This window comes from Sceloporus occidentalis, unplaced genomic scaffold (assembly GCF_023333645.1).
Source record: "Sceloporus occidentalis isolate IW3139 unplaced genomic scaffold, rSceOcc1.0.p SCAF_370, whole genome shotgun sequence".
In the NCBI taxonomy this organism is placed as follows: domain Eukaryota; kingdom Metazoa; phylum Chordata; class Lepidosauria; order Squamata; family Phrynosomatidae; genus Sceloporus; species Sceloporus occidentalis.
In genome coordinates, this window is record NW_028317350.1 from 343,182 (window position 1) to 487,360 (window position 144,179).

Below are 144,179 nucleotides of genomic sequence, written 5' to 3' on the forward strand. Positions count from 1 at the left end.
CTCACACCTGACCTAATGAACAGGCTTTATATCCCTGCCTCCCTGTAACAGAGTTGTGAGTTCATTAAGTTCTTTGGAGCCATAGTTCATGCCAGACGCTGGATCTGCCTGTTGGATTTGCCTACCTACCTACCTGCCTGCCTACCTGCCTGCCTACCTGCCTACCTACCTACCTACCTACCTACCCACCCAACTACCTGCCGGACCTACCTACCTGCCTGCCTGCCTACAGCTTTCACCTGGACTGCCTACTGGATGTCCCCTTTTTTGCTTGCTACCTGTCCCAGACCCTTTTGAGTACTTGCCTGGACTTTTCTACCCTCATATGCATGATATGCCTCCTACTCTGCTGCTTCTGGTGAGATGCCTTGCTTTACTTTTGTAATATAACCTATAACCAAACACTCTGCTTGTGTCCTTTGTGAAGTTTATTTAAATCAGTGCGTTCTTACACTCCTGCGCTCTGGACTCCAACATCCAGTTAAGGGCTGCAATATAATGAGCCTGACAGAATGTGTATATGCTTGTTAATAGGTAAGTGTTTGTAAAAGCAGTGTGTGTAAGGGCAGTGAATGTGTATATATCTGTGTTTATGGGCAGGTGTGTGTAAAGGCAGTGTGTGTAAAGCAGTGTAAATAAAATAACCTCTGTAAAAAAAAATAGCAGGGGGCCCAATTTTCCAGACGGGAAAGGAGTTAGCTACGGCTCTGGCTTCCACCTTCCAATAATACCACTTACAGCTGACCCTGGAATATCTAGCAGGGATGACATTTCAAGAACTGACTTGTATAAAATACCTAAAATATACCCATGTGCACTAACATTCCCCAGCACTGGATGGGTTTTGCTATGCAGTTTAATTTAAGTATGTAATACACGGTAAACATACATATATATATATATATATATATATATATATATATATAAACTTGTGCATTTAGATTTGTATGAATTGCAAATGTACCAAATTTTAGTAAATTCAGCGATTCATCCGAAGCCCTAAAAGCAAGGCAAGACTCTTCACAAATCAGACGAAAACAAAGCAGAAAACTCAGACTTTTCACCCAAAACTCAGGCTTTTCATCTTCTATCCCCGGCTGCATCTCCGCAGACACCATATTAATAATAATAATTATAATAAAATAGTAATAATAAAGGTAAAAGATGGCTGTAATCCCACACTTTAGCACTAGGTGTCCCAACTTCCCTTTAATAAAGGGGCATTTCTGGACATATGTGTATATTCAGTTATATTATGTATCACTTAGCTCTTTATTGGGATGCTAACAATGGGGTATTTGTAAATGAGCTTGATAAGACATCAGAAGCCGTTAACTGTTCTTTGGTGGGAAAACATAAGGACGTCCCATTCCATGTCCACACACCGCTCTCATACTCCCCTGGTAATGCTACGTGTTACGACAGATGACTTTGTTACAGTCATGAGGTTTACATCTCCTCGGATCAGCTTCAATATTCTGTTCTTCTTATTTCTACCCATCCCAGGTCAGTAAACGGAATAATGTTAACCCTTTATTCGCACATACTAATGCTGCCTGTAACCTCTAACATGTTAAACTCAGATCTGCGACTTCTAAATATACTTTTGATCTTAATTTCTTACTGCGGGATTTATAGCCACACTGTTAGATCATTTACAATGTGACCGCGCAAACGGTCCAGTTTTTGGGGTGGGTTTGTGGATCTTTTATATGCGGTTCTCCTCCTCGCACTAATAACAGCTGTTAACAGAAGAATAAAAGATATTCCATTTAAATTAAAATACAATAAAAGGACAGAAAAATATTGCTGTTTTTTTCCTGTATTTAATTGTGAGAATTTGTAGAGAATAAAAAATACTTAGCGCCTGTCTCTCCATATGTTTAAAATAATTACTACAAATATTATTATTATTATTATTATTTATTAACAAACAACACAGGACTGTACAATTTAAATGGGGAAGTTAACATCTAAAAGAATATAATACTGTTTATGCTGTCAAAAAGTTGCCTCATTTAATAGGGCAAAAAATATTATTTTAGGCTGATATTAACATATTTACGGCTGATACTGTTTATAGTGTAACTCACGGCTGTAAGCTTGTGAGCCGAGCCTCTCCTCCTAATGTATCGGTTTGTCTTAGTCTGTGGATTCTAGTCAGACCCCTAGAATATATGTATTGTAAGAAGAGTTGCCGATCTGCCAAACCAACACCCTGATCATACTAAACACTAGACACTAAATCTGGACATTAAAATCATATGACTCACACTAAAAATCTCATTAGTATTCATTGGGTTTCACGCTCACATTTATGATTTTTCCGTCTTAGTTCCCGCAGCACTAGATACCCCTATGCAGGTAAATGGGGTATTAAGACAATCTGTCCGTCTGTCCGGCAATTTGAATTTGACTTTTGCCGTAGAAGAAGTCAGGTGGCTGTATAAACCCAGCGGTGGCGCCTCCGTAATTGCAGAATTCAAGAATTCCAACTTTGAAATTTATGAGGATCGTTACAGGAATCGTATAGAAACATCGAACGATGCGACGGAATTACTGATCCGGGATTTGGGAGAGGGAGACAGCGGAATTTATCGCCAAACCATTGTTTTTGCAAACAAAAAAGCACAGGAATTTCTATTTAATCTCACTGTATACGGTACGTATTCCATCATCCGACAATATAAATACATTAGTCCATATAACGAAGGCTGGATATTTGGTCTGCGGTCTATTTGATTATCACCTTCTTGTTTCCACTTGTCTATGTAACGTGCTGTCGTATGATGTGTTCTTGTTTCATGTCACCGCCTCTTTGCCTGTCCATGTGGCTTTACAAACCATGTCCAGTCTCAATGCAGAGCAGTTCTCTGTGATACGAGGCTGGAGGGCATTGAGAGTATGGACCTCGTTACGCTCGTTCTATCATTTACGGGTCTCTGCTAGGAGATTTACTGGGGGATTTCTCTCAAGGAGTGTTCTTTTACGCAGAGAACAAGTATGGCCACCCATCTATAGCCATTGCATGCCACGAGGAAGCAGACAACGACGGCCAGGGACCCTCTGGTGGGTCTATAATCTAATTTCCTAAAATTAGATTCCAGAGCGGTCAGCAAGCAGGGCTCTATAGTAGCGCACTGTGATCAGCCTGCAAAGATGGTTCATCATAGGTCCCAGGAGGGTCTGGAACGCTGCATAGACCCTATGGGGACTACTCTACTTTCCTGTTGTTCGTTTCCATCAGAAAATGTCCAGATGGGTCAGCATAAGAGCCAGCGATGTCAGCTCGTGCTGATAGAGGAGACCCCATGCTGTCTGACCTCACCGGTGTAAAAACCTTCTTTGCTATAACTTTTCAATTTTGATTAAGATATATTAATCCCTCCATCTCATTACAGAGCCAGTTCCTTCCCCGGTCATAAGGGATGAATTGGAGAAGAAGACGGCCGTCTGGTGTAATCTTACTCTTCGTTGTTCTGTCCCTTTAACCACATCAGCGCTGTCCATCAGCTGGCTGTGCAGATACAAAGACTCTGAATGCTGTCCCTTTAATCGGACCGCGTGTGATAATAATAACGGGAGCGCGGTCCAGCTCTCTCTGCAGCCCGGGTCGTGGGACATGGAAATTATGTGTCTGGTCCAAAATCCTGTGGATCGGAAAAACGTGTCCTTTCATACCCGAAATATCTGCCTTCCTTCCGAAAACAAAAGCACAATGAATGGTGAGGGACCCTGGATTACAGTTGAACCCAATTGTGATGCAGAACGAACGTGGCCACCTTGTTTTTCCTCTAGATATTTCTTTCCTTCATCTGCTTCTGTGATCATACAGAACATCCCGACAACACGGAGGGTCACTGCACAGCCGATTGAGGCCACAAAACAACTGGAAGCCCAATTAATCCGAGAGTTTATATTGTTTATTATTATTATTTGTTTTATCGCAAGGTATGAGTGGCGAGGAACATGTCACCATGTCCACGTCCTGGCAGGTCCTTCCACTTTTTGAGCCAATGACCCCACCATATTAGAAGTTACAAAAACGAAACAGTCCCATTTTTATATTCCACAACTAGTCCGTAATTATATGTTGTCCGCTCGTTACAGGTCGCAGTTACCATGTTTGGATACCCATCCTTCTGGGGATTCTTCTGTTGATGATAATCATTTTTAGCAAATGGAAACGAAAAAGGAAAGGTAATGTGTGCGCTGCTGCAATGTCTCGTCTCTCGTCTAAAGTTTTGTGGCCTCATGAACAGAGCTAATGATTATCTTTTGTCTGTTTATAGACATCAATGACATTTTTTTTTTATTTATTTTGATGACATCATGCAGGAATTCCAGAAAATAGGGCCGATCAGGACGTTGAATATTTTGATGTCGAAACCTTTAGGGGAGGAAGAGACCAGGTAGGAGCCATCAAAAACACTATGGGATATGCGTGGGCCGCTTGAGTAATGTAACCACTCATGCTTCATTCTAAAGGAATTCTATTCTTCCCGTTGTTCCTTCTTCATGCCTTTTTAGGGAAATTCCATGAGAAACTGGGCTTTGTCACTCTATTGTTTATTATAAACGCTTTTAGAACGGGAAGTATCAGTGTGTTTAGATGTTCAAGGCCTTTTAAAGAAACTTCCCCAGGCACCACAATAACACCATTCAATAGCCGGAAAGCATTATTTCACACAGAGGTCAGCGACGACATGTCTACCTTTCCTTTCTTGGTCTGTGTCTGCACCATGTTAAAAGGCACAACATGCTGATATATAAGCTGGGTGGCAGGAGGGTAATTACCACGAGTGCTGCCCTACAGCCGAACCAGGGCTTGCACCCACAGCTGCCCCTCTATACCAGTCGTCCTTACTGCTGAGCACCGACATGTGATATCATATGCTGGCACTCCGTGACTTAGATGAGCAAAGCCTCCATAGTGTTATTGGGCTGGTCGGGGAGATCATTAAGGATCAGCTCAACAGGGATCCCCCCTCTTTTGCAACATCACCTCCCTGGACCAGTCAGACTAAGGGTCTAGCTTGGTAGAATATGGCTACAGATGAATAAATAAATTATTGCATATATGTAACCTTTGCCAATTCTGTTGTCAGTTATTATGTATCGCTTTATTCTAGAATGTGGTGGACAAGAGTGAAGAGAATTCCTCTACTCATGGAATAGTCTACTCGAAATTGCAACATCCAGAGTTGTCCTCACCAACGTAGCAGGCAAAGTCTCTAAGATACGGTAAGACAGATATTCTCAATAATTCCCTCCATGGGGGGCAATAGGTAACTGATAGGAGCCGCACACACTTTCAATGACTCCATGGGCATATGACATCATAGACCTGAGGACACAATGATAAAGAGCGGTGGGGAGACCTTTAACTCCCATTCTCACACTAGCTTGCTTGATGGTGGCACATTACAACCTCTTGGCAAGCGGTGGCTACAAAGATCTATGTCTGGGACTGCTTGCCACTTTGGTTCACTCGTGGACAGAGTTGGGGGAGAGACCATGAGGAAGAATCATGCAGACAAAGCCTGATAGTCGTCTGATGTTTTTACTTCCTCACTTGTCAAATATTTTTCTTGGTCTCCACCCTTGCGAAATGGTAGGATGACCCAACAACATCTGTTGTGGTCTATTGCATAATCTCTACTGCAACTAGCACCAAAAATATTTACCCCAAACAGTATTCTGAAAACACCTGGCAGGCAGTACAAAGAAATAGCATGTCTAAACAGTTGTCGCTTAAAAGTAGTGGATAAAAGCACAAAGATCCCACGTGAAACATGGAGGTCTTCCTCCAGGAGCCTGACTCATTTTATGTCATCGTGAAAGTTGGACATCTGTTAGTTGTCTGGGCATGGTTTGCTGACTATAAAGGTTTAGATACATTGGTACACAGAGGTGGTGAGTTGTTTCTCTTTTTTCCCCAGACACCTATAGACCCCAAGGAACGGGGTGGACTCAGGGCCAAGTGCTGCCGAGGAACTAGTTTTATTAGAGGCAGCAGATGAAGATCCAATATATTCCAACAGGACGTATCTGCTAAGTAACAAAAGATACCCCTGGAGATCAGTTGCAGTTCCAGGAGCCAATCGGCATGGAGCTGGAGAAAGCAGACGGCGCTTGGCAGAGGTTGATTAGTGGTCTTGCAATGTCTGGGGTGGTCAATAGTCATTGAAACATATTGTGACTGCAGATCAGACCCATTTCCCCATCTAGTCACCCTGTTCTTCCTACTGTGAAGACTCAGACCTTAACCGGTCCTTGGTCTTATCACTCAGGAGCCATATGCCTATTCTATGCTGGTTTACACTACTTCTCTGTATTATCCTCAACCACTTCTGCTGGGAGGCTGTTCCACTTATGTACCTCCCTCAATGTAAAATGACTTCTAAACCTCTAGTTTTAGGTTATAACCGAGTAGAATAAGAACGATTAAGAGGTAACCAGCAGCCGAGTTTTCAGTTAACTCAGTTGTTGTACATGTCTCTGTAACGAATGTTTTTCTCCTTTTATTTACCTAAATTTCTCTGTCCGGCGTCTTTCTCTTCCTCCCCCTTTTAATTTGTAAACTGACGTGGCATCTGTATGCAAAACTCCTTTGTTCCCTTGCACGCACATGTTATCTGAGCACCTGTCTCCTATATCAGAATATCTATAATCAGAAGAACGCCGTTGCTGTTATTTGACACATTGTAGAGGAAGCATTCAGAAAGCTTGTTGCAGCGGGCTCATGAGCGGAATGTAGACTTAAGCAGCTGCAACAGGTGATAAGTGACCTAATAACCGTAATTATAGCCCACAAAAGGTCATTTTTTGTGGGAAGCTATGTCACAAAGTACCTACTCAATTGTATAGCTAAAGGCACAGGCACTGAGGCTATATAAACAAGCCTATGGAGAAGCCACCACCTGTCCTTTTGTTTCCGCTGCTATAAACGTGTTTTATTGTGTAAAACAAATGGCGTTTATGGGGTAGATATTGTCACACCCTAACAGACACTCAATGTCAAAAGTACCTATGGGGAGCTGCTCCAAGGCAAATGTACAAATGGGAATTTGAGTAGTGGGCTAGAGTGACTTAATCTGGTGACCTCAAAATGGTCACTGACTAATGAAAGGATATGGAGGAAGATTAGCATTGCTGCAGAGTATCAGTACAGTGTAATCATGAAAGACTCAAAATATCACGTCTGACAATACGTAACCGAGGTCTCACAGGATAACTTCAATTTGTACTACTGGTTCCCTACATTCAAAGGCTGCAACATTTGCTATATACAGGTCTTAACCTCCCTGATCAGAACCCAACTGTTTCACTTACCCAAAGAGCCACCATCTGGCCAAACATTTAAAATAAAGCTCATCGGAGGGGGGGGGGGGGGGAGATAACTGACCGGAACCGTGAACCAACACTCTTAAGGAACATATTTATTGTAATTCCCCACTGGGTTTCTTTCTGTACACATTGCACGCCCTATTACATGTTCCCCACCTAGGTCTTTGTCCGAGTGGTCATATCCATTCTAACCTTCTCCACAATTAACATTGCCCTTTCAAACGTTGGACCAGTGTTTGATCTGTTTCTTTTAGGCCACCATTTTTGCTTTTCTTTTATTGCGCTTCTGTACGTAAAGCTTTCCTAATGACTTAAGTGTCTCATGAAGGATAAATCCAGCTCTTTCCCGTTATCACCATCAATGACCTCCTGATCAACCCGTCTTACCAAATAAATCGTAGTATGAGAAACTGGGTAGTGTTCCAAAATAGAACTGCTGCAAGACCTTGGTATTGTCAACCTCGGCCCCATTCTCCAATAAAAAAAAAAAGATACCATATGCAATTGAATGAACTTATTTTATTCAACTTTGGATACATTTGGCCATGGTCAATAATTCAATATTCTGACAGCGACACCCGCTACCTTTATTAATATGGTCTCAACGACCCGGTATAACATCTGGTATTGTTATAACGTCACCTGTAGAGCCTGCCAGAATCCAAATCCCTGCAGCCACACATAAAACATATCAGGGAATGTTCTGCTCCACAAGAACAACCATACCTTAAACAGCCGCCTTAACGTATAAACTGTAACTGCCGCGTCTCTAAACAGAATAAGCTATCAATTCAAGAACAGGGACGGGAGGGAGCGTCACCCTCTTCAACCCACGAGTATGTAAACATTACATCCAGTATATAGCCTGACTAAACCCTCTTATTTGAGGCTGTTTGAATAATATGAACAAGTTAACACATGAGTCTTGATTTTGTCTACAGCAGGTAGATGGTTTTTCCCCAGCTTCTTAGTTATCCCCTCAATTGGCAGGGGCTCTGATCTTCGAAGCGCAGTAAAAAAATTTTTAGCAGCAAACATCCGTAAAGAATAAGATTGTTAATCAAAGATACTTTGTTGGAAAAAACAAACCAAAAACAGGACTTAAGGTTGCTAGATACTTGCCTTTAATGCCAAGATCTTCTTCGACTGCATTGTTTTCTCAGGGGGGGGTTCTTGGAGCACCTCCAAAACACTGAGGTTTCTTAGAATACAATACCAAAATGAGAGCTCCGTTTTCTCACCTTTATTTATAACCCGACGATTATAGCGTCATTTGGTCAAAGGTATACAAAATTTATTGCTGTTGACCAAGATATGTTAAGCTTAACTTTGAGTGGCCTTCTGAGGGTTGGGACTGTGCAAAAGGCCACCTGTCCTGAATGTCCACCTCGCGGGACACATGCAGTACTAACAGATGACCAAAAGGGCAACTTTTATCCCCTTGGGACCCCCAATCATACAGCACTCACCTCACCCACTCATACATGCATGAAGTGGGAATTGCTGATCTTGAAAATTAGTTTCTATTATATATGAAAAAAACTTGGAGAAAAGACCAGACAGCTTGTGGTTGTAGGCGAGACTCGTGTGGTCTTGCATGAGAGGAACTGAACAGTTAGAATGTCTTTCACACGTATCTTCTGAAACTCGCCACAGTCCACTTCCTAAACGCCCACTTGCGATCTCTCCGAACATCCATTTTCTTAAATAGTTTCTACCTTTCTTAACAGACATGCCTTCCAGTCTCACACTAGAAAAAAAAACACTACAAAATAGATTAAACAGCCATGAACATTACATTTAACCGTCTTGGATAAAGTAGTCACGTCGATCAAAAATATACCTTCTATTTGGCCAAGAATGCAGACTACAATTTGAAGTGACTTCTGAGGTCCAAGTAGTGTTAAACATTTAGTTCACAGTCACTAGTGGTTTTTGTTTTGTTTTTTGATATAAACTCATCTACCGCCCACTAATTGACTAATCAATGCAACAGCCTCCCAGTAGAAGTGGTAGCGGGTAATACAGTGAGGGGATTTAAACATGCACGGGATAGACATACGGCTGCCGAGCGCAAGACCAGACCTGATAAAGGTTTGACAAAGTGGGTGGCTATCGGGTCCGGACAAGTCATCTGCTGGCAGATTCTATGTTCCTCCAGCAAAAGCCATCACCTTCAGCTGAAGACTCGTCAGATGAACAGATGGTCCCACTTTGTGGTTGACTACACAGAGTCCAATAGTCCAATTCCTGTAGGGTGCGCAACTGCCATTTGCTAACGAGGATCATCCAAAAAATGCCTAAAAACTCAGTAAATTATTCAGAGATTAGAGACATGAACACCAGAGTAGCCAATGACTTAATACAACGTGCTTTATGAGACAGACAAGACATAACGAGCAGGGTTTGTGGTATCCTAGCGTCTGGCCTTCTCTTTTCTGCATTCATCATGGGAGATTAAACAAGCAATCATCTCCTGTAACTACGTGTCCCAGCAGGTCATGAAACAGAAGACAGACTGACGTTGAAAGAACCCATACATCCCCCGTTCTCTGGAACGCTGGGGACCTAAACAGGCTACACGCCAAGCTTTAATTTTATTTAAACGCATGCCTAAATACGGTAAGGTGGGTCTGTCTCTCCTAGAGAAATATAGTGATCAATTAAGGGCTAGAACCCCAGATGTTACTGAGCATATTAAAAAAAGCATTAGTCTTTACTTAGAAAGCAAGAATTTCTCAAAATAAAGGTGTTTTTATTTCTCTTTTTTGGATGTGTGGGAACACCAACATTTGAAGGGAATAGAAGCCACAGATAGTTAATTAAAGTCATATTGCTTAGCGTTACGGCAAATTTATTATTATTATCCTTTATATAGCGCCAACAGTTTACGCAGCGCTTAATACAATACATAAATTCAAGGGGTATGACAAGACAAGAATTGACAGATTAAGACAAACCGATACATTAGGTGGAGAGAGCCCGGCTCGCAAGCTTACAATCTAGAGGGAAATGGGGTGACAAACATAAGGCACAGAGAAAGGGTGAGAGGTAGTGTGTGGGGTATCAGTGACGGGTGAGAGGTAGTGTGGGGGGTATAAGGCAAGAGACGGGTGAGAGGTAGTGTGTGGGGTATCAGTGACGGGTGAGAGGTAGTGTGGGGGGTATAAGGCACAGAGAAAAGGTGAGAGGTAGTGTGTGGGGTATCAATGACGGGTGAGAGGTAGTGTGGGGGGTATAAGGCACAGAGAAAGGGTGAGAGGTAGTGTGTGGGGTATCAGTGACGGGTGAGAGGTAGTGTGGGGGGTATAAGGCACAGAGAAAGGGTGAGAGGTAGTGTGTGGGGTATCAGTGACGGGTGAGAGGTAGTGTGGGGGGGTATAAGGCACAGAGAAAGGGTGAGAGGTAGTGTGTGGGGTATCAGTGACGGGTGAGAGGTAGTGTGGGGGGGTGTAAGGCACAGAGAAAGGGTGAGAGGTAGTGTGTGGGGTATCAGTGATGGGTGAGAGGTAGTGTGGGGGGTATAAGGCACAGAGAAAGGGTGAGAGGTAGTGTGTGGGGTATCAGTGATGGGTGAGAGGTAGTGTGGGGGGGTGTAAGGCACAGAGAAAGGGTGAGAGGTAGTGTGTGGGGTATCAGTGATGGGTGAGAGGTAGTGTGGGGGGGTGTAAGGCACAGAGAAAGGGTGAGGTAGTGTGTGGGGTATCAGTGATGGGTGACAGGTAGTGTGGGGGGTATAAGGCACAGAGAAAGGGTGAGAGGTAGTGTGTGGGGTATCAGTGACGGGTGAGAGGTAGTGTGGGGGGTATAAGGCACAGGGTAAGGGTGAGAGGTAGTGTGTGGGGTATCAGTGACGGGTGAGAGGTAGTGTGGGGGGTATAAGGCACAGAGAAAAGGTGAGAGGTAGTGTGTGGGGTATCAGTGATGGGTGAGAGGTAGTGTGGGGGGTATAAGGCACAGAGAAAGGGTGAGAGGTAGTGTGTGGGGTATCAGTGACGGGTGAGAGGTAGTGTGGGGGGTATAAGGCACAGAGAAAGGGTGAGAGGTAGTGTGTGGGGTATCAGTGACAGGTGAGAGGTAGTGTGGGGGGGTATAAGGCACAGAGAAAGGGTGAGAGGTAGTGTGTGGGGTATCAGTGACGGGTGAGAGGTAGTGTGGGGGGTATAAGGCACAGAGAAAGGGTGAGAGGTAGTGTGTGGGGTATCAGTGATGGGTGAGAGGTAGTGTGGGGGGGTGTAAGGCACAGAGAAAGGGTGAGAGGTAGTGTGTGGGGTATCAGTGACGGGTGAGAGGTAGTGTGGGGGGGTATAAGGCACAGAGAAAGGGTGAGAGGTAGTGTGTGGGGTATCAGTGATGGGTGACAGGTAGTGTGGGGGGGTGTAAGGCACAGAGAAAGGGTGAGAGGTAGTGTGTGGGGTATCAGTGATGGGTGAGAGGTAGTGTGGGGGGGTGTAAGGCACAGAGAAAGGGTGAGGTAGTGTGTGGGGTATCAGTGATGGGTGACAGGTAGTGTGGGGGGTATAAGGCACAGAGAAAGGGTGAGAGGTAGTGTGGGGGGGTGTAAGGCACAGAGAAAGGGTGAGGTAGTGTGTGGGGTATCAGTGATGGGTGACAGGTAGTGTGGGGGGTATAAGGCACAGAGAAAGGGTGAGAGGTAGTGTGTGGGGTATCAGTGACGGGTGAGAGGTAGTGTGGGGGGGTATAAGGCACAGGGTAAGGGTGAGAGGTAGTGTGTGGGGTATCAGTGACGGGTGAGAGGTAGTGTGGGGGGTATAAGGCACAGAGAAAAGGTGAGAGGTAGTGTGTGGGGTATCAGTGATGGGTGAGAGGTAGTGTGGGGGGTATAAGGCACAGAGAAAGGGTGAGAGGTAGTGTGTGGGGTATCAGTGACGGGTGAGAGGTAGTGTGGGGGGTATAAGGCACAGAGAAAGGGTGAGAGGTAGTGTGTGGGGTATCAGTGACAGGTGAGAGGTAGTGTGGGGGGGTATAAGGCACAGAGAAAGGGTGAGAGGTAGTGTGTGGGGTATCAGTGACGGGTGAGAGGTAGTGTGGGGGGTATAAGGCACAGAGAAAGGGTGAGAGGTAGTGTGTGGGGTATCAGTGATGGGTGAGAGGTAGTGTGGGGGGGTGTAAGGCACAGAGAAAGGGTGAGAGGTAGTGTGTGGGGTATCAGTGACGGGTGAGAGGTAGTGTGGGGGGGTATAAGGCACAGAGAAAGGGTGAGAGGTAGTGTGTGGGGTATCAGTGATGGGTGACAGGTAGTGTGGGGGGGTGTAAGGCACAGAGAAAGGGTGAGAGGTAGTGTGTGGGGTATCAGTGACGGGTGAGAGGTAGTGTGGGGGGGTATAAGGCACAGAGAAAGGGTGAGAGGTAGTGTGGTGGTTGTATTGATGACAAGGAAGTTCTAGCAGCTAAGATGGTGCAGCTTCTGGGTTTTTAGATGTTTCTTGAATGTTGGGAGGGAGGGTGAATGCTGGTTCGGTGGAAGTAGATTTCAGAGATATGGGGGCAGCCCGAGTGAAATCTTGTAGACGGGAAAAGGAAGAGGTGATGAGTGAGGAGGAGAGCCTTAGCCCATGGGAGGAAATTTATAAAAATATGAAGCACTGTTGCTATTAGCTCAGCAAAGCTTTGCCTTTAAGAGAAGGTAGTTAGTAAATTATTTCACTCTATTGGGGCATAATTTTAATATAAATCTTTAAAAGTATTTCACTCAATCTGGACACAGATTCAGCTTCCAGATCTGAAAAACAATATAAGCGCGTGTTAATACAGCCCCTGTGGTCAAGTCCCAGCGTGCCGAGACATCTGATAGCAGAATATACTTGCATGGGGGGGGGTACTTTGCATTCCTTTGGTAAATACATTTGGTCAGAGGGGTGCAAACAAAACACCAAATACATGTTCCGATCCGTAAGTTTAAAAATATTACAGCTTAGTTTTAGTACTCCTGCTGTACATTGTCAGCATTGAAAGATTGGTAGATAAGTGGGACAGGAGATGTGGTTAAGCTTATGCAGCGAGGATATTTACATATACATGGGGTAGGCAGGAAAACCAACACGCTAAACCCCGTGGGTAAAAGATATAGGACAGAGCCCATTCTAGCAGCAAAGATGCAGATTGCCCAAAATTGTGTGTTACATGGGGCATCTGGCCAACTGTCACACTTACACTATGGGGTACTATGCCTTGCAGCCATAACACCGTCATCATGCATCCATCATTGGCATAGAACTAATTTATCAGCCATCATCTCTAGTCCTGAGAAGTGGTATTACATCAAAAGCCAGCTGGATCCAAGTTCTTTAACAGCCCACTCAGAGGCAGGATCATGGCAAGGGTCAATTAACACAATGTTATGTACAAGCAGCTAGAAAGAAACCATTGGAAAAGGAGTGCTGGCATGAGCGCACACATTTGTAAGTACACAAGTGCAAGAATGAGTAGAATATGTATGCCAGTGTGTTACCAGCATGTGCGTCTGCAGATATGTCTCAGGGGAAGGCCAAAATTTTCAGTAGGTGCAACCCAACCGCGGACCACCACCACTGCCCCCCCCAGAGGCGGGGCCCAACCCCAGAGCCCCCTCCAGAGGCGGGGCGCAACCCAGCCACCGCTGCCCCCCCCAGAGGCAGGGCACAACCCAGCCACCGCTGCCCCCCCCAGAGGCAGGGCACAACCCAGCCACCGCTGCCCCCCCCCCAGAGGCGGGGCACAACCCAGCCACCGCTGCCCCCCCCCCAGAGGCAGGGCACAACCCAGCCACCGCTGCCCCTCCAGAGGCAGGGCACAACCCAGCCACCGCTCCCTAAAGGTCACTACTTTAAATAGGATTCAATTCCTTTTATGCTGTAAAAAAATGAATCTACTTAAAAGTATAGGTTGTATCAGGGAAAACACACAGCTGGCAAAGCAAATACAAGTAACCGGAAGAACGTTATTGACTTAACCCCATGTCCTGCTGGGAGACAAATATTGCAGCATTAAAGGATGTAGCGATTAAGGTGGTTAAAGGTGCAGTTCCACCTTCTTTCCTATGCAACAAATTGAGACATCACATGTGCCGTTAAACTTTACCCATAAGTAATTAAGCAGAATTTGGCTCAATTTGTAATGAGACTGCTTAATTGCCATGGGACAGATGGTGAGCACTGAGGTGGTTGCCACAAAATACACAACACAACACATTAGTTGATATGATTAAACCTTCAGAAAAGGTAGTGTGCTATCCTAGAGTAACCAATGTAATTTAATAAGTCATAAATAAAAATGTATCATTAAACTTCATTACCAGGCCTTACTAAAATATTTGGTATTAATGTATTATATCACTTGAATGAATGTTCTCTAATCCATGAGGATACAAGCATTTTCACAATACAGCCAAGCATGGAGAGTCTTGTCCAATTTCACAGCTATATTGCTGATCAAGGGGCCGAATCAGTGGGACTGCCTGCATTATAACCCAAAAGAGACTCAAGCAGTTTAAAGCCTTCCCTGGACACCATTACCAGGGCAGCTGTGTGGCAGGAGGGGGTTAACCCCTAAAGTTTGGGCAGAACCAGCAATTATGCTAAGGGTTCCAGCTGCCCTGTAAATTGGGGTCCAACAAAAGCTTCAACTGCTTGAGTAACTTTTGGGTTATAATGCAGGCAGTTCCACTGATTCAGCTCCTTGGCAAGCAGCATAGCCTTAAAATTAGACCAGACTCAAGACTTGAGACAGGGTACAGTAACATAGTAGCAACCAAAGCAATATACAGCCTTATAGTGGGACAGAACCCCCCCCCATAAGCATTTTTTTAACAGTATTCACTGGATTCTTGCTTAGTTTTGTGTGTTTTTTATCATTCCAGCAGCAACCCCAGAACCTGACTGATACTTTTTAGGTGCTCCCTACTTCATATATTTTCAAAAACAGAACTCTTCAGCACACCAGCCAGCTACAAAACATTCTCTACAAAAGCAGGGCATCTCACAGTACCTTCCGCAGGGTCTCTCACAGCCTCCTCTCTCTCCCCAGTCAAAGACCCAAATGGTCTTAGAGCTGCCTTTTATTCCCTGTGGAGGAGAAGACAATTACCTCCACCTGAGAAGGGCTTCAATTACATTATTAACCCTTTCCAGCAGGGTGATGCAGATGGGCAGGGGGTCTATAGCCACGGCTGCTGAAACCCGGTCTGAGGAAGGTGATTGAGACCGGGATTCCACACTGAGCCCCCCCTAGGCAAACCCCCTCACCTGTACCCCACCAAGTATCCAACAGATCCACAAAAGAGCGCTCTGGCGGGGCAATGGGCATCCAAGGTATCTAGGGTCAAACGTCAGCCGACACTTCCCGGTTAGGTATGTAAGAATTTAGGTGAGTAATACTATTATTGGACTAATGTAGCCCTTTGAATTTCTTAATGCTAAATTTGAGTTCAAATACATTAATTTAGTTATGATGAAGGGTATGATGGTACTAGTTTAACTTCGAAAGCAAATTGGATCCATGAAAGGAGAATTTGGCATTCCAAATGGCCGCCATTTTTGATGTTTCATTTTTCCATGCTAGGACATAATCCAAATCTACCTTTATTAGCACCTTTAAACGTGATAGCATGGTGGTGGCCAATGGTTACTCCATCTGTTGGTGATAGAAACATAGAAAGTGACGGCAGATAAGAACCAGTAGGCCCATCCAGTCTGCCCAACCTCCGAGTACTTTCCTTTAGTACTTGCCCTTATCCTATATCTAGCTTGGCCTTATGCCTATCCCATGCTTGCTTAAATGACCTTACTGTATTAACATCTACCACTTCTGCTGGAAGGCTATTCCATGCGTCCACTACCCTTTCCGTAAAGTAATATTTTCTGATGTTACCATTAAACCTTTGCCCCTCTAGTTTATGGTTGTGTCCTCTTTTTGTGACAGTATTTCTCCTTTTAAATACATTATCTTCCTTTATCTTGTTGATTCCCTTTAAGTATTTAAATGTTTCTATCATATCCCCCCTGTCCCGTCTTTTTTCCAGGCTATATAGGTTAAGATCCTTTAACCTGTCCTGGTAGGGTTTATCTTGTAATCCATAAACCATTTTAGTAGCCCTTCTCTGCACTTTCTCCAACATTTCTATATCCTTCTGGAGATCCGGTCTCCAGTACTGTACACAATACTCCAAGTGAGGTCTCACCAGTGATCTGTACAACAGCATGAGCTCTTCCCTCTATCTACTGCTAATACCTCTCGCTATCCAACCAAGCATTCTGCTAGCGTTACCTGCTGCTCTACTGCTGTGATGTACAGGTCTCACGTAGCATTGGGAGAAATATTTTCTAAAAAAAACCATAAACCTTTTAGTGGTAACTCCAGTGGATGTGGTTACAGGGGCAAGAACTGCGTTCTGGATTCCCAACATGACTTCAATTCTCATCACCATGACAAGAACTTTGGGTTCTTTTTGTCAGCTGGGGACTTAGAAGCAAGTTCTTACGACGGAAAAGGGAACTGTGAAATAAATTCATTTTAATAATGCATTGGGTTCCTCAATTCACATCCATATTTAATTGTGTTTCCTTGCTTCAGGTAAACGTCACGGCCGGCATTATTATTTTATTATGTTTCCCTCGGTGTTGCTCTTCATCGTAATACTGGCTGTGGTGCTTATCATTGAGAAGATGAAGATAGTGAAAAAGGGTACGTTTGTGGGCACCATTTGACCCAAGGAGTAAAAAGAAACCTCATGTTTCCTGTTTTGTTTCTTAAGACTTAACCAACTCGTGTGAATTCCGGATCTCGTTACTTGCGGCTGGCAGATCCCCTGTAATAAATTGAAAAGACATTTGGACATTTGTGAGGACATCTTGAGAACCAGCACTGTTTGGGGTCTCTTACATAGTAACATAGTAACATAGTTCATAAGGTTGAAAAAAGACCAAAGTCCATCAAGTTCAACCTATATACATATTGTGTCCCTACTGTGTTGATCCAGAGGAAGGCAAAAAACCCTTATGAAGCAGATGCCAATTGCCCCATACCAGGGGGAAAATTCCTTCCCGACTCCAAATATGGCAATCAGAATAAATCCCTGGATCAACGTTCTGTCCCTATTAATCTAATATCCATAACTTGTAATATTATTGCTTTCAAGAAACACGTCCAGGCTCCTTTTGAACTCTTTTATTGAGTTTACCATAACCACTTCCTCTGGCAGAGAGTTCCATAATCTCACCGCTCTTACTGTAAAGAACCCCCGTCTATGCTGGTGTAGAAACCTTCTTTCCTCCAGCCGTAGAGGATGTCCCCTTGTTATAGATACAGTCCTGGGTATAAATAGGTCCTGGGAGTGATCTCTGTACTGTCCCCTTATATATTTATACATAGTTATTAAGTCCCCCCTAAGCCGTCTTTTTTCCAAACTAAATAACCCCAATTCTGATAATCTTTCTGGGTACTGTAGTCCTCCCATTCCCCTTATTACTCTGGTTGCCCGTCTTTGAACCCTCTCCAGCTCCACTATATCTTTCTTGTACACTGGTGCCCAGTACTGTACACAGTATTCCATGTGTGGTCTGACTAGTGACTTGTACAGGGGTAGAATTATTTCCTTGTCGTGGGCATCTATGCCCCTTTTGATGCACCCCATGATTTTATTTGCCTTAGCAGCAGCTGCCTGACACTGGTCGCTACAGGTAAATTTACTGTTAACTAAAACTCCTAAGTCCTTTTCCATGTCAGTCGTCCCCAGTGTTTTCCCATTTAATACATATTCCCAGCCTGGATTTTTCTTCCCCATGTGCATAACCTTACATTTATCTGTGTTGAACCTCATCTGCCACATCCCAGCCCAAGCCTCCAACCTATGCAGATCCATTTGTAATCGTGCGCTGTCCTCTATTGTGTTAACCACGTTACAGAGCTTAGTATCGTCTGCAAAGATTGATACTTTACTATGCAATCCCTCTACAAGGTCATTAATAAATATATTAAAAAGAATAGGACCCAAAACTGACCCCTGTGGTACCCCACTAGCAACAGTAACCCACTCAGAGTATGTACCATTAATAACCACCCTCTGTTTCCTATCACTGAGCCAGTTACTTACCCACATACACACATTCTCCCCCAGCCCAAGCATTCTCATTTTATGTACCAGCCTTTTATGTGGCACCGTATCAAATGCTTTGGAAAAATCAAGATATACGACATCCAGCGATTCACCCCGATCCAGTCTTGAGCTCACCTCCTCATAAAAGCTGATCAGGTTAGTTTGACAGGACCGATCCCTTGTAAACCCATGCTGATATGGAGTCATACACTTATTTTCATTGAGATACTCCAAAATAGCATCTCTTAGGAAACCCTCAAACAGTTTACACACAACAGAAGTTAAACTAACAGGCCTATAATTCCCCGGGTCACTTTTTGTCCCCTTTTTGAATATTGGCACAACATTTGCTATGCGCCAGTCCTGGGGAACAGACCCTGTCACTATAGAGTCCTTGAATATTAGAAATAGGGGTCTGTCTATTACATTACTTAACTCCCTTAGAACGCGGGGGTGAATGCCATCTGGACCTGGTGATTTGTCTATTTTGATTTTTTTTTAGGCGGCACTGCACTTCTTCCTGGGTTAGACAGGCGACATGTACTGGGGTATTTATCTCATCCTGCTGTATATTACCTGGCATTTCATTTTCCTCTGTGAATACAGCAGAGAAGAATATATTTAATAGATTAGCTTTTTCCTGATCCCCGTCTATAACTTCTCCCTCATTACTTTTTAAGGGGCCAACGCTTTCATTGTTAACCTTTTTACTATTTATATAGTTAAAGAACATTTTGGGGTTTGTTTTACTCTCTTTGGCAATGAGTCTTTCTGTCTCCAATTTTGCTGCTTTTATCTGATTTTTACATATTTTATTTTTTTCCCGATAGCTTTTTAGTGCTTCCTCACTGCCTTCCTGTTTTAGTAGCTTAAATGCCTTTTTTTTGCCATTTATTGCCCCCTTTACATTTTTATTTATCCACATTGGTTTTCTCTTGTTCCTGACTCTTTTATTCCCATACGGTATGTACCTTTCACAGTGAGAATTTAAGATATTCTTAAAAATCTCCCATTGAGCGTCTGTACTCTTGTTTTTGAGGACATTTTCCCAATTTACAGTGTTAAGGGCTTCTCTTAGTTGATCAAACTTTGCCCTCCTAAAGTGCATAGTTCTTGTGGCTCCTCTAAGAGTTCCCTTATTGAAGGACAAGTTATAATGCATCATATTGTGATCACTATTTCCTAGATGCCCCCTGACCTGCACATTAGTTACTCTGTCAGGTCTGTTGGTTAATATTAAGTCCAGTAGGGCGCCCCCTCTGGTCGGGTCCTGTACCATTTGGGACAGATAATTATCCTTACTTATAGTCAGAAACCGGTTTCCTTTATGAGATTCACAGGTCTCGGTTTCCCAGTTTATGTCGGGATAGTTAAAGTCCCCCATAATAACCACCTCATTGTGATTAGCTGCCTTGTTTATTTGCTTTAATAATTGATCTTCTGCTGCTTCCATTATATTTGGTGGCTTATAGCAAACCCCGATCAGTATTTTATTATTTATCTTTCTATATATTTCTACCCATAATGACTCCACATTATCATTTCCCTCACATATATTCTCCCGCAGTGTGGCCTTTAGGCTGGACTTTACATCAAGGCAAACTCCTCCCCCTTTTCGTTTTTTTCGATCCTTCCTGAATAGACTATACCCCTGTATGTTAACCGCCCAGTCATAGCTATCATCCAACCATGTCTCTGTTATACCCACTATGTCATAATTTTCTTCAGACATTATTAACTCCAGTTCGTCAGTTTTATTGGTCAGACTTCTGGCATTAGTAAGCATACAATTTAGAGGTGTATGGTTTTTTTCCCTATGAAGCCTATCCCTATTAACTATTCTAACCCCTCCCTCCGCTCCACCCCCAGGTACATTTATAAGCCCCAGCTCTCTATCTACACTATCTTCCCCTTCTATATTGTAGTTTCCCTCCCCCCCTTTCCCTAGTTTAAACACTCCTCCACCCTTCTGACCATCTTCTCCCCAAGCACAGCTGCACCCTCCCCATTGAGGTGCAGCCCGTCCCTACCGTAGAGCCTGTATCCGACAGAGAAGTCGGCCCAGTTCTCCATGAACCCAAACCCCTCCTTCCTACACCAGCTTCTGAGCCACTTGTTTAGCTCCCTAATCTCCCGCTGCCTCTCTGGTGTGGCACGTGGTACAGGTAATATTTCAGAAAATACTACCTTGGAGGTCCTTGCCTTAAGCTTGCTACCTAAGTCCCTGAAATCATTTTTAAGGACACTCCGCCTCCCTCTCACTTTGTCATTGGTGCCAATGTGCACCATGACTGCTGGGTCTTCTCCAGCCCCTCCCAGCAATCTGTCAACCCGATCCGCGATGTGCCGAACTCGAGCGCCAGGCAGACAACACACTGTTCGGCGATCCCGGTCTTTGTGACAGATCGCCCTGTCTGCCCCCCTAATAATTGAGTCCCCCACTACCAGCACCTCTTGAAGACAGGAGTGCGGGAACGTGCTTCTAAAACCTCAGTGTCATCTTTCTTTTAGGAACTTGTAGACCGGACAGAAATAACACATCGAAACCTTCCTATCTCTCATGTTTAGCCAGATTCTATTTCAAAGACCTATCAGTGCTTGATTTTGTGTCACATGACAAAAAAATTATGATCATTTTGCATGATTAAGGAATTGTTTCTGGTTTTAGACCAAGTGCTTTTCATTGTTGGCCAGATTGGTAACAAATACTCTCACAGAATGTGCTTTTCACAAATACGTATCATAAAAACGTCACCTATATTGTTTTTTTTTATTGTTTTTTCTTTTATTTTGTTTTACAGAAAATCCAACAGATCAGCCAGAAACGGTGTATTGGGAAGGTGAGGGTCGTCCCTGTACTCAGCAGGGTCCTTATCTTCAGGTGAGATAATTAACTACTGTTAACAGTAGGGCAAGCCAGACCAAGTTCAAAGTAAGAGTGGGTGCCCGCTAGTAGGGGTACTTGCCTCTTGATAAAAGCATTTCCGCCCTCATCCCGCCTAAACTATAGTATGTTATGAATATGAATCAAGAAAAATTCTGGATTCGGGATTAAATAAGCTTCAGTTCTAATGACATTTCTAAAAAAATAATTAAGTGACTTAGCTGCAGCCCAGTGCAACATACCCTCTGCGGTACCATCCCTTCCCCCAACACCGATTGGCTGTTTAAAGCAGCCAATCAGTGGCAGGAAAGTGCGCCCAAGTCAGTGGATATTATTAGACCCCGCTCTGGATTACTTGCCGAGCCGGTGCCGGAGCTGAGGGAAGGTGACTATACCACATTGGCCCAAGTAGCCAACATGTAGCTGGGGACGAGGGCTAAATATGGATGGGGGGGGATTCTATAGAATCCCTCCATGAATTCGCAATGGTGAGCACATTAAAATTTAAAGGGACCACTGAGGCATCATAGGAAACAAAGTAGCTATGACGACTGGAATGTAGTTTACTCGAAACAGTGTACTTAATTCTGCTCGGCTGGTGTCCGTTTCTCTAAATATTAGTGTTTGGGTGCGCATCTTTTTGGAATTGAGAAACATTAAAGGTTACGACGACGTTACAATAAAACAGCAGGCTACTTCCCGCTAGAAACCAGTAGCAGATGGCTCTAAATTAATTATTTTTGTTCCATTTCATCACCGTATCCATGGAGCCATGTTTACACGCATTGAATGTTTGTCAAGCCGTTTAAGCCCTTAAGGACAATGGGCGGCCCCTAAACCCATTGAAAACAATGCATTTTGAGCTCTATGTACGGGCTTTGTCATTAAGGGGTTAAAGCCCTGGAAAAACAACCTTTAGTGATTGCTGTTGAAAACCAAATCATGAGCAGAAAACATACTGGGTGAGCTTTAACGTAACACAAAACCTTATATTATAACCACGATACCCTCTCCGAACTGCGGCACAGACATTATTTACTAAAGGTGGGCAGACATGAAGACCACGTTGCATGTCACCGGTGGATCATGGAATTCAGCAATTACAGGTGAAAGGGGTCATCAGACGTTATGGACAGTAGGCGTATAGTTCCAAAACCGTGGTTAGTCTCCTGTTTAGTCTACTGTCCCCTGTGATGGAGGTAAACATACGTAAAAAATCCTCCGTGATACACATCACTAACTAAGCATATGGAATGGTGCTGCTAGAATAAACAATATTTTATGTGTCTTATGGGAGCAGTCAACTCAACTTCCTGTTCTCAGGACCTGCATGATTATTCCTCCCCATTCTGTTCTCTCTCTCTCCTACCGTTCCCAGACATGGCTAGCATAGTCCCTCCACCACATAAACCACGGTTTGTCTTTGCTCAATAGAGCTTTTACAAGGGAGACAATATGGAGGCCATGCCGACCCAGCACTGCCTCTATTAAAAAAAGCACTGTGCGCCTTTTAAGTCACAGAACTCCAGGATATGATGTCATACGGTAGATCTTCCCAGTGAGGATGGTGGCCATGGTGGGGGAGTCAGGGGTCCCCTTTGCTGCTAATGCTGTATTTTTTTTTTTCTTTTCCCCAAAAGTGTTAAATTAAGTGGAATAAGTAAGTAAGTGGAACTGCAGCTTTCAACTCAGAATTACTATTTTTATGATGCGGTTCATTTTATGATGTGGATTATTTTTTCCCCTAAAGCCGTACGAAAATCAGCTAACGTCGCATGCAAATATCACATGCAAATGTCACATGCAAAAGCGTATGGCATGATTATATCATCATCGCGGTTACTTAAAATACTTGTCTGACATAACAAGAATAACGGAGTCTTTCAATGGTCTAAAATTTGTGAAAGCATGTAAAATCGCTATTTTGCTCATAACTTTGTGCCACTTTTGCGTGAAAATTAGGTCCGGATTACCACAAAATAAAAATTCATTTTTGCCCTGCCATCTATATTTTCTGTATATATATATATATATATATATATATAAAGGTTGAGAAATGTGCCCCAAATGTGAAAATTCCATTACGACGTGCCCAATCTATTAAATAATAGTAGGTTTGGAAAACTAGTAGGTAGCGAGGCACCTCCGCTTCTGTTCACCAAAACCACTCAAGATTAACCTTTAGGGTGGTCTACAAAATATAGGGGTTTTTTTTGTAGAGTCTTTCGACTTGACATTCATAGACAGGAAATTTTTGGCTACCGCAAAAAGGAGGTCGCAGCCCTGTGGTGAGTCTTCTATTAAGACAGAATACCAAGAAATGGAAGTGTAAAAAAAAATACAAAGAAAATCATCATGCAAAAACTAGACATTTTTTAATTTTGAATGAAATCACTGAAACCGAATATCCAATTCACAGAAATGGAAACGTAGCAGAAGCGATGTCTTCTGTTTAAAGGGACTGTTTAATGTCCCTCACCAAAAAAAGCATGCATTCTGTAAAAGGTTAAAAAGATAAAATAAAGCACTTACCTTTTGGAGAAGCTGCAGCTCCCCAGCTCCTACATAGTCTGACAATCCTTGCCACCGATTGGCTACTTAAATCAGCAAGTCAATGGCAAGAAAGTGTGGAAGCACAAGAGGGGTCTTGTTAGACCCCCAGAGGGTTCACCAAGGTGTGTTCATAGGTAATAGTGGGGAAGTGGGGGGAAGGCGGGCAAATGCATATGAGGGGGGACACCATGATTTTAAAAATATCAGTAATTATATGCATTAAAGTGCATATGATGGCTGAAGTATCCCTTTCTGCAGTATAATTGATTATAATTGCTCCAGGGCAGGGCCTTATAATATCAGATAGAATTCGTCATTGTTAACATGTTGCTATTATGTCATTTAATACATATTTGTTTATGTAAAAAGTGTTGTTTGGTTGGTTTCCTACAGACAAACAACAAGATGTAAAATGTATATTTCAGCGTACAGTTTAGGTACCGTATGAGAGTAATAGGCAATACTCTCTCTCTCTATGAGAAACGATATCATGACTTCTACGTTGGGCCACCAAACAAATGAAAATGACCAAACAACATTGGGAAATGGAAAAAAAAGAATATTATAGTTAAAAAAAAAAAAAAGATAAAATGTTAAGTTGTGCGTCTTCTTGGGGCGATTGGGCAGATTCTCCGGTTCTAATCTGATTTAATAATATCTGAGCTGGTGCTTTAGCAGATAGCTTCATTCAGAATATCTTCACCTCCCGACAAGTCATGGTTTCCAAAAAGACTTTTATTACAACCACCATCAGCAAGCCACCGGGAGACAGTCTTTGTGACAGTCTACTAAATGGTTAATATTTGAATAGTTCCCATGTATGGAAATAATTAACTAAACTAACATGATCTGCTTCCTCCTTTTCAATACTGAGGGTTTCTCGACTCTCGTTTCATGTTCCTGGTGTGGTCAGCGCCTGCCTATGTTTTATGGCCAGTAGGCATATCTGGTAACCCTAGGAGGGCTCCCAACATTGAAAGAATCAAACGCAGACGTGCTAATAGTAATAATTGGCCTCGTACAGTTACGCCAGTCCTTGGCGTGTTAGTATGGCTCATCCCATGTACCATGTAGTGAAACATATGTGAGATTTTAGATTAGATTCTAGAACGAATTGATCGTATTCCGTCGGATAGAGTGTCCGAACCCTAAAGGCACGATACGCTCCCACGCTCATTATATTTCCCAGAATGTACAGAGAAATGACCCATTTATTGTTCTTATTTGTTTGGGGGGAAAAAAAAGCTTTACAATCTCTATTTCTTAATTGGTTCAGTGTCGTAGATACCACTAAAGAATCTTCAGCCTTTTTTTTTATAAAGGCATCATATTGCCGCAATTGTGCGCGATGTATTCTTTAATTAACACTATTGTAAAATGTAAAAAAAATGAAATATTATCTTATTCTCCTGGCTGCTTCGATTCCAAACAGGAAGTGTACTTAAGTACACTTCCTGCATTCAAGGGAAACTGATCTGCCATTAATAGGAGTGGCAACAAGCTACACTGATGTTCAGCAACATTCATGTGACTGTATACATAGAGGTGAGAAAGGCAGGGTATACTTTTAATAATAAATACATAAACATACTGAGAATTTTGTATAACTTTATAACTTCAAAAAAATATTAGAAAGATTTTATTCCGCTGACTCATTTCTTGAGAAAGAACAGAATATTCGATGGAAAAAAAAAATGTTCACGCTTTTCGTCCTACACAAAGTTCCTGTGGAGGTTTGCGCATGTACCCCTATGTCTCTCGATCCGGAATGGCGAAACGTTCACCGACGGGGACCTTCTATCGTCGGCTTCTGTTGAAAGAGAAGTGGACTGTCAGCAGATAAATGGAGTTTGGTGAAACCACAGTGAATCCAGCGTGACTGCACCGCTTTGTCAACATTCTTCCAAAATAAAAGGGACTTTTTGTAGATTTGAAATATATATATAATTGTTTGCAGATTAATCGTTGCCATTAACTTTCATGTCTGTAAAAAAACGAATAGAAGAAAATCCTGTGGCGGCTATATATATATATATATATATATATATATATATATATATATATAAACATTGAAATATATATATTTGAAATGAGGGGCAATGTTAGAACAAGGGGTCATGGTCTACAACTTGAAGGCTTAGATGTAATGTAAGGACAATTGGGCAGACTAGATGGGCTGGATGGTTCTTTTCTGCCGTCAGCTTCTATGTTTCTATGTTATATATTTAAAGGAGAATTTCATGGACTCCTTGAGCTTAACCCACCGCGCTGTATACAGTAATAACACCAAGCACTGTATACAGTAATAACCCCCAACGCTGTATACAGTAATAACCCAACTCTGTATACAGTAATAACCCCCAATGCTGTGTACAGTAATAACCCTACGCTGTATACAGTAACCCCCAACGCTGTATACAGTAATAACCCAACGCTGTATACAGTAATAACCCCCAACGCTGTATACAGTAATAACCCAACGCTGTATACAGCAATAACCCCAGTGCTCACTTTCTTCTATTGTAGTCTGTGGAAGGTTTGCTCCTTTTAATTACTTGGATTTTATCTGAAGAAGAGACCTCTAAGCGCATGTTGTCCCGTTAAATAATTGATGTCGTTTCTGTGTTACAATACCGCCCCCTGGTGGTAGTAAATGAATTTGGACCATGATGCCATCTGACATTAAATGTTTAATTACCAACAGAAGAGGGATTATTATTATTATTATTATTATTATTATTATTATTATTATTATATGTACAATATCCTTTATTTATATAGCGCTAACAATTTACGTAGCGCTTCTTACAGCACATATATTCAGGGTATATGACAAGGCTAGAACTGACAGATTCATTAAGAGCGAACAAGTGTGTATGTGTGTGTTTCAGCAAGGATGAGCCTAGGCTAAGTAGGTATTGGACAGAGTATTGCTTAGACTCCCCCCCCCAAACGAAAACATTTGCACATACTAAAGCGCAAACTCATTGTAACCTCATACGCTTACTCAAACATAGACACACCATGCCTCGCCCTAACACCCAGCTACTCACAGCAACTACACTCATATCAACATTAACCTACATACATGCTAACAGCACACGCTCACACATCCTAACACCATATGCTTACACACACTAACATCATACACACTCTACCACCATGCAGTAATACACACTCACTCTACCAGCATACACACACACACTCTCTATTACACTAATACAAACACACAGCCGCAATCGCCCCGCTACCTCGGCGTCATATAACACGCGACTCCGCGCCTTAGTGTGTGTTACTGTTAGTGTGTGTGAGACTGAATGTGTATGTACACCATAACATGTAAAAATAAAAAAAAATTTACTTAGCAGAGAGAATATTAATTCAGTTACCCCAAAATGTTTTGAGGTCTTTCCCCTCTTAATGAACAAATAATCATATTTTTAAAGGTTGAATCAACCTAATTAGCTGGGTAACGGAAGTTACCGATAACAGTATTATCTCTACCAAATGTAATAAAGAAAATAACATTATTGGCTAATATATTGCAAGCTATCGAGACCATCTAGGTCTCTTCCTACATATTATCTGATTACATATATGTACGAAGAGACCTAGACGCTTGCAATCTATTGTACCAAATTTGCTCTTTTTTCCCTTATTCGGTTATCAGATGAGTAATAGGTGCCGTAATGGTGATACCTATGACATTTACATGATACTAGAAAAGAGACCTGGGATTAGCAGATCTGGCTGGGCTGTAGGTCTAGAACACTGTTTGAATATAAAAGACCCCCTGGTCGTGGTGGTCTTTGTCATTTACAAGAGCTCTTAACATTGAATAAAAATGAACATGTTTATTGAAGAGGCGGTGTGATTCAGACCGGCGTGTAACGACGAAGCTAAACCCACCATCTCTCTGATGCCGCTGGTGACGATGAGGACGTATGTTACACCGACAAACCCCACTCCCTGCCGTGACATCATCACTTCTCCCACGCTGTGCGTCTGATGCTGTCACGGGTGGGATGGGGCTGTGGGTGGAATTGTGACGTGAAGTTCCAGTTCCCTGTTATTTCTCGTACCAAAAAGAACCACCTCTACAGCTTCCCCATTTGGCTGTAATAGGGAATGATCAGCGCTCTGATACATTGTAACAAATCGACAGCGTTCTCAAAGAGTTAACAACGTAACAAAGAAACTCTAAACGGAAAATAAACAGGGAAATAATAAATCTAAAGCAATCGCAGTGTTAACTAACATGATAGGTTATAATAAAAATAATATTATACCTCACTGTACATCATATATATTATAGTTAATAGAAAATTCCTAATATATATATATATTATATATATATATATATATATAATATATATATATATAATAAATTTTTTTATATTATATATATATATATATATATATATATATATATATATATATATATAGTAAGCTCGTTTGAGCAGGGCCCTCCTCACCTGTTTGAGTCAATTTGTTATGTTACATACTACTTCTTATGTCTTGTCTACCCATTGTACAGCGCTACGGAATTTGATGGCGCCATATAAAACAATAAATAATAATAATAAATAATAATACTCTCTCTCTCTATATATATATATATAAATATGTGTTGATTATTTTAGTCTATTACTCAGGTTTATTTTTTTGTATAGATCTGTGAAATGTAGGTTTTAGAAAAGGCAAAAGTACATTTGTATTTCATGTTATAGAATTTCCCAGAAGCCACGGAAATCTGAAAATCAAACTCACTTCCCTTTTAGGTACAGGGACCCTTCCCCGATGGTATTAATGGGGAAGTTTTAAAGCTGCCCGTATGTTTACCATACATTATATTACGTTAATAATATTCCGTAGCGCTGATACAGTAGGGGGGAGGCAGAGTGAAAATTAAGATTTACATTAAAATGGACAATATTCCAAATTGACAGTAGAATTAAATGCATTAAGATTTACCCGTTCAATTGCCCTGTTGCCCCCCCACCCACAGGATAGACGGCGGCATGCTAGTAGTAGGGATAGAGAGTCCTGACATGGTGGTATTTATCGCACAAACTTCTAGGAGGAGGTGGAGTAAATCAGGGTCACGTAACGTCTCATTGTGCGAGTGTCTGTATGTTAGTATGTGTGTGTGTCCGGGTATGTTTGTGAATGTGTGGGGGTACGAACATGTGTCTTTGGGTATATTAGTGTGTGTCTGGGTGTGAGGGTCTGAATGTGTGTGTTCATGTGAGTGACCCTCCGGAGGTCAGACTCTGAATTCGCCCCCTCACTTTTATCGAAGGGGAAGAAGGTCCTCGTCTTATTAGTTTACAATCTAGTAATGACGAATGACCTAAACCAGAAACCTGGAACCTGCTGGCAGATCAGCCCCACTCCGCCATCTGGTCGCCTGTTTCTCCTGCTGTAAAGACTCAAACCTTAACCTGTCGTTGGTCTCGTCTTAGATTCAGGAGCCGTATGTCTATCCCATGCATGTTTGAATTTTCTCACTGTATTAACCTCTACCACTTCTACTGGGAGGCTGTTCCACTTATGTACCACCTATTACAAGGTTAATTAGTGAGAAATAATCTCAAAATTGCCAAGCGACAGCAGCGTGTATATCCTTAACTAGCCAGGAGGGGGAGTCAGTGGCCCAATCATTATACGAAATGTATCCAACAGGTTACCAGACTTCCAAACAGCTGAGACGGAATAAACATTTAAACTTGTTTCGTTGCCTTTAGGATTAAACAACAAAAATGGATATTAAAGTACCGGTTCTACTGAAGATAATCCAAAAACAACTTTTTAATGAAGCCAAGGTCACAGAATCAGCAGAGGTCCCTCCTTCAAGAACCAGCAGAACGCAACATCGAGGAGGTAAGGACCTTGCGAGTGCCCTTTAGGCCAGTGACAATATTTACCCCGTTGCTTGGGGCATCTTGAATTGTAAGAACGTTGTAAGAAGCCTTCGAGTGGCGGCACCACCAGTTACTGCTACCCCATTCCATACCTCCCTAATGTCCCGCTAGAGAAGAATGGACATTAAAGTACTCTGTGTGAGTACTATAATATAAATTCCATAGAAATAAAAGCATTCTCCCCCCCCCCGTCTTCTGTGGTCTGATGATTCTTGCTACTGATTGGCTGCCTGAAATAACCAATTAGAGGTAGTAAAGCCCTCCTATGTTCCAGTGATGGAGTGTCACGTTCTACACAGGCTAAGGAGCTGCATATCTGTCTTGCTTCAGTTTCCCTGTTTTGCTTCGATCCATTCCTGGATGTCCTTTTTGCTCTGTTCTGTTCTTCCATTCCTTGCTTCTGCTTCAGCTCTTTGCTTCAGCTCTGTTTCCTTTATAAGGTGAGCTCCTCCCGTGTGTTCTGTTTGTCTCAGTCTGCAGTCTAAGGTATGTCTCAGTGCTGTGTGTTTGGTTTACAGGTTTGGTTTGTTTCGTACCACTGTCAGCAGGGATTAGCGTTAGGACCCACCGTCATTGGAGTACTTTGGCGTAGTGGTGGGCTAAGCGTACTATGGCCATATGATGTGACGGAATCTCCAATTGTTATCAAACAGTCCTAGGCTAGTTTCTGTATTCATGTTTGTTTGTCTCTTATGTACCTTTGCCCTTCTTCCTTGTATCATCTGAGGATTCTGGTTCCTCTCTACTCTCCCTTTGTCCTAGTCAATCTGGCCTATCCTTGCTTAAAGGAGAAGTGTCTGAGGATTCCGGCTCCTCACTCCTTCCCCTGTGTTCCTTGCCTTGTTTCCTGTCCTTTGTTGTGCCCTGTATCATGTATATCTTGTCTAGTAATGTTTATTCCTTGTCTGGTTCACTGTAGTGCCCTGTAACATGTATGTCTTGTCTGGTTATGTTTCGTGCCTGGTCTCCCTGTCCCTTGCTTGTTACGTTTCTGCTATATCCTTTGCTTAGCTTCCACACTCCCAGCCTGCAGCATCCCGCACATGAGTCTTGTGCTATGTCTCATGCCTGTTCCAGGGTGTCTGCAGGATTTAACTTCGTTCTGGACTTCATCCGCTGCCATATCAGGGCGCTGGTGTTTGGCTGTACAACCCTAGGTGCTCAACACCTGGGTGAGGGTGGTCGCCCTGCAACCAGGCCCTGTCCAACTCCACCACTGCACTGTGACTCCTGCACACAATCTTCGGGCGCGTTGGGTCCTTTCAGTCATCTGTTTGGACCCAGTCCGTAACATGGAGCTGGCTGGAGGTAATTAAATAAAACAGCTGTGGGACGGGCAAATGGATGTGGGGGGCTTTCCAATAGGGGGGCACCATGATAGTTCAATAGTGAATATGATGGCTGGAGTGTTATTTTAAGTTTGATTTGTGGTTGTTGGGTAATTTGGGGCTTTCCATGTTGCAAGTAGAACCTTAACATACTTTCCAGGCAATCTGGAGCACGGAATGGAAGGAAGTGACACTCCCCTAACGTTTAATAATTCTGTGGCTTATTAATGAAATACCGGCAGGGCTGGGACACACGCTGACACCTACACGTGCTGTATTTTACCTCTTGGTATTAAGCGGTTTTCTACATCCTATATTTGTATATATAATATGTATATAGTTTGCATATGTCCTACTTTTGCGGGCAGTGGGGAGACCCTCTGATATTGACATGAGTAGGTTGCTATTGTTGCCGTATTGTTGGGGGGTGGTTATGGCTTCAGCTCAGCGACAGGACTGTACTCTGGAAAACATTACATTTACAATTTAATATAATACAATATAATAAAATTAATGAATACAATATAATATAAAATAGCATAATACAATATAATATTATAATACAATATAATGGCATTAAATATAATATTAAATAGTATAATACAATGTATTTAAGAATAAACCATAATATAATAATATTAAATAGACTATCATATCATAATACAATACATACAATATCATAATAAAGACTATAACAAATATTAAGTAATACAATATTATATTAAATATAATACAATATAATAAAGAATATAATGTAACTAATAACAAAATAACTAATATAAAACAAGGTAATTATAGTAACAAGGTAATAAAAATATTAACGAATATAACATAATAAAATAATAAAAAATATGATATCATTTAATAATATAAAATAATACAATATAAAGACAGTAATATAATATAAAATACAATATCATAATAAATATAATACAGTATAATATTAAATATATTATAATAATATTATAGAATATAAAACAATGTTATATACTTTGTTGCATTAAACCCAAAACACCCCTGTCCACCTTAGCCTCGCCCCTTTAACCACGTAAGTAACAAAAGGCTACGTGTGACGGACTAGAAGCCGAGTGACGACGGAAAGATCCGAAGCTGTTTCACAGCTGGTGGGTGGGGTTTTGCTGCGACGTGGGCGGGGTTGGGTCGGTGACGTTGCACGCTCGTCTTTCTCGCTCTCATTCCAGAGCACGTCCTCTGTGTTCTGCGAGGGGAAGCGCTGAACCGGAAGTGGGATTAATAAGGCGGCAGGCACTTCCTGTTCGCCTGTGTGTGGAGACTGGAGGCGGAAGCGTTGTTTGTAGTGGCGGAGCTGTAACCGAACGGACGGCACCGGTGAGTGTTCGCTCTCCCCGTATTCTTTAAACCCCAGGCTGTTTTATCTGCCCCCTGCTGGTCAGCCTGCCCCCGTTACTGCCCGTCAAGGGGAGACAGACACCCCTTCTCCTGGGTGCCAGTGGAGTCTCTTACTTGTTTTGGTTGCCTGTGGGTGAGGGGAATCTCAAATGATCGTGATTGGCCTGAGGCCAGGAGGCAGTATTATTGCCCCTACATCCAGGTAGCCAGGGGCATGTAAACTACAGGAGGCCTCAAACCTAAGAGAAATAATAGAGCAGATAAAGGGGCAGCTCAGCTTCCCCCAAAAAACTGTCCTTTACCCCATCATATATGGTGTTACAGTAGGAGTTGATCCCTCTGACACTGTGTGGATATATATATATATATATATATCACACACATAATATGCACAGAGCTGATGACGTCATTTGTGATTTATTTCTCTCTTATCTCTCACTGCAGCCTTTTAGCAGAGCCGATGTTTTCTTTCCAGCTAAATAACGTTATCTTTTATCTCTGTATTTATGGTTATTTCTTAAACAGCCAATGGCGTGTTATGCTACGGTAACTATCCATCTGTTTCCGGACTGCAACTCCCATAATCTCAGCCAGCTTCTTCAAAGTGTTCTTGCGGTCGGAGCGTTGTGATGGTTGGGTTTTCTCCATGGGGGGGGGGAGTATACATTGTTTCTTTTTCTTGTTTTTCTTTGTTGTTGCGATAGTTTCCTCCAGACAGAGCTGATACTTTGTATCCAGTAACTTTATTGTTCACTTATTTGTGGCAATTTGATACATTATTCTTCTACTATGGGTGTTTTTCAAAATAACTTTGAAATATTTGCCCTGAAGTTCCTTGTTTAACCCTCACGTATAAAAATATGTGCGGTCAGAGGTTTCTATGTAATGTCAACACGTTTTCCTTTACTGAGAGAATGCTAGATAAGTGGAACAGCCTCCCTGCAGACGTGGTAGTGGGTAATACTGTGAGGGAAGTTAAACACGCATGGGATAAGCATATGGCTCCTGAACCTAAGACGAGATTAACGTTTGATTCTTTACAGCAGGCGATTGTCCGGGTTTGTGGGTCGTGGGTTCTGCCATTAAGACGGCTGTTAATTGCTGTGATTAAATGTTTGGGTTAGTCCCGCTTCAGTGGCAGTTGAGCTCTGATGATGGGACGCGCTTAAAACCCCATCGTGTCTTCATTACCACTTCTTTGTGTGTTAGACCGGAATGATGTTGGTCGGGATCAGGAGTAGACTGTCAGACGTTGTGTAGTCTGGTCCGTGGGGTGACGTTACTGCAGTAAAGTGATGATCTGTCATGCAGTTGATTGGACTTGCGTTGTGATAGAAAGCGCAGGAATGTGGCTATTCCCAACCCACCGCGTTGGTCCATGAAGACAGGAGGCAGAGGGGCTTAACTGACACCTCGCTTCAGATTAGTGAATAGAACGTCAAAGGTTTGGGGTCACTCAGCTGTTTCCATGGTTACATAATTGCAGAAGGATTTTCTAACCAATAATTAGCCTTTTAAACTTAAACTTGGATCAGCGAACACAACGGGCCATTGGAACGCAGGAGTGATGGGAGTGATAAAGGGCTATTGGAACACGAGTGATGGGAGTGATAAAGGGCCATTGGAACGCAGGAGTGATGGGAGTGATAAAGGGCCATTGGAACGCAGGAGTGATGGGAGTGATAAAGGGCCATTGCAACGCAGGAGTGATGGGAGTGATAAAGGGCCATTTGAACGCAGGAGTGATGGGAGTGATAAAGGACCATTGGAACGCAGGAGTGATGGGAGTGATAAAGGGCCATTGGAACGCAGGAGTGATGGGAGTGATAAAGGGCCATTGGAACGCAGGAGTGATGGGAGTGATAAAAGGCCATTGGAACGCAGGAGTGATGGGAGTGATAAAGGGCCTCTGTATGTTTATGAAGAGATTTTCTTAAAAATCAGCAGTTTCCAGCTACCGTAGTCCTTTACAACATTAACCCCGTCTGCCCTGGATTTCTGACCCATTTCATGTGATTTTAATAGACAAAAATGTGCTTTGCTCATTTGTAAGTGACCCCAAACTTTTGAACAGCAGCGAGCGAGTGTGTGCGCACGGTCACAGGACCTTTACGTTGCACACACGGGTCCTAGCAGAGGCGCATGGCGAGTGTTTCCTGCGGTGTTGTGTTTGGCAGCGAGTGTTATGAGCAGTGTGTCGGTGTACTTCCCGCGGGCTGCGCACGGCGACGGAATTCGTTCCGAGCTCCAGCAGATGTCACGGTGTTACGATCCGCATGCTGGTCTTTCTTTGGCTGGCTGAAGTGTGCGGTTTTACTGCTTGGGTCTGACCGGGTTATTAATAACAAAGCAGGAGTCCTTTCGTGATTTACTCATCGTTATGACTCTATTTCTGTGGAAAAAGGGCTGTTTTTTACCTTTCCCGTCCCAAATTTGTATAAATGGCAGTATGTCGCTGTTTATTTTGATTGACGGATGTTCTAAATCCCGGCTCTCCGTCGTTCCTGATATTCCGTCCATCGCTGGCTGTATTTTTCCCCTTTTCTGTAATTTTTTGCCATAATACCCATGCTTACTACACTTTTTTTTTTTTTTTCTTCCGTCTTTATGTTGACGGCACAATTCTTTGTAGCTCTAATGGTTTTGTGACCGCGAGGAAGGAAACGCGTAAGCCGCACGCTTCCTTTTGTTCATGAACCAGAAAAAGGGGGTCTCGCGCTGACCGCAGATGCGTTACTCACCTGTAAGCGGGAGTTTTTGAGTTTCCTCCGCCGTGACGACCTCGAGCTCTTATGATAAATGTTTCTTTTATCGGAGGGGGATTAGAGACGGCCGCCTAGCAGCCGGGCAGATCTCTGCAGCGTTAGATGTGAAGTCTCCACGATGTTGCAAGTGCCCCACCGGATTGCAGGGTGACCGTGGTATCGGTTCCTGGAATTATATAGCTGCTGTCATACTGCTTTTATCCACGTCTGCGGAGACCTCCTGTGAACTTTACTATTAGAAGACAATTAATGGTTTGCGTTTTTTGTTTTTTTTTCAACAGTCAACCGGAGGGTGAAAGATGAAGACAGGTTGCAGTATTGCAGAAAAACCCAAAGGAGGAGGAGGTAAGACTCCGTCTGATGCTTCTTCTATTGGGGGGGATCTTTCTCCCCTTATTAAACTTGGTAAAAAAAAAAAGGTGCTCATACATTGGGGGTCACGTGCTATAGGTTTCCACTTAGAAATGCTGGAGCTCTCAGCCAGACGACCGTCCACAGATTGCCAGCCTCCGTCCTGGACTTCTAGGCTCTCTTCCATAAGAGTTGGTGGTGAAGGAATAGAAGCTGATGCAGCTCTGCCGCTTTTTTCTGTTGCATTACACCGACGTGCAAACGTTTCGGGGCCGGGCGCATCAAGGAAGGGCCTCGAGCATCTGGGTAACGCGGCCAATAAAAGTGGTCTTGGTTTTCTTTGATTGGCTCTTCGTAAAAGCAGCGGTGGAACTGAACACGACAAGATTATACTCTTCCGTGATCCGTTCAGAAGACCGTTTCCGGGTGCATTACCAACTCTAGAGCTCAGTTATTGTTAATGGCGTGCCATTCTTCCCCTCTGAGGCTTTCAAGGATATATCCTTCCAGATGTTTGGCTTTAGTACTTTGGCCGCAGAGTGCGAGCTCTTGGTGTTGCCCACACGCGTAGAGGCTTCTTGTGTCGCTGTGCAGCTCGCAGACTTTAAGCCGTTTGCCTCCAAGGGGGTCGTTAAATGGTATTCGTTGCGTGTTCCTTGTTCCTGTCGTGTCCTGCGTTGTTACTCTTGTATGCCGTGTGCCGATATAGTATTTAACGCTTCCGTCTACATTATGCGTTGTCATTTTTTCTTCTGTGAAACTATTTATTTAAACGTTAACTACTCTGCAACGGATCTGGTGGTTTGGAGGCAGAAATAAGTAAATACAAACTAACTGCGTGACTATGGAGCACAATATTCGTACACCTTATGTATATATATATCTAATCCATTAAGATCTCATCTTAACCCCCCCCCAAAAAAAATCAGAGCCCCGCAGAAGATGTCCCAATACTGTTTCTTGTCTCCAAATTTAATGTCGCTCCTACTCGCCACTCCGCTCAGCCTCCAGTCCATTGGAATTTGAGGCTATAAATGAGAATTTTAGGCTCCGTAATGAATGTTTCTCTCCGCTTTCTGATCTTTGCCTGCTTTCTATATGCCCAGCTCGTGGCTCTGTGTTCTCTTGTCTGCCGTCATGTAGCACGGGACGGACAATCTCATGTATTCTAATGTCTCTACCTTGTGTAGGTTGGTTTTGTGCTTCTGTGTAATGCTGGCCTTTCTAATCTCTCTCTGCTTTTCTTTATTTTTTTTTGTGTACGTTCCGCTTAATTGTCTTTTAGTTCCCATATTTTTGTCTGATCATTCTTTTGCTGTCACGCGTCTCTTTTCCTTTTTTCTTTTTTTTTTTTTTTTTTTTTTTTTTTTTTTGTCATTTATTTTTTATTTCTTTAACGGCCTGCAGGCTACCATTTCCCGGACTGGGCTTACAAAGCCGAGTCGAGCCCTGGGTCGCGTCAGATCCAGCTGTGGCACTTCATATTGGAGTTATTGCAGAATGAAGACTTCCGCCACGTTATCGCTTGGCAGCAGGGAGAGTACGGAGAGTTCGTCATCAAAGACCCCGACGAGGTGGCCAGGCTGTGGGGTCGGAGAAAATGCAAACCTCAGATGAACTACGACAAGCTGAGCCGGGCACTCAGGTGAGAGATCGAGGCTCTTGCTTCGCTCCATTACATTGTATTCTTTTGTCATTACATCATATTCTTTTGTCATTACATCATATTCTTTTGTTTCCTTCCTTACGGAACTTTATCCTATTGTGTATTGTTTGTTTGTTTGTGATAAAGCCCGTCTCGCAAATCATCGCATCCAAATCTCTTCTAGTTGTTTTTTGCTAGATTAGATAAATCATCGTCTTTGGCCAGTCTGCCCAAGGTCAGTCCAATGTCATAAAAGTTTTTTTTTGTTTTTGTTTTTTTTGACACATCGTGGAACGTGGCTTCTAGAACACACAGGGTTGTAGGCGCTCCGCTGTGAAGTTGAGCCGGTTAGTAAACAAAGGCGTGGTTAGGAAAGCGGCCAAGGAGCCGGCTATTACTCGGAAGACGCCTTGCACGTAGGTGCGGTCGGATTCCTTATGTATGTGCAAGGTTGCTCAGTTGTGTCAAATAAAACCCTTTCATCCCGAGAATTGCCAGAAAATGCCAGGTCTGTATTTCAGTGAATCCATTGGTACGGAAGCTGTCCGACCCGCCTCTTCACGGGAGAGATGGGTCGCAATGTACGCGACTCCTGCCGAGGAGAGAACATTAAATGTGTCCGATATTCCCTTCTCCCGCCTGTCGGACGTCTTCTCTGTGGTAGGAAGAAGGTTTTGTGTCCGCATTGTTGGTGGCGGCAGGTACGGGTTCCTCCACGGCTGAGAGGCACGATATGTTTTCAGACATGTGATTGACAGCCCCCCCCCCTTAAGTACACATTTCTTGCAAAATTAAGAAATGTTAAAGATAATTTTATGATTATATCCATGGTCAATAATGATTGTCCTAGTCGTCTTAATTTAAATCACGTGTGTGTTCTCCCCAGAGATATATCTTTAATTTACACATTCATATTTTGTGGAATTTGGTTTTTGTTTTGGTGCCCTTTCAGCCAGTGAAGCGGCATAGTTTGCCCTCTGCTTCCCTTATCGTGAATGTTTGCTGTTGATAATATCCCTATCTCAGCAATGTGGACGAGCAGTTTCCTTTCGTCCTTCCTCACGGTGCTAGCCGGCTCGTAATGGTATCTGTTAGGAACACGCAGGGCGTGTGGACTTTGCCTTCAGCATCTTATTTATAAGGGCAGCGGTTTATCTATAGGAGGGACCTCGTTCAGACTGTCTCTGTTCCGGGTCTCGGAAACAGAAACTTTTCCACCCCCCCCCCCCAATCTCTGGTTTAAACGGCACTTCTCTTATTTGTTTGGATACTGTACCCCTAACCCTCCTGTTTGCTTAGGTGTCCATATTTAACAAACCGGCAATAGGGGTTAATTCGCCAAATGGTTGTCATATTGTATGGTTTAAAATACAAGGGTCATCTATGCTTTATGCTTTATACAGGGCCAACCAAGCTCTTCCTACAGGAGAAGCCCACTGGCGTTGGCCCTCATAGTCCACAATAGTATTGGGGATTTAACATTTTGTACTTGCCTGCAAGCACCCGCTTTAGTGAATAAGCCCCAAATCATACATGATCTTTTCCTGTTGCCCCTTCTGCGACAGGTGTGAGAGCTGAAGCTCAAGGAATTGTTGTCTGGTTTTATGGCTCTTATCTTCTTAAACATGTCAGTATACTGTTATTTCTCTCGGCTGGTTTAATAACCTTGTTTCTTGACTCTGGCAGGTATTATTACAATAAACGGATCCTTCACAAAACTAAAGGAAAGAGGTTTACCTACAAGTTCAACTTCAACAAACTTGTTATGCCCAATTACCCTTTTATCAACATCAGACCTAACGGTAAGACATTTATATTTTTGGTGTACGAGAATAGGAAGCTTGGCGGGGATTTAATGTTAAAGAGAACGTGCCGGTCTAAGGCATTTCTGTAATGTGCCCCAGGATCATTTCAGATGATGGGGCTGAACACCTGCAAATCCAGAACAGAACCTCAGACCTTTCCACAACAGATCATCATTGGACTTTTATGGTTTTAGTAGCACTCTGGGAAAGGTCCAATGATGTTTGTGGAACGGTCTGAGGTTCTGCTGAAAGACCTTCTTCAGAATGTTGTTGATGATGTAATAGTCCACGTGGTGGCTGCATGTGCTCTTTATGATGGATCCGGTCTGTTTTCATAATCGTATATTCACGTAGTCACTCGAAGGGTAGCGGGCGCTCAAACAGCTAAGCCTTTCTATCCTTTTGAAAGGCACTTTGTTCTTGTTCAACGTTTGGAGTATGAGGAAGGCTGCAATTTGCTATAATTTAGGGAGTGGCGCGTTTGGGTAGTTCCTCGGCTCTGCAGACCTTGCCATCCACGTTTTTGTAAATCGACACCTTTCCCCGAGGCTGACGTGCAAAATATTTGTATTACTAGAACATATGTGACTTCTGTGCTTTCCTGCCCAGGGCACGGCAGAGAGGAAACACAACCTGTTGCAAGGAGCTAAAATCCGGTTTCATTTCTGCTCTTTGCAGTGGCTGTTTCAGTGGAACGTATAGATGTGTATAGTTTTTCTTTTCTTACAGGCACGTTATTGGTATTTCCTTTTTTTTTAGTATTTAATTATTAGTGAGAATTATTGGAATTTGGAATCTTCATTAAATGCTTCATATTTGTTTTATTTATGGTACCAAAATTACCAGGGCTCCATGAAAGAAGCTTATAGTTATAAACTCTAGTCTCGAAGTCACTTTAAATTTTTTATTTTTTTTTGCATTAGGTGCCATCCCTCAGAGCGCCCCGCCGGTCCCGTCTGCCTCATCCCACTTTAGCTTCTCCTCGTTAGACTCCCCCAATGAAGATGCCAGAGGAAGCCGTTTCTCCGGGGGATCTGCAGCACAGTCCAGCCACGAGTCCTTGAACGAAGTCGGCGACCGCAAGCCAAATCCTGAATCTGATGATGTTTCCGCAGAATGGCGCCGTGGTATAGACCTGTCTTCTCGAAATGCTGTTGGCCCTGGTGTCCTCGGCCTCCAGAAGCCAAAATCGGATATCATGCTCCCTGTGTTCCCGATGCCTGGAATGTATGCTGACCCCCATAGTCCATTCTCAGTTTCTCCTCTTACAGGGCGTGGGGGGCTCCTTAACATGCCCATCTCACCCGCTTTATCCCTCACCCCAACTGTCTTCTCATACAGTCCTTCTCCTGGACTGAGCCCAGCTTTCCAAAGTGGCAGCTGCTTTAACTTCAATCCTGAAGAGATGAAACACTACCTGCAGGCCCAGGCTTGCTCTGTATTCAACTATCACCTTAGTCCGCGGACTTTACCAAGATACCCTGGTTTTATGATTCCTCCTTTCCAGCGTCATTTCTCACCAGAAGACCAGCAGTCATTCCCCATTAAGCTGCAACCGCCACCAATGGGACGTAAGAACAGAGAAAACAGCGAGAGCTCCGAGGGCAAACGTCTAGCTGCCCAGCCAGCTCCTGCCCTGCCACCGATGAAGGTGGAGCCCATCTCGGATGACGAGCCACCCTCTGATGAAGAGCTAGATTCTTCAGACCAAGCGGAGAAGGAGGACTACAGTAGCGACGAGGAACCCGAGAAATCCATAGCGAGACAGGACACCGCTAAGGCAGGGCATATGTTTGTCAAACCCGCGGCCCCATCCTGGTCACCGTTCCCACCAGCAGCAACTAGAATACAAGGCTACTCTAAAGCGGGTACAGAAGAGCTGGCGGGGTCTGGCGATAAAGCGGAGAAAGACATTTCTGTTGAGGTGGTCGCAGTGGAGAAGAAGGAAGACTCCCTACCGCCCAAGCTACGCCTTAAACGTCTCTGGAATGAAGACAAACAAGCAGAGGCCATCGAAGACCGAGAATGTCGTAAGGTCAGCTGCATCGTAAACGGCCTCCGGACGCCAGTACTCCCAGCAGAACCCAAGGCACTAACCGCTGCCGCCGACTCTTAATAGTGGAACTGAAGCAGCGAGAGGAATTTTTAATAGTATAATCCTATTTATGTAGCACTGCTCCAGGAAGGGTTGGTGTTATAGGTTTTATTACTGATACCCAAGACGCTCCTAATATTGCAGGTGATTCCTAATTAGTATTTTTGTTGGGGTTTCAGGGAGAAGATTACCTCTTATCCACAGGAAATGAGACTAAAGCAAAAAAAAAAAAAAAAGAAATCCAAATTAAGACATTACTTTAATAATTGTTTTCCTTTTTCTTTAGCCGGTTAGGTGGAGACATCTAACCCCATTTACTTCGCTTAATAAGATTATTTTGGTCTTTTGCGCTGCAGCTTTGATGATAACCAAGTCCCATATATATTTTTTTTGAGCAGAGGAGTATTGCACTTTGCTTTTTGATTTTAGGTGAATAGACTCTTGGACCCTGCTTGCTGCTGTCCCCTTTGCCTGGAACGACACTAACAAGTCTAAAAAGAAAAATCGAAAAAAATCTTCAAGGGATAGTGTGTGTGCGTGTGTGTTGATTGGACAACACAATTGCAACAAAATGGGCTGTTGTGTTACTAACATTGAATTTTAGGGGGAATTTTAATATTTTTTTTTTTTGTGTCTCCTACTAGCGAGGGCTACTTTCTGATAACATTTTGTAACATACCAGAACTAGTCACCAGAAATACACTTTTCGTGGGCGGAGGGCAAAAATCCATTGATCTATTCTGTATTTGCCGAATTTGTTGTTTTTTTGTAGCGAAACCAATGGAGCGTAATTCTGCGAAGGCTTTTTATGAGTAAGGATTACTCACGGCAGAATGTCAGGAAGTGCAGTTTGCGGTTCGATGACCTACAGGAAGTCGAGTTAGCGAATGGAGGAAGGCAAGAGGAATGAAAACAAAATTAGGTCCTCTCTAACACAGATGCTGGACTTCCCCTCTTTTTAGTACCTTATTTTTTTGTGGCAGCAGTCTGCCTTCATTTCCTACTGACGCTTGTACATTCCCGCTAACGAAAAGTAAGCACTGCTACGGCTAAAACTACCCCTGGGGCGGCGCGGGTTTGTTGGCCTTTTTTGGGTTATACGGATGATAGTATTTGTTCTGTTTTGACACCCTTATGAAAAGCTAAAGTAAACTTATTTCAGTGATGGAGACTTCCGAGCCGAAGACCACGCTATAGTTTGTCTTTTTTTTTTTTTTTTTATAAGTTTAAGTTTCTATAGCAACAACTTAACCCCTTAACGACAAAGCCTGGACATGTACGGGCTCAAAATGCATTGTTTTCAATGGGTTTAGGGACCGCCCATTGTCTTTAAGCGGTTAAAGCATTTGTGCGTTCAGCACTACTAGGAATGATGGCTCTGATGCTGAGTTGAGTCATAAAAGAGCAGAGTAGGTGGAATGGCACCTTTTCTGTGGACACCAAATCAGGGGTGACCATACCTACTGTCAATGGCTGCGAACCAACCGACCATAAGGGTAGGAAACAGTTTATTGCCCTGGATAATAACCGGGACAGCCCTACGTTATTTCATTCTGTTGTAGTTACTCCCTCTATTGTAATCTGTCTTTATCCTGGACGGATGAACGATCATGTCTTCATCCCACTGCAATAGAACCAAAACTCAAACATGTCGTATTCGCACAGCACCTGAACACACGTTTGGCCTTCCCCTGTGTCGTTGTCTGTGTGTGTTTATGTAATTATACATGGATGTATAAATATTTTAGACCGCTCTTATTCTGCATTCTAGGTGTGACAATATTGCGTGACTTCCTTATTTTGGGAAATTATTTTCGCCATGGTGATTTGATGTTTCCCATTTGTAACATCCAAGAATGCAGACCAACCTGTCAGCAGACCGGTCGAAACCTTGGCCCTGCTTCCGCCTATATAATTGCTTCGGAGTTTCTAGTTGTGTATCCAATTAACAATCTCTACATGCGCAATAAACGCACGGTAGGTGAGAGCACGTGAATGTCACCGCGCCTGCTTTGTGCCGCGCAAGTAGGTCAAACATCCATCGTCTGCGAGTTGGGAGTTAAAGGGGCAATCTACTGTCACGCTAACGAAGAATGCACGCTAAAGTCATTCGTTGGGACTTGTGTTCCTTAACCCCTTAATAACAAAGCCTGTACATGTACGGGCTCAAAATGCATTGTTTTCAATGGGTTTAGGGACCGCCCATTATCCTTAAGGGGTTAACCAATAAAACGTAAAATCTTTATTGACCTCCAACAGCCACATTATACTCCCCATCGCTGAAAAAATATTACCATGAAATAATAATACCCCATCCCGCCACACGTCCTCCTAGCAACAAGTATTCCACCGTAATTGTGGGGGTCGTGTTTCTTTTGTCTCCCATCACATTTGTACGCGTTTTCTATAGGTTTGTACATATAACCATAAGGAACAATCAACGGGTTAAATAAGCGGCTTTTTTTCTTTGTACTCAAAAAAAAACAAAAACAAAAAACCAAACAATGTAATTTAAAAAACAACAATAGAACTACTAAAAATCTTGTGTTGCTGGAGCGCGCGGTAAGGATTGCCGTTAATGAAGCCGTCTAGCCAGCCGGTGACGTTTTGTTCCAAACAACATTTTTATCTCAGGGTCCTTGTTACCTCCAGTCGGCGTACGTTCTGATGGCAGCTGCCTTCCCGAGGATCTTAGTGGGAGTGGCGTGGGAGCTCATTTTGGGTGTGTTTTTTTTTTTTTTTTTTTTTTTTTTTTTTATATACATATTTTAACTTGATTTCGTTTTTTGTGCGCAAAAGAGAGGTTTCAACCAATGCATTTTAAATATTTGTCTTTTTTTTTAAGGGGGGGTTGATAAAATTAAGTTTTTCATTTTTCACTTGATTTCCGCTCTGGTTTATGAGAAACATAAATTCACAAAGTGATTATTCAAACTCAGGAATGGTGAAAAAAAACTATTAGGACTTTCCTTACGATCAGTCGGCCTGCTGCAGGCTTCGTGCTCATGGGACACATCTCAGTTGTCCTCTGGTAGCAAGTGGGTGTTATTTCTAATGTATAAATCCCCTTTCTCTATACCCAAGTGCCAGGTATTTTGTAGATGCTGCTGTTTCTCCAGGTGTAGGCTTGCTGTTGTATAATAAAGCGTGCGCGTTTTAATTGAATTTGATATTGACGTGTAAATTAACAATATATTTTGTTAAATTGGGTGGGGAGAGCCATTCCACATTGTGAGAATTGCACTTCATATTGATTTTTTTTTTTCCTTTTTTTTGTTTTTTTTTTTTTTCCTCGAGGGGTTAAACATTGGACCAGAGACGGCCATATTGTATTCCCTAAGGCAGTTATCAAAGTTCACCGTGAGCCCTATCTAGTGTTCATACCATGGTATTGCAAACTTATATGCACTTTTTTTTTTTTGTTAGGGGTGGAATATTTAAAATTGGAAAGTTTAAAAAAAAAAAAAAAAAAAAAAAAACCAACAAAAAAAAAGTGCCAAATCAAGTGTATCAATCGGTATCATTTTATGAACACTAACCGGACAATCAACCAAGTTAACCAGAAATCACATGCGATGAGGGAAGGAGCACCGCTTGCTCGTCCTCGTTTTTGTTGAATTGGGAATCAAAAGTCGATTGGAACCATTTAAAAACAAAAAAAACTCGAAGGAACGCTGCCTCGCTTTGGCAAACAGTTTTCTGTTTTTTTGTTTTAATGGGAAAAAAATGAGATGCCCCACAGGGGGGGGCAGACAGAATTTGCCAATAATAGACTAACTTCGATACATATATGCATTCTATCATTAGCTGTTCGACGCCCATAAAATATTTGATTTATTTCAAATTTTTTGTAAACCAAAGGAGGTAATATTGTTGGAATTTTTTTTTTCTCAAATCCTGTTCTTGGTTGATTGTCCTCATTTGTATTGTATTTCCAGAATTTTCTGATTTTCTTTTTTTTCCTTTCTTTCTTTTCTTCGAGGGGTAATTATATTTTCGTTTTTAGAATTAGAACATTGGGTAGTAACTAACGACATTTTGTCGCACTTGTTTTTAGACATTTAGCGGCTTTATGTAAATAACTGTATATTAGCTAATCTTCTGTGCAGTGCCTTTAGATGTTGCAACAGTCTATAAAGTCTTCAAAAACACAACTTTTTGGCATATATTATATATATGATGTAATGTTATATAGAAATGTATGTATAATATACATATTTTCCCAGGGGTATATGATAGCTCTGTATTTTGTATGAAATTTGGAAGTAAAGTATTTTACCTCAAATTTTAAAAATTTTAAAGTGAATAAAATTTCCCTTTTCAATACTTTTTTTATTTTTTTTATTCTTGGATTCTTGTGTTTGCAGGGCAGGGGTGGGGGTGATGCAAGTGCTGGGTCCTGGGAGTTATGTCATGGGCAGTACTGTTGCATAAAGTACAAAATGGCAGCCATTTAAAGGGGACATGTCACAACCTTAAACTTTAAGTCTAAAAAGTGGCAGAGGGGAATAAATTAATGCAGAAGAGGGTAAGAATAAACCAACAAAAGTAACATCCGAAACTGTGGCTTCCTTCTAGCATATACCCATAACTCCATGGTCTTCTGGGTCCTACTCGGTTGGTTGAGACCTGGAGTTGGAATCGGTCGTGTGAACAATAAAACTATATTTAAAAGTAAAGTATATTTGTCAATGCACTTTGAGCGTAAACAGGATTGGCCGTTTGCTCGGAACCTGCTAACCCCAGCTCGAGGCTAAAACATAAATACCTTCATACGAGAAATCTTCTCTGATCCCCCCATCTTGTTCTGATTAAACCCGTGGTTTGTGCAGAGAATTATTAATCCTCTTGGCCAAAGGAGGCATAGTAAGCGGGGCACGTGCAACCTTATTGATCGGCAAGATTACTCCATTTCACCTGCATCGATCATATAATTGCTTGATCTCAGATCTCATTTAGATCTTGCGTCCCTCTGCTATTGCTTTTCGCTTTCCAGGTTAGCTTCACAACCATGACCAATTCCATGATAAATACAAGACGGGCCCGTCTGTCGGCATCATAAGCTTTGTTAATTATAAAGTTTACACCTGGATTAAAAAAAGGCGTTCTTTGGCTGCAGAAATTTTGGTCTCCAGTGCTGAGCTTCTGTGGTTCGTGGTTCCATTGTTTGGGTCAAAATGTCTTACCGAGGAAGCTTTTTGGTTGCCAAGGTCTTGCACCCTCTTGCCCAATCAGTCTGATTAAAGGGTTAAATGATAATTGGAACCATGGAGGGACAGACCCCCAATTCTTAACACCAGACCGTCACGCTTCAAATAGTTAAATGTAAAGCAGGTGCCGATCGTGAAAAAAGGCATACGATTTGTGTATGAAATCTTCTGGGATCAAAAGAGCAACCGTTGTTTAGTCATAATTATAAAACAAAATAAACTGTCACACTCACGATATCTGTCATAGTCCCTCAAGTCTTCTGAAGTCACAAATATGTAAAAATTTTCATTGACGGCCATTTTGAATTCTCACAATGGTACAAATGGGATGTTTCTTATTCCTAGCTAGTATTTGGGATAAAAGACAGGCGTCCCATTTAAAGACACATTTTCTCAACACTTTTTCAACATCCTCATCTCCTGGCCATCCCCTCCAATTTAAATCTATCAGAGCATATCACAGGCTGGGAGGATTGGTCAGAGATTCGCCAATTGGAGTAGATTTTGGGGAGGTCTATTCGCAATGCTCTGTAGGAATACCCAGGTGACCGTTTCCTTATATGTTTAATTTATCAAGGTCAACTTGGTGTGGCTTGAAGAGGTCATTCTGCATGCGGACGCCTCTTGCATGGACTCTGCGTTGAGAGCCCTTCGGAATGGCTGCGATTGTGGGGTGAACGGTGTTCTAACCCCGATAGATGTAGTTAGCTGAGCCAGCATGGGTTCATCATAAATGATGGCGTCTGAGCCAAGCCAGCCCAAACGCCTCTCGTTTTGTGTTTTGGTCTCTAAATGGACTAGTGAGCCCAGACACTCCAACCGTATGTCTATCTCTGTGTGTCTAGCCATTAAGCCAATATAACTTGGTGACCCCCCCCCCCCAAAAAGATGGTCTTCTGTTAAATATACGTTGAGTGACCTTTTGTAAGAAGAGCCCAGAGAGTTTTGATGAATGCACCTCATTGGCCCTCAAATAGTTACACCTTTGAGGTTTCAATGGTTTTTCACAACGGCTGTCCATAGTTTCTCCGCATCGCCGTGAAAGGTTGATTACTCGGCTTTTTATTTATAAATACGGGAGGGTGCGAAGCAGCCGGGCCGAGATGATACTTAAATGAGTTTATTACTCCGTCTGTTTCCCGGGATTGTTATTGATTTTTAGCTGTCACTTTTCATTGGTGCTAATGGAACTTGAAAAGCCATCCATAACCAGAACTCGTTGAGCCTCCCTCCTGCCCTCTCCTCCAACTCATCTTCATTCAGCTGACGGTTTGCTTAGTCCCCTTGTTCTGACTCCTTAATCTTGAGCCCCCTCCAAAAATAATATTGGCCTCTGAGCACGTTAACTGTTCCAAATTAGTATCTCTTTTGTTGCATAAATGATGAGTTGGGGTGGTTTTATTCTTAAATTAGCGTACTCGACGTAACCCTAATTAATACCAATTTTCCATTTCATTGTCACGCTTGGAGATTCACGTGATCAAACCAAGCTGAAGTAAGATTAGTCTAAACAGATAAAAAAAAAATGCAGAAATTGTAAAAATAAAATAAATAAAAATATATATATTTATTTTTGACTCACTGCTAAAAGATGGTATTTAAAAAAAAATCAATGATCTAAGATCACTGGACTAATATGGGTTATATGGATTATATAAGGATCTTTATCTTTTGAATACAATGGCAGATAAGGCCCGTCTGATCTGCCCACTTTTTTAACTGCCATAAGATTTTAGACCTGCCCTGGTCCTTGGCCTTATCTTTAGTCTTGGATATGATTATCTAATGCAGGATTAAGGTCCACGGCGTCTTCCTATCGTCTTCGGCAGCTAAACGGCAGCTAAACGGCAGCTCTGGTTTTTACATCCAGACCATATCGTGCCATCGCGTGTTCAATGACATGTCTTAAGCCAGGCCAATGGACATGCGCTTTCGAGGGCACTGGAACCAGCTGGACTTCATATCATATCCTGCGGGACCTGCACACGCGGTGATGGCCACCAGCCTGAGTTTGGTGCTTAAGTACCTAAAGTGAAGTTGTTTCAGAACCACTTTCTAAAGTGCAAAAATTAGTCAAAATGGGAATTATGGTCCCTTTAATATTCATGATTTCAGGCAAAGAAAATGACTCCTTCTTGGATCATGTGTAAATAATGCAGAATGTAATTTTCTATCACATCATGTTAGGTCATAGGGGCCATGAAGTCATTCTCAATATGTTTAGAAATCTATCCCACGCACGGTTTATTAGAACTTTAGGATGTCTCCGTATCTTTCTGGAGATCTGTGGTCTTCAAAAACATTACGCAAGATCTCTCCATCACGTCTCTGCCCTGTCATAATATTGATCGAGGCGAGGGCAACATCGGGTGGGGTATATTGTGTTATGAATGGAGTGGAGCTCATTTGGCTTTGAAGGGTTAAGCGAGCTGATTCCAACCACATCACTTCTCCTGGGACTGCAGAACACTGGGTTATCATTTTAAGTAACTCCAAAGCGGACGAAACCTGCCATTTGTTTGACAGATACAGCGAGGACGAGAGAGAGAGAGACGCCGAACCAGACACCGAGGTAAGAGACTGCAAATGCATATTTCAACGTATGGAACCCATGTACCCCGTAAATCACCAATAAGACAGCGAGACTTCCTCCGTCGTCTGACATTCAAAACTTTTCAAAAACATTTTTAGAAACAAATATTATTGTAATATATATATTTTTAAATATTTAAAAAATGTAAAAAAAAAAATAAAAATTTAATACCATATAGAATTTTGGTGAATTAAAATATTTTGACTTTATTCTATTATCACTCTGGACATTATGCTGTAAGAATTATTTATTTATTAGTTATTTTATTTTTCCTTATTTTTGTTTTTGGAGTCTGACAATGATTATTTGATATTTGTATGCCAAGAAAATTTAATATTAGATTTTTTGGGGGTTAATATAATATTCATTTTTAATTTTTTTAGAGTCTGATTATTTTGGAGGATATGTTATATTCCTGGATACTGCTCTCCAGTATAAGTGGCAGACACTATGATATTAAAGGAGTTTGTTACTGGAGAAATGAATTAGGTTGTGCTGTGACTATTTGAGTGCCAATAGAATTATTTTTCAATAAATGTTTTTTGGTTTTTTTTTAATTCAGTAGTAAATAACAAACAAATTATGCTTTAATAGCACAATTTTCTTATTTAAAAAAGTACTGTCCTTCTTAAGGATATATTTAAATATTACGCATTCTCCACTGGGAGTCTGTCCCTAGTATCTACAACCATAGATAGTGTTCTTTCTTTTTTGTTTTGTATGTATATATTTTTATAATAAGACAAGTTTAAAAGTTTTATTACGGGAAGATGCTGGTAAGTTAATTGTTATTAAAAAAAATATATTTTTTTTCAATATTTTTTTATTTTTTTCACAATAGTATAGGAAATGCTTTTGTTCGGAAGAGCTTACGTTCCAAAGCGGTGTCTACGTGATATTAAATAAGTCTGTTGGCCGTTTAAGAAGATAAATTTTGATCCCTTACTTCATTCCCTGTCTTATTTCAAATGACCTTCCTGCGGCTTTTTTTCTTCTTTTTTTTTTCCTCCCCGTTTAGGATTTCTTGTTTGACTGTATTACAAAAGCCTTTTAAATACCATTTCCCCCAGAGACACAAAGAAAGGAAATAAAGAGAGTCGGTCGTGAGCGTCAAGGAGGGAGGTTTAGACATTGACCAAAAAGAAATGTCTGATTATTGCAAACCTCGGGCAGGGGGCCAGCGCCATCCGCGTGCGTTCCCAGAATAAAGAGGAGTCTCCGGTGCAAACATTTATTTTTATCTGCATGCACGACCGGAAGTACGGAGGTTAACGCACTTACGTAATTGTAAGAAAATAGATTTTATTAGGTTTTTTGTGTAAATCGGTGTGTGATGGCTTCTAATTGCACAGAGAAAAAATGAGGCCCCCCATAATAGGAGCAAAACTGCTTAGGATGCCGCTCAGGGGCCCCGGGATGCCATAGGGCCACAAGGTATTTGGCCAATCAGGGAAGTCTCTAGTCCGATTTTGTTCCCAAGTTGGTGGGTGTGGCTTCTGGCTCCACCCACCACCAGCCAATTCTATCCGCTTTCTTACAATAACCCCATCCGTTGGGTGTAGCCCCGCCCCTTTATCAAGTCGTAGGGTGAGAACTTCTGCCCAAAGCTCGAAAGTGCCGGACCATAAAGAAAACCCATCGTTTTATTCTCTGTAAAATAGGGGTTTTCTTTAAAGTGACTTTATTGATACTCATCATCATCATCTTGTTACAACGTTCTAACTGTCTTCTTAGCGGCGGATCCCATCTGCGATGGTTAACGCTCTATAAATGTCCGCCGAGCCGCGCCGCCGGTGAATGAACGTCGCAGAGCCCTCCGTGCTCCGGTTTATGGCTTTCCCAACGTCGCATAATCTCCTTGGCCTAATAGCATTAAAAGGGCTTTCAGAAAACAAGGGTATTGACCCCTGACTCGCGTTTTATTAACGAGGGAAGGGCCAATCACCGCTGATGAGACTCGCGGACCCGGAGGAGGAATTAGTGAGCTTGCCGGGGATTTAGAAGGATGAAGACAAGGAGACCGGAGTATTATTCCCAGCAGATACTGAGATGTTTGTTTTTTTCAAACAAGCGTGAGATTTTTTTTTCTGTCCCCGTCTCGTCTCACCATTGCCTTTTCCATTTATATATTACAACCGCTCCAAAAAGAATGGTAATGACTGGGATTAAGAAATCTTTTGAGAGTTTATATCAGACAGAAGATAAGCAGTCATGTGAGGATGTGAGGATGGTAGATAAGTGGAACAGCCTCCCAGTAGAAGTGGTAGATAGTAATAAAGTGAGGGTATTTAAACATGCATGGGATAGACATATGACTCCTAACTCTAAGACGAGACCAACGGCTGGTAAGGGGTTAACAGGTGACTAGACGGGCTGAATGGGGCTGATCTGCCATCAGCTGGGCTTAGATACCATTGTCCCTCCATTTCTCAATTTCCATCATATTGCAAGTATTTTGCAACTGGTATGTAACATATTTTAATACACAAATTCATAAGATCTGTCTATAAGAATATCGGGGGGAAAAAAAAAAGCTTTTGACAATTGTTACATTTTGTAAAATTATTCTAAAAATAATGATTTGTCATGATCACGTCATAAACGGCAGGCTTTTCCAAATGGAGCCACTTTACTCATTAGAACCCGACCTTCCTCTGTAAAGAATCTTCAGTCTCTCTTGTATTCTTTTGAATCGACGCCATGAACCGAGTCTTCTTGTTACAGAGAACTCATCATTATTATTTGTCTATTATTTTACGATTGATCCGTTATTGAAGCCACATTACCTGTCCATGGTGCTGATCACGGTAGCCAATAGTTTTGGTCATGTTTACCCATCTGGTGGTCCATCATTATATATATAAATATCTTGTTACAACTTAAAATGAAATCAGCTTGTCCGATCCCTGCTAGAGAGAGCAGGTCCGGTGAGTCACCCCCTTCCAAAAATAAAAAAATAAATATAAATTAATAAAAATAATATAGATATATTTCTCATAAGCGTGACAGAATTTAGAAGGCTAGTGAATGTCTCAACCACAATTTATACATAGTTTAAAGATAGTCCAGAGCTTAATTTAAAGGAAAAAAAATAGTTCTACCTGAATAGATTTTAACATTATTTGCAAAATATTTTTTTAATATAAGTTTATAGAAAATAAAATAAACGTTAGGTTTAGCTGATCCCATCATTATTTCGCGTCACCTACATAGGATTGGGACGAAGCTAAGCCGTACTAATGAAATGACATGTTTACATACACTTTAAATAAGTGGCCTCGGGCTAATAATATATTTTCTTTGGCTGATGAAAATCCGATGGGAGAATCCTAAATCCCTTAAATCTAGCCTTAAACCTCGGTGTAAGTTACTTCTTATTTTTGGGGTGGATAAGAAGATAAGATTGGGAAAGTTATCCCTCCTCCTAGTACCCTATATATTTGCGACACACGGTGAAAACCTGTTTGACTGTTTTATGATCTTCCGTGGAAACATTCTAAGAATATTGTCTTGGGAATTCCGTAAGTGTTAATTTATATATTTTATATTTAAATGTTTTATATTTTTATTTTATTTTCTGGATTATTTTCTACTAATATTCATTGTTTAAATTGCTTTTAGTTTTTTTTTTTTTAAAACATGTTTCTTAATTTATCGGTGAAGTTAGTAACAGCTAAAATGTTTATTTCAATTCAATTAAGAATAGCTAAAAGAAATTCTACGTAAAGAAAGATGAGTTTTGGTATTTGTCATCTGAATAAAACTATTTTATTTTCTATATTTTCTATTTAATTGCATGGAAATGTAATGACAACAGGGGTTTTTTTTCCTATGTTAAAATAAAAATAATTCTTAAATTAAAATTACATTTGCAAAAATTAATCTAGCATTTAAAATAAATTACTCAAACTGACAAACTTTTGCATTCCTGATCAATATACTTGTGTTTTTTTCAGTTTGAGTATACTATGCATTTTTCTTAACAGAAATATATAAAATTAACCAAACTAATCACAAGAATAACTTTTTTTTATGGTTCAATTACAAAAATAACGGTCTAATTTTTTACCCTATTTAACCCTTCAAAACCCTCATTGTTTAAAAGAAATGCAGGAGCCCTAAAAAGTACAGTTTTATCGCTGTTGTATTACTTGTTCAGAGTAATGATAAATTAAGCGTATTCACAGTATTTTTTTTAATTTTATTTAGGATTTCTTTTATTAACATAAGTATTTAGTATTTTAGTATTTTTTTTAACACAGAATATTTCCAAATCTCTTCTTCGTGCCCCAGTTTAGAAATCATAACATTAGAACAGGTAGATTAATCACATCACACTTGTTTGCAACAATGGTTTTAATGGAACGTTATGGGACATCACGCATGTTTCTAGACCATGCCCCCCCCACTCTCCAGTGGTAATAAAGACATACCAGGGTATCGAAAAAATTGCCAAACTAAGCCCCCCGACATTCTCCGTAGCGCCCCTATTTCTTAATTCCCAGTTACACCTGAACAGGAACATTGAACATTTGCATGGCAGGGAACAAAGTAAGAATGGAAGCCACCATAGAACTTGTTTCAGAGGAGCAAGAGGATTATGAGCCTTTGTCTTTTGGAGACAATTTTAAGATGATCATAAATATGTTGTCACGGCCTCAAAATGTTGTTCACGTGGATGAAACGTGAATTCTTTCATAAAATAAACGTTTTATGTTTCCAGGAGGGAATAGGATGCACTGCGGATGTGTCTCCGGCTCGTACTGGCTCCCAGGTAGGAAAGCACAAGAAAATAATGGGGAGGGTTGGAAAAATTAAACAAAAGGGGCTCAGATATTGTTTCCTTCCCCGCTACAGAAGTGTAGGTCCTCCTCTTGAGAAGAACATGCAGACCCCTTGGGCACATGTGTCCCGGTCTTCCACCGCCATGCAAGAGAGGGAGGTTTGAGACGTAGACCTAGACTTCGTAGGGTGCAACAAAGAAATAATTGCTTAATTGTATAAAAAACTGTTTTTTACCTTTATTTGTAGTGTAAATACAGTGATGTCACTGAGAGGCTTTTTGTGTATTTAGGGCAGACTGGTTATGGCCCATAATGTTCGCCTTACTGTTGAGATCCATATTCCCCAAACTTTCCTGATTACGTCTACCTATTTATTTATTTTTTTAGGAATTACTTACGTTACTTACTTTTCCAGGGCTGGCATTTCCGGACTGGGCTTACAAAGCCGAGTCAAGCCCCGGGTCGCGTCAGATCCAGCTGTGGCACTTCATATTGGAGTTATTGCAGAACGAAGACTTCCGCCACGTTATCGCTTGGCAGCAGGGAGAGTACGGAGAGTTCGTCATCAAAGACCCCGACGAGGTGGCCAGGCTGTGGGGTCGGAGAAAATGCAAACCTCAGATGAACTACGACAAGCTGAGCCGGGCACTCAGGTGAGAGATCGCGTTATTTTATAACCACTGGTTTAGGGTACCAGTGGGGCTGGATGTACCTCCAGCAATCAGTGGCCTCCAGCTGCCCCCAGGAGCTAACTCAAAGAAGGTGTCTTTCTCTGGTCCTCTATGCTGAGCACTGGGACATAATGCATGCCTCCCAAGTGTCCTAGTTGTTGCAGGACAGTCTCGAGCCCAGCTGTCCCACGTAGCTACCACATTGAGCCACTAATGTGGACAATGGGGGGTCGCTTGGGTCCAGGGAGAAATCAGTTGATGTCTGTCCTTTTGCAGCTCCCATGTGGATACATTTTAACAATCTGAAGATGAGCGGCGATAGGGGGCTCTTTGGGTACTGTGGGTGGGGATGACACCTCCCCCCACCCACTCCCAACTCCGGCCCTACCCATCCCTGCCTTTAGCCACACATGCATAACACTGCAGCGCTCCTATGCGGGAGAAGGGGTAATAGTCACAGACTTTACGGATTGACTGGACCGAAGAAAAATTACTAAACCTAAAATACAGAATATCATCCAATCTCTCCAGGTTTAACTCTGTGTATGCTGATTTTGTTTTCAGATACTACTACAACAAAAGGATATTGCACAAGACAAAGGGGAAGAGATTCACCTACAAATTCAACTTCAGCAAACTTATTTTTGTTAACTACCCCCTGTGGGATCCCAGATTTCCTCCCCAGCCCGTTTTAATGCCAAACAATATGTGTCGTCCAGCTGTAGTGCCCCCTGGTGTCCAGAGAGAGGTAAGGCGATTGTCTGGAAACAGTTGGCTGTCGCCGCTTTGCTCTTGTTTGATAAATCAATATTCAAGCTCCCTGGCACGTTAAGCAAACTCACTTTAGTAGATTTGTAGTTTGATTATTTCCTCTGAAAGTTTCGTTACATAAATACATGAAGAAATAGTCAAATTTCAACATTTATCCTCTCTGTTTTATTTCAGGTTTTACAAAACTCTCTTCTTGCACACAAGTTATTGACAGATCAGCTTACTTGCCGCAGAGCGATGCAGGGTCCCGTGGATTATGACAGGGTCTCTGAGAAAACAGGATCGTCCTCGCTGGGTAAGCTCGCATGCATTCAGGTTAAAACTGGTGACTTGGCACCTACTTCTCCGCAAATGGAGGGGACCAAATGCCCTGTTAGCCTTGTTTCCACCATGGACCCACACTGCTGCTTTCAAAATACTACAGTGATTTACTACATCAACAACGACTTCATCTTTCCTTTAATGATACACAACATGCTTCTTCTCTCCGCAGGATCTGGTGTGTCCTCTCCTTCAAGTTTTTGGGGACCCTGCAACCACTTTGGCCATAATAGACCATTTAATGCATCACCATCCCCTTCAGAACTTCATCCTGCTTGTCTTGCTCCCAACTCTGGCCCATCTCTTTATTCACCTCCCCATGTCCCTTTGCCAGGGTCGTCCGAATGGCATCTGTTTGCAAGTCGCTTGCTCCAATGTGGTCAATCTCTGATGTCCTTGGAGGAAAGACTTCTTACTCTTAGTCAAAGGGGAGCGCACCACAGGTTTTCAGGCAGTTCATTCTCCACCCAGCCTATTACACATCCCAACGAAGTTCTGGGATTCCTATCACCCATGTCCGATGCTATGGGAGATAATTGCCAGACTCTGTCCACTGTAAAACCTGATCCAGAGACATCGTCAGAGAAGGATACCATATTTCTGGACTTACACGGTACCAAAAATATTCCTTTCACCTCTTCGGATAACAGTGGTATTAGAAGTAAGCACATGATATACCAAAATATGTCTAATCCATCAGCTGTCAGCAAAAACTGGTTGCTGAAGCCTGTCTAGATGCCCTCACGAAAGATCGACACCTATTGTATAATACGTTTAGATATGGACATCATGATTCTACGGATAACATTGTAAACCCTTGTTTTTGTTCCTTCCTGAACTCCTACCAGACATTACCTCCACAATAAAGCAGTTTGAAACCAACACCAAATCACTTAGCGTAATACTACAGTTATATTGCACCCTCTGCAGGATATTCAGTGGACTGGTCAAGACAGTTGGCTTCACAAAAGCTTAATGGGGGATCAGGTTGGGTTTCAAGGGGTATCTGAAACTCTCCTGGTTCTGGAGACCCTAAGGAAGTAAAACCCAGAATTCCATAGACAAAGGGTGGTATCAAAGGCATTGTTGAAGACAAGGTCGACGCTTTGAGAGAAGAAGGTCATAGATGGACCAATGGGTTGCATGCTTGTATGTAGAATGCTGAGGGATATAAGAAGACTGGAAGGTGCTAATACCTTGAAAGTCAACTTGGAGGATGGTGATGTGAAGTTACAACATGGATTTATTGGAAAATGTTGTTTCTTTAAAATTGCAAAATGTTTATTGTTGGGAAAATATAAAAAGTGAGTGAGTTTAGGTATTTTTGGGACCCAACACAAGCACAGAATTTTAAGTGTCGGAATAATTCTTTTATTTCCTACTGATCTCTGATTCTTCCCAATCCTCCTTAGTGCTATTATACTTTTAATTATTAGGAAGGGAAACCCTTTAATTTAAGAACATTCTAATTCAATTGTAACAATCTTTTCAATTGATAATTATCCCAATTCTAGACATGCTGTAATTATATAGTCTGTAAATGTAAAAGGAAAGAGCAGGCTAACACAGAGCTCATGTTTTATGTCTTATTCTTCTTCTAAAATAATTGTATGTGTTAACACTAAGCAAGATTAAATATTTCAACTCTCTGACTCCACTGCATTAAAAAAGGGCAACAGAAAGGAGCTTCTGCAGCGGGAAGGGCTGAGCTGACCCTGTATAAGGTTGGCCCATCTTAAAACCCAGGAATAACTATGTAAGCATCATGGTGTTAATATAAGGGCTAGTTAAAAAAAAACCCCTAATATAAGGCAGCTAATACAATGTAATATTCAAAATAAAAGATAATAAAATAACAATGGACTACAGCCTAGGGGAATGGCAGGCCAGGGCGTACATGCCTGAGCATGGCACCCACCAAGATCATTTATCAAGGCATTATCACAAACCATTTCTTTTCAGTGCCAAAAATGTATTATTTCATAGTACCCCCTCCAACAAAAAAAATTTGTTAGTGCCACCTAGCGGATATAATTCCAAACACAAGCCTACAGAATTCGTATACTTGGAACTCAAAAAGCCAAATGTCCACTCTGATACGTAAAAAAATATATAGTATCCTTACATTTTCTGGAGATTTTGCCAGCAAATTGAACTGATACGATATTGTTATTGAAGCAGATGACAAATGCCGAGGTGGACAAGTGCTGTGCTATCGGGTAGGCGGATCTTAAATAGGCAAGATGGCTGCCTACACCCAAGCTTCCAATTCAGTGAAACAACTAACAAGAAGCAAATTGGTGATTAAATATGGCCTTATCTATCTATCTAGGGGGAAATATAGAAAAATAAATAAATAAAAGCATTGAAATACATAAAAAATAAATTCCCTTTCTGATTTTATAAACATCTATTATGGCTCTACCAAGCTACTAGCCCACAGTCCATCTCAACATGCTCTTAAATTCATAGTCACCTATTCCTTACATTTGGGGAGATTTTGGAGGGTACAAAATATTTTAATTGGGGTTTTCAAAAAGGGTAACAATAGGATTTGGAGAAAAAACTGATCAGCCTTGTCTGGTTCTGTGAAAGGGATGGTCTGTCTGAGTGACAGTTGGCTTCATGAAGCTAATTATCGAAGAGGAGTCTGCGAAAGACCTTTGAGAAGATGTAAACCACGGTTCAGTAACCCCAAGTGAGTATGATGTCAAGAAGTAAAGAAAATTGGACTAATTAGGACAATACTGGTCTTGCTCTGTTTCTTTCGATGCTCTTAATGCTTGATCTACAGTCTTGATCTAAAATTGAAACTGCCAGATGGTAAACTCCTCAAACGGAGCTAAAAACAAAAGCGCAAATTTACAATTTTTAACAAAAAAACAAAATACAAAGCATACAAAAAAATAAGGGAACATAGGAGAACTGAGAAAAAAGGTAAATTGCAAGATGAGTCGAGGCTCTGTGAACAGGATGAAGATTTAAGCTCCCAGATCAGTCCCCTGATACTTGACCGGACCACCGGGCCCTAAGGACGAGATGTTGTTGATATTGTAGCACTAAGGGTCGGTTAACCCAGGTTAGACCCAGTTAACTAAACTTACAAGAGCTAGATTGCATTGATACGCATCCTAGACAATCTGACACCTCCGTCTCTCCATCATAATGAATTTTCTGCTTCCACTGGAGGCTCGGTGGATTCCGGCGTTGCCAGCAATTTCATATAATTGATAGCATTAGGACTATAAACATTATAACGTGAGGCTATGTAAGCCGAGAACATCGGAGAGGAACACAGATCGATACTAGCAATTTAATTGTATAAGAGGAACAGAAATGCTCTACAGAGGAAGATGGGAAATAGGTAATGTAATAAATAGAAGAAATTTAACTCGGCCCTTAAATGCTTTGGTTTGTTATTTGATAGAACGAAAATTTGAAAACAAATCTTTATATATCCCCGAGGAAGACACTAATGGCAAATGAAAACAAAATACTATATTTTTTGTCATTTATTTAAGACAATTTGTACAAGCCATAATTTATAAGAAAGCATCGCGTGTTCTCATAGTCCTCCACCCACCCATTTATCTCATCTTCTGCTGGTTATCGAAGGAGATGGCCAGGTATGACATCATAATCTAGTGCTTCTGGTCATCCAGTGTGCATCCAGGGCCCAATGAGGAAGGATGTCGAGAATGAATTATATCATTGGAGGTCCAGATCTGCCTTATTTTCACAGTGAAGGGTATGGAACCTTATCCAACCATGTCTTGTAATAGAGTGGCCTTCAAACAAAAGCTATTAGTGGAACGTGTCACAAGAGAGTGGTCATACGATTCTTGGTCGATAGTATCGGTGGTGGGTTCTTGGACTCTTCCACTGATGGAGAACTCTAATAGTGATTGGAATTTCCCTGAGACTTTAGAGTATTGTGGTGGTCAGTGTTTCCTCGATGTCCTGTTTGAGGTCTTAGTCCTGGATATCCTTCCTCGACGAGAAGTCTTGGTCTCCTGGTGCCATTGATCATGGCGCTTGGTGGTGTTACCTTTTATGTGGTTTCATGCCATAAAACTGATTAGATTTTTGGTGTTACCGGACTCCCATTGACCAAAGGACACCAAAAACGTGTCAGACATGTTGAGAACTGGATGTCTATTCCATTACCCTACATTTTATCTACAGAACGCCAGCAGATTCTATACATTAGAGGGAACATGATTACAATATCAACAGCCTCCATGGGACTTTCACAATGATCTAAACCATGCCCACGGAAGCCATACATTGTTGTTTTGAGATTGTTGGGATGTATGTTACTCCATGTTCCCGAAAGGGAAGGTAACACCAGCAAGGATCATGTTAACCTGGTGAGGAAGACTCCAATGTTACCTGTGAAGTACCTGGGAAGTCCCAGTTCCTCGGCAACTCTTCGTAACAGTCCTAGGAACTCATCAGTCTATAAAGATATTTTGTTTATCACTCGGACATGCAAATCTCCCAGAGGCCTGTGCCGGGTTGTGATGAATGAGGACGTTTTGGTCGCTTCTAATCGTTGGTTATTACTAGATCCAGAAAGATAAAGTGCCTACATGACAAAAACCATGAGACGGCAACATCTTTTTCTTCATCAGTATTGATCGGATTCAAGGTTATCATCCGCCATAGAAAAATGTAATTAAACATATATCCACTAGAGGTCAGCAGCCCCCACTCTGAGGGTCGAAACATGCATGACATGTTCCGGGAGATGGTACCAATAGGAGAACAGGCTCTTTTAAAGAATGATACAATACTCCTTAGGATACAGCCTCAGCTGTCATGAAGACACCAAAGATCCTCTTCTCTCTCTCTCACAATAATGGAATTATTGTTTTAAAAAAAAATATAGAATTTTTTTTTTTTGGCTTCTTCACCTAAAAATAACTTATACAGCATCCCACTGTCCATGTTTTGTTACTTTAAAGTTGTTCGCTGTGCATACAGACAATTCAATGACCTGGGTCACTGTTTTCAGCAGCCATAAAGCAATTCCTTTCACATAATTCTATTGGGGGGGCGCGACCGAGCAAATCTCATTTCCTTCAGAACAGATAATAAAAGGATTGCCTGTCGACAGATAAGTAAGTGTTTGCTCTGGAATTTCATATCATTTATTAAAATAATATATATATATTTTTAAAAAATTCTATTAACCCTTTCAGGAGCTGTTTTTTTTCCCCATCATGGACTTGACTTATCAATAAGGGTTAATAATCTTGTCTTCCACAGGAACTCCATGCAGCTCCCAGCGAGTATTCCCAGCGGCTTCCTGTTGCTCGGACAGAACGTGACACAATAGGATCAAAAGTTTCGGAAAACTAAAAAAAGTTAGGATTTCGACATATATTCTCAATTTTAATTTTTTTGTTTGATATTTAACTCTTTACGATGGACAGTTGCATGCCAGTTATACAGAAAACATGAAATTGTGATGTGGCGGGGACATTTTTAAAAAATATATTCTCTGAATTTTCAGATTTTTTTAATTAATTTTTTAAATTTTTTAGTAAAATATCGTTGTTTTGCTTGTGACCACGTTAAGAAATGTAAACGAAAAATGGGATTTAGCAAAATCTGGGATAGGAATATACGAACTGTTTCTTAGATTTGCTTATTATACCTGCCAACAGGCCTCAGATTTACTGCACAGTCCCCGTTACACAATTGCACAGATATTGGCCCAAGGTATGACCTGGGAGCATTGAAATTTCTGCGAAATCTAACATTCTTTGCAGCTTTTTCAGCACTTTGTTCACACGAATAGTAAGAGGTGATAATTGTAGTAATTGAAGTCATTTGAGAAAAGTGTTCTTTAAAAGAAGAGGGGTTGTTCATTTTAGATTATTTACATTATTATGTTTTATTATTTATTTATTTATTTATTTTAAAACATATAATCGTGATACTATCCCATTCTGTTTTGTACAAAATCTGCGACTTATGATAGTATTGGGTAATCAAATAAGTGTAATTAACCGGGGGGGGCTTCTATGGCCCTTTAAGACTATCTTACTAATAAGCACTCGGTGACAGCCAGTGAACTCGAGTGCGTAGAGGAAGCACACGAATGATCCAGTTAGGGTAAAAATACTTCTTCTGCCCCCTAGTGTCCATTGGCCACGGAATTCAGGGAAAGCCCCCCCCCCCAGGGCTACCCCTTGCCAGTCTGTCCCCTGATCCCAGGGCTTAACCCAGAACCCCTGTACTATGTCACCCAATGCCCATGCGGCCAGCTGGCCACGAGGGGTTAAACTTAAAACCATCCTGCAGCCTCAATGGAAACAGAAAAATCCATCCAGCGCGGACAAAACAAGACAGCCTTACATCCGCCAAACACAACTCGTTATTTCATTAGCAGCTTCTGTAATGTTTTCCAACCAAATCCAACTTCCTGCCGCGAAGCGGAGACGGAGACACCAGGGAGGGTAGAACGAGGAGGTCAATATGGCTACAGCACAAAATCAAGAGACTGGGCCCTGAAGAGGCCGTGGGATGGAGATACTACCCACTGGTGGGAAATAAGGATCACGTGCCTAGTCTTAAAACTGGATATTTCTAAATTTGCACCATCTCAGCTGGAAGGCAGATTGCCACAGTTATGACTCCTGCAACGGGTATTCTCCAGCCATTATATACACTTTAATGCGTAGCATAGGCGCGAGGCCCCTGTGTGGTGTCCCTTTTGCAAAGTGCATGGGGGGGTACTCTACGCATTTGCCCCCTTTCCTCATCCTCCAGCTCGCTGCCATGTGGGAGATGTACCCCCCTGAAAGTGATATACTCTCCTCCAATCAGCTCTTGCGCTGACTCTGCAGGTGCTGCGGGGGGGGGGGGGTCCTTTGAGCCCATGTGCCGAAAAGCACTTAAGTTGAATGCAATGGCATCACTTTCCTGCCGCTCATTGGTTGCTTGAAGCAGCCAATAGGTGGCAAGAATTGCCAGACCACAGAGGAGGGCAGCTGCAGCAGCAGGGCTGCAGATTCGACTTGAGGTAAGTGCTGCATTAACGTTCATATGATGTCTGACAAAGTAATGGTACGGAATAACATGGTGCTGATAGATATACATGAAGAAGAGACCTAGCTGGTCTCAATAGCTTGCAATCTATTATACTTCTGTTAGCCAATAAAGGTATCGCCTTAACCAAACTGATAGATCAAACTGATCCAGGGGTGATCACAAATTCTTTTCCGCCCTTGGACGCCCCTGTTAAATGCACTCGCGCTATCCGCTTTAAAATCAGTGCCGTCTACCTCTGCAGCAATTTTCCAAAAACATACAAGGGGTTAAAAGGGAAGAAGACCCTGGAGTTCTACTGTATTTGTGTCTCTGGGAGCTGCAACCATTAGCCTGATCCCAAGGAGAAACAGGCATGAGAGATGTGGTGGTGGTGGTGGAGAGGGAGGGGGGATACAGGGAAAGGAGAGGAGGAGGGTATTCACATGGGTGGAGGAGGAGGGGGCAGGAATTATCCAGCCTCCAGCAGTCAACGGGAGGGGGAGGGGCACAGCTTTAGCCTGTGTTTATTGCTGTTCCTGCCTCTATGTATGCAGAAGGGGGGCAGGGAAGAAAAAAAAAAAAAAAAGGAGAGAGAGAAAAAAGAGAAAAGAAAGGAAAGAGGGAGGAGAAATTCAGACAGAAAATAACTGATTTTTTTCCCTCAATCTATCCCAGGCCCCTATGTCCTCCAACACACCCTGAAAAAAATCTCAGCTTTGCACTTTCTTGCAAAGAAGGAGTGGAGGGTCAGGGGTGGGGGGGACTGCAGAATTTTTTTTTTGGAATACGAATATTTTTTATTTTTTTTTCTTGGATTTTTTTTTATATGAGCCTTCCTACTGCATGTGCAAAGAGGGTGGGAGTGGAAGGGAGAGCACAAGAGGGGACAGGGATGAAGGAGGGTGGACAGGGGGCTGTGGGAAAGACTGTGGATCATACAGGCCTCTTGCATGTACCAAAGGATTTTATGGATCTGCTTGAAAGATGAATCTACAAGAAGATCGAGCCTCCTGGAAGGATTTATAACTATCTATTTTTTTTTATTTTATTTTTTTTTGTGTGTTTGTGACCCATAGGAATTTTGCTGACATCAGAAATCTTTTTCCCCCCCAGAATATATATATATATATATATATATATATATATCTCCAACCCCTATAGCTGATTTTATAATTTTTTTATTATTTTGTTTTTGTTTGTTTATAAGATAATTTATTTTTTATTTTTTTTTTCCTGTGGCTGGCTGGACGATCCATGCAGAGGAATAATATATGTTATTTATTTAAGGAAAACACAAAATATTTTTAAGAACTTGCTGGGTTAAAGTCTTTTTTTTCTTTCTTTTTTTTTTGCCTTGTCAACAAACCAGCTGTTACAACAGGATTTAATTGTAGCTTGCAACAATGTTTAACCAAGAGAATCCAGATCCTTAGGTGAACATGGGACTATTAACTTGAATTTATTTGCAATTTTTAAAATATATTCTTTTTGATAATTTTTTCTTTTGCAAGCTTACAAAAAAAAGCCAGTATTAATATTAGAAGAGGATAAAAGCATGCAGGGTGTGAAAGATAAAATGGGTTGTGTCCCTTTAACATTTCACATATGCATTTCTATGCAGTAAAAAAAACCCCTATTTATTTCATTTTTATTTTTGCATCATTTACTCTGATTTGATTCTGGATTTTTTGGGAAATTCACAGCAAAAATGAGTATTGGTTCACCCCAGACCTCAATAGACAGGTAAATATATATTTAATTTATATGCAATTTTTCATTTATATTTTTAAGCTACATAAAATGACATTATTACTGTTAAAATGTTTTTAAAAAAATATGCATAATTTAATTTTGTGTAAGGTGATATGATTTTTTTAAGCTTATTTTTTGATATGCAGAAATTTGGTCAGTTGATTCATTTTCTGCTGTCTCTACCAATTTTATAAATGTTATATTAAAATGCAGAATTGCCTAGAATAATGTAAATTGCATTGCTGTTGGGACAGGTGACTTGAAATTTACTTACTGAATTCATGCATTTTTTTTGTTTTATAAAATTAGGAAATTATGGGAATAATGCAAAATGTTTTTCTATGTATTTTTTGTAATGGAGATAAGTGCTTTTTATGCATCGTTCTAGGCTGTGTGACAGGTTAATTCATCCCTGTCTATTATTACTGCATTCATCCCCTCCCTAAGCGTCTGATTCAACCATTTCTGTGCTACCGCTTGCTTTGGAGAGAGCGAAGGCCATAGTTTCATCTTTATTTTTAAACCTCCTTCCTCGGCTGAGTAATCATCCCATGATTTTGTTGTCATTATTAACGTTAAATTAAATATCTCTTAAAAATCTTTAAAATGATCATTTTCTGACATTTTTGATACTGAAATATAAAGTAGATTTTGTATCTATTCTCTACACCCTTTTTCATTATAATCTCCAATTTTTTGTTTTATTTTTTAAATCTACCAGGCCCAAGGAGAGAGATCTATTGCCGCATATTTTTATTTAAGAGGCTAAAATATGCTCCCAAAATTTTTTTTTAGATATGTCAGGTGTGGCCCCTGGGTGTCCTCTTTCCATTATTAATATACAACGTGACATTGTCAATATCATCTCCATCAGAGAGGCAGGCTTGCTGTCATTTAAGGTGACAGCTGTCCAGATGTGTTGGGGCAGAATCGACGTTTCCCAAGAATTTTATAGGCTTTCATTTCTTTTTTTGTATTATCTGTCGAAATTTCAGAATTCCTTAAAGTAAGATGATTGTACCTTATTTATAAGAGAAGCTTGGATTCCACCATATTTTTTTTCACTCTAATGGCTTCACGTTGGGGTCAAGTGGACAGCCCTTGGGGTCAGTTGAGTAGATAATGAGAATTCAACATAATATCCTCTGTAATCATGTTTTATGAGCCGCGTAGTAAATATATTCAACAATATCTCCTTGGTGGACTCCTTTTAATTAAAATAAAGACTTTGTGCCTTGATGGGAAATGGTTCCCAAATGTCGACTGATGGAGGTGGCTGGAGCAAAAGTTTTTGTAAGACGTCAGACATCTTTGTGAAACGCTGGGAACTCCTTATCTGGTTTTTTTTGGAGCAAACTGGAATTTTACGCTTGGAGCCACAGGGGATCTTGTCTACACAGTAGCTGTTTTCCTAAGGAACTATTACCCCAGGGAGATAATTTGATTGGTGAAGGCTTGGATGAAATACTTCTTGGAACATTGAACTTAACCTGCCTTAAACATCTTTGTGCCTTTGGGACATTATTTCTCAAAACTTGTTGAGTGTTAACACTTTGAGTGGTTTAGGTAATTAGTTTAGAATAAGTCCATCAAGCTTTTTTTGAATCGGACAAAGAGATATCCAACATTTGGCGTTTTGGGTGTGTTCGGACATAAAATAGAATTTTCAGAAGCCCCAGGAACCATAAATACATTTTTAAACTTTTACAATTTCTGTTGTTTGCTCTGAATATTTGTTGTGCATTTTTTATTGAACTTTATTCATCTCTGTCGTAAAGGGGAACCCCCATTGTTTTTGGTGCCGCTGGTGGTACAGTTGTGTGGTCAGTAGGGTTCCTAGCGTTGTGTTCTTAGCGGTATATGGAAGAACGTAACTTACGTTCCCAGTGGGTGTCCTTGGTTCCTGGTTCTCTCCGTGTGCACAGGCTGCCGTTTCTTCTGTTACCTTCCCAAGCCATCCCATGAACCAAATGGTCATCCGCCCAAGCTGTCGGACGCACCTCGAGTGAAGATCCATATTGCCAAAAATAGGGCCACGTTTTGCTGCCTTTTCGGCTATATTCAGCTTCTGTATGGGATGTCTGATGCAATTTGTGGCCTCCATACTTGTGCGATGAGACTGCGCACTCCTTTGCTTGCAGCTTCATCGCTGCACTCTTCTGAGCTGCAAGAACCTTCCAGGTCATGAGGCCAGAGGTAGGGGGGTGCCAGGGTAGGTGAGTAATCATGATACGTAAGTTAAATTAACAACTTTAAAGCACTTAACATATTAAATATGTGCTGCTTACATTATTAAAATATGTACAACTCTTTGTCCTGATTGGTGGGAATTTCTTTCTTAATTCAGTGTTCTGCTTATATGAAGGTCTACCTGGTGGAAGGTGCAGGAGGATTCCATTTTGTAATCTGTGACATAGAATTTTCTCCTTACACCTGACCTCCTGATTGTGTACATTTCACGTGGACTTCTCCTTCAGAACCTGTGGACTTTGTACTTGACTTCAGGCACTTCCGGCTGGTGTATTTATAAAGTGCTTGCCGCACACTTTCTGACCAGCTTGAAGCATAAAGTCATGGAAAAGTTTTGTGTAGAAGAGATTATATGTTGCTAGATTCAGTTGGGACATTCCATGGATAATTATCTGACGGCCCAGCAGGTTTAATGTCTCTATTTCTTTGTTCGAAATATGTGGTTTCTTACGGCGTGGATCTCTAATGACGTAACTCTAGTTTAGTAGGACCTGACTTTACTTTCCATCGTTTTGAATCACGTTCCCGTAACCTTTCATCACACATCATGGTGACCGAGACGCGATGTTACTGTCTCTCTACCCCAAGAGCTTCGTCTCCGTTGAGGCTGGCGTAGGTCAACTTCACGCAATGAGAAGAAGGCCCGTATCAGACCTCGGGTTACGCAGCAAGTGAGTGAGGTGGCCTGGGTGTGATGCGTTTCTTGGAGTTGTGTAGTTGGCACCAAGATTCAGTGGACCTAGTCATACTGACCCAAAACAAGATGGAGTCTTTTGTCAAAGTTAAAACTTTTTATTGGGCCGACGCACAGTAACATGTAGATTTGTGTAAGCGGCATGGATTTCTCAAACAGATGTGAGCAGTGTATGGAAGATAAAATGAAGTTAGGACCTTAGGGCCGTATTTGTGATAGGAGCGATAGGTTTGGGCCAACAAGTCGTTTTTGTGGAAACTTTAGGTACATTTTATATATATTTTAATTGTAAATGTTAACTTAATAGGGCTCATTTATGTCTTGTTTAAACTCAGAATTGGAAACTTAATTTGAAAAAAAAACAACTAGCTACATACATCTAATTATCAATATTGTCCTTATCCAGGGTACATGATGAAGTTTCCTGGCAGATAAAGCAGGTTCTTCGGTAGTTATTTGTCCAGTGAGGAGATGCCAGTGGTGGACAGTAAGACCCTCGTGCCGAGGGTTTTCCTGACAAGCTGTGACTCGCGTTCCCATTAAAGACAAGACCTTTTAACTGGAGGATTCCCAGCCTCCCCGTCCAGTCCAACTGCAAACAAATTGTCGTCTTTGCCTACTGGGACAGAGATCAGAACCGGTAAACGTCCGGGTCTTTTCCCGTAAAGCCGGCAGCCATGAGTGGGTGTCTGTGTTTCAAACAATCTGCTTCAAAAGAATAACATTATCCTTGGAAGAGTAATATTGTGGGTGGTAGGAGATTGCTCCAGGGATCTGTGGCCCCAGGCAGCTCTGTTTAATCTCTGACAGTATATATATATATATATATATATATATATATATATATATATATATATATATACGTATACGGTAGCCTGGATCCTCTCTCTGGCTGTCATGTTTACAAAGCTATGAATTTTTAATAGGGTGAAAAGCAGAAGGGGGATTATGTAGCCGGGCAAAACATATATATGAATGTTTTTGGAACTGGCTCCATGGTGCAGTTAAACCTCCGGGCAGTTTTTAGCCATATTGAAGTAGTCCTATATGTTAAGATGGCTATATGCATTGCAAATGTATAGATCAAATAAGCTTTGCATTGGGATATTGATTCACGATTCAGGGTTTTCTGTAATTTTACTATAGTTTTCATAGTATGGATTCTGTATTGGTGAGCGCTCTGTATAGACATAATAACTCCCTGCTATTTAAAGCGTAGCTTTGTTTTTCGTGTCTCTTGTATCGATTGGTGGATTTTTATGTCTAGGGACGGTAAGCAATGCAGGAAAACAAGCCATCTAAACATGCATTATAGATAACTTGTGCCCAAAATAGTGCTTTTCCTTGTTTGTTTTTTTGTTGTCTAATTAAATAGAATTACTCTGCAAAATAACCATTTAGTGACCTTCTAAATTGGTGGATAGGATGAGAATAATTGTTTGAGCCTCACACCACTAGAACCTGTGCTTATAGTCCTAACCCAGGGCAGCACCAATGACCCCCCCCACTGCGCCGTGGTCCTTAATGCTGAGGTCAGGGGTATGACATCATAACCCAGCGTTCTGCAAGTAAGGAAGCTATGGAGGCTGCAACAACTAGGGAGGGTCCTGCACAAGGTTATTGGGCCTGTTGGGGGCCCAACAGATCTTGATTAATTTACTTCAAGATTCCTTATGATTTGTAAAGTGAGGGGTAACCGCACTACCGCCATGTATTTACATATCGCGCAGTGCATTCATTTTTTGTCTATCTGTTAAAATCATTAATGTATTGCAGAATAACCGTATCCCACCCTACACTTCCTGTAGTGACAGGAAATTCCAGCTGCCATTTTAGAACCTTGGAATGTATGATTCAAAAACAATAAAATAGAGAAACTTTTAAGTTATTTGGGATCTCTAGCAGGAAAAAAACATCCCACTTCTAAGAAAACTGTAATTTAGGAAAGAAGAATGAGTTTTGGTGGATGACCCGTGTCCGAGAACGAGCCGATGATTAAGCTAAAGGATGGGATGATTATTTAGTGAGTTCTGTGAGATACATTAAAGACTTTTCCATTTAAAAGCGGCTTTCCTGTTTATGGTAAAGCTTCCCGAGTCTGAGGCCGACTTGGTCTTCAAAGTCTTGGACTGTCCCTAAAAATAGCATCTGGAGGGTATGTTCCGGCATGTTTGATCCTGTCTTATTCTTCTTCTCTGAAAGAAGAATGTGTTGGGTTTTTACCTGTTTAGTTATCTGGAATTTCCAAAGGGGAGACCATTGAGTAGCGTTACCGGCTACTAAGGTGTCGGTCTAACCTGCCGTTGTAGATTCTGAAAATGGCAAATTGACCTTTGATAGACCTTTCGGAGGTGGTAAACATCTGGCAAATTACAAAGGTTTTGTAGCTGACATCACAGCTCTGTGAAGATTAGAAGACAATCTGAAAAAGTTCTATTACAAAATACTCCAAAAGGGATGATTCCAGGAGTAACATTTTATAGAGCTGTGGCATCAGCTTTAATCACTTTGTACAATCATTGATGACTGAGGATGAAGGAAGTTCCCCTAATGTCACACTTCTCTATGATTGGATGTTCCCCACAGCAGTCGTGGTCCAATGACAGCTGTAGCAATAATACCAGGACCGGAATGGGGAGGACGAGGGGTCCTTGGCACTTTAAAGATGGGCATATCCAGCTGGTGGCTTCACACTCTAGCACCTGATCTACTGACTCATTGACCACTCTTGACTTTTAAGAACTTTTTTATGATCAAAGATATCTACCTGAGGGACACAAAAGTAGAAGTTGGTAGATTTATGTAGTTCTGGTGGTGACTTTTGCCTAGAAGGATATTATTATTATTATTACGAGGCCCCTTTAGTTTGTATCTTGCGTGACCACCTTGGAAGTGTTTTCCTGATGTCTTGGTCAGTTGGTCCATTATACCTTCGTTCTAATGTTTTCAAGAACGTTGCCAATACAGCTGCATGAAGGGTGTTTTGATCAAGACCGTATCCTTGGTCCTTGTGCATCTAAGACCAGCTTGTTCCGCCCCACCTCACCAAGCACTGTCCAACTTTTTAACTTGATGGACTCCATTCCAGATGATACAGGAGCAAAGAATACCGTAGGATTCTAGAAGTAATATTCATTTAGGTTTTCCACTAGAAATACCTTGTGATGCCCCATGGTGGTACATAAGTAGGTGAAGCCTAATGACGGTGAAGCATCAGGGAAGGAAAAACGGGGATGTGGGTCTCAAAGTGTCCTATTTTAGGACCTTGATCCCTCTTTTCTCTTTCCACACCTCTCAGAATCAAACTGTTCCTCATTGGCTATTTTAAAGCTCGTTAGGTATGTATAGAGTCCCTTATGTGTGTATGTATGGTGCTTCCGCGCATCATCTCCAGATCTATAGATCGGATTCCGGCCTTGGGTTCTCTGTGGGGATTCTTTTGTTCATAATTCTACATCCTTTCATCCCACCTGCTGGGATTCCCCTGTTTAAATGTGGCGGAAGGCATTTTTTATTTATTTATTAAAATCCATATTTAAATATGTTTTCTGGTAGAAATTCAAAAAGTCAAGGAAGGACAGATCAACAGGTGGACTTCCAAAGCCAAGTTGGGGCCAAACGAAGTGACAATAATCCCCTAAAAAAAAAATGTATATTTTCTTATTACACACTCGACCTGTGCCTTCCTGATTTGTTTTCTGACTGGCGCAGGACTCGATGAAGTGTGAAAGGTCGATGCAGAAAGAGGAGGGGGTTAAGTGCATGCCGTGGATACCAAAGGAAGGTGTTGCGATGCTGAAATGCCTTGGGAGAAATTCTCTAAGCTCCCTAAAAAAATCCATAACTGGTAATTTTTCAAGCACAAACTTACAGTTTTGGTGTTTTAAAGGCAGCCTCCTAAAAAGAAAATGAACATTAGCATATGGTGCAAGGACTTTAAATATGTATTCACTAAACCTGTATGGGGGCGGGGGGAGAAATCACTTGAGGAGAAGCTGCAGCTCCAGAGCTGGAACAGAACGCCTCTTCCGTGGTCAAATGTGTTTTGCTCTTATCGGTTGCTCAGGGAAGGCAATCAGTGGCAGGAAAGCGCTCCGGCCGAGAGCAATGAGAGTGCTTTCGGAATGTGGTGGAAGTCTCGTTAGACCGTTAGAACGCTCACAGAGACAGCGCTGGGGCTGACTGACAGTGAGTATGTCTCGCGGCAGAAGGTGTGTTTCGGCCAAATAATTGAAAACATTATTGCATGTGTTTCCCATGCTCTAATATTTATTATTATTACTAATACTATTATTATAACTATTATATTAATACTATTTTTGTTACTGTTATTATTACTACTACTATTACTGTTATTAATATTACTATTATTACTTTTATTATTATGACTATTATAACTACTACGATTACTGTTATTAATATTATTATTACTATTATTACTTTTATTATTATGACTTATTATTACTACTAATACTATTACTGTTTTTAATATTATTATTACTTACTACTACTATTACTGTTATTGATATTATTATTATTACTTACTACTACTATTACTGTTATTAATATTATTATTATTACTTACTACTACTATTACTGTTATTAATACTATTTATTATTATTGTTATTAGTACTATTATAAGTACTATTTTTCCATTTAAAGTTGAATTATAATAATAATATTAAGTAACAAAGTTCCTCCTGGGATGTCCGGATGGGAGACGTGGCTGCGTTTTGTTTACCGGAACCCCAGGCTGACGATATAACGGAGTCGTTTTGCTTTCACTCTGAATATTCTTATGTTGTTGGGGGGGGGGTCAGGGTCACCGTTCATGCGGAGGTTCATGGGATTCCCCACTTTGGATCTCAGTAAGTGTTTTGTTTTGTCCGCCGCTCATACCTGTCTGTGTTGAGCTAGACCACAATAACACATGACTCGATTCATTCGGCTCCGATGGAAAGCAAGGCGTGGACTTTCGGAACGAAGGGGAAATAAATTCTCATAATGTGTTATATTTTCAGAAATAAATAGGGAGCTGACGGTGTTTAGTAAATGGTGTAATAGAGAGTGTATAAAATGAGCAGACACCCAGCTGAGATGGTTCAACCACTTAAGGAACATGTCAAAAGGAAATCCTTAATATGTGTTTTATTTCTTTTGACTTTAGGATCTGATATTCAGGAGATACAACTGATCTAAACGATGTAACTGAAACATCCCAGAGATAATGTATCATTTAATCCCCCCCATCCGTGGAGCGCTAGTATGAGGGACTGTTGTGGCCTCCGGGCAGAATTTTTAAACATCCTTTATTTTTTTTTTTTCTTCATGCCAGCTGCTGTGTCTCAGATCCAGGTTTTTACTGGAAAGTCCCTCTGTGAAGACGCTGAGGTCTCTGCTCTTGTGTAGAATGAACTGTCTGAGCAGACAGAGCCACGTTGTGTAGAGTACGTCCGAGGCCAGCTCTGTCTGGGATCGCGTCCCTCGCCCCAATATCTTTCATGCTGCTTCCTTTTCCCGTCTTGTCCCTACAAAGAAAGGGGAAATGCCGATATTCCGTCCGGAATGAGTCTTCAGATCCCACTGGACTAATCTGATTGAAGTAGATCCGTTGAGCCGGCACCCAGCAGAGGTGGCCGAGCCACTACAGCAGATTTCAGATGTCTTTTTAATGCAATTATTTAAACCAAGTCATTGGGCTGCTGAATTCCTGGTCTGAGTTAGGATTTAGTGAATACTGGGCCTTAATGAGCTATTTACTAAGGGTGCATTTTAGTGTTTGTGGTCTGCGTAGGGCTGGGGTTCTGGCTCGTATTTTTTTATTTTTTTTGTATACGATAGCAGGAAACAGTCCCGTCTTGCTGTGACTCCCGCACCAAGATAGTGTTTGAAGAAAGGGTGTATCAGCGAGGCGAGTTGTGCACGGAATCGGTAACCCGAGTGTTTACGGGCTCCTCCTTTGTTCCTTTTCTCCCAGCGTTCGGGAAGCGTGGCCACGAACAAAGTATCCGCTTTTTAATCTTAAACGCTGATTAACCTTTAGCGACATTGTATTAGCTCCTCCCACAAGGTAGTAGACGCATGGAATGCCTTTCCTGTCGAAACCTGATGTAACCCATGGGCTCCCGGACAGACAGACAATGTGTGGTTATTTTCTTTTAGTGAGCGTCGGAGTGAAGGCTCGCTGTTTGTTTGTTAATCCCGCTCCCTTCATTCGCTCAGCTTTGCCACTTCCTGCTGTGCTCCGTAAACGGTCTGACTACTCCATAAAGGACGTCACCTTAAGCAAAGGTCACTGTGTACAGGGTTCACCCTCTTAATCTCCCTTCCTGACCCAGGGTGGATGGGCCCCGGCTGGGAGTTGTCGTTGTGGCCTCTACCAGAGACTCCGAATTTCTTGAGATTTGGGTCGGAAAATGTTTGCATCTCTAAGGTTTTTAGCTCATTTATTTTCCTTGGCGTTGGGCTTCTGTGGCTCTCATGCTGTGGTCTGCGGACCACCGGAGTCAGAAGCGACTTCCGCGTTACTTGGGATAGAGTTACATGCGGAGATCAAAACGTTTTCTGCTTAGAAACATAGAATGAAATTCCGTCTCGGAATCGACCACTTCTGCTGGGAGGCTGTTCCACGTATCTACCACCCTCTCTGTAAAGTAAAACGTCCTTACATTACGCCTGTAAACATACACAAACAAAGCGCTCTTTCTGCGATTGGCAGCACATAGTAAGACATCTAAAAGGGTGCTAAAATGCAACATAAAAAATATAAGCAAATACTGTAACCATGTATTACAAATATTTGTTATTTTAATTTAAAGATTGAAATAACAAACTCTTCTAAGGAATGGTTACATAACGAAGCATTCTATTGACTTCTGTTGTTCGGGTTTCGCCCCTTTGTGGACGCTTCGAGGTCACTGACTTCCGTGGGTTAAATATAGGTGTAAGGAGTTTGTCCAGAAGCTGCAGTTCCACTTTTAGAGCAAAATGCAGCTTTAGAAGCAAGATTTCGGGGGACCGGTGAACGCCCGGACCCTTGCCAGAAATCATTCTTAAATTCTGAATGAGAACTAAATTCTACTATTAAACAGGGAATTCTTAATTGTCACATGACACGCACACAGGCACTGATAGGCTGTTGCCATAGGAACTGAAAACGAGGGTGAATTTGCGAGATTATCCCTCCCCAATGGGTCCTCTGGGGGTTGGTTCCTGAAGATGAGTTTAATAAGTCTTTAGTAATCTTAAAACGAGACATCAGGAGGATGCCCCAGTGGGCAGTGATCTTTGGTTGGTGGTACTGAAGTTCTTTGTAGAACCTGGCCTTCAGAGACCGTTGGGTTCTAGTGAGACGTTAAGGAAATGTGGCCTTCAGAGACCGTTGGGTTCTAGTGAGACGTTAAGGAAATGTGGCCTTCAGAGACCGTTGGGTTCTAGTGAGACATTAAGGAAACGTGGCCTTCAGTGACGGTTGGGTTCTAATGAGACCATTAAGGAAACGTGGCCTTCAGAGAGCGTTGGGTTCTAGTGAGACCATGGCCTTCTGGGACTGTTGGGTTCTAGTGAGACTGTTAAGGAGACATGGCCTTCTAAGACCGCTGGGTTCTAGTGAGACCATGGCATTCAGAGACCGTTGGGTTCTAGTGAGACCATTAAGGAGATGTGGCCTTCAGTGACACTGTTAAGGAGACCGTGAGGAAGTTCATGGAGAAATAGCAGCTCTATTATCACAAACATCGTAATAAATTGACAATTTGTTAATAATTAAACAGTGCGTTCTACTAATTAACGTTTATTATCGTTGGGTACGTATCACGGCCACAATCTGTTACTGGATGGAAATTATGCCGATTTAAGTTTTCAGTGGTTTTCGAGGGAAATGAGGCTATAATTAATATTCTTGACTTCCATTAGTGTCCACAAATTACTGAAAACGCTTAAAACCATTAAAAGTAAATTAACTCGAAATCTGGTTTTCCTCCACTAGCTATCATTTAGCTCTCGGTCTCATCGAGGAACTCGCTATTTTTATATATATTTTTTTATATATACCGGTATCTATTTGTAGATGGCAATATTTATATTTTTATTTTGTAAAACCAAACAAAGAGCCTAAATATTTACATTTTAATTTATTTTTAGTCTATTTCAAAAACTTTCGTTGTTTATTATGTGTTCTTGACCAGAGCTTTATATCCCTCATTTACAGCATTTAAAGTTGGCCGAAATGTAAGGAATCTCAAATTTAGTACAGATTGGGCAAAATATTCTATTTATAATATACAAAATGTTAGATATGTTATCATATGTATTTTATAATATTATAATCATTTTATATTGTTGTTTTGTTTTATTTTTTTAATCACTTATTACATTTGCTGGTCTAAACTCATCCCTAAGTAATAAGGTGGGGCCAGGCAAATTCTGTAATTAAAGAAAAAGTGTTTTTTTGTCCTTAGTTTAAAAAAAAAAAAAAAAAAAAAAGCACATAAATGCTGCCCGTGAACAGAAAGCGGTTTCTCATTCCCAGAAGCACGACTTCGGCCCCTGTGGGAGGAAGCCCCTTTAAGTCATTAGAGCGGCGTTTAATCTGCCATCTCTTCCTGTGCTGTGAAGTGTAGGTGTAACTGGGCTGAGCTTTGGTCAGATCCTCGTCTCACACAATGAGGAGACTGCTGTGCACTTGAAAGAAGTAGACCGCACAATGCTGTCTATTCTAGTCCTGGCGAGGGTTTCTGTGCCGAGTTGAGTTTTTGGGATTTCAATGGACTTCTTGTATGCTGTAAGAAAACGGGAAGTCTCGGAGCAGCAGAGGCTGATGGGAACGCTTTGAGTGGTAGATTCAAAGGATACGATGACATCAAAGAACATTTTTTTTTCCCCTTTAAGGCCTTCAGAACATGTCTTCTTCATAGTGGACCCCCAGGTTAAAGTGCAGAAAGACAGACTGTTATGTGAATGCTTTGAAGAAGTAGTCCTTTAAAGGAAACAAACAGCTTTCACGTAGAGGTGGTAGTTTTTCTTTTCTTTTCCCTTTTTTTAATGCGACTTGAGGCAGCTGGGGATCATGGTACATTTTATTGCCACTTCCTTCTGTTAACCTAAACTTCCTGATTGCTTTATGGCAGACTGTAGTAATTACTCATTATCGGGGCACCTACTATACAAAAGGAGGTGACTGCTGTGGCCCATACCATTTCATCCAGTGTGGGGGGGCACTTATTGCCATAGCAACCATTCCATCCGATCCTATAGTAGTTTTTATTCTCCAATAAACAGTGAAGCGGGAGAGACAAGGGAAAGAATAGTGTCTTTCACTATTAGCGGCAGCCATTGTTTTCTCTAAATTTCGCTTTTGTGATGCCCATCCTTTGAAGAGGTTCCTTGAATCAGCAATGACATCACTATATCGGGGTGACATAACTGTGAGAGGCGCTCGTAAGCTCTCCTGAAGGATTCTGGAATGGATGAGAAGTTGGGTATGAATGGTGGCCTCTTGGCTGCTGTTGTATGGCCTCTTTCCATGGAATGGTCCTCTCTGTTGGGTGTGGAGACCATTACCATGTAAGATTGAATGGTGGCGTGAAGCGCGAGTGTGCGTGCTTCCTGTGTGTCCGGCCGGTAATATGGTTACGTCCTGGGTGATAGGTTGGTTCCTGCGTCAGATGGAGAGTTAATTGTACATTATTTGAGCTGGACGGTCTCCTCGGAGTCTGCGGCCTCGCTGTGACCTGCCTCGCTGTCTGGGTTAAGATGTCCTTATGTTATGGAATCTCATGCATCATAATCCGCGGTGGGATTAGAAAAGCGGGGCCACCAGATCGGGTGAAAAAGGACGGATCGAAAGATGTCTATAATCTCGTTGTACATCGCTGCGGAATATGATGGTGATATATATATATATAATGATTATAATAATCCTACATCATAAACATAGAATTATTATTTATTCTTTAGAAATGTTTTTGCCGGTCTTGAAAAATATTTGTGTTTTTAAATTTTGGAGAAGTTCTCCGAAATCCTGAAATTCCAAGTCTGTCCCGTCATTAGGTATTCCAATATTTAACCTGGAATCATACGGGATTAGAAGAAAAAGAGATTCTGGTGTAAAATAATGTTATCTTCATAACAACCATCACAATGGTCCCATCAGCAGTAACGTTCCACTGGTTGCTGTGGTAACAGGACTAGTGTAGTATCTGCATCACACTCCCCCATTAAAAAGGATTTTTGGGACAAATTTAGGAACGAGTCGCACCGCTTTCTGTTCAAAAACTAAAAAACCCAAAGAATGAATTTTTTATTTTTCAAAAACTGCAGTTTTTGGCACTTTTTTCCCTTCTTTCTTTTGTTTATTAAAATGTAAATATAAATATATAAAAATAAACTCTGCTCTGAAGACTTTGTCCTTTAATCATGCATTGGTCTCATCTTAGATTCAGGAGCCATATGTCTATCCCATGCATGTATAAGTTGCCCCACTGTATTAGCCTCTACCAATTCTGGGGTGAGGCTGTTCTATTGATCTACCACCCTCTCAGTAAAATAAAAAGGAATCTTAGCCATGATCTGGAACTATAAGCTAATTCATCCTGGTAAAATAGACACCCAGATATCACGCCAGTAGTAGCGTAATATCACACAGATGGATGTGTTGGAGGCCGTCTGCCTGGTAATGGAGCAGGATTGCAAAGCCTGTGTTAATTTATACAGCAAATTTCAGACATAATTAAGATGAATTTCGTCTCCCTGCGCCGGGGTCCAAGTCATAATCCGAGGAGATGCCTCAAAACCGCAGACAACGCGACCTCAGGAAGGAAGAGTGCAAAACATTCATGTAACAATTGTCTTCTGCGGAGGAATGTTCAGAAACACGCACTTCGACATTCCTTACACGCCAACACACCTTCAAACAGCACGGTTCTACATTACATGTAATGTAAGGAAGTCTTACTTTACTGAGAGGTGGTTACATTTTATATAAAAATGTAAATAATATATATAAACAATAAAATACATATGTAAATATAATCTATAATATATATAATGTATATATATTTATATTATACGGTATAAAATATGTAATATATATGGTATAATATATAAATATATAATATATGTAATATATATTATATAAATCATATAAAATATATATATATAATATATATATATAATTTTACTTACCTGCTGCCTCTCTCTACTCGCCAACAGCAGCGGTGGCGGAGGGGGGTCTCCCTCTCCTGTGAGGCGGCAGGTAAGTAACAATAATATAATATATCATATATATCTCTCATATAATATATCAGGGGTGTCCAAGTTTTTTCGCCAGTGGGCCACTTCATCAGAATTGTATACGTGCGCGGGCCGCACTTATTTTTCACTGTGAGAAAATATGGCCTTTAATAAAATATCCAGATTAAAATAAAGTAAATGACACAAAACCTTTACTTTTCCTCTCACTGATTTCTGGGCCTAGAAAGTGTTGTGACTACAAATTCAGGATAATTAAAAATGAAATAGTTCTATTTATTCTAGGGATGCACCAAAATGAAAATTCTGGACCAAAACATTCACGGTTCACTTAGCCAAAACCGAAAATGACCCCCCACCTTTAAAAATAATAATAAAAACTCACATTTTTAATAAAAGTAGGTAACACATCACAATTGGACAAAAAAAATAGCAATATGACTTGGCATGATAGGAGTGTGATTGTTAACAGCAATCACACTCCTATCATACCCAGGCAACCAGTAAATGCTGGTACCTAGGCATGATGGGACTGTGCTTGCTGTGAGCAATCACACTCCTATCATGCCAAGTCAGTCAGTACATGCTGGTACAGGGTGGCTGTAAGTGATGTGCAGACCCCATACTGCTGGCAGCATCAGGTTTCAACATGTTCTGGCTGACTTGGCATGGTAGGAGTGTGATTGCTAACAGCAATCACAGTCCCATCATGCCTAGGTTCCAGAACTTACACATCCATGCTGTCACACACACACACTCATTCATTCATATGCTCATTCAAACACCCTCCCCACCCCCTTATGTGCACTGCAGCTCCTCGATGCAGCTCACAGACTAAAGCAGGGGGCGCGGCCTTCCTCTGCGTTCTCTGGTATTGAACAGAGGAAGCAGGACTGGAGCAGAGTCATGTGATGTCACGTGAACTCTGCTGGGTTCCGCTTCCTCTGTTCAGTACAAAAGACCCTCCCACAGGTAAGTAGCAGGGCTCTTGTTGTAGCAGGGCTCGAGGTGCGGCCCGCATAAGATCGGTTGCCCTGGCTGCCGATCTTACGCGGGCCACACCTCGAGGTCTTGTGGGCCGCATTTGGCCCGCGGGCCGCATGTTGGACGCCCCTGTAATATATCATACATGTATATATCTCATAATATATCATATCAATGAAAAAAATTATTTACTCAACATAATATTTCAAAGAATTTGTCTACATAACCCATTTAAATGAGATCTGTCCTCTGAATCCTTTAACTCCAATCAAAAGAATTGTATACACAGTATGTTGTGGTGAAGTCTTATGCAGAAATAATGTTTAATATCGTACTAATGTATGCATTAGTGAAAATTACCATTTAAAGACCTATAAATTGACATTGTAGGCAGTCCTGATATGTTGAGTGACTTTTCCACCTCAAGCATCACTCTTTCTGGCAATGCTAATGAAGTCCTGTTTCTATAATGAAGTCCTTTAATCCATAGACTTTAATGAGTAGGAGAGTCCTACATGTGCTCCTGCCTTAATATGCACTTTAACACACATAATAGCACAGTGTCCCTCTTAAATTATCATCCTCTCCTCCTTGCAGGGGATTTCTGCAGATAGCCCCCCCACTCCCCAAAATATATCCTCTCCACTCGGCTCCTAGTCTTTCAGGATATTTGTTTGCCTATTAGCCGATTGTAGTTTTTAAAGTTTTTTTATATACCTCTGGTTGGCTACCTCCAGCAACTTCAAAGTCATTGAGGTCAAACTATAACTTTGAAAGTTCCCTCTTACTGGTTTAAAGTTGGCGATTAAGTTGTTGACTGGTTTGGTCTCCAGTGCATACCAGTAACGTTAGAAAACTGTGAGTGGGATGGCTTCCACACACCTCCTAGGGATCTCTAAGCCTCACAAAGCCTTGGGGGTCCTCCAGTGCAAGAATAAATTGGCCAAATTGGGGCAGTTACTAAGAACCATCATCCTATGGGTTATGAAGGGGGGAATCCGACGGGGTGGTGAAAAAAATAATTTTTGTGGTAAAGAAGTTTCTATGGAATTAAACATTTCTGAATATAATAACTTTGAGCCAGTGATAAAAACATAAATGGAACCACCACCTGGTTATAATATGTTCATCTCTGCCTGCTATGCAAACAAACTCTGCACTAGGGTGATATGAGGTCAGGTTGATGATGTCACATAGTGGGCGGAGTTCCTGAATTTCTTCCCCGTTTTTGTTCTGCGGCTATACATCTGTTAAAAAATTCCACAGGATTGTGCGTGGGTTACTGTGTGATGATGCTGATGTCTGCTTTTTTAATATATATCGTCGATATACCGCTTGTCAGACTTGGGGTCCCAGGAGGGACGGGATCTGCTTCATTCCCCCCAAACTACAACCATGTTTCAGAGCAATATTATCAGGAAAGTGAGATATTTATCTGTGTTACGGGATTTAGTAGATACGGCCTTGGGTCTGTAGGGACCTCAGATGTCAATCCGGTAGTATTTGCCCTGCACGTATTGCTGCACCTCGTTGTGATGTCATAAGAAGATACCGTTTGCAAATGAACTGCTTCATTGGGGTGTTTCATTTTGGGGGGGCTAATTACATTTTAAAAAAAATTACAGCTTCTCAAATGATGTGACAAATGCCGAAGTATTTTCCCCGTGTGTAATAGGTCGCCTTTTGTGATGTCATAGAACTATCCTCGCTGTTCCCTCAAGGTGCATGTTAAGGGGGGGAGGATATTACAGTATACAGCGCTGGGGGGAGGATATTACTGTACACAGCGCTGGGGGGAGGATATTACTGTATACAGTGCTGAGGGCTATGTGCAAGGACAAGAATATTTGCCTTTAACCTCTGTATGGCCTTTGCGTTGATCCAGGGTAATTTGCCACTATCTCCTCTGTTGAATGCCTCCCAATATTGATGAGTGTCTTTGGGTTTCTAGATACAATGAGAGGGTCCCGTGCGGGTCCATGTTCTCCCCCTGATGGTTGCGTAGCTAGTTTTCTGGCCGGGTACAGAGAAAGCCGCTCCGAGTGCTGAATCCACGGAACAAAATCTCTTCCCTCCCCACAAGTTCTTCTTCTCTCCAAATCCTCTGTAATTATGGTTTTTCTAGGTCTGTAAAGAACTCCCAACACATTCTTTATTTTGGGTTTCCTTCCATTTTTTTCGATTATTCAAATTCTGGAAAAAGACTTAAAGAAGTCAGCGACCCGGTGGAATGTACCAGAGCCGGAGTGTACATTTTTAGATCATTCATAGTCCATATTTATAGATTCTAAAGTAAAATGGGTATTTCAGAGAGCCTGTGGCAAAATGTGACACAACTAGAATCATCTATTCGGTTTCCTGAAGTTCTATGGAAGCTGCTCCCATGGCATACACACAAAGTGTGTAACTAATACATATGTGTTGCTTATTTTAACCTAGAAGTGCTGTTATTGAGTGTTTAGCGCAGAAAAAGGTAGGATCTGGGAAAACTAACAGCTCATTGATCAGTGACGTGTGTGTTTAGTGCATTTGGCGTCCCGTTGGTGACGACGGACGTATCACAATAGATGTTTATTGGAGAGAATGAGTAAACACTCGCTCTAGCCGATGTAGGTCACTGGTCTGCAGAAGACAGCGCCCTCTCGCACTCCGTCACATAGCAGACGACCCCAGAGACCGTAGACTTTCGGTAATCGAGGCTTTGTTCCCGGCTCCTGAATCACTGTGTGTTGCTTGGGGACCAGGGCCGATCTAAGCCTCTGATCTGGTGTCATTGTCCTGAGAAACCCTATTTAACCGGTTTAACCCCTACATCGCCTGAGGCGTAGGACAACGATCCTCCATAATATTAACCCTTCAGAACACTTGCTCCATTTCTTTATAAACCCAAAACAGGTCTCATGTTTTTTTTTATTATTCCTCGTATTTAGTGCAAAATATCGGTACACACTTTATCAAAGAAACCGATTGAAATGGTTAAAAGAGAGGGGGTCTCATTTGCTAACCCGCTGAAGGTTAACTCTGAATCTTTATTACTCACTGTAGAACCCTTTTTTTAAAAGATTGGACTTAATCACGCTCCAAAATGCAGGTTTTTCTGCCCAAAGCGTTAATAGCTTGCATGCCATTAACCCTTACTGGCCCATAAGTGTTCTCTGTATAGTCCTGCCATCTCACGTTTTAGAAGTAGAGAGACAGTTATTAATTTCATGGTTCTAATGAGTTTATAGACAGAGGAAGGATACATTGTATTTGGAAGAATGAAAAAAATAAATGTATCCATAAAAACCTTCCTTGTTTTGCTTGAGATGTAAATATAACGTAAATATATATGGTATTTTTATTTTTATGGGTAGTGTTCCATAAAATGAAATCAATCATAATGCCATGGAGTATATGAAATATATTTTTTATTAACATTTCATTCATTTTCCATCTTTATATTTCGATACAACAACAGACAAATGAAATAAAAGGTCAATGTCATAATATAAGGTGTCATTATTACATATGCATTTTAATTTATAGAAAGAAAGGAAGTAATGCTTGGAATATAATTTACTTTTACACTTAATTGAGTTTCAGGAGGGGGAATATGGATGACCCAGAGACAGGCGTCTAGATCAGGGTTGTATATCTAGTCCTGGAGGGGCCTATGGCTTTTCAGTACATGGGCACAGCAGTGCGATGGTTAATAATGCATTATGCTGTAACGTAGGTAATACCGGGCACTCCCGGCCTCATGCGTGTTATTGTGTTCACCCCTCCGGCCTACAACTTGCTGCGTTTAGCAGAAACGCAAGCCCTACTAATGACTTCAATGAGGGGGCTCTGCGGGAAGCTCCCCCGCAATTATCCAGCGGAAAATGCTCCTATCCATGCTATTTTATTTAACCCTTTAAATCCTCTTCAAGTTAAGTGGGCAGCAAGATACACCCGACGGTCCTTCAAAAGCCCAGAAACCACCTTCGGCTCCCCGTTCCAACAAATTTCATGCATTTTAAACCCTTTGTGGTCTGGAAGAGATGCAAAGTTATCTAGTTATAGGGGCTGCTGCAGAACTACTATGCATCACATTCAGGGATCATATGCTTTTGGTGAATGATTTACTATTTTAGGAGGTTTTGGGTTATCAGTCAGCTCCTTCCTCCACATTTAACTTGTGTAAATCATCATAAATCCAATCTCCATTACCAGGAAATGTTTTCTTTACGTGGCTTAGCTTCCCAGTGGAGTTGGTAGGACTCGTTTTACAGTTCACGTCACTCCAGATTGCCCTCAAGACCAAGGTTTGAGTCTTTAAGGGGGGAGCTTTAAATAAGTTGTCATTATTTAATTTCAGAGCTGGCGTCCACCACTACCTGTGATCTATTGATAACGGATTCAATATAAAATGTATAGGTTTAATATATTCTTATTTGATCTATACATTTACTAGCGGTTTATTAACTGTATTCAGAAAAGGTGTCTGATAACCAGCTTTCAGGATTTTCGGCTCTCGTTTTGAGTCAGCCATTTAAAATACTTTTTCTTTGTATATCTCTGTCCACCTGCTTGTTTACCTATACATTGCCTACGTCTGCTGCAGCGGAGGCTCATGGGAGTTGTAGTTCACTAGACCATTATTGATTACATGGCGCTATTGAGGATTGTGAGAGCTGAGCAGATGGAAAGCTTCTGGGTTGCATGCACATGTTCTCCAAAATTCACTTTAAACCCCTTTCCCACCTTTCTTTTCATCCTCCTACCAACCCTTACTTCCTCTCGGGTCCCTTTCACTTTCTAAACCACCACTCGGTTAATAGGCTCTGTCTCTTTTTTTCGTAGACCCAAAACCTTCTCGTTATCCGTGGAGTGTCCTCTCCTTGCTCCATCCCCTTGTCGCTTCATATACACGCAGCCACATGCTTTTTCATCTTCATGCTCTAGGAAGGATCACTTTAAATCTATCTAAACCCAGAATTTCAATGAGAACTTCCTGCTTTCTCTTTCTGTGAATAGCAGTGTGTCTCGGTCATGCCTGTCTCTGTCTTTCACGCTGTCTCTTGTTACCTTGTTATTTCTCTCCTTTTCTGTGCCCTCTTGGAAATCGCTGTCTGTCCCCATCATCGCTGTGTCGCAGAACAGCCTCGAAACGCCATCCTCATCTACCAAGGTATGTATGATTTGGTTTTGGGCATAGATTAGCGAGATTACCTAAACATTTGAGGGAATCGGGGAGGGGGGGTATTCCATAAATGCAGTACGGTATCATATGGACTTCCGCCATGGACTTTGCAATCTATATGTATGTAGTGCTATGTCTACACCTTACGAAACATAAGCTCTACATAGTTTTTTTTCTCAAGGTGGGGGTCAACGTACCAAATTCCTTAATGTTTGTTGTCTTAGCACTCAACGATCGTTTGCGATAGTAAAACAGGATGACCTCGTTCTTATTGTCTTACATGCAATTGAAAAGCTTGTGACAGAGTATTGACCTCTTGTTTATGCAATGAAACGTTAGACCTCGTTTGTAAGCGGTAACTTATTGGTCTTCAAAGCAGTGGAACCTTGACTGTTGGAGAACACCAGTAAGAACATGCTTAGAGCTTCCCGTTTTGGAAGGAACGAGGAATGTTTCTGCATCTTCTAACTTTTTGTGTGGTGTTGCATTTCGTATGTTGTCTAAAAAATACAACGTAAAGTTGGCCAAGGTGTCTTACTGAGTAATTTTGCCCAATCCATCTGTGATCGAATGGACCTATCCTTGTAGGCTTTTAATCTGCTAATTTTATAAGAATGTCCAATTGTATCTATTGATGAGAAGCTGAGAAGTAGATGGAGATAAGAGTCAAAACTAGTATGATCTGTCCGAGGATTATGGGAACAACCTAACGTGCTGGACCCTCGTGGGTGGCCAGTCAGTTGTCTTCTGCTGTTCCTCATGTTGACAGCTTCATGGTAGATGAGATGTTTGTGAACTAACTTGTATCTGTCTTTCTCCTGCCCAATTCACCCGCGGCTGTCTCACCTCCCGTCCAGCCCTATTGCTTCCTGGTAAGATGTTACCGTCAACGTGTCTTGTGTTTCCAACCATGTCATGCCATCTTTCTTTTTCCTTTGCGTGGAAACTTTGAATCCTTTGACCCTGTTGTACACCCATGTCCTAAGTTCCAGAGGATTCAGTCTGATGCCTATGTACATCTTATACTCCTCCGAGTATTTTTGAGACTTTTTATCAAAGTACGCAGAACAGCATCTTTGATTGTCAAGCTCATGATACAAGACTGTCATATTGCGTCACCTAGAATGATTAATCAACACTACTGTCACAATTAGTACAAAAACTTTTAATATTCTGCCAGGCGACTATCGCTTCCGGCAGTCTTCGGAGCAGGAGCAGATAGTGACCGTCCCATTCCATGAGATCCTTATTCTCTTTATCATGGCAAACCTTCTTCTTCTTGCGCTGTTGCGTTGCAGGTCGTGCTGGCTCTTAAATGGTTACTTTGGACGACTGACAACCTGCTAACAAATTTTAAGTACTTTGTCCTGTGTTTCAGTTCCGTTTATTCCTGAATACCGACAGCGCCGAGAGCGTGTGCTAAAGAATTCAAAGTATGCTGCAAGCTTCACATTGATTTTTAGTTCGGTTTTTTGTTCCTCTTCAGGCCCACATTTTACTTTGTTTATTCACTTTGTATTTACTACCAGTCATCAACGCGTCTTCTAAACGACATTGTTTTAATCCTTTATTGTCTACAAATTCCACAGTTTCTTATACACCGGCAGCGTTGTTAGTCTATAGGTCAGCCGCCTGTTTTAAAAACATGCATAGAACACATAATAAAGCTTTAACGATTTTTATCGTAAAAACTGTAAGTTTGATTTTTATGTAAGAAAAATCCCACGCTATATTCTAAATTGGTCTTCGGCCCCATTATCATTGTTGGGTGTGTTTGCCCGATTGATTTGCTCAAGATAAGGAAAAGGGTAGATGTTCCATCGCAGAATTTCAACGTATTTATATAGCGCAAGGAGATCCCGTAGCATTATTATAGTAGCGTAGCGTAACCATAAAGCAAAAACACATTGACTGGTAAAGGTGGAGGGGGTTGATCAACAAGGTCATCAGGTGGGTAACAGTCTGCTTCAGATTTGCGGCTCAAATTTGGGGCAAATGAAAATCCAAAAAGATGTATTATCGTTATCCTTTATTTATATGGCGCCAACAAGTTCTGCCAATTTAAGATTAGCCGATACATTAGGTAAAGGGGGTCTGACTCACAGGCTTACAGATGTTTGTAGTAAAAGTTATTATCTATGGCTACCATGGTTAATTGAACTGGTTTGCGTATCCCTGGCTTGTCTTTACTGTGTGTTTCCAGGAGGAGCTCCTGGCGCCCATGTTTTCTGGCTGGCTCTTACGTATGGAGGGAACTTGTTGAATCCTTTTGTGTTAAATGGGTCTTCAGTTACCCAGACGCTGCTTTTGTTGGAGAAAGGGCATAGTACTTTTGAGTACGTTGTAGAAACGACAACCATGCCAAGACGTGATGGCAAATGGCTCCGTCTTGGAGATATGCCATTTGGGAGGCAATTTCAGAGAGATGGTAAAGAGAGGACAACTAACTTCGCTGTTGGCAAACATTGTTTCCAACATACGCAAACCAAAAAATAACTGATCATCGTGTTCATCGAAAAACTGGGCATTTAGTTTTTTAATCTCCAGTTAGCGTACACGTTTTTTTAATCAGATATTTGACAGAACAGACTCATTTTGCCTGTTTTCTAGAATTAAGAAAAGTGTTAAAATACATTGAATTTATTTCTTCTAAAAACAGAAATATTCTTTCTTAATCCTTTTATGAAAATTCTCTGTGAAGATGCTCTTTAGGTTTAAAGCCAAACTTGTTCATAGTCTTGTGTTTCATAACCTAGGGATATCCCTCTACCCCAATAATTTCCTTATATGGAAAGGGTGACTGTGTCCTCGGGGGCGGGAATTAGCCAGGGAAGAGTGTAACAGAGCAGGAAGTGAATGGAGCTACATGCTAATTATCTATTTACAATGACCCTCAGTGGCAAATCCAGAAAGTTTTTGCTTACTCTACATGGGGATTTAGGCTTCGAAATAAACCTTCTAGCTCGTTAAGAATGAGTGAATTTTTAGATATACATTCTTGCTAAAACTTAAGGATATCTACAAGATTTATAATCCTCGATTAACGATTTCAGAGCCACAAGGCCACTATGTAGAGTGCTAAACACCCCCCTCCCCACCCATGGAGTTTTCAAGTCTTATCCTTTTATACCAAAAAGGATAAAAATGGGTGTGTGCCTCACGTTTCTGCTAGTGAATGGGTTAAACCTTTATATGTTGTTGTTGATGTACCCTCTGTTCTACAGAAACGATGCGCATGTCCCGAAAAAACATTTTATCTCCCTGATCTCTTCTTTTCCCAAGGGGTCAGCAGGGTGGTGTCAGCAGTCATTTCTTTTTGGCATCTCCCTAGTTTTCATTCCGACATTCCCACAGTCTACACGGCCCCTTCTTTTTTTGTTTGTATGCGGCACCTTCAACAAAACCATAACCCGGCTGTCCCTCCCTCTGCTGGATCCAGTGAAGCTCCTACAGTGTTGAGGTTTATGAAGGCCTTTTGCCAAGTGATTTAGTCTACTCTTCATCTAAGCAGTCTCTAGTAACTCTTCCTCTCCAAAAATTTACATTGTATGCATGAGGTCTGTCTATATAAAGATCAGCAACAAAAGAGCCATCGTTGCTCGTCTTTGCCCCTCTTGTGACATCATCGTACTGTACTTTATGCAAATGCACAATTGTAGTGGATACTTTTTCTTCCTGCTTTTTCTGTGCTCTTTAGTCCTGTTGTAAACACAGATTAGCTAGTAGGCTGTCTCTCTCCTCTAATCCAGTCTCTTGAACATGTCATTCCATTACCTTGAGTTTGGAGTTAATCTTTAACTTTTTCTGCTGCCTTGGATTTTAATTCCAATGTACAAGTAAAACCCATAAATATATTAAGCAAAAAAAACCGACTACATTCTGTGGCCATAGACGCAGCAGTAATTTAAAGTTCTCCAAGATGGGTTGGTTTCACCGTCGGTTGGTATGACCCAAGAAGTGTTGGACAACCTCAGCTGTGTCCTTAAACTTCTAACATGTAGGACGTCTATTCACACTCAGATTTGTACTGAAATACTGTCACGAATACTGCCCAACAGCAAGGTAACCCTTACAAATATAGAGATCGAATCACCTGGGTCAGAAAAAACAAATCCCATGTTCCTACAAAACCAACTTAGACAAACATAGGCCTGTATTGTGTGTTTCTTTTTTTTTTTTAATGGTACATTTTCCACTTGTAATATGTTAGGACATGATTTACTTTTTTTTTTTTTTTTTTAATCCTTGATCAAGCCTGGGGCCATAAAAGAAGGTTGAGGACCATGAATGACTAAGGGGCCAGGAGTTAAACAACAATACCTTGTCTTTTTCTCCCTGAATATTATTTTTTCTTCTATAAAACATTTTGATACATAAAAAGCCTTATTCAATTCTTGTATGTAACATTTCCCCTGTTTACTTTTCTTTTTCTCCCCAATTACTTTTCTTTTTCCCCTCCACCACCCTTACTTGTTTGCTGTCCTTATCAGTCTTTCTGACGCTTCTGTGTGTTCTAATCTGTCTATGGTGGAACATAGGGTATTAATCCCATTCCAATCCCTTTCCTCCTCCAGGTTGAGCAGCCTGTCTTCAGTTAACGACGGAGCTTCAGAACGAAAGTCTCCGGGGCACCAGCGCCAACCCTCTGAATGTAACGAGTCAACAGGTAACCGGATCACCTGTCCTTGTTAGAGGAAAGTCCAACGGTTGTGGTACAAAAATATTTTTGTACAGCGTGTTGGAAAAAATCAGAGAGAAACTCTAATATGCTTAACACAAAAGGTATTACAATCGCGTGAACGTGGTTCATTTGTAGCATCCCACGTGGCTTTTCGTGGCACAGCTTTTTAACTCCTAAATTTTTATTGGTGGCAGCTAATGTTTTTGAATTACAATTAGTCATTATTAAGTTTCCCCCTAATTATTGGTTTATTCCACTTTTGTTCACATGATTCTAAAAGTGCTAGAGAGTCAAATGGACAAATGGTGTCGGCTCCCCTACTGGCCGTCTTTGGAACTGCATCCAACATGACGGCAGTTAAACATTGCACAATCTTTTTAGGTTTGGTCCAGCGCTGTGTCATTGTCCAGAGGGACCAGAATGGATTTGGATTCACAGTCAGTGGAGACCGAATTGTCTTGGTTCAATCAGTTCGTCCAGGTGAGTGACCACTAGGCAGATTCCTGGTACAACGTATTGGTTGTGTTCCCCCCAAAAAAAGACTCTTAAATTCACTAGAAAATATAAAAAAAACTTAATATATCGACGTTCTCTGTATCTTAAAAAAAAATAAATTATAGAATCGACTATGAAATAAAAAATGTATTTGTTTGGCTGTGTTTCAGGTGGGGCCGCCATGCGAGCGGGCGTACAGGAAGGCGATCGCATTGTGAAGGTCAGTCACCTAAAACGCATCAAAATGTTGCTTGTTTCTAAAAACACGTCTCTCTTTCATGTTGGAATTCTGGATTTACTTTGTGGGCTGGTGAGACATCCGCTTGGCTCAGCCTTGTTTGACATGCAAATGTATCGCGACTGTGTTTGAATATGATTGGCCAACACCCTTTGCCAAAACACCAAAATTATTTCTCCGCAGGTGAACGGTACTCTGGTTGCCAACAGCTCTCACATCGAAGTCGTCAAGCTCATCAAATGTAAGTCACCAATCGAGCTCTTAGTGATCTCAACTGATTTAGTATAGCTTCTTGCGAAAAGAAAGTATGATGAGTCTTTGGAAGATTGTGAAACACCCCAATGTCAACGGCCATCTCCTCCATTCTTCAGAATCATCTCGTTCTGCTCGAATTGGCTGGTATTTTGTGAATGTTTTTATACGGAAATGTACCTTTCCTTACTATCCATGTAACCAGCTGGAACGTACGTCGCGCTCACGCTGCTGGGCTCACCTCCTCCTTCTATGGGGATGTCTGGGTTTCAACAAGACTTTGGCTCTTCCGTTTCTCCACGGAATACACTTACAACGACGGTCCCTCCTGCGCCTCCTCTCCCTCCTCCCCAACGCATAACAGGACCTAAACCACTGCAAGTAAGGACAATGGGCTAGCGCCTTTAGAAGTGGGGTTCCTAAGGACGCTGTAATAACTTTTTATAAAGTCGGGGTAACTTCCTCGAGAAATAATCCATGTTATGTTTTTGACTTCAGGACCCTGAGGTGCAGAAACATGCCACTCAGATACTGCGTAATATGCTGAGGCAAGAGGAGAGCGAACTACAGGTAATTCGATACCAACATTTGTAGTTTTCCATAGAAATTGAATTTTCAGGACTGGTTCACCGAAAACCAAAATAGAGCTCCTTTTGATCTATACATCATGTTATCCAAATGTTTTACTAATGTATACATTTAAAAATTGTCATTTCAAGATAACTTAAATTTGCAACCATGTCTCACTACACATGTTAGATCTACTTTAAGCTTATTGGCTATTTTTAATGATTTTTTTTTTCTTTTATTTTGTTACTGTCTTAAAGGATTTGTCTGCTGTTATAATGTGATGCGTTAGTTAGTCCGGGGTTCTTATTTAACGTAGAACATAACTTTAATGGATAGTTTTGTTTCTCTTAACACAGAACCTCTGTGAAAATTATAACAAAAGCCCGACCTCCGCGGTGCTGGAGCAGATCGAAGGCGCGAGGAGGAGGGTCTCCCAGCTGCAGCTGAAGATCAAGCAGGAGACTGGTGGCCCTGGGGTAAATCCCAACGACTAAACTGCATTTAGTCTTCTATGAGCTGGAGTATTTTAAAAAAATTAAATTAAAAAAAAAAAAAAAAAAGAGCAGAGTATACAAACAGCGAATTTAAATAATTCAGCAATCTTTGCTAAGGTTTTATAGCTCATTTCATTCAATTCCTGATTGAAGCTGAATTTCCAGCTATTTTATTATTTTTCTATAATTTTTTATATTTTTCTATCTATCCATCTGGTGAAGAGCACAGGAATGCGCTCTTGTTTCATACCATACTGAGAAGTCCTCTCTGAGACCTACGGAGGGCCCTCCAATCTCATCCGATACACAGTAACATACTAACATACAGTAACACACGCTAACATACTAACAAAACTGCACACACACACAGTAACATATTTACATGCACACAGGCACATACACGCTAGCATACTTACACACACCTGGCAATTCGGGGGTCTCCGTAACACCAGTGCACGCATAGTTGGCTGAATTACTTCTAAAAATGTTAATATAATGTATATACTGTTTTTCTGTTGATTCATTTATAATAATTGTATATACATAATTTAGAACTGTTTGTGTGTTGTAGGATTTGCTGCGGACGTACAGTGACTGCGGTTCCGTGGGGTATAGGAATGTGGAGGGTGAGTTACTGATTTTACTTCTTCTGGAGATATTGGCATCTCTGTTTTTGATCTTGTACATTGCTCCGTCTTATTAATTAACACGCTGACTGATGGATGTGGTAGTAATGACCTAACAGATTGTGGGTTAGGGGATTCTTCTGAGTCCCTGTATGTGCCCGTTTAAGTACGTTAGCGTGTGTGTGTATGTAATGTTGGTGTGTTTACAGTGTATGTATACATATGTTACTGTGTATGTGCGCATTCTACTGTGTGTGTTACTGTGTGTGTAAGTATGCTAATGTGTGTGTTAGTGTGTCTGTAAGCATTCTACTGTGTGTGTGTTACTGTGTGTGTAAGTATGCTAATGTGTGTGTTAGTGTGTCTGTAAGCATTCTACTGTGTGTGTTACTGTGTGTGTAAGTATGCTAATGTGTGTGTTAGTGTGTCTGTAATCATTCTACTGTGTGTGTGTAAGTATGCTGATGTGTGTGTTACTGAGTGTGTGTAAGCATTCTACTGTGTGTTACTGTGTGTGTGTGTAAGTATGTTACTGTGTGTGTTACACCGCTGGGGGGTGAGTATAACTTATGGTGAGAATAATTCCAGTTTACAAACTGAATCCAGGGCCCCCAAGAAAAGCATCGGTGCAAACCATGAAGACGTAACTCAATAATCACAAAAAGGTTTCTCTGCATGTTGCCGGAGGCTTTGGTCTCTCATCTTAAATGTTTTTTTGGGGGGTAAGCCTGTTAATTTTTCTTTACGTAGGACGCCTGTCTATGGACTCGCAGGATGGAGACAGCGGGATGGATTCAGGCACTGAACGTTTCCTTTCCAGCAGCGAGGTGAGAGTCGTACCTTAACCAGGGAGCCATGGTTCGGGTAAAATTACCTTCTTGTCCTAATGGAAATAAACCTAAATCCCACCCAGTGTTCTTATTTATTTGTGAATGTGAATGTGATTTACAGCATCCACCGTGAAATAGAATAGCTGGAACGCTTGTTGACTGCTGAAAAATAGCATTCTGAGCGATGTTTGCGGTTTTGTACTTACCATGCTCGAGTTGAGGGTGTGCCATGCCAATTCTAATATATTTGGGAAGTAGGAACAAGAAGATTCCATATCGGTATCCTAGGTAGTCGCTACTCCTTTTGTGCATCTGCCTTGTATCCCGGAGAATTCTGTTTAATGTCCCAATGTCTTCCCATCGAAACAGTATTGCCTTAATCGGAACTCTGTCTTGTCGGACCAAGGAGTGGATAGTTCTCACACTTCGCCTGTCATCTCTACAAAGATGTTTCAGCATCACCGACGGCATGGTTCAGACACGGCGTTTATCCCCAGCCTTGATACACAGGTATGTGTGCAATGTGAATGTGGGTTACATATTCTACACTCTTCGGGGGTCCTTTCTAGGTCCATGTCATTGGCCAATAACCTGGATTTGGCCACATTTTTGAAAATGGCTCGCAGGGTTACTTGACCACAAAAAGTCAGGCAGCTCTTATACAAACCATTCCAAGAGAAGAGATGGACAAGTGTTTTGGATATGAAACTAGGATACTTAACATAAAAAATAAAGCCTTAAATAATCATTGTACAAACTTTTAATTATGGTCTTTTGGATTTATAGGGAACAGACAACACCAGACCTTCTATCATAGGACCAGAGGAAGAATACGACCATGGATATTATGTAACGGAGGTATGTTATATGCTGTCACCGTCTGTAACGCTTCATTCCCATCTTCCAGTTAAAAAGAAATACAATTGTAACAGCAAGTAGTGACCTTTCCTTCCCCTTTCCTTGGAAGATATTGTGGCATTTTTCATATGTAGGTTATAGGCGTTTAAGAAGATATTTCTTGGAGTCTCAACATTTTGAGAATTCTTTTACCCGGGTTCTATAGTTACCTTTTCTTGACTACGTGCAGACCTCTGTCGCCAAGTATATCAACAGCACAGCCGTCTCTGTCTAAAGATATTGGTGGATGAAGGATACCCGTAAGACCTGGTTCTACGTGTACGTGATGGCAGAAGAGGTGATAATCTCCTGTTGTCCTTTTTCTCCCGCAGTGCGATGGTCTCTTTCAGGATTTAGAAAAGTTGAAATCCCGGCCGGCTCACATGGGAGTGTTCTTGCGTTACATTTTCTCCCAAGCAGACCCAAATCCATTGGTAAGGGCTACAGCTTCCAGTATTTCTATAAACCTTCAAAAGAAATTCTATTTTCCTCCAAAAATATCTGGTGCCATGTTTATCCTTAACCTTCACAATTTTTGAAGTTGTCCCCGTCTTCATGGCGTTATCCTATCTGATTATACCAGCAGATATATTTAGTAAAATTGTGTATAAGAAGGTATTTTAAAGATGGTAAGTGAATGAAGTCTCACTGGTCTGGTCTCTGTTCACAGCTCTTTTACCTTTGTGTCGATGTCTGCCAGCAGTTGAGTCCCAGAGACGCCTGTGCTTTGGGCAAAGACGTTTGGAACATCTTCTTGGATAAGACGGCAGTGAGTTGCTTGTTACTTGTAATTCTGGAGAGAGATGTTCCTGTATTTAGGTTCCAAGCATGGAATGCTGGTGAACTTTTGGAGTGCGATCTTCTGTGGTTTAATGTATAGCAAGACCCATGACTGTATGACAACTTGTGGTCTGGCTGTATAGAGATTGATAAACGTTCATTTCTACATGATATATAAATGATCTGTAATTTGTTCTTCTTCTTCACAGCCCCTGAAGGTAAAAATCCCAGAACAGATATTGACCGAAATAGGTAAGGATGGGTTCTTCTGCAGTAAAGCATGTTGGTCATACCCTTTGCCTTAGTTTGGGTTGGGTAGAAGTTTTGTGCCGTACCATACTGAGAAGAATCCAACGGATATCGAAGCCTTGTATGTGCTAAATGAGCTTGTAAAGTTGAGTGATCTTTTATTATTTGACCTTCTATTTATTCCATTTGGAGAAACGGTCCTTTAGAACTCCACTGTACGTTGATATTTGGTCATAGGGCTTACGTACACCGCGCCTCCATACCACTTTTGTTTATTCTCATGCAGACTCGCGCTTACGAGGCTCTGAAGATATCCGTGGTGTGTTCAGTGAAGCACAAGATGCCATGTTACCGGAGATACAGGAGCAGATCCAAGATTACAGGTAACTGCAGACCGGCCACATGTATTTAGAGAGACCCGCAAAGCGTGTTGACCTCAGACGAAACATTTTGGACTCGTGGTCCTGGCGATCAATCAGCATTGTCTAGAAACGCGCGTAGCACAGTCAGCAGCTTCGTACACCGGCACCTCTAAGCCTGCATGTGTTAATGATACCCCAGGCAGTAGGTGAATAAGTGTTTTGCGCCCCCTAATGGTCACGGAGAACATAGCATTCTTAGAGAAGGGGTTTTTCTCTCGAGTTCATGAAATACATTTGTATTATTCTCTCATGGTGTTTGCTGTAAAACCCCTTGCTCCATTAGCTTTGGCGTTGTCCCTAAAACCGTCGATCTAGAGTAATCTCTTGATGGAAATCTCCCTTCTAGGACAAAGCGGACCATGGGATTGGGCAGCCTCTATGGAGAGAATGACCTTCTCGACATCGATGTTGACCCTCAAAGGGAACGGCAAGTCGCGGCCAAGCAGATTTTTCAGCTGGAAGAGATTCTGTGAGTTTGGGATGGCTGTCGGATTATATTGTAAATGGTTTAGGTTGATTGGACTGTTGCTCTACGGATCGGTTCTTCAATTAAATGATACTTAATGTTATCAGATGCCTCTTTGACGTGGACCTTCCTGTTCAATTTAACAAGTCTCCGCCACTATTTTTTGCCAAGGTTGATGTAAAGAAAAGCAACTCTCTGTATCCCTTTGCACTAATTATCTGTTTGCCACATTGTGCCACAACGAGAGCTTTTGGGTATAGAAAAGCATGTTTGTTTTTTTTTTGTTTGTTTTTTTAGTTTCCCCCGTTTCCGGGAGTAGTCTTTTCAGACCGTTCAATGTCTTTTCCCAGTTGGGTGACTTTCTCTCAGTTGTCCATTTCATTTCTTTTTATTCAGTAACCAAAAAGTGTAGGTGAAGATTCCATATTCTTTAATAATTCTTTTGTGACAGAAAATCATCCATGGTTTAATTATTTTTGTTTGTTTCTTTAGGTCAAAGTATGAAGAAGAGAGAAGGTAGGTTTCTTTCGTTGAATCCAGTGGCTTGGCGAAACTTTGCAATGCCTTGTGTATCAAACGATAACGATAGACGACAAATATACAAAAATATATTCTGTTATCAAACCTTCTGTCCCGAGGGGATAGACTCATCTGGTGGAAATAAGGTCGTGGAAAATGATTTGGAATGTTCTATATAGTCAAATTCTTTCAACGTAAAGGTCTTATGGCACATTTTGAGCTACATGGAGCCAAAAATGTCATGTCTTGAGGGTCCATAAATAAAACCAATGATGTATAATTGCCCCTTGTGTGGTTTCTTAGGGGCAATCCTCTATATGTTGGTATCCTGGCTTCAAAACTAGTTGCCAACATAACATAAGCTATAACATGAGCAGCCAATCAGAAAGCAGAGATCAGGTGCATCTTGGGAGATATTATTTCGTAAGCACGAATGACCCAAATACGTGAAAACATTGCGTGAAAAACAAGAAAAATCCATTAAAAAAAAAAAAAAAAACTATTGAGGGTTTATAACGTTCCGTTGAGTGGGTAAGGAGTAAAGTTTATTCTCCCACCTCTAACCCGGGATTTCTGAATGTTCACGTTAAATATATCTGCGTGTGGTGTAGAATGTTCTGTGTTTTCAGTCTTGAGGACGAGTGGCCGGCTCTGCAGTTTTCATGCTGATTTAGTATATATAAGGTGCCGTACAACTCAGGCGCTAGGAATGCAAAGCTCGATAAACCCCTTTGTTTGAAACCGCAGCGCTTCCGGGAATCCATCGCTGTAATGTATACATCAATTCGGATTTGTCTAGAACATTCCCCCAACCCCCATCTCACAAGTTTATCTCTAATGGTCCTGTAAAATAAAAAAATATATATATTACATGATAAATTGTAGATTAAATCACATTTTACCAAAAAAATAATGTATCATATTTTTCCCATAAAAATATTCTATCAAATTCTTAAAATATTAAATGACCCTCTAAAAAAAAAATAAAAAATGAAAAAGTCATAAAACAAAATCGGTAATTCTATGGCTGTCTGTCCTACTTGTTTTGTGGCAGCCAAGCAAAATTAATGAATTAATAGCTATCAAAGACCCGTGGTTACGCATGTGGTCAGGGCGTCGGGAAAGTGGTTCTTTAGATATAGCTAATTTATGTCCGCTTGTTCTAAAAGGGCAGTATAGAAAACGGGGGGCTCAGGTTGCCGATGGAATTATTTTTTTCATTTATTTGGAATATATATATATATGTGTAATATATCGGGAATATGTGAGATATGTCATTTTATAGTATTTTTTTTAACCCTCGACCTGTATCTACTTCAGTTCTCCCATGGCGTTCGCGCTGGGTATATATATGAATTATTGCGGGATCCGTTCTCGGGAGACGCGTCCTGCCAGCACCTCGGAGAAATCCCAAAGCTTCCCGGATAAAGACAAGTGGCTTCCGTTCTTCCCCAAGACCAAGAAGGTGGGTCGGCCTATTTCTCTCTTGATTCAGTGACTTCCGATCTTCGAGGGCCCCCTATCGTACAGCGGTAAATATCATGTCCGCCAATGGAATGTTTTTTTTACTGTTCTCACAGAGTAGCACTGCGAAAAAAGACAAAGAACGTGAATCAGCCGAGGACAAGAAACGCAACCCCATTCTGAAATACATCGGGAAACCCAAGAGCTCGTCACAGAGCAGTGAGTACTGGCCTGTGGGGGTCCCTGTGTATCCAAGAAATGGCTTTTTTTAGGACCTTGCCTATATCCCAACTTGGCCTTAGTTTTTTCACCCTGCAATAGGGATATATTGGGCATTACGATAAAAATGTTGACTTTCCTGCTACCATAATATGACTAAAATGAGAGGTCCTTACACTTTATTGGGCTTCCCTATAAAGTGAATTGTTATTGGGGAGCAGATATGATTTTTGGGTTTTTTTAGGTTTGTAGGGAAAAAATTAGAATGAAAAATTAACAATAGCATTAACAATAATAAAAAGACATACCGGTACAGAAGGGGAAGGGGGACCACCAGCATCCTGGGAGCTTACAATGTATTAGTGGGCCGGGGGAAACGGGACAGAAGAAATGTCGTTTGTTACTCCTCAGATTGTGGCTTTTTACCCATCGGTGTCACGTGAAAGATAAGTGTATGACACGCTAAGGTTTATTCTATAGTTTGTGGCCGTCGGGCAATGATAGGCAGACAGGAACCATAATTCGTATCATCATTCAGCTGATGATGGTCTTTGAGGTCAAACACATTCCAGAATTGGTCCAAAAAAAGGTCCAGAGTTTCCCAGACACAATGTTTTCCCATCTAACAATACGCCTACATGGTGTCTTAGAAAAGGAATTTCCCTTTTTCTATCGCTGTGCTCCTCTTCACATAATTCCGCTGCTTGCTTTCGATTAAGAATGATTTTAATTTCTCGTTTTTTCATTTATAGCATTTCATGTTCCTTTGTCCCCTGGTGAAGGTAAACGTCCTCTCATTATTTTGTCCTGCTTACAAAACATTTTTCCTTTCCTTATTTTTTTATTTTTTTTTGGTTGCACTAACCTATTATTATAATAATTTTCTTTTTAATCCAGCTGGGTGCCTTGTCCACTTCTTTGCTAGATAACAATACTCTAGTCAAGTGGGGGTTTCATCGGCTAACCTGAAGAGGTTACAATCTAGCGAAATGACCTTTGTCCTGATCACATAGATGAAGCCGAGTAGATAGTAGATGACACCTGGACTATTGTAATCAATTGATTATAACCTCTTCAGAGTTTAGCCTCATCATACTAACTGTATCCATTCTAGAGTCTTCGCTAATCTAGAAGTTCTGAATGTCCCTCAAACTACTGTTCTTGTCCTGCTTTGGAATGTGTCTTTTATGATGGTGATAACTTTTTTTTAAATGCGTGTTAAGTTTTGGAGAGAGTCATTAACATTATACGTATTATCTTTTTTCCGCCCCCCCCCCCACATTTCTCTACACCCCTCTCTTTCTTATCATCTTTATTTCAATCTCTTAATCGGCTTCCTTTTCTCCCCACCTCCTCCGTTCTCCATTTTTTCCCCGTTCCCCTTGTACTATCCATTTGTCCACTCCCCCCCCCCCATCTCCCTATCCCCTCTGTCTCTTTCATTAGTAAAACCAGGAAACGTCAGGAACATTATTCAGCACTTTGAGAACAACCAGACACACGACCTTCAAGATATTGGCCTGCAACGGTTGTCTACGGGAAGCTTTCCCGAGGACCTTCTGGACTCTGACGGGTAAGATAGGGCAGAACATGGAATCAGGCTGAAAGTCTGAAACTGTCCATCCAAGTTGAGATACCAAGGAAATTAGAAGCTTTGTCAATTCAGTTCATACTTAACTTGTTTTCACTAACCCCGGTCCAATGTCTAATGGAACTGAATCAGTCAGAGAGACAATTTGGAATCAAATCAGGTCTCTTCAGGACGAGGAGCCAGTTCATCTGTTTTAATAGTCATTGGTATTGTTGTGTCGGGCTCCATGTGACACGGTGGTCTCATGCATAGTTGAGCACGGCATTGATTTTCATGGCTTGTCCTAGAATAGAATGGAGATCGATACAAAGCTTGCCTGCATCTGCCATGTAATGCCGGCAGTCTGAGCCGAGGCTCTGGCGCGGCGTCTAGTAATGAACATTTAGGGAAGGGTGAACTGTCTGGAAAGAAGGAGAAGGAGAGCAGCTGGTGGGGCAACGAGACAAGGTCCTGAAACATGGATAAAACAAGACCAGAGAGGAAGATATGGAGGCGGTAAGGCAGGTCTGGATGTTTTGTTGGGTTATTAGTTGAACAGACAGCTGTTCTTAATGGAGGATATTTACGTAAGGTTCCTCAAGGGTCTGCACTGGGGTCTGTTAGTAGACGTTCTTGGTGAAACGAGCCAAACGGCTAATGATTTAAGTAAATTAGTAGAACGTTTTGGCTGACGTTCAATGTTGAAAACTGTAAAAGGGATTCAACAAATTACAAGAGGAAAATTTATATTTCAAAGGAGGAGAAATGTTCAGACAAGAGGTCCTAGCCTAAAACTACAGCGTGAGAAGCTTGAATGTGACGTTAGGAAGTTTAACTTGTATGGTTGGGGCAATGGTAGATATGTGTCACAAGATAGTAATTACAATGCTCCCCACTCCCAAAAAGTGGAGCTTCGAAGTCATAATGGGAACTGAGAGTAGCTTTGAGCTAAAATATCCCATTTTTCTTGAGGCTAATCTTAGTTTTTTTCGTCTGATTGCGTGTATCACATAATTGGATATGCGTTTGGGTTCTGACGACAAGGCAACGGTTTAAATGTAATCAGGTTTACTTTTTTAAATTGAATTGGAATTCCTCATGACTCATGTCTAGCCAATGAATATTTCATTTAACCTCTTAATACCGGAAATAACTGTTGTCTCGGGCAATTCATAGAGAAAAAAAATGCTAGTAAAAAAAAATTACAATTTCCAGATATTATCAATAAGAAAACCTGTTAATTCTGTTTACATTTTTTATTTTTTTTTTACGTTTCTGCAACAAAAAAATATTAGATTAATCCTTGAGAATGCCAAGACTGGGATTCCATGGTATTTTAGATGCCCACAATTCTGAAGGTCCTAAATCCCAAAGATCCACTACACTCAACCCGTTTTTAATGTTATTACAACATTTTAAATAAATGATGGTAGTTAGTTTAGATAAAAAAAAAAAATAGATAACAGATCTTCACCTACTATCGACAGCTCCAGGTCAGAGGTGAAGCTCGGGCGGTCGGAAAGCTTGAAGGGGCGCGAGGAGTTAAAGAAATCCCGCAAGGCGGACAATGTTCCGCGTTCACGCAGCGATGTGGACATGGACGCAGCAGCTGAGGCCACCAGGTTGCACCAGTCGGCGTCGTCTTCTGCATCGAGTCTGTCCACCAGGTGAGAGTTCAGTTATGGAACTGTTTTATATGTTTTGTGTCAATGAGGGGTTTATGCCACCTGCATGAATCTCTCTTCACCAGATTAACGCTCTCATGTTTTTATTCCATAGGTCGCTTGATAATCCAACGCCACCTTACACCCCAAAGCTATGTCGCAGGTAAGACCAACCGAGCAAACCTGGGGCTTTTGGGCTTGTACAATAAAATATGCCGAAGCACAACTAAAACGCTTCTGTTATCTCAGGAGCGTGGAGTCGCCCAATTTGGGGTTTACTGGAGATTCCTTGCTCTCCAACCTGCAAGAGGATGACCCCGGTCCGCTTTCTGATCTTGAACCTGAACCAGATGCACAAAATTGGCAGCATACCGTAGGTCGGGACGTGGCCCTCAACCTAACTCCGAGGGAGAGAGCCAGACAGGAGGTGATCCATGGTAAGAGTAACGCTCTACAACAGATTCAGATACAAGTATTCTCTTTGTAATTGTCATCTGTACGGCCGCCATCCCAGCAGAGCGGAGCGCATCCTCCACTCGACTTTGCTACATTTTGTGTTTGACCAGCCTGAGTAGGTTTGGATTTAGGGCCATTGCTCATGTAGCGTAAAATGCTTTCTCATGTCTGTAATCAGAACTGTTTGTGACTGAGGCGTCCCATCTCCGTGTCCTCCGAGTGCTGGATCTCATTTTCTACCAGAGGATGCGAAAAGAAAACCTACTGTCCCAAGACGAGCTGTGGCTAGTCTTTCCCAACCTTCCCGAGCTCATCGAGATCCACAGTAAGATGTACTACCTCATATTTTCTGTAGGGGATTCTTTCCAGAATGCCTTTTTCCATATGTAAGGCTTTTCTGAAAGCACAATAAGAGAAGATGTTTTATGTTACGATTGACGTTCCCCGTATGGAAACATTCTCTAGATGGCACCACGTTTGGATTGCAGTGAGAAGGATCATAAAATGGAGCTGGAATAGGATTTTGGGTAATATCTTGCCCCTTAGATAAATATGGGTGCGAAATGCGTTATGCAGATTGGCTACCTACCAATGCAAAGCTACTTAATCGCAGGCCCATTAATAGAATATCTTGAACTAAACTTTTTTAAAATTATTTTATCTCCGTTCATTTCTTGACTCTAGTAAGTGCTTTGCTCAACCTCTGATGCCTCTCCAATGTCCTTTCAGACTCCCTTGCAGAATCCATGAAGCGCGTGAGAGAGGACGGGCCGGTTGTCAAAGAGATCGGTGACCTCATGCTCTCCCGCGTATGTATCAAGACTGATAAGACCAATAGCCATGTGGTTTATTATAAATTTGGTTAATTATTAGAACTTCCTTGGTTGCCTGCTGGCGGTTCTTATGGACCAACGGCAGTAGAATATAACGTTTTATTGCGGAATTGGGTCAGTAATATTGTATTAATTGTTTTGTTCAGTTCGACGGCGCCATGGGAGAGGAAGTTCGTCAAGAAACCGCCAAGTTTTGTTCGTACCAAACAATTGCACTGGAACTGATCAAAAGCAAAAAGAGGAAAGAGACGCGGTTTAATCTCTTCATGCAGGTAATGTACCTTCACATCTGGAAATCGCTTCTTATCATAGTGTTATGATGCACCCGCCCATAACAGTCCCACAACGTGGCAGATCCATAATACACATATTCTATAAGAATGTTTTTCAGTGGACTTCTGTATATTATACTTAAGCACTGTGTATCTTATTTGTCTCTGGGCTTCTGTGCCTCTGTATAAACATTCTCCCTTAATCCACCTTTTGGGTTATATTTCACTTGATCTCTTCTATTATAATTTTCTGTCTTGCTTTTTCAAACCTTTTGTTCATTCATACAATCTTTTTGTTTTCTTGATGTTCAGGAAGCGGAGAGCAGCCCCCAGTGCAGGCGACTTCAGTTAAAAGACCTGATCGTTTCAGAGATGCAACGTCTTACCAAATACCCTCTGCTTCTGGAGAACATCATCAAACATACAGAAGGTAAGGGGCGTAGATCATGAAGGGCTTTGCGACTATGGTGGGCTCTGACCTTCCCGCTAATAATAATAGAATTCTTGAGACCAGGATACTCGCAACAAAAATACAAGTTCTTGTTGGAACCTTAACAAAAAAGCCACCATTTCTCCAACCATTACTGGAAGACCAACACCAAGAGAGGACGTGTGCAAACGTATTACTGGTCGAGTCCTTTAATGTCCGTAACAACAAGTTTTTTAGGGTTTAGTGGCGTTTCTCAGTTTCTGAAGCTGTTGCAGTATCCCTGAGGTCCGAGGAGCACCTTCCAGAAGATCAGAGGTAGGGTTTTTGTAGCCATTAGTTAACATGGCAGCTGTTCTTGCATTTGGAATAAAGCAGGAAAGCGGTGGAGTAAAGGAGTACTGGGGGGAAAAATGGCTGATGTTTACAATAGAGTATGCTGTTTGAGTTCAAACCATTAAAATGTCCAGCCCTGGTGAAAGTATTCTTTGAGAAATGTTTGTTGTCCTGGATTATGCGATACGACACCTTGTGTTCTGATCCCACAGCCGGCACACAAGAACACCTAAAGCTTTGCCGCTGCCGGGATCGGTGCCGCGATATCCTGAAGTACGTGAACGAGTCCGTCAAACAGGCAGAGAACACGCATCGGCTGGCAGAATACCAAAAACGTCTGGACACTACATCGCTAGAGAGGACACACAACCCTCTGGCTGCAGAGTTCAAGGTAACCTGTATTATGTGTTGTAAGCAAGTTTTACCGCATTTCAGGCTCTTGGGTCTTTCGGCCTGCTGAATCAAGCCACCATGGGTTTTTCTTGCCACACTGAAGGAGGTCATGCTGTCCTTGGGTCTATGAAAGTCTACATGTCTGTAGATACAGATAATCCATATGGTAACCCCTGCTTACTCTACAAGTCTTTACGTTTAGTACTCCAAAATGCTCTTTGTTTCTCTTTTGCTACAAAAATGTCCAAGGTTTCTATCACAGTGGCAATGAGATATTGAATAGAATGGGTATGTTGTAAAAAAAAAAATTATTACTGTTAAATCAGAAGTAATGCCATTAATTACATTTCCCGTTTTTCCACAGAACCTAGACCTGACAACAAGGCGCATGATACACGAAGGGTCTCTAACCTGGAAGATAACGAAGGATAAGACTATAGGTATGCAGTGAACAAGAGTCCTGGCAATATACATGGGTTAAAAATCATAAATAGAAGGTGTCATGGTACATAATGTTACACACATGCAACAAGACGCCCGTCCCTAATTTTTACATACTTGCTTGCGACAACTAATGACTTGTTTGTCTCAAGATGGATCATGTTGGGAATCTGTAAGTGTTGTAAGAAGTGTTCTAATTAATTAATTAATTTGCTAAACAATGTTTCAGAGTGCCCAATGGGGGAAACGAGGTTGAGTTATAATCTTTTCAGATATTGACACCAGCAAGTTATTCTTCTGATTCCGTGACCCAACTACTCTCTCCGCGGCTTCTTGCAATTCATGTTACCTATTTTGTGTTTTCTTCGCTGAATTCTCAGTTTGTAAGTCGTACTTATTTCTTTGTCGCTTCTTATCTCCACTAAAGACTTACATGTCCTACTCCTCGAAGACCTACTGGTCCTCCTCCAGAAACAGGATGAGAAATTAGTGCTGAAATGTCACAGCAAAACCGCCACGGTGTCTACAGACACCAAGCAGACCTTCAGCCCGGTCATCAAGCTCAACTCTGTGCTGGTCCGATCGGTAGCAACAGGTAAGAGCCACCCTCCCTCCAGACTCAGCTCTTCACTAACCACACTATATTTGCCTTGAACCTTTGGATCAATTCCCTTGTATTCTTGAAAATCCATATGAGCCATTGTCCAGATATTTAATATGAAGTCTCCCATACATTGTGACCTGTAACAATATTTGTACTTCTCCCTCAGATAAGAAAGCCCTCTTTATTATCTGCACCTCAGAACTTGGACCTCAGATCTATGAGTTGGTGGCCTTCACGTCCTCGGAAAAAAATACGTAAGGCTGGCGACTGAAAACTGTACTGGAGCAAGTCTGACTTGGTTTAGCATGAGTTTCCCCTTAGCAGCTGCCTACATTGAGAAGGGTTAGGTGGGCTCTAAGAACTTTGCTAGGGATACTTTGACAGGTCATCCTTCTCCTGCTTTTCTCCTGTTGTCTGTATGCAGTGTTCTCGTTTTTGAGGCTACCAATGTCCTACATCAGGTTCAAGTAGAAATTATTTAGAAACCGTGGCCTTAAATTTGTATTCTTTGATTAGCCTCCTTTAAGATTTCTAAGGATGTCTTTTAAACCCTTTATTTTGGTGGTCACATACAGATGGAAGGAACTTTTGGAAGAAGCCACGAAAAGTAACATGAGGAATACCTCTGGTCTGACAAAACGCACTCAGGAACTATCTGGCCCCAGGCCTCCCTCTGCCAGGTAAAGTAAATCAACTCTCCATAGTTTTGAGGGATACCAAAAAAATGTCAGCTCACCGACTTCGCCATGTATTATAATGGGCCGGCCAATCTGTGCCTGCTTTTGTGTCACATGACTGTTAAGTTCCCTGAAGAAAAATTGTGAATGATGCAAAATTTTATACGGTTAAAGTATTATTTCTAGAAAGAGTTTGCGCGCTCAACAGTAATTAATGATGCCCCTGCTGTGGTACTTGTTAAAATTTGCAGAGCAGGCAAAAAAACTAATTTTAATGACGTTGAAGTGTTTTTTCCTGCAAAGCTGAGGTTTGAAGGGCGTGCAGGTTTGTATTTGTTGGCAGGATTTAAAAGGAGACATTGTTTTGGTAATTCTAATTTACCGACAATCTGTTTCTTGCAGTGTGGTTTTACAGGATGCCGGCATCCCAACTATACTATCTGCAGATGATGAACAAAGGGCCAACAGGGAGGACCTTACATCAGGTACATCTCCTTCACAGATATTTTGTGGCAATTGATAGCATGTTGCATTTGGCTTAGCCAAGGACACCGAATGGGTTCCACCAGTTTGCCAAATTGTCCTCGTTCATTTATTCTAGTAGACAAGAGCCAGAATGGCTTAATGGCAGACTCTAAACCCAATATGTTGCTGGAAGAGCCAGAAACAGAAGAAGCGGAGGAAGAGGAATCCCCGACGCCTACGCAGGTGCCTCTGTCTTCCAAGGTGGAGGATGCAGGAGGTGGGTCTGAAGGTTCATCTTCAACCTACCCTTCCTACAAGTGGCCTCCTGTGACAGAGGGGCTGGCGGATTCTGCACTTGAAGATGGTGAGTTTCTGTTGTAATAATTAGTCTTTCTACATGCGTCCGTTGGCCGTATCATTGCCTAGCTTTTATTGGTAATTTACTGGTCTAAGGTCGTAGCCTTTATGTTTTGTCTTGTAGAGCTTGGGTTTTTTCCAGTACATTTTGACATTTGATCTTTTTAACGTTTCTTTGTTTAATGTTTTCTCATTGCTTGAACTGATCAAATTAGCATTATCATGGAGGCAAACTGTTGATATTAGGATGTTAGGCTTCTAACATCTATATCTATTTGTTTGGGTTTGTTAGAAGACTGTTCAATTAAAATAATAACAATAAGTGATAGCTCTAAGAGGATTACTTAATTTTGATGTTCAAGTACAACCTCTCTGTTGCCTTCCAGTGGAGAACCTTCGACAACTAATCCTGCGCAGCCTGCTTCCCTTGAGACATTCAGAGTATGAATCTCACACTGCCCCAGTTGCTGAGCCAGAAGAAGACCTTACACCAACTCCTTCAATTACCGGGGCATCTGGGCACCCCTGGGAAACCACAACAGACACAGTATTAGAGACTCTAGTTGGAGAGGACCCAGCAGATGGCAGGGGAGACCTGAAAACGCAATCCTACATCAGTTCTGAAGGTAGCACTTCTTTGATAGACCATAGAGACCTGACATCCTCTAGAGATGGAAAGGAGACTGCTTGGAACCTGGTAGAGAGACATCCGAGTGGGAATTCTGTCCTCCAAAACCAGCCTGAGCCGCTAGAAGCTCCTACTGAGGATTCTCACGACAAAGGATACAAAGTTATCCGGAAAGGTAAGAAGAAATGTTCTTGGAAACCAATAGCTCAGTCTTCAGACACATAACACAGCCTGGGTCATAGGCTTGGAATGCCTTCTCCAGGTTAATGAAGACCTCAAGGGAGTCAACTATGCCTGGTGTATGACATGATCTGACAAGTTAGTACCCCTGAGTGGCACTCAAAGTGTGAGTTGCTCCTTTGATGGCTAAAGTACCCTTGGTAATCACTCCACTCACTATTATTAGGTCCCATCAGTAAATACATACTCACCATTTTCTTCCATAGTAGTTCACTTTTTATGTTTAGTTTTTTTCTTTTATCTCCCAATCAGTGATGTGACCTTTGGCTCCTTATGTCTTTTAAAGGAAGTCGATTGATTTCTGTGGTAGAGCTGCTTCACATCAAGGTTCTTTATTCTAAAGATACTGAACCAATTTTTTCTTAGCTCACTTGGTGTTGGCTAAAACTTTTTCATGGCAAAAAAATCAAAAATTGTGTTTGTTTGAATCTGGAAGTAAAGAGCAGTTTAGACCAAACCGTGCTCTAAAAAAGTCCCTTCTCAGACTTTGTGTACTCTTGTTCTTCTTAGCTTGCAGAGTTGCTTTTTAATTCGGCCTTGCTTACATTTTTACACCTAATGTACTTTGGGATAAGATATTGGAAATTAGGAGATTTCTCAGCCCAGTTTTTATACATTTGTGAAAAAGTGGTGTTGCACAATTTCTGTCACTAGGCAGACTTATACTGTGCTTACATGCGCTATATCATATTACATCATATTTCAGAGCTACTGTAGCTTTTAGGCCGTAATGGCGTCTTTGATGATGTCATAAAAGCTTCCTACCCCATTGTATATCTACAGCAACACATGGGTGACATAATATTTTGGCAGATTGTTTACACGTAGAACATACCGCTTTCAAAAGAGACATTGCATCAGCATTTAACCCCTTAAGGACAAAGGGCGGTCCCCAAACCCATTGAAAACAATGCATTTTGCACTTTGTCACTAAGGGGTTAAATGACCTGCGCACACAGCCAAGATATGTTAAAGTCCCCTTTCTCAACCTCTAACTCTCTCAACACACCTTGTCTCTTGCCCGGTCATCCCTTTCAACCTCTTCTTCCTCACTTGACCCCCTGCCTCCTTTTCTTTCTCTCTTGACCCCCTTTCTTCGTTCTCTCACCGCTTATCTCTCGTTTCCCCCTCGTTCCTTACTTCGATATGCTCCTGCCATAATCAGCCGTATAATTGTATAAAAGTACTCTTGCTGATGACCTTCTTCAACTAGCGGTGGACTAAATTGCATGTCTCTTGGATGTCCATCAAAATAAAAGAACACGTCATTTACATGTGATCAATAGCTATGGGTAAAGGTTCGTAAAACACACATACGTATACTTCAACTATGGTGGTGGGTATATAGGAAAAGAAAACAGACCTGTCCACCTCAGTCCTCCTTAATTTCTCACTCGAGAATGTCAGTCTTTCATTTGTAAGTGCGATTAACTCCCTGCGGTAACCCACAGCTGTATTTTACATATTTATTTCTCCTGACCGTATGAATCAAAATTGGACACTAACGTTCTTTCAGCTAATTTCTGTTTTTATCATCTAAAATCTTTTTTTTTGTTTTTATCTTTCCAATTTCCCCTCCCCTTCTTTTTTTTCTTATTTTGTCTGTTTTTTTTTTTAATGTTTTTTTATTTGTTTTTTTATTATTATTTTTTTTATTTTATGTTTTTGTGGTTTTTTTTTTTGTTTTTTTTTTTCTTTTATCCTTTTCTCCCTCTGGTGTTTTCTGCACAGCTGAGGTGGTGGGAAATAATGATGTCATACCGTTGCCAGACAGCAGCCAATCAGAGAGAGTGTTGCAGGAAGCTGGCGGTGGAACTAATTTAGATGGTAAAAAATAATTATCTTCTGAGTTGCGAGGTGGACAGGAGAAGGAGGGCTTTGCCAAACAGATGACCCATCTCTGTCTGTCTCTCTTCATCATCATCATCATCATCATCATTCTGCATACGCTCAAGTGGCATCACCCTTTTATTCCAAATTATCTGCTTTACAAAAGGACATACATTCTATTATATGTAGCATCCAAAGTTGACGTATCTGCTTGTTCTGTGTTAAAGGTCTACATTTGTAAACCCTTCACGTGTCTGTGCGTTCCATTACGTGTCTCGACTAACCACATCTAGCAAATCATACTAAAACTATTTATTTGAAGAATGAGAGTCTTTTTATTACAATCATATGTTTGGATTGTATTCGTTATGGAAAAAAATGATATATTAAAACATTTAGATTCCTATAGATAGAAGCACGCTAATAACATCATTATTGTCTTTATCATTTATAAAAGAACTGCATTTTCTAAATTGAAAAGTGAACACTCTCTCCTTTGAAGGTGCCGTTCTATATAGACAAGACCTTAATTGCGCTCTAAGATGTAAAACGGATCTGTCTCTTCTCCTTCCTGAAAGAGTAATCACGTCCCCAAAAAAATTACTGAATAGTTAGGACCATATTCATCCTGTTAGAATTATCTGAATATCTTAATGTCCCTCCACTACCACCCCCAATATTGGCGTGTCTTCTCTGTCATCTTCCAGTCATGGTGTACCGTATGGCGGCGTCAGGCTACTAACCAAGCTCGGTAATAGACCTCCGCATGGAAAATTGCTTCTAATGTAATGTTTCGGTACATGAAAAAGAATGATGGTGGAAGGGATTCTTTTTAAAAAAAAAAAAAATTTTTAGGAATATTCGCACCACAATCGAGAAACTCTGCTCCGGAACACAAAATTTCCTTATATTTTCACATCTGGTCTCATGGCGGTGTTGTCGGCGTTATCATCGTGGAGTCTGGGCAGGGACAAAAGAAAAGGATTCAACTTTAGAAATGTTCAGTTGATTAAAAACCTAATTTGTATTTGGCCGGCAGTGCGCTTTGTGGCAGAAACCCGGCTCTAGGTTACGCGGTTAGGCGTTTTCAACTAATTTCAAACGAATTAGTGAAATAGCAATACAAGTGAAGATTATAGCTTCATTTTACATGGGAACATTTAAATCTAATACATATATTTGTGTTTGGATTGTTTTTGATTTTTTTTTGCTTGTTTTCATATAAATCAGAGCAGCTAATATACAAAAACCAGATTGTTTTTTAAGGTATTCTCCCATTTTCAAAGTTAACTAAGATTTAATACTAGGATAAATTTCTCTTGTGTTGTAGACGCTCGTCAATTATTTGGAAACGTTTTTAACAGATATGTGTTTTTGGTTTCTTTTGATTTAAATAGGCTAAAATTTGTTGAACAGGTTTCTTTGGAGTTGGTTTGTCCATGATGAGATGCTACCAGTGGGGCAAGGGGTATATTTAGTAAAACACATTACATTCGCTATCCTGGAATGAGGGGCTTTCTTAAAAAAGGAAACCATTTTGGACATATGTTGAGTTCCATTAGAAGCAATTTCTGGAGTGTCCAATATTTTCCTTTTAATTGTGAGTTAAGCGTTTGTTTCTGTATACCCTACAAAAGTCCATCTTTGCAGCTTCCAATTCATGGACGTATATTTCCGATAATGTCCTATCAAATGTCCTATCAAACAACATCGAAATGATTATAGGTTTTATTTACACTTATTCTGGCCTTTTTAAGGGTGATGCCTCGTATTAACCTAACTCACATTTAAGCTTTGTTTTGTTTTTAATCTCCATCATCTACATTCATCTCTTGAAGACCTTTCTTTAAGGTCTTTTAACCCGCATCCCCCCCCCCCCCAATTAACATGTTTTGTTAAATGCCGCCAAACCTGAGATTGAATTTTCTAATCCCGTTTTGAACACTCTCTTGAGCCTGGGCACGAGCTGGATCAGTAAGGGTGCCTTTGCCCATTAAGTGTTGGTTAGAATGTCTTCCAAAGTCATTCACCCCCAGAATATGATGGCTTGTTGCATGTATTTTTGTCTTAATAAATACATCTGACCGCTATCCTAACCGCTATCTCTCTCCACTCCTGCATATTAGGAAATATGTTTTATGTGGTCATGCCATCTGTTCCTGCACTGTCCCCTCCCGAAGAAGAACACAAAGAAGAATGTGATCTAAGTGGCTACTCCGAGCGGCCAGAAAGCCCTTGTTTGTCTAAGTTTCGGGAAAAAACCAACCCGCAGTCAGAAGGTCCAAGCCCCTCAGCTAGGAGTACTGAAAGTGAACCCCCTTCTTCAGACGTACTTCCACCCAATTTGATTATTCAGGATGTAGATATGATCTTCCGGACGATCGAGCAGCTAACGGCCAAGCTTCATAAGTTAAAGGTGAGGTTGATATCTGGATTGGGTATTTTCCGCTCTTGGGTTGAATCTTTTTTTAATAAACAAGACTCTTTTCCACTTAGATAAAACTTTTTTATTGTACAATACAATGTTGCAGTAAAAAAGTATATGCAACGTGAAATTTAAGGTTGTAAAGACAAAGGAATTGTCAGGATAAAAATGTATGGGGCTCATTGGCACGCTTATCACGACAGATCAGTCCCATTCAGCCTTGTCAAGTCTGCCACTTTTTCGCTGGACCTAGACCTTGAGTCGTGAATCTAAGACTAAGCATCTGTACCTGTACGGTTATACATAAAAATTACTGTTTTTAAAAAAACCTAAGTGGGCCAGTTGCTTGAGCTTGATGGCCTCCGCGCATGCAGTGCTGTTGAGCCGCGAGGTCCATTTAGTAATCTACATTGGATGAATAGGGAGAATAAACCAAGCAAGAAAAGGGACACAGGGGCAAAAAAAAAAAAAAAAAAAATGTGAATTTCTAGGTGGTCAGATTTTGTTTCTACCTGATTCTGATCATGAAAACGCATTTTGTCATTGCTTTGTTGATTAAGGTTTTGACGTTTGAGGACAGAGCTGACAGATGGCTCTAACTTTAACTACATTTCCCGTTATCCATGGAAGAAGTTTTCCCGTCGGCTGCAGGAGTCCTTCATAAAATAGAATCTGTGATTGTGTAAATAAACCGTCTCTTTTTCTTCTATCAATGCAGGAAGTGGAGTCGGCGCATCAAGAGCTTTTAAGGTCCTTGGGACAAAGGGCGGCTGAAGAAACAAATAATAGCTATGAGACCCCAACGGAGGAGGAGAAGCACTCGCGCTCACACCACGAACCCAGCGTTACTAGCAACTCTCTCTTCTTCGTAAGAAACAGCATTTCTGTGTCCCTCCGCCGTGACGGTAAGGATCTTAGTAAATAACATCCTTTTTGTAACGCGTACTACGTATTCCCACGTCCAAGTTATCACGGGTTGTTTAGCTGGGCTTCGTGGCGTGCATTGGAGACAGGACTAAAACTTATACATCTTATACTTACTTCTAAATCTGGAACGACCGGTCACGTTGTTACTTTAAAACTAAAATAATGAGAAAAGACCATTAATCTATTGTAATAGTTTTGTTGTTTTTTTTATTTTTACTCTAAATCCATAAATTATTTTTCTACAATATATTTACATGTAGATCTTTTTATGTATTGTATTAGATTTGTGCATTCAGATTCCAACAAATTCTGTTAAATTCATTAATTGGTATGAATGTTTCGAAAATGCAGAGGGAGACGAAAAAGAGAAAATGAAAAACGAAGGAGAAAGCTCCGAATTTTAATGTTTAAACTGTTTTTTTCTTGACTGGGGGGGGGCCTCAGAATTTTGTCCGAACTGAAAGGGCAAGGAACGAAATTCGTTGCCCGCAAACAAATAGTCAAAATCTGAAAAAAATCTGTTTCACAACGTATTTGTTTTTGTATTCATCTTTCCTCTTTTTTTTATTTTTTATTTCTTATTATAGGCCTGTCAGAATCACAAGCCAACGCTATCGATTACAACATGGGATTTTAACGGCGTGCCCCCGCAGCCAAGAAATATGGCTGTCTCCACCCCCCATACCTGTTCAAATGGCTATCGTGGTATGCAAGACTTTGAGATGGAAACCGTTTTTTTTGATCAGCAAGGTCTGTAAATAACCTGGACTGACAAAGAGAAAAATACTTTAAAAAACAAACAAAAAAACTGGAATTATTATTTTTGGAAGAAAGAAAAGCATGTTAGCTTAATTACACACATATATGTATATGTATAGTTATATACCTATTTAAAACAAAAAAGAATCATTCACTCTTGCTGAGAAAAAAACAAAACAAAAAGTGTTTCCCCTTCTGAAACGCATGCTGTTGCTGTGGCATGTTCCTCGCGAAGGCCCTGGCTAAAAAAAAAAGTAAGCGAGACCTCTTACGGACGGCGTTACACGCGGGGAGACGTTCTGCCTTGCTTCTGATGCCCTTCTGCGCTGCGGAGAGTTTATTCTGTAGAAAATGCACTATTTCCGATTACGAGAAGCCTTTGTATCTGCGCACGGGCTGCCCCCTCTGTTATATTTTTTTTTTCCTGTATAAATATGTATGTATGTGCATTTTTTGTTTTATTTTGTAAATAGTTTTTTCGTTTTTTGTTTTTTTTTCGTCCTTCCCCCTGCCCTCTTCTGACTTGTAATAAAGCAGGCTTTTTACCACTGGTGTTCTGCAAAGTTTTTAACAATCTGTAAAAATCTAATGTGAGCATACCATGGATTTGTGTTTTTTTGAGGGGGGGTGCAGTTAAATTGCTTTTTTTTTATTATTTAAAAATAGCCAACTTTGGTAAGTTTCTCTTAAAAATAAGTACTGAGCTTGTCGAGTTTTGTTTTTTTCCTTAGTGATTGTACCATTACTTCCCTAAGAAAAATTCCAGGGCTGGCTTTGCATGTTGCTTAAGGTGCCAATTAGACTTCAAAAATAACTGACTATTTTTATTATTTACTTAATATTTATTTCACCAAAGAAAAAAAATAATGGGAAAACAGCTTGCACTTTAGAAGTTACAGGCTACTTTCTTGGCAAACGGCACAATATACTCTCAGGCCCTGAATGATTTAGTAATTTTGTAAATCACAAAAGGGGCGGCCTCTGCCAGTTGGCGGAGACTTGTGCCAATATTATCTGTTCGGATTGATACAAAAACCTAGAATTTGCATATAAAATTACCAGAATCACTTTCTATACACTTCATCGCCATCTAGCAAACAAGCTTATATTTTTAAAGTGACGTCTTTATTAACATACATATAAATAGGAAAGGCAACTATCGGGCGGTGTGGTTTTGATACACGTGTCTGAAACACGCAAGCCATGGGGGGCCACCTTTCTGTCATGTCTGTTTTATTACACAGGAAGTCATAAGTGTTCGTGACTTTAGTTCCTGTCCCAAAGGACTTTGCGTGTTCTGCCTGAAAGGTATCGGTTTAGTCGGAATGTTGTTTTTAACCAGAATTACTATAAAATAAAGTATTTTCCTTTACAGCCATCTGCACTGCCCCAAACACGCAGGCTGTGCGTTACCTCATGCTATCACATCTGCGGGATCATGTGTGACATCACTACCGGCAGGCACTGTGTGGTGATGTCATCGCACAGCAAGCTGAATTGGATAAGGGGTGTAAGAGGATTAATGTGGATACGCTAAAAATGCTAATGCGCCAGTGTGCTTTACTTAGAGTGCACGGCCTCTGCCTGATATATAATAATCATATAATGATACAATTCTGAGTGGATTAGGCAGAGCTCTCACACAAATATATCTCCCTACAAAATTATATAGGTTTATAAAACAAATTAAAGGTAAATATCCACTCATAGCCAGCAAATTACAATTTCTAACATTTCTGCATATATTATGAAATTCCACCACTGGACCAACACAGTTACACTACACATATCTCACACACACCCCCCTCTATTATTTCTGAGAATATGATGTATTTTTACTGAGGAAATGTAAAGATATAGTGCCCCAAATAACAGCCCTGTACCTAGCAAATGTCATTTTTCAACATTCTACATGGGGGTTAAAAAATTTCCCAATTGTACCAATACAGTTACGCTGCACATATCTCACACACCCCCTCTATTATATCTTACAATATGATGTGTTATTACAGTGGAAATGTAAAGATATAGCGCCCCAAATATCTGCCCAGTAGTTAGCAACTGGCACTTTTCAACATTCTACATGGGGTTTAAAAATTTCAGTTCAGTCGTGTCACATATACCCCCCACTTTATAATATCTTACAATACGGAAAAGCTTACTGTGGCAACTTAAAAATATAGAGCACTAAATCTTAACCCATTGGTTAAAAACAGACTTTTTTCTATATATAAAGGGGTAAAAAAAATGCCTCCATTGGACCAATACATTTACACTGCATGTACCTCATACACCCCCCCTCTATAATCTGACACAACTTCATATGTACAATACTAATGGATTCCATGCATGTTTGCATCAATATAGAACAAATAAAAATCATAGATGTCAACATGCAAGAGAAAAAATATTCTTAGCCCTGGTGGAAGAACAGAAATATCCTGAGCAAGAACCTTGATTTACATGTAGTTGTGCTTCTTCTCCAGCAGAGGGCGACCTAGCACTGCCTTCTTTTGGACATAGAACTGCTTCATTATTATTATTATTATTTCTGCAGCGCCTCATACAGTCCATACATTCAAAGGGTGTGACAAATTTAGAATTGACAGACCAAGAGAAACAGATACATTCGAAAAAGAGGGACCGTCGTTTCCCTGCATATAAAACACTTTAAAACTGATATTCCTAAAATGGCCCATTGTATAATCTCCAATTACCTTCCCCTACTTCTGTATTCATGTTCCCGGGATGCATTGTTACAAATTGTATTGTATATACAGAACAATACACTCTGCAATCTGCGTATTTGTATAGCAGAGCAATCATCCACCCTCTCCATCTGGAGGTATCATTAGTGGCTTGGAGATTGTCACAAATGGGACAATTTGCATAAAAAGCCTAAACACAAAGATTCCGCTGTAGCCGCGGGTGAAGTATGTGCTTCCCTCATATTAAACAGTTATTATATGATATTATATATTATATATCCAATTATATTAAACACAAAGATTCCGCTGTAGCCACGGATGAAGTATGTGCTTCCCTCATATTAAACCGTTATTATATGATATTATATATTATTATATATCCAATTATATTAAACACAAAGATTCCGCTGTAGCTGCGGATGAAGTATGTGCTTCCCTGATATTAAACAGTTATTATATATTATTATATATCCAATTATATTAAACACAAAGATTCTGCTGTAGCCACGGATGAAGTATGTGCTTCCCTCATATTAAAGCGTTATTATATGATATTATATATTATTATTATATATCCAATTATATTAAACACAAAGATTCCGCTGTAGCCGCGGGTGAAGCATGTGCTTTCCTCATAATAAACAGTAATAATATGATATTATATATTATTATTATATATCCAATTATATTAAGCACAAAGGACAGCAAACAGGAGATGTGCTGCCGGAGAAATGTATCGTCTTCTTTAACACAAAAGCACTTACTGTGAAGGGGTAATGGGGGTAAGGGTTACTTTGGCTGAAAGTATTTATCTTACTGCACGGTGGTCAGCTACAAATACATGTGTTGGGGCGATTTACTGAGCTCATCCACCAAGCATTGAGCATAACGGGGGGGCATCCAAAGTCACATGATCACCAGCAATAGCGCGTGCTAGAGCTGCAGATAATGTAAGTGAAAGATAGAAAATCTTGTCATTTTGGAGAATTGTAACGATTCAGCTATAATAAAATGCAGCACGAGTAATGAGGACGTTGATACATTAATACACAAAGTGTTACATCACTAATACAGCATCTATTATTATTATTACTATTATTATTGTTAATATTATTATTACTATTATTAATAATATTATTATTATTAGTATTGTTATATTTTATGATTATTATTATTAGTATTACTATTATTATTGTTATTAATAATATTATTACTATTGTTATCGATACAGTCATTTATTTAAAAAAAATATGTTGGTTGACAATGAACCTCCTGGGGTGAGGATGAACAGACGCCATGTCTGAAACTTTGTATAGCACATACTATAGTCCAATCTTATAGCATAAAGTGCAGATATTGCCCCATTATACATCGTTCACATAATAATGATTATTATTGCCCCTCTCCATGCGGTAGGTGCCCTGTTACAGCTCCTGTAGCTCTCCTCCGATGAATATCATGGTTTATTCACGTATTGTTACTGCGAGGTCTGCCCCCCGCAGGCTGTCAGGATCTCCTGGTAGGAATGGAGGTGGATCTTGCAGGTAGAGGGCGGCGCTGATTGATCCACCTGGGCCAGGACTGCTGGGCTGTTCAGTGATTTCCAAAGAGCTGCTTTGATGTTGCCGCTTAATCCACTCTTTCTATTAAGAAATGGAAACCCAAAAGACCCCACAAGTTTGCGTGGGGGGCTGCTGTCAACTTTCTGCCCCCCAAAAAGCCTGTTTGGGGTGAATTGGGGAATTATCTGCTCAATCAAGCAGCAGGCCAAGGCCCTGGAATATAATATTGGTTGCAGATCAGCGGAGCTCTGGGGTCTGGATTATTACACCAAAATCTATCCCATGAAGGGATTGTTTGGACTCCGGCTGAAGTATTACAGTAAGGACACGGAGGGCCGGTGAGTGGCTTGTTTACAAGACAAGCATCTGGTTTTATTTATCAAGAAATAGTTTTTAAAAAAACAAACAAACTGGGCCTAAAGGGTTAAACCCTGTGTTGTGATGTAGCATCTGAGATGTTTGCCGCTCGCTTGTATGTCTTTAACAATACGATTGTGTTTGCCTTGCGATGGGCCGCACGCCGCTGTGGCACACAGAGGGTTAATATTGTAGCGCTGTTTACTCTTTGTGCAGAGTTTATGTCCATGTTCTGGGGTTTGATTCGCTCGCTGGGCTGCGGCGTGCCGGTTACCCTCTCATGTGGGTAAAGCTGATCGTTCCAAGTTCTTGGTGCTGATACATTGTATATATTGTGTATATAAGTAATAATAATAATAGTAATAATGCCGTCTGCCATTTGACGTCACATCAAATGCTATTAATAAGTTAATTTAATACACACTGACACTACAGTACTCAGGGGCGGGCTGGGCCGGGGGGCAATTGCCCCCCAGGCCGCCCTAAATCCGGGCCGGTGGGCCGGACGGACGACCGGCCGGCAGACGAGCATTCAATGCGACTGCGGCTGCAAATTTAAAAACTAAGCGGCCGCGAGCAGGATTGAATGTGGCCGTCATGCGTACCTGGCGAGGGAGGGGGAGGGGGGGGGGCGGTCCGCCCCGGCTGCCGCTCATCTGAGGGGTGCCACCATGCCGGCACTCCTTCAGAAACGATGCGCGCAGCAACTGTGGCTGTGCGCCGGGACTTGATGTCAAATCCCGGCGCACAACACTGAAGCCACGCCCACCGTCTTCCGCGCTCAGAGTGCACCGGAAGGACAGGAAGAAGAAGAAGAAGAAGAGGAAGAGGAGGAAAAGTGAGAGTGAAAGAAGAAAAGGTAGGAGAGAGTGGATTAGTAAGTGTGTGAGAGTGATGGGTGTTATGCTGAATGTAAGTGTGTGAGAGTGATGGGTGTTATGCTGAATGTAAGTGTGTGAGAGTGATGGGTGTTATGCTGAATGTTTGTGAATGAGGGTTTCAGAAAGCATGGATGTGTAAGTGTTGGGGGATAGCTTGGCATAGGGAGTCCGTAATCACATCCCTTTCATGCCCAGATTCCAGCATGTAGTGGCTGCCTAGGCATGATAGGAGTATGATTGCTGTTATAAATTATTTTTTGGTCCAACTTCGGTGTGTTAACACTTTTATTGGACAGAATAATTCAATGACAGTAATAATATATATATATATATATATATATATATATAATTGCAAACAGCAATCACACTCCTATCATGCTAAGTCAGCCAGCACATGCTAGAACCTGGGCATGATAGATTGTGATTGTTGTTATATATGTGTGTGTGTGTATATATATATATATATATATATATATGTTAATATTGTTGATTTTTTTTGTCTAATTTTGGTGTTACTTTTAATAAAGTATTTTAAAGTTGTTTTTTTTTTGTTTTTTTTTCAGTTTTGGCCAAGTGAATGCTGAATTTTTAGTTTCAGTCCAGAATTTTCATTTCGGTGCATCCCTACTATATACTATGCCAGTCACTAAAGTGGTAAGCCTACACTACATCAATGTTTGGCTTCGTATATAGTGATAGGGGTTGTCAGTGTCTGGCTCAATGTATAGGCACACATTGACGGTGGTACCGCGTAATCCCTAAGTATATGATAACAATTTTGCTGTACCCCTGTCAATGTTTGCCTAACCATAGAAACTATGCAGTTTTAAAGTGTGTGTGTGTGGGGGGTGCCACATACAGGGTCATGCCTCAGCTCCTCTTCCCACGTCTTAAAAGTGGTGTGATGAAGAGCTGAGGCATGCGGTGCGTGCACGCCGGCCACTTTAATTTCATTAGGCGCTGGTGGAGTGACTGCCGCATGACGGCCGCTTTCAATGTCCCTCGCAGCTGCTTTGACGGTGCAATGGGCCAGTTGACTAGACTCCCCCCCCAGGCCTTAGGCTGCCAGCCCTCCCCTGACAGTACTACACACACTGACCCCGGCACTATACATATACACACTGACACTACAGTACTACACACACTGACCCCGGCACTATACATACACACACTGACACTACAGCACTACACACACTGACCCCGGCACTATACATATACACACTGACACTACAGTACTACACACACTGACCCCGGCACTATACATACACACACTGACACTACAGTACTACACACACTGACCCCGGCACTATACATATACACACTGACACTACAGTACTACACACACTGACCCCGGCACTATACAGACGCACACTGACACTACAGTACTACACACACTGACCCCGGCACTATACATATACACACTGACACTACAGTACTACACACACTGACCCCGGCACTATACAGACGCACACTGACACTACAGTACTACACACACTGACCCCGGCACTATACATATACACACTGACACTACAGTACTACACACACTGACCCCGTCACTATACATATACACACTGACACTACAGTACTACACACACTGACCCCGGCACTATACATATACACACTGACACTACAGTACTACACACACTGACCCCGGCACTATACATACACACACTGACACTACAGTACTACACACACTGACCCCGTCACTATACATATACACACTGACACTACAGTACTACACACACTGACCCCGGCACTATACAGACGCACACTGACACTACAGTACTACACACACTGACCCCGGCACTATACATATACACACTGACACTACAGTACTACACACACTGACCCCGGCACTATACAGACGCACACTGACACTACAGTACTACACACACTGACCCCGGCACTATACATATACACACTGACACTACAGTACTACACACACTGACCCCGTCACTATACATATACACACTGACACTACAGTACTACACACACTGACCCCGGCACTATACAGACGCACACTGACACTACAGTACTACACACACTGACCCCGGCACTATACATATACACACTGACACTACAGTACTACACACACTGACCCCGGCACTATACAGACGCACACTGACACTACAGTACTACACACACTGACCCCGGCACTATACATATACACACTGACACTACAGTACTACACACACTGACCCCGTCACTATACATATACACACTGACACTACAGTACTACACACACTGACCCCGGCACTATACATATACACACTGACACTACAGTACTACACACACTGACCCCGGCACTATACATATACACACTGACACTACAGTACTACACACACTGACCCCGTCACTATACATATACACACTGACACTACAGTACTACACACACTGACCCCGGCACTATACAGACGCACACTGACACTACAGTACTACACACACTGACCCCGTCACTATACATATACACACTGACACTACAGTACTACACACACTGACCCCGGCACTATACAGACGCACACTGACACTACAGTACTACACACACTGACCCCGGCACTATACATATACACACTGACACTACAGTACTACACACACTGACCCCGTCACTATACATATACACACTGACACTACAGTACTACACACACTGACCCCGGCACTATACATATACACACTGACACTACAGTACTACACACACTGACCCCGGCACTATACATATACACACTGACACTACAGTACTACACACACTGACCCCGTCACTATACATATACACACTGACACTACAGTACTACACACACTGACCCCGGCACTATACAGACGCACACTGACACTACAGTACTACACACACTGACCCCGGCACTATACATACACACACTGACACTACAGTACTACACACACTGACCCCGTCACTATACATATACACACTGACACTACAGTACTACACACACTGACCCCGGCACTATACATATACACACTGACACTACAGTACTACACACACTGACCCCGGCACTATACATATACACACTGACACTACAGTACTACACACACTGACCCCGTCACTATACATATACACACTGACACTACAGTACTACACACACTGACCCCGGCACTATACAGACGCACACTGACACTACAGTACTACACACACTGACCCCGGCACTATACATATACACACTGACACTACAGTACTACACACACTGACCCCGTCACTATACATATACACACTGACACTACAGTACTACACACACTGACCCCGGCACTATACAGACGCACACTGACACTACAGTACTACACACACTGACCCCGGCACTATACATATACACACTGACACTACAGTACTACACACACTGACCCCGGCACTATACATATACACACTGACACTACAGTACTACACACACTGACCCCGTCACTATACATATACACACTGACACTACAGTACTACACACACTGACCCCGGCACTATACAGACGCACACTGACACTACAGTACTACACACACTGACCCCGGCACTATACATACACACACTGACACTACAGTACTACACACACTGACCCCGTCACTATACATATACACACTGACACTACAGTACTACACACACTGACCCCGGCACTATACATATACACACTGACACTACAGTACTACACACACTGACCCCGGCACTATACATATACACACTGACACTACAGTACTACACACACTGACCCCGTCACTATACATATACACACTGACACTACAGTACTACACACACTGACCCCGGCACTATACAGACGCACACTGACACTACAGTACTACACACACTGACCCCGGCACTATACGTATACACACTGACACTACAGTACTACACACACTGACCCCGTCACTATACATATACACACTGACACTACAGTACTACACACACTGACCCCGGCACTATACAGACGCACACTGACACTACAGTACTACACACACTGACCCCGGCACTATACATATACACACTGACACTACAGTACTACACACACTGACCCCGTCACTATACATATACACACTGACACTACAGTACTACACACACTGACCCCGGCACTATACATATACACACTGACACTACAGTACTACACACACTGACCCCGGCACTATACATATACACACTGACACTACAGTACTACACACACTGACCCCGTCACTATACATACACACACTGACCCTACAGTACTACACACACTGAACCCGGCACTATACATGTACACACTGACACTACAGTACTACACACACTGACACTACAGTACTACACACACTGACCCCGGCACTATACATACACACACTGACCCCGGCACTATACATACACATACTGACACTACAGTACTACACACACTGACACTACAGTACTACACACACTGACCCCGGCACTATACATATACGCACTGACCCTACAGTACTACACACACTGACCCCGGCACTATACATATACACACTGACATTACAGTACTACACACATACACACACTGACACTACAGTACTACGCACACTGACCCAGGCACTATACATGTACACACTGACACTACAGCGCTTGATGCACACACTCAAAATGACTCCATTATGTTGCATCACATTTGTTTATAAAGTGCCAGTAGATTCCGTAGCGTTGTTAAATGATTTAAAGTTAGAGACATACGCTCTGACGCTATAGTATATACGCACTCGCATACACTACCCCTCACCTCGTGCAGACCAGCCACGCCGCTACCTTCTGCTTCTTTACCCTAAGCTTTCCTGCGGCCGCACGGTGAGGAGAGTGCCGTGTATTACGTGACCCCGCTGGCCGTAGGGTGAAAGATTGATGATGGCAGCCCTGCAAGAGGCTGGACACCAGGAATGGGTTTGTCGAGCCCTGTTGTTCTCTATCATTTATTGGTGGATATCAGAGATAATGGCGTCACGCGTCATGGTTGGGATGTATGTCTGCGCTCATGGACACCCCTGCACCGTGTTAAGGTATTTATAATGCCGTTCTCTGACATCTATGTATCTGTTCCTTCATACATAGTGTGTACTTAATGAAGTAGACCAGCTCATTCTTTTAATAGTCGGTTTTATTGAACAATAAAAATAATGGGTGATGTCATGAAACCTTTTTTTTTGTTTAATGCTCCAAACATTAAGTATAATCTGGACTCGTCCAATACAGATGCCGCTGCCAGCGAAGGAGTCCTGGACAGTTTCTTCAACAGTCTCATGCATAAAAAGACAGGGTCCCCAGGCAGTCCGGGGGGGCCGCCACGCAGACCGCACAAGGATCAGCCAAAAAAACAGGTATGAATGTATGGAGCTTAATGCTCATCAAGATTATTTAATTAAACTGATACTATTATTACTTTTCAATGCCAAACAGAGAGTTCCTTGGGTGGTGGATGATTATCTGTTATCGGGTGAGCTGTAGATTTCTTTTTAATTTAGCACTTTTGTTTTTTAAAGAGAATATTTAATTTCTGAAAAGTGCAGCGTTTCTGCAGCCACCGTTTCTATGCCTTTTTATTTGAATTATTGTTTAAGCATATATTCAGTTATTTATGTAGATAAACGAGACTATGAATTGGTGTGATACTGACTTTTTTTTTTTTTATTGGCCGCAGGACAGAAACCATCATCCAGGACGAGCTGGACAGGAGGACCCGCCGACAGGACACTGTGTTAGGTCTGGTTCTCTGTAGAAGAAGAGTTGGCTGATCTCCTCGGACAGCTTAAAGCATAAAATAATAACAAACTGATGTAACTGCACACAGTAGATACTGTAGACTTTCCCCCCCTGATCTTCGGACACGTTGATTGTTCTGGATCCCTGCCAAGCGAAGAGTGACTCTAAATTCTCTACCCCCTTAAAAATGAGAGAGGTGCTGCGGCGTTGGGATCTGTCATCCCGACCCACCCAATGTCCCAATGACATCCGGATGCATAGAAAATCAACCATGTTGTTTTGTAGATTAGCGTTCAGAGGGCTTCCATGTACCCTCCATCAAGATTGAGGGTGTTTTGTTATCAGTATATTATTACCTATTCATTAAAACCATTGATGGACATATTAACGCATAGAAGAAACGTTGCAGAATTTGGTGAATAAATGCTGCGGCAAATTCAATTTCCAACCATGCATGGCTGCGGTGTCATTATTGGCGTGGAGTCATTTTGGGGGATCTCCTCCAGGAACGGTTAATGGAGGGGTCATGAAAGCAGAAAAGCTTGGATGTTGGAATAGAGATTTGCTGTAAGTTTGGGTGAGGCATTTGTCTCTACCCCCCCCCCCCCCATCCTGCCACACATTTGCTGGTTATTGCGGGAATGAAAGGGTCTTGAATGGGCAATTTATGACTTCTTTTATGTTGATTGTCACGGACGAAAGTAAAAATGCATTACACATAGACTCATCGCCCACAATGTGCCCGCTTTATACCGCTGGCTCCCCCGGCTTCCCCGTTATACCCAGCGGTCTGAGCGTTACTGGGGTCTGCTGCTTCAGTGTCACTTTGCGCTGGTCTCAGATTTGGTTTGCTCTCCCATGTATCACGGTATGTATCAGATATTTTATTCAATTACAGCTCCCAAAATGACAGGGACAGCAAACATAGCGTCAGCGTGCCGGGGAAACGCTGCCAATCGGTGACCCCCAAAAGAAAATTAAAAGATGACAATTAATGTAAAGCCTCAATTCCATATATTCAGATCAACTAGAGGAGACGGAAGCCGTGGTTTTAAAAAGAAATACGGAAGTAACTGGGGTCCTGGGCTTTTCCTCTAACCCGGTATTGGATTGTTTTATTTCCTTACCTTGTAAAGATTTTCCTTGAAAAGTCAATATTTTTAACAGAACATCGCTTAACATTAACACTTCACAGTCCTTGGTCCTGTTACAGAGCAGAAACCAGGCGGGAGCTTCTTAATGCTGGTATAACTAAAGAGGATGGTGTTTCTGGCTTCAATAAACTATCATCGCAGTAACCCCGTCTGCGTGTGCTTATTTGTAATAATTACAGAATGTGACGGTGTCGGGCTGTGTTCTAGTAATAACGCTTCTTATCGTATGGACTGTAAATAACTGCGGAAATTATATGCACCGTATAAATGATAATTGTGTGTGTATCGCCCTCTTGTGGTGGAGTTGAGTATTGATTCCTATAATGTAACTTTGGTTATGTTATGGGGTTAAATATTCCCTACAGTCATATTGGAGGATGGCAATTCAGAAATGCGTCAGTGTTATATTATATCACCCCTCCAGTGGATTTATCTCCTCCTTCCCAGCCAATCAACACGTCAACAGTGAATCTCCGTGTCCGAACTCGTAACTGCAACTCCCCCAAAGAATTTTACTGTCCCTTGAAGATCTGAGAAAATCAACATGTGTTTCTATAATAAAACATCATGTCTGTAAAAACTGCTGTGAATGAGTTTATTTTATGTGATCCAGATTGGAAGACTAGCCGAGCATCACCAAACCACCCAATGTTTAACTGAAAAGCTGCGGTTTACAAAAGAAACTCAAAATAAACACATAAGGAGTTCCATTGATGATAAAGTACATTTTTTATTTACATAGAATTATAAACGCATCATAATTGAGATGTTTCAGCATCTAAACTCTTAGAAAAACACATAAGGTGACAGAGGGATTCCCATAAGAAATGGGGCATTTTGGGAGACGTTCATCACTCAGGCACATGAATCGCATCCACAATGGGGAGACTCTCTTGGTTCCTTTTGCTCCGGTGGGCATTTTAGCAGAAGACCTCAGGGACTGTTGTGCGCTCTCAGCCGGTGAGCACCTGGGGGTCAGAGACAGAAGCATATTCAGAATTCATGATTTTGTTACAAATACATAATTCTTTATTAGCGAGTTGTTCAAATAAGTGTCTCTGCTGGGTTACAACATGAATGATACATGAAGCATGCCAGCTGAGCACCAACTAATAATAGAGAAGACAAGTCCAACCCGCAGCCGCCGGCCGCAGCCAACTAACCGTGGTGCAGTCCATAGGGAACGGTGCCGCTAATGAGAGGTTTGTGGGTTCAACTCCTACCTCAGGCATTTAGGCTGCTCAACAAACTGGAAAATCTAATAATGAATCAATGAACCGCCCACTCTTCTTACTGCCGCCCATCATTATATCCCCCCTGTCCACTTTATTAACTCAGTGAGAGATTGCTTAGACATTCCACGGCTGGCACCTTAATCCGGTTTATCATCCCTGTCCCAGCGGACTCCCCTTAGATCATTCAGAAGCAGCAGCAAGATGAGGTCCTACATTCCATCGTAACATGAAGGGCAGCTTGCCTGTAAATAAAGTGTTACTTATCAGTATAAAACATACAAAATACCCCATTTCTAACTAGAAAGCAACATATTCATTTGCTAATTTATTTGATCTAAACCTGCACTGAACTTTTATTAAACAGATGACTTTTTATATCTGAAATGGTTGCTATTAAGGGCTATAATGCGGTGTGAATGGCAGGGATTAAAAGACAAGTTTTATTTTTTTTTCGCCACAAACTCAAATTCAAAAGTGGCGCAGCGTGTACAGCGCAGGACCAGCAACACCGAGGACCAGAGTTCGAATCCAACCAGAGGAAGATGACAGCCGACTAAATCAAGGTAAGAATCATGTAATAAAACCTCTCCGGCAAGTGCTCCCCCAGGGAATGACGACACCAATGGAAATAACCATCTAAAAAATATATAAAAAAAATAATTATTCATATTTATTCAAGCCGACAATCAATATTTGCATAATCACTTTGTACCGCCCAAATCGGGCACCTGCGTAAAATGGGCGGGGATATGGTAATTAGTGGGTGGACCCGCGCATGACATCATACTGTTCATCATATTCCATTGGTCAGATCAACATGTGACGTCGTATCACCGCCCCTTTGTGGGCCGTCTCGAACAATGACACCACCCATTTAGGGGCGTTCCTTAGTTTGAATGACAGGAGCTTAGAAATATGTCAATCACCAACTTTGACAGGCAGAGCGACCAATAAGAGAGCAAGAAAGCCAGTATAGTTTTCTCTGTTCCAGACACATCTACGCAAACATGTATTTTTACTCCGTATCTACCGACTTTTTAGCATTTTTCTATTTATCCCCCCCCCCCCCCCCCCGTATTAACAGCTAGAATCAGACTGTGCAGGAAGCGCGCGGACTGCGCTCACAAAACCGAATCAATGACCCAAAACAGAGCGAATCCTTACCTGATAACTTGAGCCCGGTGCGGAAGGCAGGAACCCAGTGGGCGGAGCAGGGAGAAAACACGACCTTTGGTGTGACGTAGCCGCTATAGCGAACATTTGATTGGCTGAGGAAAGGCACGGGTTACCTGCACAAAGAACTTGGATGTGGTAGAGAGAGGGTGTGTGTGGCTGGGAGAGCTCCCTGTCCGCTCCTGCAATGTTCCAGGGCACGAAGCCGGCACCTACCCCGCCTGGGGCTCGCTGCATGCTCCTCAGCCGGCACCTACCCCGCCTGGGGCTCGCTGCATGCTCCTCAGCCGGCACCTACCCCGCCTGGGGCTCGCTGCATGCTCCTCAGCCGGCACCTACCCCGCCTGGGGCTCGCTGCATGCTCCTCAGCCGGCACCTACCCCGCCTGGGGCTCGCTGCATGCTCCTCAGCCGGCACCTACCCCGCCTGGGGCTCGCTGCATGCTCCTCAGCCGGCACGTACCCCGCCTGGGGCTCGCTGCATGCTCCTCAGCCGGCACCTACCCCGCCTGGGGCTCGCTGCATGCTCCTCAGCCGGCACGTACCCCGCCTGGGGCTCGCTGCATGCTCCTCAGCCGGCACCTACCCCGCCTGGGGCTCGCTGCATGCTCCTCAGCCGGCCACCACGAACTCGTGGGTATGCGCGCCAGTTGCAGCCTGCACTCGGGAGGTCCCTCAGGTTTGAGGGGGGCGGCAGAAGATACGGATGGCTTTGAGGGAGAGGCTTCTACGGCTTCCATGGTATTCGGCACCAGCAGCCCTCACCAGCCCACCACACAGCCTGCAATGCAGAGCCCGGGGCTAAGAGGCTTCAGCTGCGACCTGGAATACATCCTAAAATGCACACAAGTGGTAAGAGATTGGGGTACATGAGGGGTCGGTACCGGTAATAAACGGGTTTGTGTTCTGGGTGCTCGTCTGCTTGGGTTATCAGTAATACTAATGCTATAGAGGGGGGGAGAGTATCGGGTATAAAGGGGACCGTCCCCCCCAACAGGTGCAGATGGGTCAGTCCGGGAAATAAACTTGCAACCAACTTATTTTTAAGGCTGAAAGTGTTTTAAAATCGAATTCTATTTCCCGGGGAGTTTCAATTTAACCCTGCCTGGGACCCGAATTACGGCGCAGGTGTCTGGTGGACCCACCCTTGGGTAATTGATTAATTGATACGGTGGACCCCACCCTTGCTGGGTAATTGATTGGATGTGGGGACCCACCCTGCTGGGCAGTGGATTAATTGACCTGCGTGCTCCACCCGTTACTTTACTCGGTATTTATGAGAAGCGTAGACGCCGTGTTGGATTTTTAAACTGGTTTCACAGAACTTACCCGAGTTTGAAGCGGTTTTGGTTCCGATTCGCCCTTCAGAAAACCTTTACCCGCCGGGTCATTGCCTTAACAAGTCTGTCTTACCGGTTACAAGTTGCGCTGTGACCTGGATGCTCGGGACCGGAGGGTTTGGTAAGGATGCTGAGTTGTAGTGCTGGCCGGGAACCTGTATAATGAAATGCAATTGTGTTGATGCTGGCATGTAGTGTCTGATTTGGCGTTTATGCATCGGGTGAGTGTGCTGTATATATTCTGTGTGTATATATTATATTCTATACATCCCGTCATACAGATATAAGCTTTATCTCACCTGGCTGAGCGTCTCGGCCTCCCGGGATCTCCCGCGCCGGTATCTGCGCCGTCGGCGGCCCCTGTAAGAGAAAAGCGGTAACCCGTAAGCATGGATGTGATCCGGTGTATAGCGAGCTGGTGATGCGGGCGGAGAGTCGGGGCCGCTCGGGTTACCTGTGAGAAGCCGCTCTATCTGCCGGCCGGGATCTCTCCCCGGGAGGCCGCCGTGCGCTCCGGGTCCACGCGCTCTACTGACCGCCTAAAGGCCGGGGATGGCTTCTGTAGCCCCTTAAATACGGCCCTGGAAGCCCAACCGCTCAGGTGCCGCTCGGGAGACAATAACGAGGAAATTAACCCCAAAAGTGCCGAGTTACCCGTCGCGCTGGGTTCGGATCAGCGCTTCATACAGCAGCCCACGCAGCTTGATAACAAAGGGTTAAATCTTATTAAAGGGTTAAATGGCTCTGTTAGAAGTTACTTAGAAACGATCAATTCTGTTTTTCTCTCCAGTTTTTAATAGATTTTTTTTTTCTATCAAACAGCGGCCGTTGTGCGTAAAGAAGGATTCCGGCGCAAACGGTTAAAGCGGATCAATCGGCAGGAACGTTCCATTGGTTGCTATGGGGATTGCTCCACTTCTGCCGCTGCTCGGGAATTATTCTTTATACACATTGCCCGCTGTGGATAGAGAAATCAAACCCTTTTTCAACTGGGAGAAGACCAGTATCCTGAAGTATAGAAACTACTAAAACCAGATGCGGGGGCTTTCCCTTAACAATGAGCAGTGGTTGTCATACAGGTGCAGGGGCCTCACCTTTTTACCCCTGCCATTTAGTGCGTAATATAGCAGAATAGGAGACGGGGGTGTTTAATTACAGCTGCCCCCGGGGTTATGCAGTGGAGACCCTGTGGGGATTAAATGCTCCTGTAGGAGTGCCTTAGAAAGCGACAGAGGGGCTTTTGGATTTGGGAAGTTAACCCTGGAATGTGCATTCGGAGGCTCCTTACAGCCGACGCCCGGCTTCCTTCTCTTCTAAACTATGCGTTTATCCTGTTATTACAAACAGCTATAAAATATGCATTGTCAGGGGTTCCATGTTTCTTGCTCGTCTATGAGAGCCGTCCAGCCGTCTGCTCGATATTCCTTCTGTAAGCACTCTGTCGTTGGTCTCGTCTTATATTCAGGAGCCGTATCCCCGTCCCCTGCATGTTTACATCCCCTCACTCTATAACCTCTACCACTTCTGCTGGGAAGTTGTTCCACTTATCTACCACCCTACTTCTAAGTTGAGGTTACACTGTGAGGGAATGTAAATAAGTGGAACAGCCTCCCAGCAGAAGTGGTAGAGATTATACAGTGAGGGGATGTAAACATGCAGGGGACGGGGATACGGCTCCTGAATATAAGATGAGACCAACGACCAAGTGCTTACAGAAGGAATATCGAGCAGACGGCTCTCATAGACTAGGAAGAAACGTCACATACACTGCCCTGTCATATGTATAAATAATAGCCTTTGTCTAAAATGAGAGGCTCAGAAGTAATGCAAGAAGTTCTACTTTACTGAGTGGGTGGAAGATAAGTGGAACTGCCACCCAGCAGAAGTGGTAGCGGCAAATAGAGAGAGAATGTAATACACTTCAGCTGGGAGGCTGTTCCACTTATCTACCACCCACTCAGTAAAGTAGAACTTCTTGCATTACTTCTGAGCCTCTCATTTTAGACAGGCTATTATCTATACATATGACAGGGCAGTGTATGCATTATGCTGGGGGTGGAAGATTTTCAATTTACTGATATTACTCTGGATTATGAAGGGCCGACTCCAGCGAGCTTATCCTGCAAAGAGCCCCGCAGGCCCTGCATAATGCATAGTTTAATCGGTGCAAATGCGCAGGAAATCTTCCCGGTATCTGTGGATTGTTCGGAGACGCAGGAGGTTCTGGGAAAGGAGGACCTTTCACCTCCCTGACTCCGCTATGCATCGTACATTATGTAATGGGATATAACGTGGGTGTATATGCGCGTTATGTAATGTGATATAACGTGTGTGTATATGCGCGTTATGTAATGTGATATAACGTGGGTGTATATGCGCGTTATGTAGTATGATATTACGTGGATGTATATGTGGGTTGTGTAGCGTGATATAACGTGGGTGTATATGTGTGTTTTATGCAATGGGATAACGTTTTATAGACTTTTGGGCCGGATATTCAGTCCATAAAATGTCGTTCAGATTGTAAAAGTCGTCGCTTCTGTTTTGAAACGGGACGGGATACAGTAAACAGAGACGAAGAGGCTCGACGTCTCATACCTTTTAGTGGCCAACATGTCCCAAACTGCATGTATATTCTCTATATATGCATGTTATGTAGTGTGATATAACATGGGTGTATATGCGCATTATGTAGCGTGGGTGTATATGGGCATTTATGTGCGTTGTGTAATGGGATATAACGTGGGTTTACATGCGCGTTTATGCAATATATGTAATGTGGGTGTATATGGGCGTTATGTAATGTGATATAACGTGGGTGTATATGGGCGTTTAATGCGCGTTATGTAGTGTGATGTAACGTGGGTGTATATGTGCATTATGTGGCATTATGTAATGTGGGTGTAACTGCGCGTTTATGCAATGGTATACACGTAGGTGTGTATGCGCGTTATGTAGTGTGATGTAACGTGGGTGTATATGTGCATTATGTAATGTGGGTGTAACTGCGCGTTATTTAATGTGATATAACGTGGGTGTATATGCGCGTTATGTAGTATGATATTACGTGGATGTATATGTGGGTTGTGTAGTGTGATATAACGTGGGTGTATATGTGTGTTTTATGCAATGGGATATAACGTGTGTGTATATGCGCATTATGTAGCGTGATAACGTTTTATAGACTTTTGGGCCGGATATTCAGTCCATAAAATGTCGTTCAGATTGTAAAAGTCGTCGCTTCTGTTTTGAAACGGGACGGAATACAGTAAACAGACGAAGAGGCTCGACGTCTCATACCTTTTAGTGGCCAACATGTCCCAAACTGCATGTATATTCTCTATATATGCATGTTATGTAGCGTGATATAACGTGGGTGTATATGCGCATTATGTAGCGTGGGTGTATATGGGCATTTATGTGCGTTGTGTATATGGGCGTTGTGTAATGGGATATAACGTGGGTTTACATGCGCGTTTATGCAATATATGTAATGTGGGTGTATATGGGCGTTATGTAATGTGATATAACGTGGGTGTATATGGGCGTTTAATGCGCGTTATGTAGTGTGATGTAACGTGGGTGTATATGTGCATTATGTGGCATTATGTAATGTGGGTGTAACTGCGCGTTTATGCAATGGTATACACGTAGGTGTGTATGCACATTATGTAGCGTGATATAACGTGGGTGTATATGGGCGTTTATGCGCGTTATGTAGTGTGATGTAACGTGGGTGTATATGTGCATTATGTAATGTGGGTGTAACTGCACGTTTATGCAATGGGATATAGCGTGGGTGAATATGCGCGTTATGTAGCGTGATATAACATGGGTGTATATGCGCGTTATGTAATGTGATATAACGTGGGTGTATATGCGCATTATGTAATGTGATATAACATGGGTGTATATGCGCGTTATGTAATGTGATATAACATGGGTGTATATGCGCATTATGTTGCGTGGGTGTATATGGGCATTTATGTGCGTTGTGTAATGGGATATAACGTGGGTTTCCATGCGCGTTTATGCAATATATGTAATGTGGGTGTATATGGGCGTTATGTAATGTGATATAACGTGGGTGTATATGGGCGTTTATGCGCGTTATGTAGTGTGATGTAACATGGGTGTATATGTGCATTATGTAGCATTATGTAACGTGGGTGTAACTGCGCGTTTATGCAATGGGATATAGCGTGGGTGAATATGCGCGTTATGTAGCGTGATATAACGTGGGTGTATATGCGTGTTTTATGCAATGGGATATAGTGTGGGTGTATATGGGCGTTTATGCAATGGGATATAACGTGTGTGTATATGCGCGTTTATGTAAGGGGATATAACGTGGGTGTATATGGGTGTTTATGCAATGGGATATAGCGTGGGTGTATATGCGCGTTTATGTAATGTGATATAATGTGGGTGTATATGCGCGTTATGTAGTGTGATATAACGTGGGTGTATATGTGTGTTTTATGCAATGGGATATAACGTGGGTGTATATGTGTGTTTTATGCAATGGGATATAACGTGTGTGTATATGCACATTATGTAGCGTGATAACGTTTTATAGACTTTTGGGCCGGATATTCAGTCCATAAAATGTCGTTCAGATTGTAAAAGTCGTCGCTTCTGTTTTGAAACGGGATGGAATACAGTAAACAGACGAAGAGGCTCGACGTCTCATACCTTTCAGTGGCCAACATGTCCGAAGCTGCGTGTATATTCTCTATATATGCATGTTATGTAGTGTGATATAACGTGGGTGTATATGCGCATTATGTAGCGTGGGTGTATATGGGCATTTATGTGCGTTGTGTAATGGGATATAACATGGGTTTCCATGCGCGTTTATGCAATATATGTAATGTGGGTGTATATGCGTGTTATGTAATGTGATATAACGTGGGTGTATATGGGCGTTTATGCGCGTTATGTAGTGTGATGTAACATGGGTGTATATGTGCATTATGTTGCATTATGTAACGTGGGTGTAACTGCGCGTTTATGCAATGGGATATAGCGTGGGTGAATATGCGCGTTATGTAGCGTGATATAACGTGGGTGTATATGCGTGTTTTATGCAATGGGATATAGCGTGGGTGTATATGGGCGTTTATGCAATGGGATATAACGTGTGTGTATATGCGCGTTTATGTAAGGGGATATAACGTGGGTGTTTATGCAATGGGATATAGCGCGGGTGTATATGCGCGTTTATGCAATGGGATATAACGTGGGTGTATATGCGCGTTTATGCAATGGGATATAACGTGTGTGTATATGCGCGTTTATGTAAGGGGATATAACGTGGGTGTATATGGGTGTTTATGCAATGGGATATAGCGTGGGTGTATATGCGCGTTTATGCAATGGGATATAACGTGGGTGTATATGCGCGTTATGTAATGTGATATAATGTGGGTGTATATGCGCGTTATGTAGTGTGATGTAACGTGGGTGTATATGTGCATTATGTAATGTGGGTGTAACTGCGCGTTTATGCAATGGGATATAGCGTGGGTGAATATGCGCGTTATGTAGCGTGATATAACGTGGGTGTATATGCGCGTTATGTAATGTGATATAACGTGGGTGTATATGCACGTTATGTAGTATATGACGTGGATGTATATGTGGGTTGTGTAGTGTGATATAACGTGGGTGTATATGTGTGTTTTATGCAATGGGATATAACGTGTGTGTATATGCGCATTATGTAGCGTGATAACGTTTTATAGACTTTTGGGCCGGATATTCAGTCCATAAAATGTCGTTCAGATTGTAAAAGTCGTCCCTTCTGTTTTGAAACGGGATGGAATACAGTAAACAGAGACGAAGAGGCTCGGCGTCTCATACCTTTTAGTGGCCAACATGTCCCAAACTGCATGTATATTCTCTATATATGCATGTTATGTAGTGTGATATAACATGGGTGTATATGCGCATTATGTAGCGTGGGTGTATATGGGGATTTATGTGCGTTGTGTAATGGGATATAACGTGGGTTTACATGCGCGTTTATGCAATATATGTAATGTGGGTGTATATGCGCGTTATGTAGTGTGATGTAACGTGGGTGTATATGTGCATTATGTAGCATTATGTAACGTGGGTGTAACTGCGCGTTTATGCAATGGGATATAGCGTGGGTGTATATGCGCGTTATGTAATATGATATTACGTGGATGTATATGTGTGTTTTATGCAATGGGATATTACGTGGATGTATATGTGGGTTGTGTAGCGTGATATAACGTGGGTGTATAGGTGTGTTTTATGCAGTGGGATATAACGTGGGTGTATATGCGTGTTTTATGCAATGGGATATAACGTGGGTGTATATGCGCGTTTATGCAGTGGGATATAACGTGGGTGTATATGGGCGTTTATGCAATGGGATATAACGTGTGTGTATATGCGCGTTTATGTAAGGGGATATAACGTGGGTGTATATGGGTGTTTATGCAATGGGATATAGCGTGGGTGTATATGCGCGTTTATGCAATGGGATATAACGTGGGTGTATATGGGCGTTTATGCAATGGGATATAACGTGTGTGTGTATATGCGCGTTTATGTAAGGGGATATAACGTGGGTGTATATGGGTGTTTATGCAATGGGATTTAACGTGGGTGTATGTGGGCGTTATGTGGTGTGATATAACGTGAGTGTATATGGGCGTTTATGCAGTGGGATATAACGTGGGTGTATATGAGCGTTTATGCAATGGGATATAACGTGGGTGTATATGGGCGTTTATGCAGTGGGATATAACGTGGGTGTATATGGGCGTTTATGCAATGGGATATAACGTGTGTGTATATGCGCGTTTATGTAAGGGGATATAACGTGGGTGTATATGGGTGTTTATGCAATGGGATATAGCGTGGGTGTATATGCGCGTTTATGCAATGGGATATAACGTGGGTGTATATGGGCGTTTATGCAATGGGATATAACGTGTGTGTGTGTATATGCGCGTTTATGTAAGGGGATATAACGTGGGTGTATATGGGTGTTTATGCAATGGGATTTAACGTGGGTGTATGTGGGCGTTATGTGGTGTGATATAACGTGAGTGTATATGGGCGTTTATGCAGTGGGATATAATGTGGGTGTATATGAGCGTTTATGCAATGGGATATAACGTGGGTGTATATGGGCGTTTATGCAGTGGGATATAACGTGGGTGTTTATGCAATGGGATATAACGTGGGTGTATATGCGTGTTATGTAGCGTGATATAACGTGGGTGTATATGCGCGTTATGTAATGGGATATAACGTGGGCGTATATGGGCGTTTATGCGGTGGGATATAACGTGGGTGTATATGCGCGTTATGTAGCGTGATATAACGTGGGTGTATGTGGGCGTAATGTAGTGTGATATAACGTGGGCGTTATGTAGCGTGATATAACGGGGGTGTATATGTATGTAGTTATGTGGTGTGATATAACGTGGGTGTATATGTATGTGGGCGTTATGTAGTGTGATATAACGGGGGTGTATATGTATGTAGTTATGTGGTGTGATATAACGGGGGTGTATGTGGCACCCGCAGAAAAAGCATAGGGTGCCAGATTGATGACCCTTTCCTGTAAACCTCCTGCTGTGTCAAATAACCCGCGGCTTCTCGGACAGATTGCTTGAGCGTTGCTGATTTTACTATACATTGTGCAGGTCTCACTCAGAGGGGCGAGCGCTTCATAATACATCGGAACGTAAAGAAATATCCAATGCGGCTCCATGTGTGTCTGCGTCTGGGTGCTGGGAGGGTGTGGATGATGCGCGACTGCGGCTCCCGGCGATGTCACAGATCTTCTTATCCAATGAAGTCTGTCCCTCTATGGACTTTCATGTGTCTGTCCTCGGCGGGGTTATTAAGACCGAGCCGTTCTATTTAGCGCAGGCTGTATAAGGAGTCTGATAGATCGGCCGCCCGGAGACTCCGTAGAATCAGAGTCGTGGAGCTGTTGGGAATCTCGTTTAATGCTAATTAATGAAATGTGAGAATTTACCCCGTTCTCCAGAAAACGGAAAGAATGATTTCTCGTCTCTGCGCTTTTTCTGGGGATTTCCTCGTTAATACGGAATATTTTCGTGAGAATCGTATTTCCAGAATCGCTCGGCCCGTTAGTGTCTCGGTGGACGGACACACAGAAGGCTGCGTATTCGCCGCGTTTAGAAGGTAAATGCTGTTTAAAAGCCGTTAACCCTTTCATGCAGAGCCGTTTCTGCTCGGCGGCCGTACAGGGCGATATGCGGTAAGTACTCGAGACTTTACGGACGCTTGGAGGAAAGTCGGCAGGTACACAGAGAAGCCGATCTCCTTGGTGTCGCTTTATTCGAGTCCTGGTCCTTCCGGAAACCTTGAGCGCAGTTTAGGTAGCGGCTTCCTAACGGGTTTGGGATTTAGTTTAATGATAAACGTCACTTCTGTCTCTTCGTCTGTCTGCAGAAGGACCTTATTTGCTGCCCCAGTTTATTAAACCCCGGGGGGGGGGCAGCAGTAGTATTTAACCCCTCGAAGAACCGCAGAACCTGAACTCCTAAACCCAACTTCCTCGGCTTGGATCATCGGGTCCATCGGAAAGAAATGTTTCCAAAAACTAGAATCCAAAAACCACTAAAAACGAATAAATCCTAGAATATTGGACTCGAGCCGGAAGATAACTGCAGCCGCCGTCCGTCCCGTAAGCGGTCGTTTGCTGAGCGGATTACGGGACGGATGCCGTCTACCGTTATCTGCCACACGTTATATCTAATGCATATCGTTTATATCCAGGGGTGTCTAACTCCAGGCCCTGAGGGCCACAAATAGACCAGGATTTTTATCTCGTTGAACACGCACATGATGTAATATGTTCAGAACAACTGCATTGAGCTGCCAGTGCCCGTCCTGGATATCCAGAAAGCCTGGCCTGGTTGTGGCCCCCCGGGGCCTGGAGTTGGACCCCCCTGTTTCTAGTAAATGCCCGTCTGATCTCCGCTGTCTCCTGTCTGCAGCTCCCGGCTCTTCTCTCCTCCGTCTGTATCGAGAGCATCATGGAGCTTCCCGCGAGGGACTCTATTTCTCGGAGTTCGTGGTGACCGGAGTTCTGCTGGTGATGTTCGGCCTCCGCCTGCGCGCCAAGGTGCTGCCCGTCAACTGGGATCCCGCGGTGAGTTTAATAAATCTCTCTGCACTCGGCTTTTACTGTAACGTGCTGTTTGGTGCGGGTCGGGTTAATGCAATAACTGATGTCTCCTATTCTGTGCAGCTGTGTAACCCAACATTTATCACGAGCCGTAATGTATGAATGGCGGCAGAAAATGCCCCAGAAGGGAGTCGCTGCCTGATTCAGGGGCTCGTCGCTCACTTTGCTGCCTGCGTATGAAGCTGGAGTGCGCAAAACATTATCCTGCAGCCTCATGAGTAGAGAGGAGAGGGAACTTTTCGAGGCTGTACAGCGACTCGGCGCTGGCTTCGGTCCGACTGCCGACGGCTTCCTGCTTAACTCCGGCGACTGCTTGGCGCCCCTCGACAGAAGAGACCTGAACAGGTAAGAGACGCGTTCCTCTCTATTCTACATCTAATAGAAATGAATACAAAGAATAACGCGATCTGAGGATGTGGCATTTATTACGACTAAAGATGGGGCTGGAGAGAATATTTGTTGGGTCTGAACCCCCAAAATCTCGAGCCGTTCCTGTCCGGCTACCTGCTTTACATACGGCTCCGAGCTCCTGATTCACGTGTTATCTGCTTGCTGCGTCTCTTGTTGTTTGTTATTATATTAGTGCTCCTCGTGAAAATGCATATTCCTGCATCTGTACACAAAATATACAGAAATATGCGCGTTATGTAAGGTGATATTACGTGGTGTTATATGCGCGTTATGTAATGTGCGTCGTGTGTGTGTGTGTGCACGTCATGTAGTGTGTGTGTATATGCACGTCGTGTAATTCCAAAATAAAGAAGCAGGAATCGGCACTTAAATGGTAAGGTGAGTTTGTTTCACTCAGGCTGTGTGAAATAAACTCGCCTTACCATTTGAGTGCGGATTCCTGCTTCTTTATTTTGGATTTATTGAAGGACTGGGTGGTATCCTGGCTCGTGCACCATCTCACAACTGAGTGCTGTATTCCAACGTTATGTAATGTGATATAACGTGGGTGTATATGCGTGTTATGTGATATTATTTATGCGCGTTACATAAGATTTATGTGATATTGTTTATGCGCGTTACATAATGTGATATTACGTGGGTGTATATGGCCGTTATGTAATGCGATATAACGTGGGTATATATATATGGGTGTTATGTAATGTGATACAACGGGGGGTGTATATGGGCGTTATGCAGTGTGATATTACGTGGGTGTACATGCATGTTATGCAATGTGATATAATGTGGGTGTATATGGGCGTTGTGTAATGTGATGTGATATTATGTGGGTATATATGCACGTTATGTAATGTGATATTACGTGGGTTCATATGCGTGTTATGTAATGTGATATAACGGGGGGTGTATATGGGTGTATATGCGCGTTATGTAATGTGATATAACGGGGGGGTGTATATGGGCGTTTATGCGTGTTATGTAATGTGATATAACGGGGGGGTGTATATGGGCGTTTATGCGTGTTATGTAATGTGATATAACGGGGGTGTATATGGGAGTTTATGCGTGTTATGTAATGTGATATAACGGGGGGGTGTATATGGGAGTTTATGCGTGTTATGTAATGTGATATAACGGGGGGTGTATATGGGAGTTTATGCGTGTTATGTAATGTGATATAACGGGGGTGTGTGTGTGTATATATGTGTATATATATATATATATATATATGGGTGTTATGTTATGTAACGGAGATTGCATTTCTGGCTGAAACAATGACTGCTCTCCCCGCTGAGCCGATGCTTTGCTGTTTGCTTCAGCAGCTACGGGGTTAATGAAGGGGCAGAAGCTGTAATTTGCCTGTTTTGCTGCCATCTAGAAATCTGCAGACCTGTCGGGTTTCCATCGTCAGACGAGGAAATAAAACCCTGTTTATACAGATGTGGCCCTCATATTCTGCGGGGCCCTTGGGGAGGAATAGAATGGGTTTGTCAGCTGATGCTGCTCGCTTATTGCCCGATGATGGTCTGTTTGGCGTTTGTGGCATACGAGGGGTTAATACTGTTAAATGGTGTAACACGGTACATGCACACGCCCTCGGGATACGTTACCGGGAAGCTTTACCTTTTTACAAAAGATGGAGAACGATAAATAATTCCACCAAGTAAAAAGCCGTCTGCGTTACCCAATAATGGGGTTATTTACCCCGGGGGTCCCTGCGGAGGGAGTGTGAAGCTGACGACCGGAGTAGGGGGTCCCATCTAGCATAAGTCCGGTTTACAGGTGATTTCCTAATTCCTCTCCGTACGCCGCTCTGTATAAGTGATGATGATTCTGGTGATAAAAGTGGAGTCATCCCCATAGCAACCAATACACCGTTCCTGCCAATCACTCCCCTTCTACATTCTGCGCCGGAATCGCTCCTTATACAGAAATCCCACAATCCCCAAATCCTTTCCTCCTATTTACTAAAATCTACTCTCCTCCCCCCAAACCTCCATAACCAGCCACAAAATAACATCTCCTCCGAACCATAAACAGAAGGCAAATCCGCTCCAGCGAGCTTCTCCTGCAAAGAGAACCCCGCAGGCCCTGCATAATGCATAGTTTAATCTGTGTGAAAGCGCAGAAAATCTTCCTGGTATCTGCTGATTGTTTACTATACATCGTGCAGGGCCCGCTCACAGGGGCGAGCGGTTCATAATACATCGGAACGTAAAGAAATATCCAAAACCTTACTGGTGGGGTGTATTCACTAAACCTGGCGTCTGTTAACCCCTGATGTCACTCTGTATTCTGAAGGCATCGGGGGATTGAAGTGTAAGTTCCTGTGCTCGCAAATACATCCCCTATGTACAGAATGAAATGAGGACCCGCAGGAAGCCCCTAAACCTGTATAAATCATATCTGTGCATTAAGCATGGGACTGCAGCCCTCTGTAGGGTAAATACATTACGCTGCTGGTGTGTAAGGGGTTAACCAGTTACTGTACATTAAGGGCCGTCGTGTCCCAAGAGTCCCCAAACGTCATAAACTCCCCTCCATACCATCCCAAACACGGGGTTTATGGGTCCGGCGAGGGGGGCCGGCAGGGGCCGGGGGGGTAATTAGAGGGGCATTTACCCCAAACTGGAAGGTTTTATCATAAGACGATGTATTCCGCGGATTAACCGGCCGGGTGAGAATCTCCTCTGTAGCTCGTCCTTCACCGGCAGACGGTTAGTCGCCGTCCCCTCTGTTCATGCGCGGGGCGGTAATAGAAGAGGGAGAAGAGAGCGTTAAGCAGAAGGCTGAGGTGAGTTTTTTTCTCGCCCCGATTAGGTGCCCAAAACGGCAAATGACTGAACAGTATTTAAACATGCAGGGGACGGGGATACGGGGCCCCGAATCTAAGACGAGGCCAATGACTGGTTAATGTGGGAGTCTTTACAGCGGGAATAACGGGCGACGTCGGGATTCGGCTGATCTGCCGGGAGACTCGCGGAGCCGCTCGTCATACAAACAGAATTTAATGACACCTCTGAGTCGTTCGGCCCCCGGCTAGTCGCCCGTTATTCCTGCATAACCGCTCCGACATTCATCAATCAGATTCAGGGGCCGTATCCCCATCCCCTGCGTGTTTACATCCCCTCGCTGTACAACCTCTGCTGAGAAGTCGGGAGGTAGATAAGTGGAGCAGCCTCCCAGCAGAAGTGTATTACATTCTCTCTCTATTTGCTGCTACCACTTCTGCTGGGAGGCAGTTCCATTTATCTACCACCCTCTGTTGCTGTTTTTCCTGCTGTAAAGACTTGGACCTTAAGCAGTCTTTGGTCTCGTCTTAGATTCAGGAGCCGTATCCCCGTCCCCTGCGTGTTTACATCCCCTCGCTGTATAACCACTACCACTTCTGCTGGGAGGTTGTTCTACTTATTTACGTCCCCTCGCTGTATAACCTCTAATGAGAAATCGGGTGGTAGATAAGTGGAGTGGCCTCCCAGCAGAAGTGTATTACATTCTCTCTCTGTATTTGCTGCTACCACTTCTGCTGGGAGGCAGTTCCATGTTATCTACCACCTTCTTGGTAAAGTAAAACTTCCTGACATTCCTTCTAAGCCTCCGACTCCCTGGTTTCAGATGACGGTCTCTTATTCTAATGTTTCTCCTCCTTTGTACTTTATTAAACCCCATTTATTTCTCCTTCAGACTACAGATAACTTCATCGCGGTTAATCCCCGTACGCCCCGGGTTACCTGAGGCCGTCGGGCGTTCTGTATAAGTGATAATTCTGGTGGTAAAAGTGGAGTAATCACCATAGCAACCAATACGCCGTTCCTGCCAATTACTCCACTTCATTCTGCGGCAGAATCGCTCCTTATACAGAACGCCCGTTCCTTCCCTGCACGGAAATCTGCTGCTTTTACATTATTCACATTTCTATTTACCCTCAAACCCCACTAATGGTATAATCCACCCCCCAACTCCCCCAATACTTGGGTTTAATTCCCTCCATATCCAGGAAGCCTCTAATCACTGAAACAAGTGAATTCACCCAAAAAGTAAAAATATTTCCTGAACATCCCTTTTCCAGCCTCTTCCTGACAGAGCTCATCAGAAACGGGGAGTAAATGTCAAAAAACCTCACTTACTGGTTAAAGGGAACCAAGTGGAGTAATCCCCATAGCAACCAACGCACCGTCCCTGCCAATTGCTCCACTTCTGCTCCTTATACAGAACGTCTGTTACTTAAATCTGTCAGTATTAGTAGTGTTTGTGGTGTTAGTAGTGTTTGTGGTGTTAGTAGTGTTTGTGGTGTTAGTGGTGTTTGTGGTGTTAGTGGTGTTTGTGGTGTTAGTAGTGTTTGTGGTGTTAGTAGTGTTGGTGGTATTATTAGTGGCGGACGGCAGCGATACTCTTGATAATTTCTTCTTTAGAAGTCTTGGCAACGATGTTATCCTCAGTCTGTGACGGCCAAGACCCGACAGCTCTGCCCACCGAAGCAGAGGAGATTCCCGTTTTTGGAAGCTGAGGTGGAGGCTTCTCGATAACCGCTTCTGCCGTCTCCTCCATCTGATCAGAAAAATGAGAACCATCTTCTAGCGGCAAGGGGGTCTTATTCTGAAACTTCCATGACTGCCGGATCCACTTCAGGTGCATCACAAACCTGATTAAAGCCAGTGTTGATTTAGTGTTGGTATTAATATTGTTGGTGTTTGTGGTATTAGTGGTGTTTGTGGTATTAGTGGTAGTGTTAGTGGCATTAGTGGTGTTAGTGGCATTAGTAGTGTTAGTGTTGGCGGCATTAGTAGTGTTGGTGGTATTAGTAGTGGTAGTGTTAGTGTTTGTGGTATTAGTAGTGTTAGCGTTGGTGGTAGTAGTGTTAGCGTTGGTGGTGTTAGTAGTGTTGGTGGCATTAGTAGTGTTAGCGTTGGTGGTGTTAGTAGTGTTGGTGGTATTAGTAGTGTTGGTGGTGTTAGTAGTGTTTGTGGTATTAGTAGTGTTGGTGTTGGTATTACTAGTTAGTGTTAGTAGTATTACTGTCTGTGGCTGACACGGATCCTGCGGGGAGAGGGATTTATGGAGCTGGGAGATGCATCGGTGGGGAAAGCTCTTTGCTTTTTCCTGCACTATGGATGTTTCCGAAGATGTCGCTCCAAAGTGCAACCCCCATAGTGAGTGAGGTCAATCTGAAAGGCGGATGAACCTGTCCAGGCGTACCAGGCTTCTGGATGGCTTTAATCAGGCTTGTGATGCACCTGAAGTGGATCCGCCAGTCATGGAAGTTTCAGAATAAGACCCCCTTGCCGCTAGAAGATGGTTCTCATTTTTCTGATCAGATGGAGGAGACGG

The 144,179-nt window shown here is 42.1% G+C and overlaps 2 protein-coding genes across 2 annotated transcripts; both read left to right on the forward strand.

Annotated features, from left to right (window-relative positions):
* Positions 1-35,566: 35,566 nt before the first annotated feature.
* On the forward strand, positions 35,567-41,184 carry LOC149273527 (ETS translocation variant 3-like). Its single transcript, XM_089506216.1, has 4 exons — positions 35,567-35,612; positions 37,026-37,263; positions 38,950-39,065; positions 39,992-41,184. Exons 1-4 carry the CDS (start codon positions 35,567-35,569, stop codon positions 41,182-41,184), a joined length of 1,593 nt encoding a protein of 530 aa, XP_089362342.1.
* A 12,516-nt stretch (positions 41,185-53,700) lies between these two features.
* Positions 53,701-113,036, forward strand: LOC149273528 (rho guanine nucleotide exchange factor 11-like). Its single transcript, XM_089506210.1, has 46 exons — positions 53,701-53,740; positions 54,166-54,403; positions 54,986-55,169; positions 55,367-55,487; positions 84,487-84,640; positions 85,510-85,524; positions 89,227-89,318; positions 89,715-89,813; positions 89,999-90,048; positions 90,250-90,307; positions 90,524-90,699; positions 90,817-90,888; positions 91,245-91,364; positions 91,954-92,008; positions 92,759-92,835; positions 93,208-93,348; positions 93,625-93,696; positions 94,068-94,169; positions 94,406-94,504; positions 94,725-94,767; positions 95,051-95,147; positions 95,533-95,655; positions 96,145-96,168; positions 97,492-97,636; positions 97,752-97,854; positions 98,607-98,636; positions 99,301-99,427; positions 100,912-101,091; positions 101,204-101,251; positions 101,338-101,525; positions 101,723-101,869; positions 102,274-102,353; positions 102,524-102,649; positions 102,962-103,079; positions 103,625-103,803; positions 104,170-104,245; positions 104,674-104,841; positions 105,017-105,104; positions 105,426-105,530; positions 105,930-106,012; positions 106,129-106,356; positions 106,736-107,152; positions 108,949-109,044; positions 111,174-111,463; positions 112,191-112,377; positions 112,987-113,036. Exons 1-46 carry the CDS (start codon positions 53,701-53,703, stop codon positions 113,034-113,036), a joined length of 5,511 nt encoding a protein of 1,836 aa, XP_089362336.1.
* The last annotated feature ends 31,143 nt before the right edge of the window (positions 113,037-144,179 follow it).

Coding starts and splice junctions, on each gene's coding strand:
- LOC149273527 (XM_089506216.1), top strand. CDS start 35,567: ATGAAGACAGGTTGCAGTATTGCAGAAAAACCCAAAGGAGGAGGAG. Junction 37,264..38,949: donor AAGCTGAGCCGGGCACTCAG/GTGAGAGATCGA, acceptor TGACTCTGGCAG/GTATTATTACAATAAACGGA. Junction 39,066..39,991: donor TATCAACATCAGACCTAACG/GTAAGACATTTA, acceptor TTTTTGCATTAG/GTGCCATCCCTCAGAGCGCC.
- LOC149273528 (XM_089506210.1), top strand. CDS start 53,701: ATGCACTGCGGATGTGTCTCCGGCTCGTACTGGCTCCCAG. Junction 94,505..94,724: donor TCTTCTTGGATAAGACGGCA/GTGAGTTGCTTG, acceptor TCTTCTTCACAG/CCCCTGAAGGTAAAAATCCC. Junction 101,252..101,337: donor ACCCCAAAGCTATGTCGCAG/GTAAGACCAACC, acceptor CTGTTATCTCAG/GAGCGTGGAGTCGCCCAATT.